The following is a 115,560-nucleotide window of genomic DNA, read 5'->3' on the forward strand; positions in this document are numbered from 1 at the left end:
GTTTAACCTGAATCAAACCAAGCACTTAAATTTAACTTCCAGTTTTTAGGAAATACAGCAGTAGAGGAATAAGTTAAGTATCACCTCAAGGAAATAATGAGATAAATCCAAAAAGTGGGACATTTTAAAAGGAAATAATCAGACAAGTGCAGAATATGGAATATTTTATAAAACTACTAACACAGTTTAAAAATGTCAATCTCACACACACATGTATACATGCATGCCTACACACAGAGTGAGAAGACTAAACCAGACGACTGAAAGAAACTAAAGCGATGTAACAAAATGCAACACGTAAACCTTTGCTGGATTCTGGTTCATAAAAAAGCTATAAATGACATATTGGGGAGAACTGGAACATTTGAATATAGACTAGATACAAGACGATATTTGGAAATTATTTTTAATTTTCTTAGAAAGAATAGTGGTATTAGAGTTATGCAGGAGAACGTATTTATTCTTAGCAAATGCATGAAATGTTCAGTGGAAGTATCATGACTGTGACTTTCAGGTGGTTCAGCAAATATATATTTTGGCGTTTTCTTACAGACATCAAATATGCCAACATTAAAAATGGTTGTGTCGGGACTGCCCTGGTGGCACTGTGGTTAAGAATCCGCCTGCCAATCCAGGGGATGTGGGTTCGAGCCCTGGTCTGGAAAGATCCCACATGCCACGGAGCAACTAAGCCTGTGTACCACAACTACTGAGCCTGTGCTCTAGAGCCTATGAGCCATAAGTACTGAAGCCCATGCGCCTAGAGCCTGTGCTCCGCAACAAGAGAAGCCCACGCTCCGCAGTGAAGAGTAGCCCCCGCTCACCACAACTAGAGAAAGCCGGCACGCAGCAATGAAGACCCAACGCAGCCAAAAATAAATAAATGGATAAATTTATGAAAAAAAAATTGTTGTGTTTAGGTGGTGGGTTCATTGTAGATACTCCTTGTAGTATTCTTTCACCTTTTCTACATGCATGAAATTTTCTTAAAATTAAAAGTTGGGGGGATCAGATGAGCAAGGTCTGAGAATCTAACATAAAATATGGTGGCTATAGTTGATAACACTATAATTGATATTTGCTAAAAGAGTAGAATGTTCACATACACACAAGATAAATATGTGGTGATGGATGTGTTAATTAACTGAATGGGGGGAATCCTTTCACAATATTTATGTATATGAAATCACCATGATGTACAGTTTAACATCCTACAATTTTATACATCAATTACACCTCAATAAAGCTGAAATTTAAAAAAAAAGAAAAAAGGAACAGGGAATAACTACCTACTCATATCTTGGTTGTGATGTTTTGTTCTGCTATATTCTGCCATTTTCTTTTTGCCATTTACTAAATCAAACTGGTGGCCTCATGGGTTGAATTTTTCTGTTAACTGGTTCTCATTTCTAGGAGCAATTTTCACATAGATTATATATACACATTTCTAAAGATGTTGCACAATAATTAAATGTTAGAAAAAATAAATCGAAGTTGAGTTATACAGGTTACCAAGGAGGTACTGTGAGATGAGATGAACACTGCCGTCTTCCGTTAATCAACGCATCATGATTATCTGACATCTTGGTAACCTATCTGGTTTCTGTATTTTGTAGCAGTAATTACACTGCTAACATGATTTTCGTGCACTCAGTAGGTTTTACTCAACACTGCAACTCACACGGGACTATTAGTGATTCCCACAGTCTTTAAGTCTGGCATTCATCTTTCCATCCATAATATGGGTGTACCAGATACATACCTTTCTAGGGAGGACTCAGTTGTATCTTAAACGCTGGCAAATATGGTAGTCTACCTTATACTCAGGTCCTATAAAATCAGCTAGTCAGTAAAAGCCTACATAACTGAAAAGCAAGATACAAAGAGACTCTTTATACAATCTTATTTAAAAGCAGCAAAAAGAATCCCTCAGTTACAACTGTCAGTCTACCTCTGAAGTATTTAATGGGCAGAAATATCTACCTATCTTCACCTCAAATAAGATTAGGAAAACATGTTTTCTACCAAAACTCTCCAGACAGATTTGGCTCTTGAAGCGTTGAATTCCTTTAATTTGTCTGGTTCTTTTATAGCTCTCAAGTAAACTCCAGGAATGAAGAATTCAGTATCTAACATTTTCAATTCACTGCTAGTGCATACCCACCCATACATAAATCAAGATAAAAAGAACATCTGGAACAGAAAAAATGTCTTAAACAAAAAATTTAAGAATACCACTCTCTTGCTCCTGAGTGAGAAATAAACAATAATAATCCTCAAAACAATCTGTATTCAAGTTACTTCAATTTTTGACTTTAAAAGGGATTCATTCCAGAAAACCTACAGGGCTGAATACTTAGTATGGCTATAAAACTAATTATTGTTAAACTTGTAATAAGAAGCATTTATTTACCCAGTCTTCCCTATGGCCCATTTTGTTCCTCACAGTAACTGCTGTAGAACCTCACATATAATATTCACAATGGGTTCTTAAATAGTCTTAATAATCTGCCTAATATTCTCAAACATAAAATACTTTCCACTTATCTGGCAGCAAATCTCCTATCAAGAAGAACCCGAATATATTCATTATGGGCTCTTTACTAAAACGACAACTAAAGTGAGCAGTTAAGTTTCCTATTTTTTTTTTTTTTTTTTTTTTTTTTTTTTTGTGGTATGCGGGCCTCTCACTGTTGTGGCCTCTCCCGTTGCGGAGCACAGGCTCCGGATGCGCAGGCTCAGCAGCCATGGCTCACGGGCCCAGCCGCTCCGCGGCACATGGGATCCTCCCAGACCGGGGCACGAACCCGTATCCCCTGCATCGGCAGGCGGACTCTCAACCACTGCGCCACCAGGGAGGCCCAAGTTTCCTATTTTTAAAGGGTACAATATTCAGTTCTTCTCCCAAGAAAAGTTCTTCTTCACTGACAGTTGTATGTTGTCTAAATTCCATTTCTACTCAATTTCATTTAACTCTGCCAAATACTAGCAAAACATTAGTCCTTTCTCCTCTCCTCTGGAGTTACATGTAAAAAATACGTTTTTGTGGATATGGCTTATTATCACAAACCAGATTGCCAAAGAATCTATCAAAGTCTTACCATACTGATATTATGACAAAGACACCACCAGCTCTAGGGTTTGTAATTTAAATCAGAAATCTCCACTTTCAACAAAAAGACATATATGGAGAATAAAGACTGAAACATTATCTGGAATACATTTTATTTTACTATGATATAATAACAGGCATTATTATGCACTTTACATTCATTATCACAATTCTCACTATATACCCTAAGTAATACATTTTACAGATAAGGTCAAAACGAGGTTTAGAGAGTTTAAGTAACTTGCCCTAGGTTACAGTTGGTTTGAATCTTGGCTGGGATATTTACTAAGCTTTTTTTGCTCTGGAATTCTTCCCCAAGTCATTGCCTCTTCCATTATTAACTCCAACATTTCTGAATTCTCCAGAAGTTTCTATACGGAGACAGATTTGGATGATCTCAGGAGCAGAAGGATAGGAGAGACCCAGTTTTTGGTCTTGGGACCCCTTTACATTCTTAAAATTATTAAGGATCCCAAAGAGCTTTTTTTATGTGGACTTTACCTTTTGATACTTACATTAGAAATTAAAACGTAAAAAATGTAACTACTTATCAGTATATTCAAAAACACACCCATTACATGTTAACCTAAATAACATTTTCAATTAAAAATTACTACTTTTCCCCCAAAGAGTGAAATAACGTTGTTTTACATTTTTGCAAATATTTCATGTCTAGGTTAATAGAAGGGTTTGATTCTCATAACTGCTTCTGCATTCAGTCTGTGGTTCTATGTTGTTTTGGTTAAGTATATAACAAAGATCTGCTGTCACATAGATAGAAAAAGGGAAAAGTATTCTAAAAACCTTTTCAGATAGTTTGTATATTGATATAGTACTAAAGCTAGACAAATGATAGTTTCTTAAAGGATAACTGCATCTTGGAATCTGAAACCCTATCAATGAATGTTATCTTAAAATCCATTGATGTGCCTTAAATTTTGAAATGATTTCTTACTCATGGTGACTTTCAAACATCATGCAATGGTCATTTGGAAAATACAGATTTACTGAATTATGCCTATCTTCCAACTATTGACACATTTCATCATACAATATAGAAAAAAATCATAGTCATTAAAACTGACGTTGTAAGTCAAGTACCAAGAAGTTGTTAAGCTTGAGGTATCAACTTTTTAAAAATTCTAATTTTCACTCTCAAATTTTTATCACTGGGAACAAATACTATCGTTTTCCTTGAAGTGACAAGCTCACACTTTTTTCAAGAAAACATCCACAAACACTCAAGTGTTAAAAACTGTAGTTTATCAGTCATTCTTTCAAGTAAAAATGCTGTTCCAGGAAACAAGCAACTCACAACTAAATCTCTCAAGTGCCTTTCCTTATGACAAAGATCTACCTCAGCAGGCGGTGTTAAGTGCTTCAGGCACACTTCCCATTTGGTCATAGATTCTTTTTTTTTTTTTTTTTTTTTTTTTTTTTTTTTTTTTTTTGCATTACGTGGGCTTCTCACTGCTGTGGCCTCTCCCGTTGCGGAGCACAGGCTCTGGACGCGCAGGCCCAGTAGCCATGGCTCACGGGCCTAGCCGCTCCGCGGCATGTGGGATCCTCCCAGACCGGGGCACGAACCCGCGTCCCCTGCATCGGCAGGCGGACTCTCAACCACTGCGCCACCAGGGAAGCCCTGGTCATAGATTCTTATAAATTAAAAAGACATGTACTAAAGGGTTGAAATTTAATAAAATTATTTTTACTGCTTCATCAAGGACATTCTCAAGTAAGTACAGAGTTTCCTGCAGTAGTTTTATCAAGTGTTGCCTTTGGATCATAAGTGCAAATGTCAGTGAAAAAGATAAACAGTGTCTCAGTATTATTTTGAAAACAGTTATGACCTCGAAACTCTCCTGAATGGGCCTGAGGGGATTCCCAGGGGTCAGCAGACCACATTTTGGGAACTGCTCTTCTAGATTATACCACTGGTTCAAGGTGGGGGTGGAAACTAACAAAATCCTGTTCATTCCAAGAGTCTTCATTCTGTTAGTTCCTTTAGTTTGAGATACATCAGTGTAGCTGGTACATTATAACCATAATATACGAAAGGGGAAGGAAATCAAGGGCATAGATTGCCACTTAATTGTTCGAAGATTATAGTCTGAGCACCTTTATGCTGGATCAATAACTCAATATGGTGGTTACCCTAATCAGTCTCAGCTGAAGGACTGCAGATTAAAAATGTAGAGATGATACTCCTCTCCCCATCCCATCCAAAAAAGCTTGGGGATGAGGCCCCCCCAAACCGCACTTTTAGCGATCTGCAAGGTACTTTTTATGCACCCCGAAGTTAAGAACGATTGTGCTAAGTAGTTCAAAGTCCAATTCCCAGTTCCAAAAGCAAGGGGTCTCAAAATTCAACGTCGTTCGCCAAGAAGCAGCCCCCCCCCCCCGGCCCCGCCGTTTCCCTTCATCTAGATGGGAAAATTCCTTTGAAAGTGAAATTGTACTTCTGTGGGGTTTTGAGCTGCGGTGGGAGGTCTCTAAAAGAGTGTAGAGGGCTGGGCCACTGTCTGCAACAGAACGACGGCTGTTCCGATAGGACACCTGTATCTCAATTTCCATCTCGAAAAAGAGATCTGGGCTAAACGACTTACTCTTTCCAGCTCTACCTTTTTCCGAGCTGAAAATATCCAAGACATTGAGAGAAACGTCCAGTATTATTAACAATTTGAGGGAATCCCGTGTCTGACAGAAGAGGGAATCAGGAAAACTCGCAGAATGGAGAGAAAGCAGGTGGATCAACATCACTCTTTTTCAGAAGGTGCTAAGAGTCTAGAGAAAATAGTCCCTGGGATAAACATGGCGCCCACCGCGGCAGGATATAACCATACGAAAATAAAGCTTTTTCCGCCACATCCCATTTTATAAATCACGGCGCCACCCCAAAATTTTAGAGCCGGGGGAGGAGACTTTGTAAACCGCGGTGAACTAAGGCTTCGGGTGTACTATACGACCGAGCGGGGATTACATAACACAAGGGAGAGACTAAGCAATCACTCATTTCCCTCCTCGCGCTCAAAAAGAGCGCCCCACTCGTTCCCCGGCGGGGGTGGCGCGGGGACGGCCGAGCACCATCCCCACCCCCGGGGGACTTCGGCCCACCGCCCCTCCCGCCCGCCTCCCCAGCGCGGCCTCGCCCTCCCCTCCCGCCGCGCCCCGCCGTCTCGCCACCGCCCGCGCCCCCGCCTCTTCCCCAGCGGGCCGCCGCCCGCGCCCGCGCCCGCCCACTCCTCCGAGACGCCTCGCGCCGAGTGTGCGTGTGGACGTCGGGTGTGTGCGGGGCCGTGGACCGCGAGTGCGCGCGCGCGCGCCGCTGCAGGCGCCGGGGGCGGCCGGCAGGCAGACAAGGGCCTGCCCAGCCCGCCGCGCGGCTCCCGGGGCGCACGCACTCACACACGCGCTCGCGCGCCGCACCCCACGCCCGCCGCCGCCGCCGCCGCCGCGGGCCGCGCCGCCACTCGAGGGGGGCGGGGGCGCGCGCCACCGGGCCCCCGCCCCCACCCCTCGCGCTCCCGCCCCATCCCCCTCTCATTGTCTCGCCTCGGAACGCCTCGCCCAGCGAAAAGATAACGGAACCCCCGGGAGAAGGGGGGTGGGGAGAGAGAAAGCTCGCTCGCTCACTCACCTCCCGTGGTCGTCGCCGCCGGTAGTCTGACCCGAGGAAGGCGCCGTCGCCTTAAAGGGACCTTGCACCCGGCGCCGGGAGAAGGGGGTGGGAGCAGGGGAGGGGACGGGGGCTTGGGGGGAGACGGAGAAGAGGGAACCGTTGAAAGCTCGTCTCCCCGAGGGTGAAAGGAAACCTCCCTCGGGTTCGAGTGATTTGGGGTGGATTTTTTTCCCGAGGGGGGCGGGGGGGCCCCGAGGGAGGGGGGCGGGGGGGCCAAGGAATGCGGCTCCGTGTACGGGAGCTGGCGCGGGGGAGAGAGACGCCGACTCCCCCCACCGACCCTCTCGCCCCGCGGAGGGATACGGCTCGTCACTTCCGCCCTCCCCCTTTCGTGGTTTTTCAATTGGTTGGAGCGCGTGGCACGTCATGTGCTCATCCTAACCCCTGCCCGGGCTTCTTTTCTAGTCAAGTTTGTCTGGGCCTGCAAATAAATAAATAAATAAATAAATTTTTTTAAAAAATGAAATGAAAAATAATTAGCCCAGAAGCAATATCTAAATTTTGGTGAGAAAGATGGGATTTCCAAAGAAAATACTTCCCTGGACTTTCCAAGGAAATTTTGGGAATCTCCACACTTTCCACTCAAGGCTTATACCTAATCAAAAGGGGAACCTCATGCCACAGGCCAGATGGTGAGGCCCAATGGCACCAACGACTGATATTGGAACAAAGGCATCAAAATGGCACTCGTTCTTCTTCAAGAGACATTCGGTCAGGTAGCTTTAAGTGAAGAACTTTTAAAAGCCATTTTTACCCTGAACCCTTCTGGATTCTGGAAGGAAGTCACACATGATTGCTTATTAAGGTAGTTCATGTATGGAAACTATTTTGAAATGAATAGATTCAGCAGAGATCTTCAATTCAAAGAAACCGTAGCCTTCACAATTGTGCTTTTTGCTCCAATCAAGGCTGAGATGGACTGGCCCAAAGAAATTGCTTTGTCCATTCAAGACTATCCTCCTGTTATTTTTCCTCAAACAAAAACTAACCTCTTTTCCAAGTAACTAAGAAATTTTTTTCTTTATTACCTCCTGAAGTGATGATAAAATTTTAGTATTTTCCTTGGATATTTGAGGATATTGTTGCTCTTTAAGCAATACGCAAATATTTGCTCCAAACCAAATGCTAAATCAAAGTACTTGGCGCAAGACCGGGGAGATGCACAACCACATTTATTCCTTCTCTAGGTACACACTCCAAACCACCAGACGATGAAAATAGGCAGTGGAGGTAAGCATTCCAAATTGTGCACCCATGGGCATGCACGCACCACCACCCATTTTCATCATCCCATTTCATACATCTCAAAAACACGTGAAGGATGTCAACTAGTCATTCTTAGGAAGATCTTTATTACTTGAATTGGAAGAATCACTGAGCCTTCTGAAAATTCTTCTGAAACCGTTCCAGACCTGATCTGGAAAAGCCCATGCTGGGATTATGGAATCAATCATCAAAAGACATTCTGCATGAAGTTCTAATCCTATTTTATGCTTTCCTGCAATAATTCAATTCATTATAATGTCATTTGCCTCTGAAATATTCTTGGTGAAAAATATTTTGCCATGCTCTAAGTGCCAGCTTATGCTCTCTGCCAATGAGGTCTAGCCCAGCAGATTGTACCATCTACCACTGACCAACCACCATTAGCATACCATACTGAAAATGCATCATGCATGTATTCATTTATTCAACAAATATTTACTGAGTACTTTCTATATGCCAGGCACTGTTCTAGATGCTGGGAATGCAACAACAAAGAAAACAAAGTCCCTGAATTCATGAAACTTATACTCTAGTGGGGAGAGACATACAATATACACATAAATTGTTCCAATATCTATTACAGAATAACAAATGGTCCCAAAACTTGGTGGGTTGGCACAACAATTTTATTATTATCTCTCACAGTTCTGGGAGGTGATTAGACTAAGCTAAACAGTTCTCACTTGGAGTCTCATTCAGTGGCTGAGGCTGAAGTCATCTCAAAAGCTTCCTCAAAAGTCTAGAAGTTGATAACTGTTGGCTTGGACTGAAGCTGGGGCTGTAGGTCAAAACAGTGAGCTGTTGGCCTCTCCATGTGGCCTAGGCTTCCTCATATTACAGTGACTGAGTTCCAAGATTTAGTGCCCCAAGAGGACCAGGCAGAAGTTGTCTGGCTTTTTGTGACCTAGCCTCAGATGTCACATAGCATCACTTCCACCACAGTTACAGGCCCACTTCGATTCAAGAGGGATGGGAAACATCTCTCAAAGGGAGTAGTAGAAACATCACATTGTAAGGAAAGTATGTGGAATGTGAAATCTTGTTGTGGTCATCTTGGAGAATACAATCTGCCACACAAATAAATGAATATATAATATGTGATATGGTGATAGGTACTATGGTGGGGAAAAGGGCAGGACAGGGAATTGGGAGTGTGGTACTCCCAAAGGGGTAGAGGGTGGTTGGAGAAGGCTTTGTCATTAAGGTGACATTTGAGCACAGACCTGAAGAAGGTGAAGCCAAGTTCAGGTTTTACTCTTAGAAGTCACTGGAGGATTTTGAGCCAAGGAGTGACATGACATGAGAAACATCTTTAAAGGAACACTCTGGCCACTTGGAGAGAATAACTGGTAGGGGCAAGGTTAGCAAGCTATTGCAATTTTCAGGTGAGAGATGATGGTGGCCTGGACCACGGTGGGAGCTGTGGAGCTGCTGAGTGAGTTCTGCAGTATGTTGTTTACTTTTCTGTGACCTATTTTTCTGTAGTTTAGTTTGTGCCCTGGGAGACAGTTTGACCCATAATGGCTAACAAAATTTGTGTGAGTGATGGTGCTATGCCTGCCACAAAAAAATGAAGGATATCCTGCTGAATGTTAAAATGGGAGTTTTGCAGGGATTGGAGGCGTCTTTGAGGAAAGAATTCAGGAAACAAGGGTAAAGATCAACAGATAATCAGGGAATGGAATAAGTTCTTTGACACTGTAAAAGGTATCCTAACTATGCCACAGCCTGGGAGGATTGATCAACAGTTGAATGACTGATAGCTGGAAGAAATCGGGGGCAGAGACGTCTATAAGTTCAGAGCATTTGAAGAAAACTCTACCACCTTGCAACACCAGAGCCACATCTCAAAAAAGACTTTATAGTTAGCGTTCCCATTTCCAGAAACGTATTCTCCTAGCTGAAGAGGGAGAGCCTGTATTAATTTGGACAGTCTTGGAACATTTTGTTGTCATCTGCTAACACACAAGTTTCTAGAGTGAAATAATAGAACTGATACTTGTGGTCTCCTGTATTTGAACCATCTTGATGATGATGGGAGAACCAAAGCAGCAGAACAAATAACCTGGATTAAATCCCTAGAAATCAATCCACATGTACCTCTATAACATATTGGGGTGGGGTCTGAAAGCCAATCCAGTTTGGTATATTGAAGAAATTGGGACCCTAATACTGCTGCTAAAAAGCTACCCAAGTCTTCGGTAGCCAACTTAGAAAAACTGAATCCTCTCCATATGGGTTTCTAAGAAAGAAGGTCAAAAGTTAATGGAAGTCCCAAGTTGGGCATTTCACAGTTAGGTAGCAGGAGAGTGTTTCTTTTCAACAGTTTATAGAGACACTTATTTGCTTCCTGGCTTATGGTTTCTGCCACGAGCTGAAAATTGGAACCACCTGTAACTTGGAGAGTGTCAAGGCAGAGACACAAATGATTTCAACATGTCTTCTGAAGTAGTGAGCCATGGGTGCTCCTCTGCTGTCACTTTGTTAATGTACAGACCCAATCCCTGACTCCTCAGGTTCAGTGTGAGGCTGAACGGTATGTGTCAGGGTGGGGATTGAAGAGGATTGTAAGGTCAGTCCAGGCAGAAAGCAGCTTCTTGGGGGCCAATGCCAGGTTTCCTTAAAAATGAGCATCCCGCTCTTACAGAACACACTTAGGGTCGTCAAAACCAAGAGCTCAAAGGGAGCTACTCATTTTGGAAAAGCTAGAAAAACAGTGGAAACATTTTCACCACCTGAGCATCTCCCAGCTCAAAGATTGACAACTGATTGCACTGAGCCCAGGAGTCTAAAGAAGTCAACATGTGGAGTGGGAAGGAGACATGGAAATGCCTAGCTTGCAGGGAAATCATCGTGAAATAAAGGACAAGTGAAGATCTATGTTTGACCAGTGTCAAATAAAAAATGGGGAACTTGGAGGCTGTTGTAGATTGTATTTAAGAATATTGTTTGCTAACTCCTTATGTTTAGAGGAGCTGAGGACTCTCCTAGGGGCTCAGAAAATTCTAAGGAGGTGAGAAATAGCTGGAGGAAGTTTTCAGCCTGGGTTTCTCAAAGAAGAATTCCTCATTAGCTTTCAGCAAGAAGCAATTGAAGGTCTCTGTCTTCAAAATATAGTTTTCAAGAAATGCATGAGCAGCAATCTCATCCGTCATCAGGACTTCTCAGTGAGTTGCTATATGATTTCATGGAAGATAATAATTTAGTTAAACTTTGAATTAAATTAATATTATTTAAGAGATACTCAGAAGCAAACCTATACTTGTTTCATCTAGGTTGTTGCTCTGCAGTTGAGCAGGTATGATTATCAAGTAATTAAACTGATTCCATAAAACTTCACGGAAAAATGAATTGGATTACTTTATGGACACACTTGTTTATGTGGCTTGTTCATTATAAGAGATTGCAAAGTAAAATTAAAAAATTTTTTTGTCTAGGATACATTCTTTTCTAATTTAGCGGTGTTTGTATTTTATTGTAGTCATAAATAATTTCCAGAACACAACTGTGGACATTAAACAACTTGAGTCATTCTTTTGAAGGACGTGAGGATTAATATCATTGTTTTACAGATGAGGAGACTGAGGTATCCTCCAGACTTAAATTAAAAAATTTTCTGGTGTAGATAAGTGGTCAGATCCTTTTGGGTCTCTTCTTATTGTTGAGTATGTACAGTAAGAGTTAGAGGTAGCAAGGAGACCATCTCCTGTGATAGCCAAGGATTCATTTTGTAATGCTGTTTCTATTGCCTGAAACATAAAGGTAATAAAATCTGAAAAATGTGAGAGTGCCAAGATTAACCAATTTAAAATCATTTTATAGGAGGAAAATGATTTAACCTTCATTCATCCAGGAAATAATTCTCGCTTCTAGGTTTGTGTGTAAATGCATTGGTGTGTAAGTACTATGCGTCAAGTGCAAATATGAGTTTCCTCTTTCCTATGCACCTGCTTCCTGGCAGCCTGGGATCTCTGCTTCTCCTATTCAGAGATCTTATTCCTAGTCTAGAGAAGTGAATTTTAACCTTTTCCACATTATGAACCCCTTGAAAATCTCTATGAAAGCTATGGATAATCTGCCTCAGAAAGATGCACATTTGTGCATATACACAAAATTTTGCAAACACTTTCAGGCTTACAGCCCATTCATGTGCCTGTGCATGAACCCCAGGGAAAGAACCTCAGGCCTGGGCTCATTGGACAAGATGCTTCACTCTCTGTGTTCCCAAAGAAATGATAGGCTCTCGATAATCATATGAACATGTGTGCCTAAAGAACTAGAGATTCTTCTCATTCTGACAAGTGGCTTATTATTATTAATTACTATTGTTACTATTATAATCTTATTTCTTCCTTTACCTTTGCCCAAAATGTTATTCAATATCTGTGAAAGTCCTCTAACCTCTAAGACCTGAAAGATGATCAGATAGTCTAGCTACCTCAGCCAGTTGAATTGATACCTTTGGAATTGAGGAAGTTATCTCTGATTCTCCAACCCTGCAAATATAGTGACCCTCATGGGATGCCTGGCCCCATTTACCTGATTCATTGGCTGTGATTCATTGAATATTCATGTACTCTCTGTATTTCCCAGCCTTGAGGTAGGGCTTCAAGATTGAGTCCTGACAAATGGGAATATGAGTGTGATTGGTGACTCCCAGCCCACTTAAAGCGCTTAAAGGTTGGTGTGGCTCTTCTCTTCCCATTTAGAGAAACGGTAGGACCACAAGATGGAAACAGCCTAGATCCCTGAGTCACCCCAGGGAGGAGAGCTGAACTAGTGAGTTTCCCAAAATACATTGGACTTAACCAGAACAACAACAAAAAACCTTTATTGTGCTAAGTCATTGAGATTCCAGGATTAATTTGTTAATTCAGCATGGTCTAACTATACTGACAAATACATTAGTACAAAGATTGGATTTTTAAAAAAGAAAGAAATTACCCCAGAACACTTTTTTTTTTCCTGGTACGTGGACCTCTCACTGTTGTGGCCTCTCCCGTTGCGGAGCACAGGCTCCAGACGCGCAGGCTCGGCGGCCATGGCTCACGGGCCCAGCCCCTCCGCGGCATGTGGGATCTTCCCAGACCGGGGCACGAACCCGTGTCCCCTGTATCAGCAGGCGGACTCTCAACCACTGCGCCACCAGGGAAGACCCCCCCAGAACACTTTTATGGCTAAGAATGGGAATCATTACGGTTAACTGGAGAGAGCTTGATATTACCTACATTGCAGGGTTATTGTATAATAGATATGATAGTATATAAAATACCTAGGATGGAACCTGGCTTATATTAGTTACTCCATAAATAGTGGCTTTTATTATTAGTTCTTTTCTAAAAATATTTATTTTATTTGTTTATTTGGCTGCGCCGGGTCCCAGTTGTGGCATGCAAACTCTTAGTTGCAGCATGCGGGATCTAGTTCCCTGACCAGGGATTGAACCCGGGCCCCCTGCATTGGGAACGTGAAGTCTTAGCCACTGGACCACCAGGGACGTCCCTATTATTAGCTCTTAAGATATCCTATAGCATACTATAAGTATTTTATGGGACATGATAAAACTGGACTACACTCATGGATGATAGGATCCCTATTCTGATTCTTTCCCAGATTCTCCCCTTAAGGTATCTCTCCTAAATAGTTTGGGTGTTGGGCTCAAGCATCTTTTATAAAATTACTGGAACTAATAACTTCCAAGAAATAAGCTGTATATTGTCTTTAATCCACCAACATTGAGTCAAATCCTTTTATTTCTTCCACACATTAATTAAGAAAACAGCATAACAGGTAACATAATATCGCCAAGTGCTAATTCATGTGATCCAGACAATGAAAGAATATGACATATAAAATTATGCTGTGTGAGACAGTACTTTCTGGAAAGAAAAAGGAAAGCTCTATGCAGGCTCAAGTCTTCAGTGAAAACTTCTTGAAAGGAGTAGGGCTCAGATCTTGTTTTGAAGCACAGGTAGGATGTGGACAAGTAAGAGAAAGGAAGAAAAACATTCTAAGTGGGCAACAGAATGATCAAGGTACTGATCAAACCCATAAAGGATAAATATCAGGTTGAATCATATAACATTACTGGGGGTTTTTTTGTAGGTAAAAAACAATCAAATATTGGCAATTTCATATTGTTCAACCTAATAAAAGTGGCATTTGTGGAGTGATACACTGGAAATTTTAACTGTATTTGTAATGTTTTATTTTTTGTCCTGAGTGGTAGGTACATAGGTTCCTTATATGACTTCTTACTTCTTGTGGTTCTTAAGTATTTCACAATTATTAAAATAATTTAATGAAAAGCAAAAAAGAAAGTAAAGTCTCATCAAATAATTTAAACGACTCCTTTAGGTAACACTCATTCTCTTGATGAAGATAACACTCAGTTTTCTCAGCATTCTCAGACTTTCACCCTCTTCCCCAGCTTTTCTCCAAGTATATCAGGGGACAGCATAGCTTATGCAACCACATGACAAAGGAGAGAATCTAGAGATCCCCCAACTGTTCTTTGACTCCTCTGGCCTTTGGGGCAATATCCCTCTCCACCTGGCCACTGCTTGCCCTGCTGGTGTTTGCAGCTGAAATTTGTGGTTCAAGACCATGTGGATATAAGGGACCTGGCCTCCCTTAGGGTGCTCAGGCCTCGTGGCTCTCCCTCTACTCCCCCTCAGCTCTCTGACTCTACGGGTCCTTCTCCCATTTGTCTATGAGGCCCATCTGGCCGTGGCCCCAGGGTGGCAGAGGGGGGTGTTCCCTTTGCAGTCTTCACTGCAGCGTCACCTTGCCCCTTAAGGTCACCCCTCCAGCCAGCTCCTCAGTCAGACATTCAGCCACTATGGCTCTCACTGTGGCTTTCCCAGGAAAGCTACACCTCAAGGCCTCCTGCCTGACTACACCTTTACCTGGTGTGACAGAGGAGAATAGAGCGTTCTGGGCCTCCTCACAGGGGCCCAAATAGGACCAGTCCCTGTTATTTCCTCCAATTCTATGATGCACCTCTGTCATCGCTACACAGAAGCCTGGAGAGGAGGAATTGGGACACACATCTGACAGTTTTCCCCTTGCCCCTATTTCTCGATTCCCCTTCTTCTTCCCAGTATCCCCCCAGGGCCCAAAATACAGGCTTGCCTGCCTTCCTCTTCTTCATGTCCTTCTACCACTGAGCACAGGCAACATGACCTGGCAGTCATACCTTTTGGGTGAACTCCCTGGATTAAGTTCCCCAATCTGGGCTCTTCAAGGAGGTACAGGATTTTTTTTTTTTAAAGGGAATTTAGGAAATCCTCTTTCAAGCCACTAACCTGGCTTAGAAAGTTCTTGTCTTGCTATAAAATCCTATGTTGAACATCAGAAGCCAAATATCTCAGTATTTTTTCCCCCATTCCTTCTGTAACAAATCCTTATTTCCCCGGGGAGGATGGATGCCAAGGACCAACTAAGGATAAAGTCATTTTCTCAGAAAGGGAAAAAGGAAAGCATGCTATTTTTCAAAAGATTACTTTTCTAATTGCACTAAAATTCTTCCCATCTCCTGTTCCTCTCCTTCATAGAGCTCCAACAACTGCCCCATGACCCCGACAGGTCAAACGCCAAGATTTACTGCCAGGGTTGATACTCAGAATGTTGAACAACTAGCTGAATAGCAACCCTGACCCATGATGAACATGTAGAGGAAATAACAACCAGTTAAGTAAGTTCGCAGTGTTTGTTCTTCTTCTCTCCCAAAGCATATCTGTGCACAGCTTTGTAAACAATTTACCCAGGGGCTCCCCTTCCTCCATCCACGTTTGCAATGACCCCCCCTTGCCTGGTAAACAAGATCTGTGGAGTGTGTCTGGTGCACTTCAGATGCCAGTTAACAAGGCATGACTTCAAGGAACATAAACTATCTCACTGATATCACAATCGCCTTTTAGGCAAGAGGTCTTTGGAGGAAAACACTCAGATCCAATATTCAGGGAGTCAGTGAAACAAAATGAAAGGAGAGAGGGGCAGCGGGTAAAGAGTCCTGCCAGGCACTAACTAGCACATTACATACCCTTGTCTAAGCTCAGTTTCTTCAACTATGAGATAGGGTTATTAGGAGAATTCACTGACCTAATGCATGTAATTTGCTTAGCACAGAAAAGTGTTGATACATAAATGTTGATAATTATAAGTGTTAATAATAATTTTTATTATTATTTTATTGTTGTTATTTCTGGGCCAGTGGCCCACTATTGACAATGAAAAGTGTTTCCCTACCATCAGCACCTTCACCTGCATATTCACGTGGGCCTTCTGATCCAAATGAAAATGGCAGGAATGAAGTGAGTGTGTGTAATGGGGGCAAAGATAGAAAATTCAGTCACAGACCACAGCCCTGATTAGCACAAAAGAGAGCTTCCCCTACTGAGAAGGGACAAAGTCAAATTCAATCACTTCAGGCTTTCATATGACCTAAATAGGATGATAAAAAATTTTTAATAAACAATTAGAGAAAAGAGAAAAATGTTTATTTTAAAGTAAACATAAATAAAAGTAAAATAGATCCACAGGAGTGCTTGAGTACATGATATTCCAGCAACCCAAGCTTCCAGGACTGCACTGCAGACAGTGCTTTCAGACACATGTGGAATGTGTCCATGGCCCTGGAGTCACAGGGTAATAGAGGAGCCATAGAGAAAAGAGGAGCTTGGCAGAATTGCCTTCATATTTTAAGCTATAGCTTTCTTTACTGAAATAATAGCTTTCAAGAAACAAATTACTCACAAACCATTAATAGCATATGTTGAGATGGGAAGATGATAAGCAAGAAGGATAATTAATTCTGGCCTATTCTTTAAATAAAATACCGTCTAAGTATAGAGGAATAAATTAGATGACTTTTCAAACCTTTCTAATCAAAGCCCCCTAAAATAATCCCATTGTCTAGTGCAGTGGTTTTCAAAATTTTTTTGACCATAACACACAGTAAGAAATATATTCTACATCTAGACTCGGTACATGCAAACAGACAGTATTCTCTCATAATACTGGTTTCACGAAAGAATATATATATAATTTTTGTAAATTTCTTTATTTTACTTTTGGCTGCATTGGGTCTTCATTGCTGTGGCAGGCTTTCTCTAGTTGCGGCGAGCGGGGCCTACTCTTCCTTGAGGTGCGCGGGCTTCTCACTGTGGTGGCTTCTCTTGTTGTGGAGCACAGGCTCTAGGCGCGCAGGCTTCAGTAGTTGTGGCGCGCGGGCTTCAGTAGTTGTAGCACGCAGGCTCAGTAGTTGTGGTTCGCGGGCTCTAGAGCATAGGCTCAGTAGTTGTGGCTCACGGGCTCTAGGAACGCGGGCTCCACCGCATGTGGGATCTTCCTGGACCAGGGCTCAAACCTGTGTCCCTTGCATTGGCAGGCAGAGTCTTAACCACTGTGCCACCAGGGAAGCTCCCATGAAAGAATATTGATCCTTAGTTATGTAATATTTTTCTATTCTTTTATGCCGGCTCCTTCCTTTCTTTTCCTTCCTTTCTTCCCTTCTCCCTTCTTCCCTTTCTTTCTTCCTCCCTTCCTCCCTCCCTAATACTCCTTGCCAAACTGATTTTGCCACTCATAATCTGAAAAATACAGGCCTATTGGGTTTTCCTAATCATTAAATATTTCTGCTAGTTTACCCATCCAGAATATGGACAGAATTCAGCCATCTTCCCAGAAGAGCAGTTTCTAGGTTTGACTTTTGTCTCTAGGATTTAAGAAGTCATTCCCAGGGGACCTTGCTTTGTCTATAGCTGAACATAAGGATTTGGGAGGGGGCGGGGAGGAAGGGGACAGATGAGAATCAATAGAAAGAACTGCAAGGTCCCAAGTCAAGAACCATTTGTCTAGTGCAATCTATTTTACTATATATTAATTAAAACAAAACCTCCATCTTAAATATTTAGCATAATCGTGCACTTTTTACAATTAACCCAACAAACCAAGCTCTGGCTTGGAGGCGCAATTATTCATTTTCACGGAAGAGTGACCTCTTTTTTAAAATCCAGGACCCCTGCAGCGCCCCAGCCCTTCTCCGGCCTCCAACTTTTCCCTCCAGTTTGGTGGAAGGTTACATTAGAGGAAAATAGTCCCTATGGTGTAGAAACTTTTCAGGGGAAAAGAGGGCGTTTGACGTGTGGGTGGGTGGGCAGCGCCGGCCGGTGCAGCTGGTGCGGCGAACGCCCGGAGCTGGGCGGCACGCGGACGCGGAGGCGCCAGCGGCGGGGGCGGGACGGGGCAGGAGGAACCCGGGGGCGGGGGGTGGGAAGAAAGCCCTGAAGTCCAGCAAAGAACAGAGGCTGCCTGCGCTCCTTTGCTGCGCACCCGCCGCCCGGGAGGGGGCGCTGGCTGCCGGGGAGTTGAGGATGGGGCCTTGGTCTCCCGAACCCTAGAGTCGGCTTGGGCTGTCAAGAACCGTCTTTTTTATTGATCATTTCTTTTTGTCATGATGCTCTCTTGGCCTCAGACTGCGTGAAGGGAGCCATATTAAGAGTGCAGAAGAAGAGGTGACCTGGAGGAAAAATTAAAATGCGATATAAAAAAAGAGTTTTTCTTACTTCCTTTCTCTCTCAAATTAATTTAGATGTAAATTACATTTTGAAAGGTCCCAAGATCAGTCTCCAAGTCTGTGTCCTCTGCCCTCACCAGATACATAGAATAAGATTTTGATGTGATAGTAATTTTGCCAGTGGAGGCCGACTCCCCAAACCATCACCCTGGTAAGTAATGAACAATTTCCATGGGTTATGACTTTGAGGTTTTGTTTTACTTCATTCTAATAGATGTCCCATCTAAAAGTGGGTAAGATTATACCTAACTCAGCCCATGTTTAATTCGGATTATTTTTGAAAACTCTTGATGTAGGTAATTTACCTAGTTTCTCCTTATTCAGATTTAGGAAATTTTGCTTTATTGCTACATGCATTTTAAGTGTCTTTTGCCATGCTGTTCTTAGTGTGGGTAGAATGTCTCTCTCTTTCCCTGTTGGTACTGTCAACAAACATTCGAGGAGTGCTTAGCTCAGAATACTGTTGGGTATTACAGATTAAACAATCTGACATACCTGTCCATTTCATCAGAAACAGCATTTATGTATACATATAGTCTGTACCATGCTATATACTAGACATCTTTGTGAAATGTAAAGTCCTCATATGTAGAGACCCTATTTTATTCTGCAGTGAAATGGAGTTGATCTCCTTGCAGTGTTGTGTATTTTAAAGGATCTAGGATTTAATAGGGACTATTAAATGATAGCCATTAGTATTATTTACCTTGATATCCTCCAAAGTGCTTTGCTCATGGCAAACCCTCAATAAATATTGGTTGAATGAATAAACATGGCATGTTCCTTACTATGCACATAGGAAAAATACCAGGATGGGGACCCTGTAGCACAATGACTTCATTTCACCAATGAAGCTTAGTGTGGAGGTGTCTATCCTACAGCCCTTTTACCAGATGCAGGCTCTCTTGACCTTGGAATGTGGATCACTTAAAATTTTCGGGGGAAAAATAGTGTACTTCCTTAACTAGTAGGCCCTAACCTCTTGTCAGTATAGAGCTTGAGAAGTTTGCTTAAATATGGAAAAACTAAGCTTACTTGACACAAATCAGGGGGAAAAAAAGGTTTCTACATGTTATTCAAGTTATTCATGTCAAAAGTGATTAGTGGGCCCCAGCTTCCATTACATCATTCATTAGGAGAGTGTGGGCTGGGAGCTCTGCAAGTCACATGATTCGATGGAGGAATTAAGACTGAATTTTCTTTTGTGTTTCTGCCCCTAACCATATTCAGTGGTAAGCATGTTTGGAAAAGGTTAAAGCAGAACATGGAGATCTAGTTTATTTTAATGCTGTCAGACTGCTAAGCAGTGGAAACTTGTTGAAGAGATTTACCAAGCTGTTTCCTTAGATTAAAGACTTTAGTGAATTAATTAAAAGGGTTCTGAGAGATACAACATGTCAGACCCCTACTGGCTCATAAAATTGTTCTTTCTGATTGATGTGACATGACAGCTGAGCACAGTGCATGTAAAGCTGCAGGAGAATAAAACAAGAGTAGTGCTGATGTGTTCAAAGACATGTAAGAGTTCCACTTCAACTGGCTGTGACCACGGAGTCAGCTGGACACCGTGCTTATTTCCTTTGGCTCAAGCACCTGAGCTCAATAGAAGCACAGATTTGGCAAGGTGCTGAACTATTGGGTGAAAATGGAGTCACAGCTTCAGAAGAGCTTCACAGATTGTGATGTGTAGGTATTATGTTTCATGTTTTAGTCATTGCTTTTAGAATGCACGCTTGAAGATGGTCCTCAGTTATGGAGCCATGTCTGCGCCACTTGGTTTCCTGAGTGACTGACTGAGCTGAAAGTGAACTACGTTTTTAAGGAGACAGATATCCAAGACAAGTAGATGAATTGCAGAAGTATTCTAAAATTTTTAGCCAAATTCTAGGTAATGTTGGGTCTAACTGGTTTAGAAAATACATTCTTTTTTAACCAACAGTGTCAACAATATCAACCAACACTGAAGCTGAGAGCCGTCAGTGTTAATACATACCTGCAGTCAGAATTTGAATGTGCCTTGGCCAAATACATTTATTCATTCAACGCATATTTATTAAGTGCTAGGCCTTGGAGATACCTCAGTTCTTATATTGTCTAATAGTGTTGTTCAATAGGAATATAATGTGAGCCACGTATGTCATTTAAAATTTTCTAGTAGCCATATTAAGACATTTAAGAGAAACCAATGAAATTAATTTTAATAAGATATTTTATTTCCACCAAATATAGCTAAACTATAATTTTAATATGTAATTAATTAGGAGTTATTAATACAATATTTTACATTCTTTATTTTGAATTGTTGTTCTAATTCAGTGTGTATTTTACGCTTAGAGCACATCTCACATTGCACTAGACACATTTCAGCTGCTCAAATGCCACTAGTGATTACTGTATTGGGCAGCGCAGGTCTAGAGGGAAATACAGATGAGTAAAAAGGTAATTTCAATAAGATGCAATAAAGGCAATGATGAGAGAAGTATAAGGTACAACGAAAGCATATAAAAAGGGCTTAGTTCCTTCAGTTCTTCCGCCTAAAAATCCCATACTTCTCTCTGCTCCTCTGCATTCTTCCTGCCACCACTCTAATCCAAGCCAGCATCATCTCTCTCCTTGACTTCCATAACACCATCCAAAATTGTCTACCTGCATCCACCCATGGCTCTCTCTGCAGCTAGAGTGATCTTTTAAAAACGCCCATCTGATCATATCACTCCCCTGATTCAAACCTTAACTAGATGATGAATTGAGTAAATGTGAAATGATGGACGTAAAGCACCTGGCACAAAACTTCTGCTCACTAAGTTTACTTCTCCCCATGTCTCCCTTCACTTTCTTGTTTCTGCCTTCCTCTTCCCTCTCTGGCTCTGGAAAAAGCATCTGCCTCTCACCCCCTCCTTCCTCTTACCACCACTTATCAGTCTCTTATCATCTGAATTTTTTTTTTCTTTCTTGCTTTCCCCTTTCTTCTTTCTTGTCTCTCCTTCATGCTTTAGTTTATTACAATATAGAATTTAAATAGGTTTAAAATTTTGTGCTGTAGGGAGTTCCCTGGTGGCCTAGTGGTTAGGATTCTGGGCTTTCACTGTCATGGCCCGGGTTCAATCCCTGGTGTCGGAACTGAGATCCCATTCCATAAGCTGCACAGAGCAGCCGACAAAAACAAACAAAGAAACAAAATCTGTGCTGTAGTTATGTACTTCTGTGGTTCAAGTTCTTCATTTTTTTTTTTTAAGAAGATGTTGGGGGTAGGAGTTTATTAATTATTTATTTTTGCTGTGTTGGGTCTTCGTTTCTGTGCGAGGGCTTTCTCTAGTTGTGGCAAGTGGGGGCCACTCTTCATCGCGGTGCGCGGGCCTCTCACTATCGCGGCCTCTCTTGTTGCAGAGCACAGGCTCCAGATGCGCAGGCTCAGTAGTTGTGGCTCACGGGCCTAGTTGCTCCGCGGCATGTGGGATCCTCCCAGACCAGGGCTCGAACCCGTGTCCCCGGCATTAGCAGGCAGATTCTCAACCACTGCGCCACCAGGGAAGCCCCAAGTTCTTCATTTTAAAAGTCAGAAAAGCTTGACCTTGTATCAGGATTAAATTAAAATGCTTTTTACTTCAGCATGCTCTTAACTCTTCTTATAGAGAGCTTCTATAGAAAAATACATATTATCTTCTTTTGGGAGGAAAACAATCCCCTTTCATGTTCTGTAGAGGAGAAAACAGTGCAGCTGTTTACACAGCATCCTCCTCTAGTGATGTGAAACAAGTCAGAAGAACCCAGGTACCTGCCGTAGCTGTGCCTCTCTTAGGTGGATCGCTGCTGCCTCTTGGCAGTAGGGCAGTGAGGCAAGTTAATTATTCAGTGTCAGTGGAAGTAAATAAATAAATGAATTACCTAATTAAATAAACCTTCAGGGTGCTGGAAGCTGGCAGTTTCCTTAACTGCACACTTTCTTTGGAGGATCAGTTCTCTTGTTTGAAGGAACAGCCAACCCAGGCATATGGGCTCTTCCCTTGTACTTCTGAGAAAGTGGATTTACGACCGTCTGTGTCCTCATCTTTCTGTTTATGTCTCTGACATAGACAACTCTGCCAGTTGCCAACACTCTTTCTACCTCCACTGAGAACAAGGAGAGATCCTGCAGCTGCAGAAGGAAGAAAGGAAGTTATAATTCAGAAGGACTTCCTGCTGTCAAGGCATAATCAACGCCAACACAAAACAAGTGAGGGAGTATCTTAGCCTAGAAAAGATGTTTCTGTTATAGAAAAGAGCCCCCGTCATCCCTGGCCTGGCCTGAGGGAGACCCTGCCCTTGGAAAGGCTTGGGCATTCAGAGTCAGAATCAGCAAGCATTTGTTGAATAGATAGACACTACATAATACAAGGCAGCTCCATGTACATCTTTCTACTACACCATTTTAATATTTTAATCTAAGAGAAACCCTTCAGCTTTTTCACAAATGGAATTTTATCCTGAAATGAGATCCTGCAGCATGAGGACCAACTACAGAAATACTTTAGTATTAAGGGACCTCCACAACCTGAAACATTTTTCCTAACTTTGACCACTGTTCCATGCACTTCCAGAGGCTGTACCACATTCTATCCTAACAGCTTGTTCTTAACCTCCCACTACAAAGATTTACTGAGAATTTCTTTCTGAACAGAATTACTCTCATGGAAGAAATAGTAGAAGCATGTTATATTTGTTAGGATAAGTGCTATAACAGATCCAAATAAGGAAAATGGCTCACATACAGTAGTTTATTTCTTGCTTCTAGGGTGGCAGAGCAGCCCTCCTCCGTGCAGCTGTTTAGGAACCCAGGTTAATGACGGCCTGCAGAAGGCACGGAGGAGACACATAGGAGGTTTTATGGGCCTTGAAGGAGGGTTCATCCCCCTAAATGGGCTCCACTGATGGGTGTCAGTTTTCAAACAGTTTGTTACTGATGCCTGACAAGATAAGTACGGAAATGGAGAGTAAGCCTTTAGAAAATTTTATAGCAATTTTGATAGAGTAATTTTATGTCTGCTGAATTTAATAAAAAATTGGGGCTTAATTTATATCTTCGTTTTTTAATTTCATTTTTCCATTAACTTATTGCTGGTATATTTTATCAAAAGTTCTGGTCCACAATGGATTAGAAAGAAAAAAAAAATCTTGTCTTTTTTGCCACATGTTATGAGAGGCACTAGTGTACATTCCTTCCCTCCATGTACCTTCTGCTAGAACTTAGTCTCATGGTCATGTCTAACCGTAGTGGAGGTTGGGAACGTGGTCTAGCTGTATGCAAAGGGAAAAGGGGAGAAGGCAGATGTTGGTGAGCACTAGAAGCCTCTGGCACATGTAGCTCACACACCTGGAAACACAACTTGAAGTTTGAAACGGAGAGAGAGGACTGAGCCCCCAGGATGAGGGTGAGCTATGGGGAATGTATCCATCCTACTTTCGTCCAGACTGGAGACCACTCACAGCTATTGGCATTAGTTACGATTCAAAAGGATTTGGCTGCTAAGGTCAGAAGGAAAAATGTTGTCTTTATTTGCTATGCTCATTTCTCTCACACTCGAACTTTTCTTTCCATTCTCCCTGCCATGCCTTACTTAGTTTGTTATTTCTTAAACTATCGAAATAGCCTCGTAACAGAGGCCCCTACATCTATCTTTACCCACCTCAGCCCCATCTAACATGTGAGTCTCACTGTGTTATGCTTCAGTAATTTCTCTGTCACTCACAAGCCTGAGTTAGCTTTTGTCATAAAAACCCCATGAGGGCATTCACATTCCAGTCCCTTCCTACCTCTTAGGCCTCATCTCCTGGCACTGTACTCTGGGCATTCTGTGCCCAGCCTTACAGACATCCTCTATTCCTGGCACACTCCATGCACTAACATGCCTCCTTGCCTTGGACGTGCAGCCTCCCTGGGCCCACTCCCACCTGTCCTTCAGCTCTCAGTTTAATGTTACTTCATCTGTGAAACCTTCCTTGATTCTCTTCAGCTTGGTGATGCACCCCTTCCTCCAGGAAAATCATAATTGTTTGGTAAAGAATAGTTATCACTCTAAAAAATGTATTTCTCCCCACCTTAGACTATAAGCTAAATGAGGCCCAAGAACATGTGTTCTCATTTATGTATCTCAAGTGCCTCCTATGGTTTCTGATAAAGAGTTGGTACTCAGTGAAGATTTGTCAAGTGAATGAGTGAATGGTTTTCGACCTTTGGACAATTCAAGGATGAACCTTTGGACCATTTAAGCTCTTTCTTGTCTGCCCCCTGTCTAAGAATAAAGGGTTTGAGGAAGATAGGACAAGAAGACACAAAAACAGAAGAAATGAAAGTTAGATCTCAGAAAGACTGTCAAATGAGAGGACTCTGAAATGTTGGTGTCTTGGACGGGATGTGACATCTCAATGCCTAGAGAGAGGAGACTGCTAGTTGCCTCCTCAGTACCCAATATTTCATCCTTCCTTACTAACAGAGCCCTTATGTTATTGAAAGTGGCAATGGGCCTAGCTGAGAAACGACATCTCTTAGACAGTTGTCGCTAGGAGGAGCCATGAGATATGATGGAATTTCTTGGAAAAGACCTTTAAAGGTGGCTGACTTCGCTGAGAGGTCTCCCTTTCTACCTTTGCCTCAGCCTCATTTCTGCTGCTTAGAATATGGATGTGGTATCTGCAGCTGCAAATCTTGCTACCAGGAGGCAACCCTGAGGATGGAAGCCGTGAGCTAAGGAGAGCAGAATAGAAATGCAGAAGCAGCCTGAGTCCCTAATAGGATGGAGCCACCCTACCTGGCCTGTCTTGCCTATTTTGTATAAATTTATTTATTTATGTATTTTTGGCTGCGTTGGGTCTTTGTTGCTGTGCATGGGCTTTCTCCAGTTGTGGCGAGTGGGGGCTACTCTTCGTTGTGGTGCCCGGGCTTCTCATTGTGGTGGCTACTCTTGTTGCGGAGCATGGGCTCTAGGCACGCGGTCTTCAGTAGTTGTGGCTCACAGGCTCAGTAGTTGTGGCTTGCGGACTCTAGAGTGCAGGCTCAGTAGTTGTGGCGCACGGGCTTCGTTGCTCCGCGGCATGTGGGATCTTCCCGGACCAGGGCTCGAACCCGTGTCCCCTGCATTGGCAGGTGCCACCAGGGAAGTCCCAGTGCCCACTCTTAGCCATTACCATATTAGCAATAACATAATCGCATTCAGAGGCCTGACTGTAGATCGGAAAGCTTCGGTAACTTGTTTAAGGTGACACAGTAAGTGGTAGAGCCAAGATTCAGACCCGGGCCCGCATGAATCTTAAAACTGTGCATTTCTGGGAATTCCCTGGCAGTTCAGTGGTTAGGACTCCACGCTTTCACTGCCGGGGTTCGATCCCTGGTCGGAGAATTAAGATCCCGCAAGTCGCACGGTGAGGCCGGAAAAACAAACAAACAAACCAAACCAAAACAAAAACCCAAACTGTGCATTTCCCCATGCATTTTGGAAGGACCCAATGTGGGTAGACTACAGGGTGAAGGGGCGGGATACCAGATGGATAAATGAAATCCTGCCTTTTATTCTCCTGTAATCCTGAGTCTTACCCATGGAGCCGACATCCATCTCGCCCTCTTGTGGCCACATGACCCACTGCTCTTGGCAAGCAGTTAATAGGAAGCCCCAAGGGGAGGGCTCAAGTCAACAAAGGGCTTAGCTCAGCCGACCCATGGGAGAAAGATGGGGTATTCAAGGAGGAGGAAGGCAGCTACCAAGTTCAAGGGAACCATGCTTAGCCTGACTACCCAGTACCAAGTCCATCCCCAGAGCTAGGAGTGTCAGCCTCCTATAAAAATGAGGCCCAGAAAACAGTTGATAAGACTTTCTTAAGCATGATATGGGGCTCTCAAGAGAAGAAATAGAAGATATAGTCCCCTCCCTCAAGGAACTCATCATATAATTTATCCATTTGCGCAATCAGCAGACAGAATTTTATACGGTTAAGAGCAAGGCTCTAGAGTCTGACTGTCTGGGTGTGAATTCTGCCTCTGCTACTTACTGTGTGACCTTGAGCAACTTACTTAACTTCTCTGCACTCTGGTTTCCACGCTTAAAACAAGGGTGATAATACCACCTACTTTATAAGATCATCATGAAGATTAAATGAAGTAATATTTGTAAAGTAATTAGAATAGTGTCTGGCATATAGTAAATGCCTAAGTAATTAGAATAGTGTCTGACATATAGTAAATGCTTAAGAGACTTATAGATAACCTATAAATGAAACACTCCTTTTGTGGTTTAACTCCATAAAAATTCAGAAATGGGGAAAGTCATAGGAGAAAAGAAATTAAGAAGGGTTTCACTAAAATAGTGAAACCAAATAATGGACAGGATTTGGGAAGATGCAGAGGTGTGGCCCGGATCCAGGCAAAAATATGGAGGCAGAAACTGGCATGGTCAGGGTTACAGATGAGGTGGGGAGTGAGAAGGCATGCCAGACAGTAGATAGGGTAGGTGCTTGCAAGCCTCTGATCAGAGCATTTTCAACTGATAAATTCATAACCTTGTGTGTGTTTCTGTTTAAAGACACCTTATTTAATATCTACTGTTGATTCATTAACATTGAACTCATGACAAACAGCACTCTAAATCATGCCTGAAAGAAGCTTATCTAACACCCTTTTCCTCTGTAGGGCACATCCCAGCCTTTTGCACCTGGGAAGCACTTCAGCACTGCAGTTGGGGGCCATTGTAAACAGCGAAATCACCAACAAAAAGCATACACACAAAAGCAAAAAACATAGCACTAAACAGACCATGAATAGGACACTTGTTTACAGGATGAGAGCTGAAACAAGGAGGTAGAGCGTTGCCCTGCTGGACCTCAGTTGGTAACGTCACTATCCCATGACTCAAATTTTTTGCTGCTCTGAACACATCTGTGAATGACCATGAAAGCCTTATGATTACTGATTGGGGGGTTACAGATAAATTTTAGCAAGCAGGCAAAATTGACAAATATAGAAACTGTAAACCATGAGGATGAACCATACATAGAGGACCAGCTTCTTGGTCATGTGACCTGTCCAGTCACACAGAGACTACATTCAGAAGGGCCCCAGGCTTGGTTTAATGCTCTGCTGTTGTTACTGTCCTGACATTCCTAACTTTTTTTAAAATTGAGGTATAGTTGATTTACAATATTGTGTTAGTTTCAGATGTACAGTGAAGTGATTCGGTTATATATATATATGTTTTTTTCAGATTATTTTCCATTATAGGTTATTACAAGATATCAAATATAGTTCCCTGTGCTATACAGTAAACCCTTGTTGCTTGTTGCTTATCTATTTTATGTATAGTAGTATGTATTTGTTAATGCCATACCTTCCCCCCCACCCCTCGAAATTCTTAACTTTTGAACAAGGGACCACACGTCATTTTCATTTTGCACTAGGCTACAAATTATGTATCTGGTCCTGTATATATGTTTGTATATGCATATTTTATTTCATAAATGAGATCATATTATAAATACTCTTCCTTTTTTCTTTCTTATATTTTCCTTTTTAAAAAACTCAGTATTATATCTTTGGAGATATTTTCATATTGACATATAGAAGTCTACTTTCCTCCTTTTAACATCCATAGTATAGGTGTATCATGATTTATTTTTCAAGTCTCCTATTGCTGGACATTACTTTGTTTTGAATTTTTAGAAATTATACTGAAAAGACCATCCTTGTTATACATACACAAACGCTTTGGCATATCTTCAAATTATATTCATACACTATACTAGCAGTAGAATTGCTGCTACATCAAAGGATATTTGTATTTCAAATAATGATCATTATTGCCTTGTTGCTCTCTAAAAAGTTTGTACTGATTTTCACTCATACCAAGAAAGTTTGAGAATGCCTGTTCTCAAATACAGCTTGCCGACTCCATAAGTTTCCAAACTTAAAAAGAATTTGCCAGTCTGATCAGCAAAAAAGGTATTTTGTAGTTGTTTTAATTTGCATGTATTTAATCATGTGTGAAGTTGAACATTTTTTCTGTATGTTTATTTATTAATCATTTTTTCTCTGTTTTTGAATTTCCTGTTGCTATCCTTTGTTCATTTTCCTATTAGGCTGCCTTTAGTACTTCTTTATATAAATGAAAGAAATTAACCCTTTGCTTATTATATGAATTATAAGTATTATCCTTGACTTATGAGTCTTTTGATTTTATTTGCAGCATTGTTTATTTCCAATACAGGAACAAAGCTTTTCATGTTATACACTGAAACTTCTAGATGAGAGATATTTTAAATTTCAATCAGGGAATTCCCTGGCAGCCCAGTGGTTAGGACTTGGCACTTTCACTGCAGGGGCCTGGGTTCAATCCCTGGAATGGGAACTAAGATCCTGCAAGCTGCGCAGTGTGGCCAAAAAAAAAAAAAAAAAAAAAATTAAATCAATATCACTTCATGATAGCTTAGATATAAAGGGCCTGGGAGAGGAAGACATCAAAGATAACACCAGTGTTTCTAGGTTTGGGAAATAATAATAGTGTCCATACCAGGCTCCTCCAGCAGGAATCCTCCCAGTGATAGGTCTTCCCTGTGAGCTTAGGGAGCCAAAGTTTCAAAATCAAGAATTCATTAGAGTTTACTGCTTTTATTTTTTAATAAATGATTTAGGAATAATTTTAGATTCACAGAATAGTTGCAAAGATAGTAAGCAGAGAGGATTCTCAGATACCCTACACCCAGTTTTCCCTACTATATATTAAAATATTACATTAACATGGTATGTTTATCACAATTAATGAGCCAATATTGACGCATTACTATTAACTAAAGTCCATACTTTCTTCAGATTTCCTTAGTTTTTAGTCTCATAACCTTTTTCTATTCCAGCATACCATATAATATTTATTAGTAATGTCTTCTTAGCCTCCTCTTGACTGTGACAATTGAGTTTCCTGCTTTTTGTCATTATCATTCCACATCAATTCACTAATGGGAGCAAAACCCTATCTGAACTAGCCATGCCCAGGATACAGAATCAGCAAATAGCTGACTCTAGATCCCTATCCCCACTCTCCTCCTGCTTCCAATCCCCCTTTTCTGAGTCTCTCAGGCACCCTCCACTTCCCCTACATTCACTCCGGTGCCCTGCGCATTCCTTCTGTGCCCTCTGACTTAACCTCTGACAACCTAGCAATGGTTAAGTCTTCCTTTGAAATCAAAGGCTGTTTTCTACCTTCTTTGCCAAAGGTAGGGATTAACCCCCACATAGTCCCATAAATTTGCCTTATTTGTTTAGTTATATAATTGTTTGTTTGTTTATCCCCTCAATCAGAGTAGCTGGCTGGTTTTCTTAGTAGCTAGTCTCTGGTACAATTCTAAGAAAGGAAGTGCTCCTGATATTGGAGAGAATGAGGACTACGATTAGTAGAGGCAGGGAAGTTGGGAAGGAGAGCTGGGGTACTGGAGAACTTAGTGCACCTGGTTTGTATGTGTCCTAAGTAAAGGTGAGTTGCACAAGTGCAGAAGTCCTGGAAAAATTTAGAAATACAGATTTCATACACTAATGAGAGGTCAGTGTTTAAAATGGAGCTTGGAGAGATGTCTGCTTTTGGAGGTGGCAGTAGAAAGCATGAGAGTGAGGGAGAAGAGTAGGGGGCAGAGGAAAGAACCTTGTCCACAGTTAGGAAACAGGGGAAGAAGTTCCCATGAAGGAGGCAGGGGAGGGGCTGGAGCTATGGAAGACCATGGACAGAGCAGTGGTGTAGGAACCCAAGGAGAAAAGAGTGTGGAAAACCAGGAAGCAGAGGAAGAGCCACTCAGTAAAGGGAGGACTGAGAAAAGGCCTTCAGTTTCTCAGCTCACGTGCAGAGGAGGGACGAGAGGACCTGGAACCCTCGTATGATAAACTGCTTGACTCAGACGTAGTAAATAGAAAGGAAAGAAATAGGAAAGCAGCTTGAAGTTGCAAAAGGATGAGGATAAGTTTCTCTTATACATTTTCAGGGCATAAGGAAAGTAACTCAGGGAGGGAATTATTGAAAATGATAAAGAGGAAAGGGAGATTGGTGGAAGTAAGATCCTAGCTTTTAGTTTCCCTGCTTCACTTAGGATGAAGCTCATGAAGGCAGGGATTTCTGTCTGTTTTGACTTCTGTTATATTCCAGGAGCCTAGAACAGTGTCTGGTACCTGGTAGGTAGTCAATAAATATTGCTGAATAGTGGAGAGGAACAGGAATTATTAAGTCTAGACACTAAGAGGAGAGGGTGGTTTTAGAATGAAGGATAAATAAATATTTCTTCCTCTGAGATCATAGGGAAAACTGAGGAGCCAGAGGGGGAGAAGGAACTCATGCCTGAAGTCCTAGGCTGAATAATAAGGTACCTAGTGAAGGTGGACTGCAGGAAGGTGGGTCTGGCAGGGAACTGAGGGCAAAATCCCCTCCTGCTCCCATGCAGGGCAGCCAAGAGCTGGCCTGGGACACCAGCTGGGCACTTTTCCCAGCCCTTGCATTCCAGCCGAGTCCCATACACAATGAAGAAATGGAGCTGACAGTGCAGTGACATGATTTAGGTTAATGAACTACTGATCATCTGCCAAGCGGGTGGGAAGTTGTTTTTCTGTCTGCCCACTTTTATAGAAAACATTTTTTTATGAATGATTCATGTCTCATTACTCAGAGCACAAATTTGTGGCTGATAACAAGAGGTTAAAACCCAGAGAGAACATAGCTACCCCCACCCCATCCCATTCCCCCCAATTTCTGGTGGATGGGTATGCTCACCCTCTTGATTTTGGTGAAGATTTCACAGATGTATATATATATATATATATATATATATATATATATATATATATATATACACATATATATATGTGTGTGTCAAAACTATCAAATTATATATTTACGTGTGTGCAGTTCACTGTATGTCAGTTATACCTCAATCAAGCTGTTTAGAAAAAGGAAAACAGAATCTTAAATGTAAATTTTTTTTGATCACAGAGTTTGGAATACATATATATATATATATATATATATATATATACACACACACACACACACATATACACATATATACACACATATATGTTTATATATTTTTTATATATTTATGTTTTTAAAATTACATATATAAATTTATCTAATTTATCTTTACAATCAAAGAAAAAGTTATTTTGAAATAAAATAATTATTTGGGGGGAAAACAAAGGTCACCCCAGGGAGACGAGATACAAAGAGTGTCATTGTAAGATTTCCAGCCACATCCCAGGATAAACTAGCCACTCCCTCTCCTCGGGTGAAAACTGAAGAGGAAAAAGTCTTTGGTTAGCTGGGGTGAGAATGTTGTGTTCCTTTTATAAACTTTTTATAATTCTTTATTCAGCTCTCCTTGAGGCCATGCTCTCCTCGTAACCTTCAATCTATAGAAAACCCTCCCTTTCACAGCCTGGAGAGAAAGATGGCTTTTTCCTAGGGAAGCCAGTTGCTCTGCCATTCTGCTGGTGCCAAGGGTCCCATTTCTTCGTCCTCCTGATACACTACAGAACTTGAGAGACACCAGTACAACTTACCAAATAGATGGATCTGGGACCTGGTTTCCCTGCCCCCAGGACTCAGTGGTGAACCAAATCCTAGCTGAGGCCAGTTTACTTTGAACTTTTCTGAAGAGGTTTTGAAAATCATTTCCAAAGGAATTGAATTTAATTGGGTAAGGACTGAAATTACTCCCCCTTTGGGCTCTGCCATCACACTGCAGCCTTAGGGCTTTTATGCCGGACAATATACATGAAACAGTGCTGGGTGCTGTTCTTAATCCTAAAGAGACAGGGTTGGTTCTTGATCTTGACTTGAAATTCAGAAAGCCTAGAGAGTAAAATCCCTGGGGTGGGGGGTCACAAATCCATATTTACTTTGTGAGTTGGAACTGGTCTGCTTAATAAAGCTCATTCATAAGTGAGGATGGTAAAAGTCAACACACTTCCTGAACTAACAGACCCCAAATTCACCAAAAATATCGAAAGGACTCCAAGGGGAACAGAGCCAAGTGTGCTAGTAATTGCCCTATAATCCTTCAGGCTTTAGCTCCAAAGCCAGTTCCTCAGAGGGAGTTCTCTTGGTCAGACCACTCTCCAAACCTTGTCACCATCATGATGCCCTTTTAAAATTGACTTCAGGGGACTTCCCTGGTGGTGCAGTGGTTAAGAATCCACCTGCCAATGCAGGGGACACGGGTTTGATCCCTGGTCTGGGAAGATCCCACATGCCACGGAGCAACTAAGCCCATGTGCCACAACTACTGAGCCTGTGCTCTAGAGCCTGCGCCACAACTACTGAGCCTGCGCACCATAACTACTGAAGCCCACATACTCTAGGGCCCGTGTGCCGCAACTACTGAGCCTGCATGCTGCAGCTACTGAAGCCCGTGCACCTAGAGCCTGTGCTCTGCAACAAGAGAAGCCCCTGCTCGCCACAACTAGAGAAAGCCCGCACACAGCAACGAAGACCCAACACAGCCAAAAATAAATAAACAAATAAAATAAATAAATAAAATTGACTTCATAGCACTTATTAGCATTTTATCAATTAATTTACCTGTTTATTTTCTATCTCTCCTACACTGGAAGAGAATCTCCATGGGAGCAGGGATCTCACCTCCTGTGTTCATCACTGTATTACCACAATAATGTAGAATAATGGCTTCCCCAAAACGGCCACCTCCTAATTCTAGGAACTCCTGAATATGTTACCTCATGTCATAAAAGGGACTTTGCAGATTTGATTAAGTTAAGGATGGGGACTTAAAAGTGGGGAGAGTAGCCTGGATTATCCAGGTGGGCCCAATGTAATCATGAGGGTCTTTATAAGAGGCAAGGAGGATCAGTGTCAGAGAAGGAGATATGACAACAGAAACAGCAGTCAGAAAGTGGGAGAGAGATTGGAAGATGCTGTGCTGCTGGCTTGGAAGATGGAGAAAGGGGCCATGAGCCAAGGAATATAGACAGCTCCTAGAAGCTGGAAAAGACAGGGGAATAGTCTCTCCTAGCCTGTAGAAGGAATGCAGTGACAACTTGATTTTAGGATTTCTGATCTCCAGAATTGTAAGGTGATAAATTTGTGCTGTTTTAAGCCACTAAATTTGTGCTAATTTGTTACAGCAGCCATAGAAAACTAATACAAATGGTACCTGGTGCATAGCAGATGCTCAACAAACATTTACTGATTGACCAACTTCCTTATATCTGAGACCCCAGCCTACAATAAAAACAATACTTTGCAACTTCATAGTGTTGTACAATAGCAAAATGAGATCATAATCCTAATCTCATTTTATTTTCACAATCATTATCCTTATATTACAGACAAGGAAATTAAAACTCAGTTGTCAATTTCCCAGAGGCAGAAAGTAGATTCAGAACCAATATCCTTATTTTCTCCTTATTTTTGTGTAATGTATAAACAATGTTAACAGTAAAGGACAGGTAAAAGAAAATTTCATTCACAATCCTTTTACTCTAATAGATCAACTAGTTTTATTTTTCTATATCTTCTTCCAGGTCTCATCTATGTAAACGTAAAAAATCTTTGTAATTATAGTATGTGTTACATATATACGTAGTTTTCATTTTTCTGGTTAATATTATTTTACTGCCTGGGTGTGTTGGTTTGGGTCTTTTGGGAAATAGCTGCTGAGACAAAGTTAACAATATAAGAAGTTTATTGGGGGTAACACCTGTAAAAGATAAAGAGAGAGGGGGCTTCCCTGGTGGCGCAGTGGTTGAGAGTCCGCCTGCTGATGCAGGGGACACGGGTTCGTGCCCCGGTCTGGGAAGATCCCACATGCCGCGGAGCGGCTGGGCCCGTGAGCCATGGCTGCTGAGCCTGCGCGTCCGGAGCCACAACAGTGAGAGGCCCACGTACCGCAAAAAAAAAAAAAAAAAAAAAGATAGAGAGGAAGCAGGATTGGGCGTGGAGAGCCCCAAGTCATGATGCAGCTCTGACAGTCTCAGCCAGCCCAACACGGAGATCTGGGATAAAGATTGCCAGTTAGAGGAGCAGAAATGGCCAGTCCTGGTACCCACATCAGGCTCAGTCATTGGCTGGGGGCTGTCTGGGGAGAGTGTGGTCTCAACTGGAATATAATAGTGAATCCTGAAGGTGTTGCAACTGGAAGCTGTGAGATCACTGCATTCTGGTAGGTGAACAGAAATACTTTTCTGAAGGGGATCCAAGTGGGGCACCTCCCCAGCTGCTACAGTCCACACCTTGTGTCACGTGGATTCACTTCTCCATACATATTGAGTAAGTGTTCCCTGGACCTCTTCTCAGGAGAAACTCAGTTGAGGGAGGTTAGTGGAATAATGTACAGCTCCATTGCTGCAGTTGGTCTCAGGGCTGCAACTGGTGCTCATTGTTTCCTTCCTCCATTCTAAATCCCCTTTGCCCTCAGCCTTCACCTCTACTGGTCTCAGTGGCTTATCCAGTGGTGCAGCCCAAACACTAATTCCTGAGGGGTCTGAGGTACCTTCTCAGGTCAGGGTTGCTACACTTGTCCATTCATGGTCACAACTAGGCAAGGGAGTACCAAGAGGTGCCCAGGTGGGTCACTGCGCACATTCTTCCCTGCCCCAGTTGGGTAACTGAAGGAAGTCTACCTCTTCCCTGATCAGAGCCAATGACCCCTGACAACATGGTGATTTCTTGCCTGCTGCTCTCTGTATACAAGGAGTCCAAAGTGCCCAGGTGGCAGCCATTGCATGAAACTCAATGTTCCCTTGTGGAAAGAATATATCCCTTTGGGGATTAGAACTTCAAACCCTGCAGAGCCCAGAGTTGCAGGAACAGGAAGCACAAAGTCCCCAGTGGGTCACTGAGAGTGATGGTAAGTGGGTGCTATTGTCTGAATGCTTGTGTCCCTCCAAAATTCATATGTTGAAATCCTAATGCCCAATATGATGGTGTTAGGAGGTGGAGCCTTTGTGAGGTGATTAGGTCCTCAGAGAGAGCCCTCATGAATGGGATTAGTGTCCTTATTAAAGAGGTCCAAGAGAGACCCCTCCCTGCTTCTGCCATGTGAGGACACAGTGAAAAGACAGACATCTAAGAACCAGGAAGCCCTTACCAAATACCAAGATGCTGTACTTCCCAGCCTCCAGAACCATGAGAAATAAATGTTTGTTGTTTATTAGCTACCTGATATGTGGCATTTTGTTGTAACAGCACGAGCTAAGACTGTAGGGCTACTCCTTTCCTGCTCCAGGCCCCACTCAGAGCTGGCACTTTTTTTTTGTCACCTAGTATGTGGGCCAGAACAGTATTCCTAGCATGGAAAGTATTGCCTTCACAAGCTGAAGAGGCCTCCCAGGTCTGTGATCCTTTCTTTGTGGTAAGGGATGGAAGATGAAGTAGTCTGTCTTTTACTTTGGAAGGGACGTCCTAGCATGTCTCTTAAACACTGGACTCTTAAGAACTTTACTGATGTAAGAAAGACTTTACTGATGTAAGACTAACTGACGTAAGACTTTACTGATGTAAGACTTTCTGGGTGCCCAGGTCTGCAGCAGGGAGAGGGAGAAGGAGGGGCAGGGGGCAGGCGCTGGAAGGTGCTTCCCACAAAAGTGTTTGTTGAAGCCTTTTGCTAAATCATGCATCCTGTTCAAAATGGAGAAAAATTGTTTTAAAAATTCGACCTCGGAGCTTCCCTCGTGGTCCAGTGTTTAAGAATCCACCTTCCAATGCAGGGGACGCGGGTTCGATCCCAGGTTGGGGAACTAAGATCCCACATGCCAGCAGGGCAACTAAGCCCGTGCACCACAACTACTGAGCCCATGCACACTGGAGCCTGCACTCCACAACTAAAGAGAAGCCCACGTGCCAATGAAGACCCCGCACTGTAACGAAAGATCCTGTATGCCGAAACTAAGACCCAAAGCAGGCAAAAACAAAATAAATAAATAAAACTAAAAAAACCCAAAAAAACTCCACCTTAAGGGGCTTCCTAAAAAGAGAAGATTCCAGGACTTCCCTGGTGGCGCAGTGGTTAAGAATCTGCCTGCCAATGCAGGGGACACAGGTTCAATCCCTGGTCTGGGAAGATCCCACATGCTGCGGAGCATCTAAGCCCATGCGCCACAACTACTGAGACTGTGCTCTAGAGCCCACGAGCCACAACTACTGAGCACGTGTGCCACAACTACAGAGCCTGCGCTCTAGAGCCCACAAGCCACAACTACTGTGCCACAACTACTGAAGCCCATGTGCCTAGAGCCCATGCTCTGCAACAGGAGAAGCCACTGCAATGAGAAGCCCGTGCACCGCAACGAAGAGTAGCCCCTGCTTGATGCAACTTAAAAAAGCCCGCGCACAGCAATGAAGACCCAATGCAGCCAAAAATAAATAAATAAAATTAATTAATTAATTAATTTTAAAAAAGAGAGAGAAGATTCCAATCCTCTCTGTAGACAATGTAATGCACTCCTGGTTGATATGCAGAAGTTTCTAAAAGACAAATTGACTTCGGTAATTGCTCTAAAAAAATCTTTACAGTAAGCAAACAGATTTTGGATCTAACTATTCTTTTGAGTTCACATCCGAGACTTACCTAAATTTAAAATAAACTATATGTTTTCTGTGTGAAAAAAAAAAAAAGAACTTCTGTAGGGATTATCTTCCACACTCTGGAGTGTGTGTGTGTGTGTGTGTGTGTGTGTTTTAAGTTTCACTTAATATACAATTGAATTTTATTTTTATTATTTTTTTATTTTTGGCTGTGTTGGGTCTTCGTTTCTGTGCGAGGGCTTTCTCTAGTTGTGGCAAGTGGGGGCCACTCTTCATCGCGGTGCGCGGGCCTCTCACTATCGTGGCCTCTCTTGTTGCAGAGCACAGGCTCCAGGCGCGCAGGCTCAGTAGTTGTGGCTCACGGGCCTAGTTGCTCCGCGGCATGTGGGATCCTCCCAGACCTGGGCCCGAACCCGTGTCCCCTGCATTAGCAGGCAGATTCTCAACCACTGCGACACCAGGGAAGGTCAGTGTGTGTGTCTTACCTAGGCTTTTAGTGTGCTAGCTCCTCTTGCTCATCCTGTCAGCATGATGTCATCAATGTAATGGACCAGAGGGATGTTGTACAGGATGTCCACACAGTCCAGATTGCTTCTGACTAGGTAGGGTGAATCCACTGGAAGCTGGACTTTGGCTGGGACTCTACTTATCACCCGACTCTCACAGGCTCCCACTCCAACAGAGGGGTGAGAATGACACTTTGGGTCTCCAGGTGTCAATGTCAAGGTAGATTCTGTGTCCAACAGTCCTCAAAATGCCTGGGTGTTCTCTCCTATATCTACAGTTACCTGAGGAAATAGTCCTAAGTCCCTTTTTGGAAAGACTGGGAAATCACTACAGTATACACTTACTGTGGTGTTGCCAGTCTTGGAGACATGGCCACTTCTTTAATCAATGAATTCTTGGTCTGGAAACTGACTGAGGTTGGGGAACTAGACAAGGGACCATGATTTTTTACTGGGACCTCCATCCTGAGGTTTCTGCTCATCTATTTTTGCTTTCTTTTCATATATTCAGCAATACCCTTGTTTTGACCGCCCATCTATTTTGCCCCTAGGGATGCCATGTTCTATTACTCATCTACACAACTCTTTGTGTCAACCTCCTGGGCTGTCACTCTGACCTTGCCAGTCATTAGGATCACTAATAACCCCCAGGCTTCTGGCAGTTAAATGCTGCCACTTGGCCTCTATCACTGTTGTTATAGAAGAGCCAAACTGTGACAGCATCTCCTCTTGTTAGCTCTGGCTTGCAGAAGAAAGCCAACACTGAGCTTCTTAGTAATGCTGGTACTCCTCTTACCAGCACATTCCTGATGGCACTGGTAAATGGGGTTGTTCTAGACCTTCCATGGAACATCCTTTGGTAGGGTTTCTGGCCTCTTATAATTGACTCTAGCATGGCTACTTCACTGAGCCATTTAATCCTTTCTCCCTCCCAACTGCTGTGGCAATTCAGGCAATTGAACTTCACTCAGCAAAGTTATCACATCCTCCAGGTTTCTCGGAGCCACACAGGCAGGTCCTTACAAGGAAGTTAAATTCTATTCCAGGGGAGGGGGTCCCAGTCAATAAACTTTTCCTTATCCAGTCTTGTATTTCAGCCCCTTGATTAAGCATCGCCAAAAACCCAATACCAGGGGCTTCCCTGGTGGCGCAGTGGTTAAGAATCCGCTTACCAATTCAGGGGACACGGGTTTGAGCCCTGGTCCGGGAAAATCCCACATGCCGCGGAGCAACTAAGCCCGTGCGCCACAACTACTGAGCCTGTGCTCTAGAGCCCACAAGCCACAACTACTGAGCCCACATGCCACAACTACTGAAGCCCGCGCACCTAGAGCCCGTGCTCCGCAACAAGAGAAGCCACTGCAATGAGAAGCCCGCGCACTGCCACAAAGACTAGCTTCCGCTCGCTGCAACTAGAGAAAGCCTGAGTGCAGCAAGGAGGACCCAACGAGGCCGAAAAAAAACACCTCAGTCCCATAGATACTCCCCAACTCTTACTAGTTCATATTGGTCAGTTCTTGCAGCTACTTTGTGGTATGTCCTTTTCTTCCTTTATCAAGACCAGCATGTTCTTACCGGACTATGCTGTCACTTAACCCTAATTAAGATCCTGGCAGTCAGGAGGGGAGGTGGAAGCAAATTCTGAGGGGGAGAGCCCTCTGCAGTGTCTTCACACATGGAGGGAGTGCTAGCTCCTAACAGGAAAGGGTGGGCCCCCTTCTAAGGCTCTGAGGTGCTCAGAAGAGTGTAGGGAGCCAAAATCTTTGGGGGGCACCACCTAGATACCTCCATTCCATGTGTCAGGGTCCTGGGTTTTCCTAACCAGGATCCTGACCTTGATTACAGGGCTGCCTCCTGGAACTCTCCAGCCTTGAGTTGGGTCTTCAGCCTTTTTTCCCCCCTCTCCCATTGCTATAGATAAGGGCCTCTTTGTAACCCATCAAAAAGGCTCTCTGGCCTTCACAGTCAATTTTCAATGTTTGGTAACTGCTCTTAGCTTTTCATTATCTCTTGGCAGGACTCAATGCAACTTAATAACAGTCAGCCAATTCCATTGTCCTTGTATTCGCTGCTATCCCTCCACCTACCACGTATGTCCAAATTGTTGCACCATAGGAGTATTTTCCCACTTCACCATCAGTGAAAGTTTTAGCAAATGCACCACCACCTTGTCCCGGTGACTATCTGTACCCCACATACTATCCAGGAGGGGTTCTTATTGCCAGCCAGGCGGTGAGTAATGCAGTTCCCAAACCCCATCTTACTGCCAGCCTTCTCAGACCACTCCTGGAACCAACGGAGTCAGTTCAGGTGGTCTGGCAAGCAGATGCTGAGACAAAATTAGGAGTGCAAGAGATTTATTGGGTAGTAACGCCTATGAAAGATCAAGGGGAAGGAAGCAGGAATGGGTAAGTAAAGCGTTTGGATAGTAATACAAAATTGGGCAAGGAGAATCTCAAGTCATGATGCAGACAGATCCTCCCAAGTTGCAGTTGACCCAGTGAAAAGTTCCAGAGCAAACAGGGTCCTCTAGGAGTCCAACAGTGTGCAGAAATGGCCAAGCCCTAATGTCCACATGGTGCCTAGTCATAGGCTGATAGCTGCTCAGTGAGAGTGGGGCCTCAGCTCTAACACTGTAACAAATGCCAAAGGTGATGTAGCTGGAGGCTGACAGTTAACAGCACTCTGGCAGTTGAATGGCAGTGTCTTTTTTGTTTTTAATTTATTTATTTATTTTTGGCTGTGTTGGGTCTTCGCAGCTGCCCACGGGCTTTCCCTAGTTGCGGTGTGTGGGCTTCTCATTGCAGTGGCTTCTCTTGTGGAGCACGGGCTCTAGGCGCGTGGGCTTCTAGTTGTGGCACGCGGGCTCAGTAGTTGTGGCGCACGGGCTTAGTTGCTCCGTGGCGTGTGGGATCTTCCCGGACCAGGGCTCGAACCCATGTCTGCTGCACTAGCAGGCAGATTCTCAACCACTGAGACACCAGGGAAGTCCCCAGAGTCCTTCTTAAAGGGAGAGCTGAGCTACATATCTCTGTGGCTGCCATATAAGGTATTTTGTCTTCGAGTCCAGTGCTGTGTCCATATATCATCTTGCCTCTGTATTTGAAACATGAACTTTGAGAAACAGTCAGATAAAGAACCTAAGTAAATCAGAGTGGGACTCTGCTGAAATTCTTTGCCACAATGGACTGTGAGAGAATGTGGGGCTTCGGGAATGTGTGCATAGGTTTAAGCTGCCTAGCTTCTGCCTCTTTCACCGATGAGGAAAGGAAAGTGGGATGTGAGGTACAATCAACTCTTGTTTGGCTGTGTGGAGGAAGGCTGGCTGTCTCCTCAGAATGGCAATTTACCAACTCGGAAAATAAATTATGCAGAAGGAATCTGTCCCTTTTAATTACCATTGGAATTGGAAGTATGTAGCCTTCTTGCTCTTTTTTCCTTTTAAATAATATTCATATTTTGAATGTATGCTGGAGACTGAACATGATGGAATTTAGTTGCTCAGAGCATTAGAGGTAGGGCAGTTGGGACCTATCGAAGGGTTAAAGGGTATGGGGTCACCTGAGGAGCTAGGAGAGGAGTCTTTCCCTTGTCTGGAGTGACTCTGATTAGGCTGAAAATGTTGCTTGGAATTCTTTGTCCCAAACAGTTATCTTGTGTCAGATATGGTTACACTTACTCATGTTTCTAACTGATAATAAAAAGAGGAGCTGGAAGACAGAAAATGACTTCCGCCCCCAAATAAGCCAAAGGAAACAATATAATTATGGAATCTGCAATCATCTTTTTTTTAATTTTTAGTTTTGGCCACATTGCGCGGCTTGTGGGATCTTAGTTCCCTGGCCAGGAATCGAACTCAGGCCCTCGGCAGTGAAAGTGCAGAGTCCTAACCACTAGACTGCCAGGGAATTCCTATCATGTCCTTAATTTCTCAGAGGAAACTGAGTTCCAGAGATTTTAGGAAACTTGGCTAGGATTACAGCTTTCTCAGAAGTAAAATTAGAATATAGGTCTCTTGACTCCTGACTCAGTGCTCAACCTCAGTGATATTCACTCATAAAGTCTCTTGTGGAAAGAGTGGAGGACGTGGGTCAGAAAAAATGAAAGATCATTTGGGGACTTGGAGATCCTGAACCCAAAGACTGGAAGAGTATATCAAGCGAGTATATAATGTGACCATTTCTTATTATCTTCCCTAACAACACCCATAATAGAAATTTTACTCAACCGGGAAAAGCCCCAAGCATTAGTATAATTACAGGTTGTTACTGCTGTTGAAGAGCAGAGTATTTGTAATGGAATTTGTAAAGAAATGGTGAGTAATGTGCTAAAAGGACATCAGGGTGACTGTTCCCTTTCTTTTCCCTCCCTTGGTCACCACTCTAGTGTAGAGCTTGCCACCTCAATCAAGCCTTGCCATTGCATTTACCATCCCAACCTAGATTAACCTTCTGAAGTACTGCCACTTTCTTGTTCAAAAACCTTCAACAGCTCTCTATGACCTACCAATAAAGTCCACATTCCTTTTCCTGATATTCAAGGCCTTGTAAAATTTATCCCAGAATCCACCTTTCCAGTCTATTTCTCAATACTCACCTGTCCCTGTGCTCAGCCTGTAGGATCTCCTTCCAGTTCCAAAATAAACATTGTGCTTTCCTGCCCCAAGGGCCTTCCCCCCACCTCTCCCCTTCACCTACCTGTTTGTTCAAGGTCCACATTAGATACCACCCCATTCTAGTTGGAAGGAAGACTTTTCAGTACTATTTCATTTGTGTCATTCATTTGGCACTTTTCATATCCTTCTTTAGGGTTATAGGTAATTCCAACAGCTTCAAAACTTGTTTACACAATCTCCGGCCCTCAGAATCACTCTTCTTTTTGGCAGGTCCATCTATCTGGTGAACTAAAGTTACCTGACTCAACTTCCTCAACTCCCCACTCCTTCATACCTGGTCTTCCAATTTAAGTTCTAGAACACAAAATTTACCTTTTCTTCTATGTCCAGGCTTTGAGTGCTCTCTCTCTCTTTTACTTCTTGAATCTTGCTCACTCTTCTCGCTTATCCTCAAAATACAACCAAGTCTCTCTTTCCTGAAAACAAAACAAAACCAACATAAAACTTCCCCTTTCTTTCACCCTGTTTTTCTTTAAGTCAAGGTACCTTTTCTCCTCTTTTCTTGATATACTTCTGTTACTGCGGTTTGACCTAAGGGTCTGCCACTCTGCTGAAACTGACATCTGGAAGATCAACCACAACTTCTAAATGCCAAATTCCAGTCTCTTCTCCTACTTGAACACGTCCCTTCTATGGACTTTTTCATCTACCTCTCTGACTACTCCATCACTGGTTTTTGTTTTTCTCCCTCTGTCCCATACTTCTCAAGGTTTGTTCTTTGGTCTTCTTTAGAAATTTTCACTTCTGTGGGGATGATTCTTAGATCTGTCTCTAGCCCTAGCTTCTCTTCTATGCTTCATTTCCAGTTGTTTGCTAGATTTGTGTGTGTGTGTGTGTCCCCTACTTCTCCAAGATGGCAAGTTCCAGAGTTAATTTATTTTATTCTTCGTCTTCCAGGTTTTCCCCAAATCTCTTCTGTCTCCTGTCCTTTCAGTCTCAGCCAGTGGCATCACCCCCTTTCAGTTATTTATCTTTAATTACTCTTCCTGTGTAGCTTCCTGCTGCTCCATTTAGGAACTGGCCACAGAATAATAGGTGATCTCTGAGACGATTTTAGTAGAGTTTTTAGTGGTAGTGGTGATAGTCTTGGAGAACTCAGGAAAGAACTAAGGAAAGAATTGCAGGATAAGAATTTGGCTCCAAATTCACTGCTTTCATGAAGCCGTCTCCAATTTACTTAGAACATTCTCTCCTATACCATTTCACAAAAGTAAAATTACTCTCTTGAGTACGTATCAATGTAATTCATTTCTTCTTTCTGGACACTATATTTCGCTCTAATTTTCTACCTTTGCTATATTTATAAACTGGTCAATTTTGCCAAATTGTAACATTTCTTAAGGAGACGGACCACACTCTGGAAAAGGCATTAGTGTCATCTTTGCCATCTGTGCCTGATGATAGTGTCTCTCTCAGATTGAGTACTTCCTTGAGGAACAGATGATGATGACTGTGACTCAGAAGCCTCCTGTTTTTTTTCTTGTAATCTGGGTTCATAGTGCTGGGTGGGGTGTCTCCTTTGCCACTCTAACTTTGTATTTACTACAAATACACGAAATATACTAATTATTGAGGTGTTAACTTAGGAGACTTTAGGAGTTTCCACTTTTCCAATATTTGGGTCAATTAAACAATCTCACATTTCAAAAAAAAAAAAAAAAAAATCTCTTAAAAAGCCACCCCAGTGGTCTGGAGATAACGTAGTCCTGGAGAGACATTTCCTTTTCCGATCCCCCCTGTTCCTCACTCCACCGCCCGCTGTTCCTCCCTGGGGCATGGGCCGGTTTGATGGCTCAGATCCCTACATAAAGCTTCCCTTGGAATGCAGAGACTTTGCGTCCCAGCCTAGGAACTGGGAGGTGGACTTTAATCTCCAGGACCTACATCTAGCCTTCGAAGTTTGGGGGGAGGGGAAGGAAATGAGATCCCGAGAAAGCACTAGACTGTCAGCAGCATGTGAGTCCTCTTCAACCCTAAATAGGTACACAATAAATATCTGTTGAATAAATGAGAATATCAGAACCCAACAACGTAAACTAAGTCAATCTCTTTTTTACATACCTCAACGATTAAAATCTAGGAAGTCAGCTTTACCGCTGTTTACACCTAGTAGATTAGCGGAGTGCCTGCAGTTTGCTGAGCACCCCTGACTTTACTCTTCAGGGCACTGGGATCAATTTCCCCACTTCTTGAAAGGCTAAACCCTAAAATGGATTTACAATCTGGGGTTGAGACCTCCTGTTCAGAATGAGTCATTCCCGTTCCCTGTAAACTCACCCCGCCCCTTCCCATTCATTCACTCAACAAATATTTATTAAGCGCCTAACATTTGCCGATCCCTTTGCAGGCGTTTGGGATAAACCAGAGAAAAAAACAAGAGATCTTTGCCCTGGCAGAACTTAGCGTAGGGCGAGAGACAAACGACGACTATGAATTTAGATTAAATTATATGATTTGGAAAGTGATACTACCGAGAAAAAGGTGCCAGGCTGAATGATTTGTGGAGGCCAGGAGACAGGGGTGGACAATCCAAGACTGGGATCCAGCTCAGGCTGGGGAAAAGGGAGACGGAGCTGAAGTGGAGGAGGTGCTGACGTCGGGGGACTTGGAAGATATTTTCCGCAGGATGCGACGGAAGAGTATTCTGGCTTATGCGGAGGTAGGTGAAGAGCAGAAAGGAGTCTGGACAGAGATTCCCGTCGAGAACCCGGCAGGCGGGGGACTCTTCTGCAGCTGAGGAGAGAAGATGCTCTGGCTGGAGGCTCCTGGTCCAGGGGCCGGGCGAGGGCCGGTCAAGGGCGGCCAACCCCTAAGTCCCCAAAATGGCCTCCCGATGCCCCTCGCAGCCCCACCCCCGCCCCCGCACTCCACCGCTCGCCGGCCCACGTGACCCGGCCGGCCCCTCCCGCCCACCCGGGCTGGCGACCCCGGGTCCGGGTCCCTGCGGCGGTGGCCCCGCCCCTCGCGGGAAACGGACCAACCGAGGAAGGGTAAGGCGGGGCGGGTGGTGACGGCCAATGGAGGTGGAGCTCCGGAGGGGAGTAACAGGTTGGTGGGAGGGGGAGAAAGAAGGAGGGAGCGCCGAGGGACAGAGGGGGAGGGCCCGGGAGCCGCGCGTGCAGCTCTACCCGAGCCCGAGCCCGAGCCCGAGCCCGGGAGCGCCGAGCCCGGCTGGGGTGAGTGAACCGGGCGGGCGCAAGGGCACCCGAGGGGCAGGCGAGCCCTCAGGTGTACCCCTGAGGGGCGGGAGTCCAGGCGATCAGAGATACCCAGGGCACAGGTGCTGAGTTGGCGAGAGGAGGAGGGGAGGTCAAGTTAGGGTGGGAGTACTGATTAAGAGCTGGCTCCTACTCTAAGATGTCACACGCGGGTGCCTGGGAAGGTGCCAGGTGAGGGGCACCTGAGGCTAAGGCTATTCCCAGGGCATGGAAGCGTTTCAGGGCCAATATATCTCTGGAGGTCAGACGCCAGTCCCCGGGGCAGAGTTTCTCTCGGAGACCGGAATGGTGGGGGGAAGGAGTCAGTCTCAGTTGGGCAAAGGGAACTGCTGCCCGAGGTTCAGATACGTAAGGGAAAGGGCGTGGAAAGGTGCTGTTTCCCTGAGGTTCTTTACCCGACTGCCAGTCTGAGCCTGTGCTGATACCTCCCTCTGGCTTTGAGGTGGCTCTGAGGTGTGGAATCTTTCTCTAACCATTCATCTATAGGGCAAGACAGGTGCAATTAATAGACACTGAGCGGTAGAGCGAGAGGGCACCCCCATCTCTTTGCTAGGTGTGAAACTAAGTCTTTCAGTTTTTGTCCTCCTTTGCTTTCTTGCCAGGGAGAATGTTTCCTTCTTCCTCTTGAGAGAGTGCTCTACAAGAGAGGGATTTGAGTAAGCCTAGATCCCTAGGCCTACAAAATGTGTAGAAATACTTCTTCCTAATGAGGCCTCTTTCTGGGGGCTAATGTCAAGCCCTCCCCCCAAGCATACATACTTCTGTGGTTCTAGATGGGGCCATTGGGTGAGGTTTGGGAGCCTAACCAATTTCCTTGATGCCTCTCAGAAATTCCCCATTATTCCCTGAAACCCTACCAGGCATCCCTGACAGCTGGACCATGACGGCTGTCAGACTAGCCATAGGCACTGGTGCAGGAAATAAGCAGGACTCCTCAGGAGACCACAGGACTAGGAGATTCAGCACCTCTAAGTCTCCAAGCTGGATGAGAGGTGCACATCAGGGCTGAGACAAAATTTCTGAGGCAAATTTCCTTGCCTTAGGCAGGTGAGGGAACCAGAGCCAGCCTTAGCTTGGCCCCTTTGATGCCCTGCCTGAGGAGAGTTGTTGTAATTGGGAAATAATTAGCAACCGCTATGTTGTCGACAGGCTTCCTGCACATGCCTCTCTACCTCTTTTTTCATCCTGGATATTCGGGAATGGGGGGCTGGCTCTAGGGGACTGCTAATCCAGAGATTTGCCTGACCCTAAGAGGATTCTGGCTTCCTAGAACCCTGAACCCTTCCTGCTTTCCCCAGGCCGACCTGCATGCCATCACCCATGTGGGAGGTGAGGAGGGGGTAGGGCTGCTGCTTCTCTTCACGCCAGGGAGGGGGAGAACTGAGGGCCAGGGAGGTGGCCCAGGTTAAGTGTGGGATCTGGAATGCAACCTTGGGAACTTTACAGGGAGGAGTAGAGGGAGACAAAGCCTTCTGTTACACACCGGCCTGTCTGTCAGTCACCAGGCACACTGTGTATCTGCTCCTGCCTGTTCCCTCCCCACCTTCTGCCTCTTCCTTCAGAGCCTTGGCCTTGGCATCCAAGCTGGACGGAGTCCCTGCCCATGGTTTTGCCCCTCTGCCTCCTCTGTGGTGTGGAATTTCTCTGGTCTGCTTCACAAGCTGCCAGTGGAGTCTCCCCAGCCCTCCCCTTTCCCTTGCCTCTCAAACCAGTCCAGCCAGTTTGCAGGGGCCCAGTTCCTCATTGTGTTTTTTTCCCCACTGGCCAAGCAGCTCTAGTCTGGTGCTCAGGTTTGACTTTTCCAGTGGACTGAACCAGGAGTACACATGGGGGGTTCTTTTTGGATCCTTGGGCAACCTTATCTTGCTAACTCTTTATGAGAAAATAGGAGCCGAAAGAGCAAGGTCATTGAACTGTCCTTTTCTGTTTTCACCATTTGCTTTCCTTGTTTCCTCCGAGGGGAGTCTAATCTCTGTACCTCTAGTTCACCCATTTTCTGCATCTGCCGATTATATAGCATCTAGCATATTGCCAGGCCCTATGTATACCAGTTCTTCCTGGGCACACCTGGAGCCACCCCACCCCCACTTCCTGCCAGGAGTCCAGAGACCCTGTCACTCCTAGTTGGAAGCCAGCCACTTATGGCTGGGCCAGAGGTGATGGAATTGGGGCAGGGCAGGCTAATGAGTAACTCAGGGAGAAGTGGCTGCCTGATACAAGTGCCGTGTTCTCCCTCTCCTTACAGGCAGGAATGACAGAAGCAGACAGATGACGCTGAATTAACCTGTGGCCTAGTCTCTTCCCAGAGTACAGTTGGTGGGAAAAGCAGGGTCAGGCATCTGGTGAGAGGAAAGGCTCAGGGCTCCCTGTTGCCTGGCTCTAGATCACTATTTACCTGCCTCTGGGGCTTACGAAAGGCCTTGGAGCTGCCTTGCTCCCCTGGCCCCGCCCCGCTGTCCTCTGTAACTGAAGGCGGATAGGTTTCGGGTTTTCCATGTTGAATCATTTAGAGCCCTGCTTTCTGACCCACCCCAAAGATCCCTTTAGCCCTCCTGGCCCTTGACCCACATGTCCTGGGACTGAAGAGGGTTGAGGTTAGGGAGTCACTGGGACCTAGGGGTACACTTGGTGCCGCCTCTGAGCAGCTTGGTGCTCTTGGGCGGGCGAGGGCTATGCACTCTCTGGGACTAGGCTGGGAACTTCTTGACCTGGATCTGGAAGATCAGTAGATGTACTGTCAGGGTAGAGCTGCATCATGAATAAATCATGTGACTTCTAGGCACATCTGGTTCCAAAATTATGACTGAATAGGACAGGGAGTCCAGGCCAGGAAGAGGTCCTGTTACTAGGACAAACAAGAAATGGCTGTGCAGGATCCTTGGGAAATCTCCCCACTGCTGTGTTGACTCTGCCTTGGTTTGGGATACAACTTTTAATAGATATATATTGACATCTACCATCTGCCAGGCCCTGGGGACACAGGAGTCAGCTGAGAGCAATGTTTTTTTTTCCCTCCAGGAGGAGGGAGACAGATAGGAAACAAATTATCACTCTGATAAATATATAAATAAACTGAGGCACACTCACTGAAGGCCAACTATAGAGTGTATAATGTGAATCTGATCTAGTTTGTGGGAAGGAATGGTCAAGGAGGCTTCTCTAGGAAGTGACATCTTTCTGTAAGCCAGGTGAAGCCAGGAAGGTCCTGTTGAAAGGAGCAGCATATGTGCAGGATAACATTTGTTGTCAGCTTTGTGACAGGCTTATGCTGCTAGGTGCATTCATGTTTAATATCTTGACATTTTCTCTCTTTTTATTGAAGTAGAACCTAAGTAAATAAAGTGCAAAAATCTTAAGTGTATAACATGATACATTTTTACAGTTGTATACCCACATAATTGTTATTATCTAATTCTCACAGGTAATTACCTCATGAGGTATTATTATACCCATTTTACAGATGAGGAAACAGGCTGGGAAAAGTTGTGATTTGCCCAAGGTCATATACATCAAGTGAAGGTCAGAAGCTGGGATTCCAAGCCAGATCCTGACTGTAGTCCAGTGCCTTTTCTATTGGATGAGTGGCTTGGAGAACTTACCCCTTTGCCTTGTAGCTTCTTTTCTGGTCCCATTTCTTACTTGAATTCCAACATAGGGCCCTGCCAACTAAAAATACTGCTTTCTGGGGTATCTGAGTCAGTGGTTGGTTAAAGTCCTCCCCAGTGTCTGCATAGTGGAAGGATCGGGTCCTTGGGTTCATGGGTGGGCCTTAAGGACCTCTTGAGATTCTGTGGTAAAAGTTTGGGTGGGCTGTCTTCTGGGGGGAAGGGTGCATTGCTTTCATCATTTTCTCAGACACCAAAAAAGGTGAAGAACCATTGCTGATAAGGAGTTCCTCCCCCCTGTATCTTCCTCTGTAGGGGAGGGGTTGGGAATGCTACTAGGAATGCTCTTCCTCCAATTCCTTTCTCACCTGGAGCTCCGCCCCTCCCTTCCCCACCCCTCCTGGGTTCCTGAGCTTCCTGGCACTTCTACAGTCCCTGAAAGGGGCCTTGCCAAGTTTCCTTGGCCCAGAGCTCCACTGGGAGGTTGAGCTGGGTATGTTTGTGTCTCTGGCACATCAGAGGCTCCTCCTCCAGTTTGGTGCTAGGCCCTGGTGGAGGTTAGCAGAAGGGGTGGGGAAGCTGGATTTTTATTTGCTTAGAGGAGAACCTCTCCCTGCAAGTTCCTGGAGCCAGAGCAATAAGCAATACCTGGAACACATTCCATTTGCTGACTCTGAGCTTAGGCAATGTGGACCCAGGGAGCTAGCCTGTAGGTGGTCTTGGCTCTGGCCCTCAGATGGGACAAGTCTGCCTGTCCTGGGGCCTGATACTCTTTTTTTTTTTTTTTTTGGCTGCACCATGCAGCTTGTGGGATCTCAGTTCCCTGACCAGGGATGGAACCCAGGCCTTGGCAGTGAGAGCACCAAGTTCCACCACTGGACCGCCAGGGAACTAACTCCTGGACTGGTACTCTTAAATGTTACTTAAACTTTTCTTGAATAGGTAGTACATGGTTCCAGATTCAAAAGGGACAAAAAGATATATAATAGAAAGCCAGTCATTCTCCCATCCCTGTCCCCAGCCCTCAGTTCCCCCAACCCTGATGCATCACTGCTATTGGTTTCTTTGAGTATCCTCCCAGAAATGGGATGACATATCTTGGGGTCTTCTGTATTTGAATGAGCTCTGGGATTGGAGGCCCCTATTCTCCATTGGGTTGGAGGTGTCTGCAGGTGGGGCTTCGGTTCTCCCTTCCCTGGGGATGGGAGAAGCACATGGTAGTGCTATATGTGTACGTGTGAAGATCAAGAAAAATCTTTAAACTCTTGACAAAACCAAGCTCCCCAGGACTGTATTAGAGGAAATGGGTTCTTCTGGGTCAGTGGGTCTCAGAATGTGGAATCTGGACCAGCAGCATCAGCACCACCTGGGAACTTGTTAGAACTGTAAATCCTCAGTTTGGGGCTACCTACTGAATCTGAAACTCTGGGGGCAGGGTCCAGCAGTCTGTTTTAACTGGTCCTTCAGGTGATTCTGCTGCTCAGATAAAGTATGAGAACCACTATTTTATGTAGAAGGGATTGGCAGGGCAATCAGCCTCACAAAAGCTGAGCAAGTGGAGGTTTCTGGGTTTCTGCTTCTAGTCTCTCAGCTTAAACTCTTCATCTTCTAGGACCCCTCCCACCCATGGAGCAGGTGTCCACCATGGCTGAGCCCCGGGGCCCTGTAGACCACGGAGTCCAGATTCGCTTCATCACAGAGCCAGGGTTTGATGCAGAGATGGGCACCCTACATCGTGGTGGACGACGCCCAGCTAAGGATGCAAGAGCCAATACCTATGGGGTTGCCGTGCGTGTGCAGGGCATCGCTGGGCAGCCCTTCGTGGTGCTCAACAGTGGAGAGAAAGGTGGCGACTCCTTTGGAGTCCAGATCAAGGGGGCCAACAACCGAGGGGCCCCAGGAGCTCTGAGCTCCGACTCGGAACTTCCCGAGAGCCCCTACTCTCAGGCCAAGGAGTTTCCTGCCCCCTCGCAGGGAAGCACATCTGATGAGGAGCCCAGGGCCCACTGGAATGGAAGGCTACTGCGCTCCCAGTCCCAGGCCTCACTGACAGGCCCTGCCCCTATGGGTCCAAGCAACAGGAGCACCAGCCTGCTGGAGCTAGCCCCCCAAGGAGCCTACCCGGGCAGCACCATTGACACTGCCCCCCTGTCTTCAGTGGACTCCCTCATCAACAAGTTTGACAGTCACCATGGGGGCCAGGCCCGGGGCCGGACTGGCCGCCGCACGCGGATGCTGCCCCCTGAACAGCGCAAGCGGAGCCAGAGCCTGGACAACCGGCTCCCACGGGACACCGCTGAGGAACGGGAGCGCTGGTCCCCCAACCGCTGGACCCCTAGCACAAAGCATGACCAGCACGTGGGCAGCTTGAAACAGTCAGCCCAGAGCTGTCTTGGTGGCTTTAGCCGTTCCCGTCAGACCCAGGACTGGGTCCTTCAGAGTTTTGAGGAGCCACGGGGGAGAGCACAGGACCCTTGCATGCTACAGGTCAGACCTCACCCCTCTGTGGCTTCCAAGCCCTGGCCCCTTCTCATCAGCCCTGACCTACGTGGGTCTCCATGTTGATTCAAATGACCTATGGCAGAAAGTCTACTTTTTGTCCTCCACTTTGTCCATCTACTTAAGAGATGGTATTCATATGTACAAGACACTTCCATGGGCAAAATTCTAAAGGAAGTGGAAGTAACTATGAAATCACCATTCACAAGCATGGTGAGTTACTTGTCATTGCCCGACCATTAACTGTGCCTCAGTCACCAGCATTTGCTAGGTCTGCAGCAAATGTGAGGCAGGCTTGGAGGATACGAGTGGCTCCCTGGTGCCAAAACTCCCCGCTTTGTCTCCCACTCAGGAATGCGAGTGAGTGGGGGAGTGACTTTACTCTGAGACAAAGTTAAGCCCATTCTAAAAGTAAATCATTCACAAATTCTAGTACATTAACTGCCATTAGTGACAAATAACCTGTGACACAGCTCACAACTGGTCAAGATCTGTTTGTCGAGCAAAATCTGGTTTGCAGCGATAGTGAGAGGTGTACCCGGCTTGGACCCCTTCCTGGCCTGTTGCTCCGGCCTCAGAGGTGTTGCCTCTTTACCCCACTTCAGGCTTGTTCGTCGTGCTTGAAGGGCCTCGTCTCCCAACTGCCACGTCTCTTCCATCTGAACCCCACACACGCTTCTGGCGTAATCTTTGTAGTCTTCCTATTTCTCTGGGTTTACTGTTTTTGTAGTTCAAATCAACTCCAGACCTTCTCCGAGACCAGCAGGAGGCAGTCCCACCAGGCGGTGTGGACCACGTGAAGGCCACCATCTACGGCGTCCTGAGAGAGGGGTGAGTGGGGACCCTCCCAATAGCAGAGTCACACACCTCCCTTCTTTTCCTTGTAGCTTTGTTCCCCATCTTCCCTGCTCTTAACCCTTCCTTCCCTCATCTCTGCTACCCCTTTCCTCCCCTAACCTTTGCATCTGTCCTTTTATCCTCCAGAAGCTCAGAAAGTGAAACCTCTGTGAGGAGGAAGGTCAGTTTGGTGCTGGAGCAGATGCAGCCTCTGGTGGTGAGTGGCCTTCTCACAGTGGGGCGGGGGGCAGGGTTAGGGCCTTGTGGGCCTTGGGATCTGGATGTGGACTCGCTTCCTTCCCCCCGTGTCTCTGGCAGATGGCTTCTTCTGGTTCCACTACGGCAGGGCAGGGCGAACTCACCCAAAAAGTGGAGGAGCTACAGAAAAAGCTGGATGAAGAAGTGAAGGTGAGGAGAGATTAGAGGTGCAGAAGGGATGAAGGGCCACAGGGGGAAAGAACCTTGGCCTGGGCTGGCCCTTCCAAGCAATGGAATGAGCACTTGTGTGTCCTGTGAGACAAGAGTATGTGCTAGTCCCAGGAAGGACTTCTGGGGTTCTCTGGAGCTTGGAGAGGAAGAGCACATTCATCAGGGGTCTAACTACTTTTCATTCCATTTCCTTTGGAAGTTCCTGTCCTAGCTCTGCCACTCACTGTGGCTGTATAAATCTTAAGTAAATTATTTATCTCAGTTCTTGGCATCATCATAGTAATGATGGCAGTAATAGTAGCTGTCATTTATTGAGTTTAATTTTTGTAGTAGCTACTATCCCGAGTAATATGTAATAATTACAGTGACCCTGTAAAATAGGCATCCTTGACCCTTGTATGATGAGAGAGTTGAAGATCAGAAAGATTAAGTGAATCGCTCAAGGTGGTAAGTTGTAGAGGAGGAGTGTTAAAATTCAGGTGAGTCTTATGCTCAAGCCTACGTACTCCTCTTTTTTTTTTTTTTTTTTTTGCGGTACGCGGGCCTCTCACCGCTGTGGCTTCTCCCACTGCGGAGCACAGACTCCGGACGCACAGGCTCAGCGGCCATGGCTCACGGACCCAGCCGCTCCGCGGCATGTGGGATCTTCCCAGACCGGGGCACGAACCCGTGTCCCCTGCATCGGCAGGCGGACTCTCAACCACTGCGCCACCAGGGAAGCCGCCCACTCCTCTTTTTTTATACTGCTTGCACCTGTCACATTATTGCCTTGTATATAGGTGGTGCTCAGTAAGTGTTAGATTGTAACTCCCCTTGTTTCCTGAAAAGCAGGGTCATGTACTGGTTGAGCGGTGGGCTGTGGAGTCAAGCTGAATTCAAATCCTGGTACTCTTACTTGTTGGCTATGTAACTGACCTTGGGCAAATTCTTTAAATGTTCTAAGCCTCTGTTTCCTTAACTGTAATGTGAGGATAATAATTGTGCTGTGTTAGTTATCTCTTGCTGTGTAACAAATTACCTCAAAACAAACATCACCCAGTATCTGAGTGCCCAGGATCTGGGAGCCACTTAACTGGGTAGTTGTGGCTCAGGGTCTGTGATGAGCTTCCAGTCAAGGTATTGGCTGGGGCTGTAATCATTAGAAGACTTGACAGGTGTTGGAGGATTTACTTCTAAAGTGGCTTACTCAACGGTTGTTAGTTGGAGGTCTCAGTTCCTTGCTATGTGGACCTCTTCATAGTGCTGCTTGAGTGTCCTCACAATATGGTAGCTACCTTCCCCCAGAGTGAGTGATCGAAGAGAGAAGGTAAGGAGGAAGCTGCAATGCCTTTTTCTGACCTAGTCTCAGAAGCTACACATCACTTCCCCCTTTTTCTATTTGTTAGAAGAGACAGCCTGTACTCAAGGGGAGCCTATATTAAGTCCAGCCTATACTCAAGGAGAGAGGCTTCACCTTTTGAAAGAAATGTCAAATAATTTGTGGACATATTTTAAACCATTACAAGTACCGAGGCTTGTTATGAGGATTAAATGCAGATAATATACATAAGGTCCCTAGTACAGTGCCTGTCACATAGTGAGTGTCAATAGATGTTAGGTATTCCCATTATCCCTGGTCCTTCTGAGAGGCTTTCCCTACTCTCCACCTGTTTTACTCTCTTTTCCCTTTCCAGAAACGGCAGAAGCTAGAGCCATTCCGTGTTGGGCTGGAGCGGCAGCTAGAGGAGAAGGCAGAAGAGTGCAGCCGACTGCAGGAGCTGCTGGAGAGGAGGAATGGGGAAGCCCAGCAGAGCACCAAGGAGTGAGTGCAGCTGATGGTGCTCGCAGGGCTGCATGAGGGCCTCAGCCAGAGTTAGAGGCTCCCCCAGGGCTGGGGGAGACAGGGAAATCTCCAGAAGCTGAAAGGGGCCAACAGAGAAGGTTAAAGACAGGACCTTTCTCTTTACCTTCTCTATCAGTAATGCTAATAGCACATGAGTTAGGCTCCCTGGATTTGCCTCTGTGCATCAGGTACTTAATCTGTAAAATGGGATTAATAATGGTACCTACCTCACAGGATTGTTGTGAGGATTTAATCATTCATGTAGCAGAAGTTTTTGCAACGAGTACTGTGTAGTAGGCACTGATCTAGATTCCTGGGGTTCATCAGTGAACCATAAAGATGAAGCATAGCTTCTAGTGAGGGGGCACAGACAGTAAACAACATATTGTATAAGTAAACGTATTACATATGAGAAGGTGGTAAGTAGAATAGGCTAAAGCAGATCAGGAGGGCTGGGTTGTAGGGGGGCAGGTTGCAATATTAAACAAAGTAGTCAGGGGAGGCCTTGTTAAGATTTGAACAAAGACTTGAAGGAGGTTTATAGGAACTAATATAAGTAAAGTGTTTAGAAAACGGCCTTACACATAGCGCTCAATACTGTTGTCTATAATTAATTATTAGGCTCCAGAACATGAAGCTCCTCCTGGACCAGGGTGAAAGGGTACGGCATGGGCTGGAGATGCAGGTGATGGAGCTGCAGGACAAGCTGAAACAGGCCCAGGGTCCTGAGCCTGCTAAAGAGGTGCTGATGAAGGTAGGGAGTAGGATTGGGGTACCTTAGCCTCTGCTTCCTTTCAGCTAGAGCATCCTCAAGTCTGCTCATCTGCAGTTTCCCTAAAGTATGGGGAGTAGGTAGCTGATTACAGGTATCCCTTAGGGTGCTTTCAGGCCGACTCAGTGGCGGCGTGGCACTAGAGCCCAGAATGGTAGATTTCCTTTATCCTCACAGGGCATCTTAGAGGGCAGAGAGCACCTGGTACCATGCCTAACAGATAGGAGGTGCTCAATAAATATTTTTGATTGACTGGATGAATGAATGGACAGGTGGATCCTAATATGGTCGCCTCTGTACTTCCACCTTCACTTTCCCCAGGACCTGGTAGAGACCCGGGAGCTTCTGGAAGAGGTCTTAGAGGGGAAGCAGCGGGTAGAGGAGCAGCTGAGGCTGCGGGAGCGGGAGCTGACAGCACTGAAGGGCGCCCTGAAGGAGGAGGTGGCCTCCCGTGACCAGGAGGTAGAGCACATGCGGCAGCAGTACCAGCGGGACGCAGAGCAGCTTCGCCGGAGTGTGCAGGATGCAACCCAGGCACGTGACAGGAGCAGGGCTGGGAAAAGAGAGCACCCCCAGGGAAGGGGGCTGCCTTGAGGTCTTGGTATTTGGTGATTTTTTTCATGGTCATAACCGGAACTCCCCCTAAAAGACACATGTGAGATGTAATGAAAACCTTGCTCAGGAAACCTACAAGGGCAGAGGGAAGGAGTGCAGGCCAGAAGTCCCACGAGGATGTGTGACCGAAGCCCCATGGGGAAATAACTGGGGGAGGCTTCCTGTAGATGACAGAGGGGCAGACTGTGTCTTGGGAAGAGAGCCTTCTGCTAGCATTGCACCAGGTGCCCCGGGTGTCAGGGTGTGCAGTGGGCATGGTGCCTGGACCTGAGCCTCCCCTTCTACACACTCACACTTTGGTTTGGAGTGAGCTCTTCCCTCCGAGCCTCCTGGCCCCTGACTCTCCCCTTCCCTAGGATCACGCAGCATTGGAGGCTGAGAGGCAGAAGATGTCAGTCCTGGTGCGGGGGCTGCAGAGGGAGCTGGAGGAGACCTCGGAGGAGACAGGGCATTGGCAGAACTTGTTTCAGAAGAACAAGGAGGAACTTAGAGCCACCAAGCAAGAGTAAGGACACTGCCCCCCAGGGTGCTTATCCATGGTTCTTATATTCCCCCTCTTTTCTGCCAGTGCTGTGCTCCTTCCTTTCCCATTTCTCAAACTGCCCTTCTCCATCCCCACCTTCCGCCCTCCTGAGGGTGGGTGCCCAGTGTCCTGCCTCCAGGGAGGTGGTTTTCATTGTCATTGCCCTGCTCACCTCTCCCAGGCAGGCGGCCTCACCCTGTTCCCTTTCCCTTTCGTTTCACCTTTCTGGGCTCAGACTCCTGCAGCTGCGGATGGAGAAGGAGGAGATGGAAGAGGAACTTGGGGAGAAGATAGAGGTCTTGCAGAGGGAATTAGGGCAGGCCCGGGCTGGTGCTGGAGATACTCGCCAGGTGGAGGAGCTCAAGAAGGTACTTGGGAGTTGGGGGGCAATAGGGCAGGTTGGGGGGATGGGCATCTGCCTTACCTATCCACGAGGGCCTCCACACTTGTGTGGCTGTCTCCCGTGTGCTTGGTTTTCAGGCTTCATCCTGCCTGCTCAGCCTTATCTCTTCCCAGCACACACTCTAGCAGGACTGGTCTCCTCATTCAGTATAGAAGTTTCTAATGGAAAGGGCTCTCAATGGCCAGGTTGGGTTATAGCCAGAGGCTGCTGGCTACCTCCCAAGAGGCCTCATGGGTAGCAGCATTGAGGTGTATTTGTGAAACTCCAGGGTCATTTTTGCAAGCTTGGAGACCTAATTTGGTCAGCATAGCAAGAGTTGCTCTGTCTCTCAGAGGGGACTCATTAACTACACTTACGAAACAAACATTTACAGTTAGAATGCCAGTTTATTAACTTAAAACGAGTGGTGTAGTGAGTAGTGTTGTCACATGGAACACTTGCAGTGGCATGGCCAGCTGACCTATATGGGAAGCCAAATTGTAATTTGAAGGCTGCTTAGAGAGTATAGAATCTAGACACAGGTAGCTAAATGTTTTATTATGCATGGATATTTTATGAATAATAAGGTCATAAAATTGAAGTGAACACATAAATAATTTCTTCATATTCCTGGTATCAGTTTATGAAGGACAAGAAAACAATGAATTATTTCAGATGATTTGAAAATTAGAAAATGATTTCATTAATTATAGGGAACTGGCATTTGTGGCCTCCTGAGACTCCTTCTGGGTTTATATTCTTCCATTTGCTATGCTGGATATGTAGTAGGTGCTCAGTTAACAAGTATTAATTAATCAATTCTTGTTTGTCATGCTTTTACTCTAAGACTACCTAATTGTAATCAAGGTAATCATATTTTTAAATGAGTAAAGAAATATAGCTCTGAATGATGATTTTCCAGATAAATAAAAGCCTGAGCTTATGCAAAATATTTGGTGGAGAAAAAGATAATAAATGTTAACCAAACATACTTTGGTGGTTGTGAAATCAAAAGTACTCCTAATTTTTACTATACTGTTTTTAAGTTAACAAATATCAAGGATAGTCTGAAGTCTGTTAACTATATTAGCTGACATAGTGAACTTGGACATTCCTCTGGACAATCTCAGTTGACTTATTATGCTGGGTAAAGCTAAAAAGCAAAAAGTAATAACTAGTGTTTCATTTATCTCATATATTAAGCTAATTTTATTAAGTATTTAATCAATCAATAAGATATACATTAGGAAAATAGACTAACCCAGTCCACTGTAGACCATACACTGTGCTATTTTTCTTTTTCTATTTTTTCTTTATTTAAAATTTTTTTTAAAAATTTATTTATTTTTGGCTTCATCGCACCTCATGTGGGATCCTAGTTCCCCGACCAAGGATCGAACCCTCACCCCCTGTGGTGGAAGCGTGGAGTCCCAACTGCTGGACTGCCAGGGAAGTCCCCTGTTTTTCTTTTTTTTTTTTTTTTTTTAAATAAATTTATTTATTTATTTATCTATTTATTGGAGGCATTGGGTTTTCGTTGCAGTGCACGGGCTTCTCACTGCAGTGGCTTCTCTTGTTGCAGAGCACGGGCTCTAGGCGCACGGGCTTCATAGTTGTGGCTCACAGGCTCAGTAGTTGTGGCACATGGGCCTAGCCGCTCTGTTGGCATGTGGGATCTTCCCAGACCAGGGCTCGAACCCGAGTCCCCTGCATTGGCAGGCAGATTCCCAACCACTGCGCCACCAGGGAAGCCCCCCCTCTTTTTCTTTGTAATGAGTACGTTAGTGTCTTATACTGAAGACTCACTATATACATATAACCTTTCAGCCTAATTATACTTTCTGAATTTCAGAAGTAGCTAATAGATAAAGAATTAGAATGAGAAATCGTATTTTGATTTTTTAAGAAAGAAATCAGAGCAGCACCAATATTTATTGTGTCACATATTTTGGTTTTCAACATTTAAAAAAAATAGCCAATCCTGTTTTATGCATACCCTCATCTGTTCTCACTCCATGTAATTTTTTTTAATGGAGATTTAGTTCACATACCATAAAATTCACCCTTTTAAAGTATACAATTTAGTGGGGTTTTGTACACTCACAGAGTTGTACAACCAACACCATCACCACTATCTAATTATAGAACATTTTCATCACCCCAAAAAAGAACCCCGTATCCATTAGCAGTCACCCTCCCCACTCCTGGCAGCCACTAATCTACTTTCTCTCTCTATGGATTTGCCTATTCTGGACATTTCATATAATTGGACTCCTATAATATGTGGCCTTTCACGTTTGGCTTCTTTCACCTAGCATAATGTTTTTCAAGGTTTATCCATGTTGTAGCAAGTATCAGTACTTCATTACTTTTTATGGCTGAATAATATTCCACTACATGGATATACCACATTTTAATCTGTTCATCAGTTGATGGACATTTGGGTCATTTCTGTATTTAGCTGTAATGAATAATGTTGCTATGAACATTCACTTACAAGTTTTTTGTGAACATATGTTTATACAGTTCTCTTGGGTATATGCCTAGGAGTGGAATTGCTGGGTCATATGGTAACTTTATGGTTAACTTTCTGAGACATTGCCAAATTGTTTTCCAAAGTGGCCATACCATTTCACATTCTTACCAGCAGTGTATGAGAGTTTCAGTTTCTCCACTTTCTGTTATCCCAGGCTGGCTCTCTCTGCCCTGTCACCATTTCCCTTCCCTTCTAGGAGCTGCGCCGGACACAGGAGGAACTTAAGGAGGTGCAGGCAGAGCAACAGAGCCAGGAGGTGACTGGGCGACACCGGGAGCGGGAGTTGGAGAAGCAGCTGAGGGTAGAGGCTGAACGAGGCCGGGGGCTGGAACAGCAGAACCTCCAGCTACAAAAGACCCTCCAGCAACTGAGACAAGATTGTGAAGAGGCTTCCAAGGCAAGGGGAGTGGGCACAGGGCTTAGGAGGTGGAGGCTGAGGGGTCTGGAGGGCTGAGGAGCCAGAGGGCGTGGAAAATTACCTATCATGGGTATGTATAGACCAAATACCTTGGTCCTAGGTGTGTGGTTAAAAGTAGCCAGGATGTGGCAGGGGGAGGTTGGGCTGTACCTGGTGACACCCATTGCATCTCTGTAGGGGTGGGATTCTCAGGGAAGCCTCTGGCTGGTGGCACTACCCCTCTTCACACCTGGGTTCGTGTGAGCTCTCTTTTGGGTGGCTTTCCTGGGAGTCGCCAATGACCTTGAGCCCTGGGGTCTGAGCCACCTCTCCCTGAACTGGCCTCAGGCTCAGATGGCAGCAGAGGCAGAAGTGGCAGTGCTGGGGCAGCGTCGGACAGCAGTGGAAACGACGCTTCGGGAGACCCAGGAGGAAAATGATGAATTCCGAAGGCGCATCCTGGGTCTGGAGCAGCAGCTGAAGGAGGCACGAGGCTTGGCGGAGGGTGGGGAAGTGGCGGAGGCTCGGCTTCGGGACAAGGTGCAGCGGTTAGAGGTCAGTGCTTTTGCTGACATTGTTGGCTTCCTCCTGGCCTTCTCTCCTCTCATCCCTGGCTAAATACTCAGCCATCATTTTGATTTTGCCTGTAGCGTGCTTCTGTTTGCCTCCCTAGTCCTCTGTTAACCTCGGGTTTATTTCCTGGAGTGTGCTTTAGTGTGAATGTCTCAGCCTTTGCACTGGTATTTTTGTCCATTTCCCACTCTTCGCATGTTCTCTGATCTTTGCTGGTTCCTCTGAGCCTGTTTTCATTGCCCACCTTTTTCATAAACATCTCTTCCTCCTCCCTCCCACCTACTCACCTCCAAATGGCTTGAGCCCAAGCTTTGCATCCCTTCAGTCCAAGGTCCCTCACCTTCCCCACTCCCAGGCAGAGAAACAGCGGCTAGAGGAGGCCCTGAACACAGCTCAGGAAGAGGAGGGGAGCCTGGCAGCAGCCAAGCGGGCACTGGAGGCACGGCTGGAAGAGGCCCAGCGGGGGCTGGCCCGCCTGGGACAGGAGCAGCAGGCTCTGAACCGGGCCCTGGAGGAGGAGGGGAAGCAGCGGGAGGCGCTCCGGCGCAGCAAGGCTGAGCTGGAGGAGCAGAAGTGCTTGCTGGACAGGACTGTGGACCGGCTGAACAAGGAGGTGGGGCACGGGGTGGCCTGGGCTCAGGAAGAGGCTCAGCTCATACAGAAGCTTGCCTGGGGGGGGCACAGGGGAGGGAGTGGGGTCACAACGTGTGGTGTTTGCCTTCCTCAAGTTCATTGTTGGGGAGGCCAAGTCTATATCTGCAGAGTAGCATCCTTCCTACTTCCCCTCAAGTGTTCTTGACCTCCCCCTACATCCTATTCCTTTATGATCTTGATCCTTGGAGAATGTCTCCTGGAGTTCCTCTTAGAAGTCTGTAAGACCTAAACATAAGAATCTTCGTTGGTAGAGTTTTATATTTAGGGGAAGGAAAAAGGCCTATAATCCCTCCTTAGACGTCTGTAAGACCTAAAAACAGGAATTTTCATTGGTAGAATTTTATATTTGGGGGAGGGAAGGAGAAAGGAAGAAAAGGAGATAAATTGCTTTTTTTCAGGTAAGGTTCTCCTCCTAATCGCTTATTTATAAAACCGGAGCAAACACCTAATATATTTCATCAATTCTAAAATGTACATTTTATCGTCTCTGAAATTGATTTGTGTCTTATAATTGATGGTATGTTATAGTTCAATTGGCAAATTTTTCTTTTTCTTTGTAATAATCATTGGTATCTTGGGTTTGCTGAAATATGGTCATTTAAGGTTTACTTTGTATCAGGCACTGTTGTAAGTACTTTACGTAATTAATTAACATAATTCTCACAACAACCTTGTGATGTAGGTGCACTGTTATTATCCCATTTTACAGATGGGGAACTGAGACCCAGAGAGGGTAAATAACTTGCCTGTGGTCACACAGCTAATAAGTGGTAGAGCCAGGATTTGAACCCAGGAAATCTATATATTACTCTCAGCCATACTAGGGACCTAGGTCCAGGAAAGAGCAAGAGAGGGCTACTTTGGCAGGAAGGAGGCTCTGGGAGAGTCTTGGGAGTCTGGGCCCAGAGAAGGGAGAGAGGCATCCGTTAAAGAGATGCAGTGCTGAAAAATCTCTTTTCTCTGTGTCTCAGCTGGAGCAGATTGGGCATGACTCTAAGCAAGCCCTACAGCAGCTCCAGGCCCAGCTGGAGGATTACAAGGAAAAGGCCCGGCGGGAGGTGGCGGATGCCCAGCGCCAGGCCAAGGAGTGGGCCAGTGAGGCTGAGAAGACCGCTGGAGGGCTAAGCCGGCTTCAGGATGAGGTAGGAGCCTAAATGGCAGGAGTCCCAACATCCTTGGTTTGAAGGTCATTACCTCTTAACCTGTGACAAAGGGATCTTGAGACCTGGGTTTAGGTCTAATCACTTCGGTGGGGGAGGGTGGGGGGAGTTGTCCACTGTAGGCAGAGACAGTAGAGGATGCACTGTCTGCACAGCAGTGATTTTCAAACTCTGATGCACATTAGGGTCACCTGGGGAGATTTTTAAGATCTCAACACCCAAGATGCCTCCTGTACGCTTAAACCATAAACCCTGGGGCTTGGATCCAGGATCCGTAGTCTAAAAACTCCTCAGGTGATTTAAACTTGTGTAGAGAATTTTAAGACGATAAAGAATATGGGCTAAAAGTCAAGTCTTTTTATCATTACCGTGCTCTGGCAGTTCTAAAGAATGTCAGAGTTGAAGAATTTTCCCCCACGGGGTGGACTGCTCCCACCCTTCAAGCTCCATCTTACCTTATCTGAGCTGCTGCATTTTTCTCTTCTGACCAGACTCAGAGGCTGCGGCAGGGCCTGCAGGCATCCCAGGCTGAGCGGGACTCTGCCCGGCTGGACAAAGAGCTGCTGGTCCAGAGACTGCAGGGGCTGGAGCAAGAAGCAGAGAACAAAAAACGCTCCCAGGATGACAGGAGCCGTCAGCTCAAGGGCCTTGAGGTGAGGACAGTTAGGGGGTGATGGGTGGTGGGTGGGATGGGGAAGGTGAGGGTGTCTGGATCCTGGCACAGGTGGGACTTCTGTGGGGAAAAGAGCCAGGACACTCCAGCCTCTGGGATAGGAAACTGGCAGCCGACAGCTGATGGGTTTTGTTTGACTGCAGTGTTGTAAACAACTTTGAATTAATTGCCACTGTTTAGAAACGTATAGATGTCACATAAAATTTTGGATTTCTGGCTTTTCTTATACATTTGGAAAATATAATAACACTGGGCTTTGAGTCCTGAGTTGTCCGCATGGCAACAGTTGGCTGGAGCTGAGCAGTGGCTTCTCCCCTTTAGAGTCAACAGTGGTCTTCAGTTTGCTATATTTGGCAATAACAACAACAGTAATAAGAGCAGCAGCAGCAGCAGCAAACATTTACATATTGTGCTGTGTGCCAGGTACTTAAGAATTATTTAATCCTGAGAATAACCATATGGCCTGAGTAGGCTTGTTTTCCCCATTTTATAGATGAGGAAAACTGAGACACAGAGAGGCTAAGCAACTTGTCCGTGGCCCCTTTGCCAGGAAGCGGTCGATCTGATTTTTATATCCAGGCAGTCTTGCCTTAGCCTCTACATGGTACTGCCTGACTCTAATTTGCTTCCCCAATCTGTACCCTGATGCTTCAGTTTCTGACTCTCTTTATCTCAGCCTTGGCCTGGGCACTTGGGTTTCTCTGTATTTTCCCATTTGGGAAATAGGGCTGCACCAGTGAGAAATAGATTCTGGGGTTTGTCATCCTGCCAAGACACCAAGGTCAGAGCGGGCCCACCCTTTTCCCTTGATGCCTCACTTGGGCAGCAGAGGGCGCTAGCTCCGTGGTGGCTCTGGGCAGGGGCAGGGACCAATGGGTTCTGGGATGTGGGAGAGAAAAGAACCTGTGGAGGCTGGTGTCTCAGAGGCTCCTGGTCAGAGTTTGGCGTTCTGGTGTCCAGCATTTGGGGCAGAATTAACCTGTTGGCCCTCTGCCACAGGAAAAAGTCTCACGGCTGGAGGTGGAGTTAGATGAGGAGAGGAGCACTGTAGAGCTGCTGACGGAACGGATGAATCGTGGTCGGGACCAGGTAACCCCTTCCTTATGCCTTATCCGTGTCTACCCCGACGACAGAACCTCTTGGCCCTTTCAAAGACAACCCTACCTTCCCATCTTTCATATATGGAGTTCTGGCTGCAGAATCGGTGCATGGCCGGCTCTACTGCAGGGTCTCATCTGCTTTCGGGAGGGGTTGGCGGGTTTCCTCAGGTGGAAAGAAGCAGGGAGTTTGAATGGAGGAAGGAATCCTGGTGGCCTGGGCTGCGGATCTGAGTCTGGGCTGCTTGCATTCAGAAGGGACGTTAGTTCCTGGTGAGACTGAGGAGGCCCTGTTTAAATTCTGTGGCCCCTCCCATCTGAGTAGGCTGTGATTTCTTAGTTGCCTGGAAATTTGGGGGATTCAGAGAGCACCCTCCAGCTACTCTGCCCCACTTCATTCAACTTGCTGGTCATCATCAGTCCTCCCTAAGTCTGGTTCCTCTGGCCCATCCCCACTAGGTGGACCAGCTGAGGACAGAGCTCATGCAGGAGAGGTCTGCTCGGCAGGACCTGGAGTGTGACAAAATCTCCTTGGAGAGACAGGTGAGGGGGAGGGGGGGAGTCTTGGGGATAGGCCTCAGGAGGCGGGTAAAATGACCATGGAAACAATCGCAGGTTGAGTGCTAACCAAGGATGCTTCCTGTCCCTCTCAGAACAAGGACTTGAAGAGCCGGCTGGCCAGCTCAGAAGGCTTCCAGAAGCCCAGCGCCAGCCTCTCTCAGCTTGAGTCCCAGAATCGGGAGTTGCAGGAGCGGCTGCAGGCTGAAGAGAGGTGACGTGAACCCATCCTCTCTCTCTCCCTCTGGACTTTTCTCCTCTGGTGTCCCTCCATCTTCTGCTTCAGACATGGCCAACCTGGCTTGATCTTTTGGGAGACCTTTTCTCTTGATAGGGAAAAGAGAGAGTTGCAGAAATTCTGAAATGTGAATGACATCTATCTACCTGGTTCTTTGGATCTGCCCTGGGTCCTCCTCAGTCTAATGGTTGGGCTCGTGGCTGAGCCCTTGGAGTTCTTGGAGGCAGTATGGGGCCAAGTAGGAGTTTCTTGAGAAATGACAACAGCCATAGACTTCCCCCTACCCCACCCTTTTAGGGAGAAGACAGTTCTACAGTCCACCAACCGAAAACTGGAGCGGAGAGTTAAAGAGCTGTCCATCCAGATTGATGATGAACGACAGCATGTGAATGACCAGAAAGACCAGGTAAGGATGGCAGCTAGGGCCAGGCAACCATATGGCAAGTATATACTATGCATTTGCTTGAAGGCCAAGAGAGGTCCCATCTCATAGGTCTTCTAAACTTAGACTTTCCTTCTATAAGGTCAGAGAGACTAGAGTGAAAGGACTAGATTAGAGCAGTCATAGTAAGCATGGATATCGAGTACTTAGGATGTGCTAGGCTCTCTTTCTAAGTGATGTATTAACTTATTTAATCCCCAAGACAAACCTAAGAGGTTAGGGTACTTGCCCGTGGTCTCAACATTTTCCTAGGGGCAACTGTATATACCTTGTCAAGATTGCTGCAGGGGAGGATCCCAGGCCACGGTAGTAGCAGCTCCTTTTCTAATGTGGGGACTTGGTATCCTGCCTAGCTAAGCCTGAGGGTGAAGGCTTTGAAGCGGCAGGTGGATGAAGCCGAAGAGGAAATTGAGCGACTGGATGGCCTGAGGAAGAAGGCCCAGCGTGAGCTGGAGGAACAGCATGAGGTCAATGAACAGCTCCAGGCCCGGATCAAAGTCCTGGAGAAGGACTCCTGGTACGGGCTGCTCTTCTGCCCCCTGTTCCATCGGGATAGCAGAGCAATAAGGGAATGGGCTCTCCTGAACTGGATGGGGAGGAGGATCTCTGAGAAGGGACTTTGCAGGCACTCATTCCTGGATGAAAGCCAGTATGACTGTCTTTTAGTATCTCAGCCCCCATCCTGTACCCCATCTCCCCATATCTCTAATTAGTGGGGGAATCTTGTGAGTAGCTTTAGGCCTTAGGAGAACTGGGAGTCTCCTTGGCATGAAAAGGGAGGCTGTTTAAATCTTTCTGTCTCCTTCCCTGACCAGTATTCCTCTTTGACTCAGGCGCAAAGCTTCCCGCTCAGCTGCTGAGTCAACTCTCCAACATGAAGGGCTGAGCTCAGATGAGGAATTTGACAGTGTCTACGATCCTTCCTCCATCGCCTCACTGCTTACGGAGAGCAACCTGCAGACTAGCTCCTGTTAGCTCGTGGTCCACAAGGGCCCATGAACCACACTTGAGGCCTATCCTGGCCAGTCCTGCTCTGCTCTGCCCAGCCTCAGATTCCTCATCCCTGTGGGGGACCCAGTTATTCAGACCTAAGACAGGGAGGGGTGTGAGTGAAGGTGATAAAAAAGGCATCAGCGCTAAGCCGGTAGACAGACTTTCCCTTTTCTCTGGAGGAGTGGGCATTTTAGGCCAACTGAGCCCCCTCCTTAAGTGCCGACCCCCTCTTCTGCTCCCTCACAGCAGTAGGTTCGTCAGCGTATAGGCTGAGGGGGATTGAGCAGGATAGGAAGGGATAGAAATTGCCATGTATATAAAGCTTTATTTCTTTAGCCCTTAACCCCAGGCTCAGGGAAATACCCTATGTGATTCTGCCCCCTTGACTCCTGCAACTCCTTTCCTTCCTGTTCTGGAGCAGCGTAAGGGGAACATTATGGGTAATGGACATGCTGGCGTGGCTCTACCCACTTCTCAGAGGCTCTTCTTTGCACAGTCATGGGGCCCATGTGGTAGTCCCCACCTGTCTCCATTCCTGTATTTTTTGTCTTCCCCAGGCCAAGATCCAAGGGACCCTTTCTCCTCCTCATCCCATCTTTACCGTTTCTATGTTCCTTCTTTCTTCTCAGTGCCTTAGCTGGGGTGAGGAGATAAGGATGCTCTTCTTGCCTTTTATTACCTGCACATTCATACCTCTCCAAGGACCACCCTTTCCTCAACCGGGGCCTTCTGCCTTCCCTGCTGCCCCAATGACTGGTTGAGAGACCTACCGGCTTCCCTGCCTATGAGGCCCTGTGAGAGGGACTTTGGGAGGGCCGTGATAAGGTGGTGGGGCTGCTTCTGCTCAGGGTTTCCATCCTTCCTCCTCTCCCTCTGTGACTATGGATGTGCTTATAAGATGGTTGCACCTGGGAACCCTGACAACTGTCTATGCAAGTTTGAAAAGCAAAGGTTTTGGTCTCCAGGGCCTTAACTTTCTCTGATCAGATGTGCCCAAACTCAGTAGGGAACTGAGGGACCCTCATTATCTCAGGAGCTTGGACCTGATACAGAGGGGCTAGAGGCTGACTCTTGGTAGAAATGGGAAGAGGCAGTGGTGGACTTATTCCTCCTTTGGGATTTGGGGAGAGCCATGTTCTGGTAGGAGGAGGTAAGGGAGATGATTCACCTCTCTTATTTTCTAAGCAGACTCTGTAAGAAGCCTAGAGGAGGGAGAAGCCTGTTCTCACCAATGACGTGTAATTTCATGATTAAAAAATTTTTCCTTTATTCTGCAGATCATATATTCTCTCCCAATCCAATCCAGCATTGAATTTATTTTAAATTAAATATTAAAATTATATATCTATACTGAAATCCTTGACTTGTCTTCTCATTCTTTTTCCTGACTTATTTGGAGGTCTAAATTTTATGAAGAAACCATTTTACTGTACGAAGCTGGGGTTTTCTTCACCTCACTTTTAGAGGCCTTTTACAACAGATCAGATGGAACTTAGGGAGCCGAGAAGTGTTTATAGCAGCTCCATTCTTTCCTAAGGAAACTTTTGGGAATAGCAAGGCCAGTAAATGCCTTCTCTGAGGGTTAAAGGAGACAGACCAGAAATGGGTTTTATTCCTTTGGGGCATAGGGATAGCCCAAGCATGCACCTCCCAGGCGCAAAGACACCCATCCATTCTTACCAGGCATGAGACCCAGTCCCTACGTGGGAGGTGGGGAAGTTTCTGTCATCCCTGCCCTTGTGTTGCCTTGGAGAGGGAGCTAGCTGTTCACCAGAGCCTATTGCCAGATTTAGGGGTTCTGCCCACTCAAGAGTGGGTCAGACCTCTTCTTGTCTGGTGTCCATATGGACCATAGCCCAGTGGAGAAGCCACCTGCTGAGAGCAGTTGGGCTGGAAGAGGTTCCAAGGTCCTGCTTGGACATCCTCTATTCTAGGCCCTTAAGATGCTAACCTGGGCTTAGAGAGCAAATGCCACTGGAGAAGTTGAGGTTCGTCCCTTCTCAAGAATGCACATTCCTTTTAAGGCAATGTGTCCCACCTCTGCCATCCATATAAGGGCAGCTTTGGTATAACAGCTTCTGCAAAACAAGCCCCACCCAGAGCCAAGCTAGCTTTGCCTTTGGCCTGGGCTTCCTGCCAGGGAAGGGCACCTGCCAGACTGGCTTAGGCCAGTCTGAGTGAGCTGGTCTTGGGAGCCTGTACAGTGGAGGAAATGTTTGCATAGCTCCACAAAGCCTACAGGCTGGCCTATATATAGGGAGAGGAGAATGTATGGAAGCTTTTTTCGAACTCCTCATCCTCTAGGGGCACCAATACTGGTCTTGGAGTTGAAAGGAGAGGGCAAGACTAATGTTTGAGGTACAACCATACATAACGCTAGGCAAAACTTCAGTTAAGCAGCTCCCAAGCCCCACCTTTAGGTAAGTCTGAGAGAGCGCAGACGGGCGTGCCCTGAAATGTCTAGGCCACGCCCACTTCATCCCTTTGCTCGCTCGTTGGCGAACGGCGTCCTAGGGGCGTGTCCTATCGTGCCTCCGCCCGTGACGCGCCTATACAAGGGAAGGTTCGGCGCGCGCCAGTCTAGGAGAAGCCGGACCGCAGGGCCCAAGGTTGGGGTCCCAGCTGCGACCCCAGTAGAAGATGAACGGGACGCATAGCTGGTGTACATTGGTGGATGTGCACCCGGAAGGGCAGACCGCGGTAAGAAAAAGCGTCCGCACCGCCTCCCCTCGCGCGGTATTCTCGGTTTCTAATTCCGCCCTTCCAGTGTCCAGCGAGGAGTTCTCTGACATCACCTGGTGCAGCGCTCGGTGCGGTCAGCTCCTCGCGGCGCTTCTCTTTCTGCCACTTCTCGGCGGGCGGTGGAATCCTGGGGAGTTGCGGGATGAAGACTGTTTTGAGGCTCGAGGACAAGGGGCGTCCCTGTCCTTTGGGAGGACACTGCGGCTCCTGCCCGGAACTGAGCGCGGGTCTCCGGGTGCGCGCTGCTCAGGCGTCCTGTGCGCTGCTAGATTGCGTCGTAGGAGAATGAGCTCCAGGGACGGGATCCCTGTGCTCTTTTGGACTTTGGTTCCCAACGAGGGGGATTAGGCTTTTCTGTGGGTCCTGGTGACCTCTGGGGCCCTTCAAAGAACTTCATGGGGCTTTGGGTGAGCAAAAGCAAGACAAAGGGTAGAGAGTGAAATCCTAGGGCTTGGACTGGAGGGTGGGGGCGGTAGAACTCCAGGTACGCTGAGATTGGCCAGGGACTCTTACCTTTCGCTAGGGGGGGGTAGGGCTGTCTGCTTGGGGGTCACCTCTCTGCTGAAAGAGGATTTCTCCTCTTTCCCCCATGGAGGGTCTCCTGCTCCCCTCCCCCCATCGGCCAACCGATAGCTTCCTGAGACGTGTTGTTGGTTTTGCTTCCGTCTCCAGCCTTCAAGCCCGGGGCAAGTGGATGGAGGGGATGCCAGAACCTGGGCTGAGAAGGGGAGGGAAGTGACTTACGCGAGAGCTTCTGGACGGAGTGAGAGTGGAAGAGAGAGGAGTGCTCACCCGTCTGCTCCAGTGGTAACCGATCTGCCCAGCTCCCTTCACTCCCTTGGCTCCCAGTACCTGGTCTCCTCCCCACCCCAGCAGACCGTATGATGCTTCCTCTCCGGAGGCAGAGGAGGGTAACTTGTGGCTGAGTCTTTCTAGGTCTGCTGGGGAACTTAACCCAGAATGGGTGATGGGGCGTTTGTATGCCTCCCTTTTCCCCACTCCACTCCGATTCTTTTTTTTTTTGCGGTACGCGGGCCTCTCACTGTTGTGGCCTCTCCTGTTGCGGAGCAACAGGCTCCGGACGCGCAGGCTCAGTGGCCTTGGCTCACGGGCCCAGCCGCTCCGCGGCATGTGGGATCTTCCCGGACCCGGGCACGAACCCGTGTCCCCTGCATCGGCAGGCAGACTCTCAACCACTGCGCCACCAGGGAAGCCCCTCCACTCCGATTCTGATTCCCTTCCCCTCTTCCTCTCTCAGCATGACCTTGAGATAGAGCTAACCCATGTGCACCTGAATTATGGCTCTTCAAAGAATATTTGTTGAATAGTTTCTCATTTCAAGTTTAGGGTATAGATGATCACTTAATTCTGTTCACAGTCCCCTCTCTGTTTCCGCCCAGGCTGTGAGAGTTTCCACCACATTACAATTCAGGTCTTGCTACTGCCCAACCCCCAATACCTCCATCCCTCATCTTCAGTAGATGGAAAAAATCCATCCTCTATTGTGTCAGCCCCAAGTCCTACTCCATGAGCTTGCTCACTGTTTTGGGATGGTTGAGGCAGGGAACGGGGTATGAGGAAAATAAAGGAGAGGGGTGTTTGCGCTTCTTTTTGCTTGCTGTAGAAAAGAGATCCAGAAAAGTCTTAAGTCTAAGGCATTGGCAATGTTGAGAATGAATTGACACTCTCTTCCATCCCTTGATGTTTTGCTGCTTGTCTGGCGGGGGGGGAAAATAGTGGATTGAAAAATAGCAAGGAATTCAGACAATCTCCAGCCATAGATTAGTTTGAAGCTTATCAGAGACCTCTAGAATGAGGGGGAGACAGAAATTCCCTTTTATTCCTTCTTTCTAGGCTGGGCTTGAGAGTTATTTGACATCAAAGGTGGGAATGACATAACTGTTGCTGAGATCTGGTGTTAAGAGACATTCCTGAGCTCTTAAGGTAGGGGAGGAGATTGTAAACAATCGATCAGTCAGGAGACAAGCTTTTTCCTGGATTCCTGTCCTCTGAGCCATCCTGCGTATAGAATTTATGGCTCTGGACAGTGTCCAGGAACCTCTTGTATATTCACACCATTGAAGGAGTGCTCAGTGCATGTGTAAAGTGAGTGAGTGAATAAATAAACGAACAGATGTTTCTTCTGGTGTCCGCAGTGTAGACAGTTTAACTGCCTGGTGTGTCCTAGTGAATGTCAGGACCCTTGGACTGTGTTGGTATTTCTCCACCAGCCAGGCCATATGCCTCAGTGCACTACACATGGACATGGAAATATGGCTAATGCATTCTCTGGGTTGCTTTTATTGTTGGAGGTAGATGCGGCAGGTACAGGGAGCCAGTGTTTTTTTTTCAATCTGCTGATCATAATCACATAATCACTGAGATCAACTTAGTGGGTCAGAACCAGCGTTAAAAAAGAAATAGATGTGCTCAGAGCAGGAAGCCGGAAGAAATGGTTCCTCTGTTTACAACACACCCAACAGGAATCATTGTAACAAAGGGCACAAAACTTGTGGCCTTCCTATGAACAAATACCCTACAGGTGTCCCCCTGTACCTCCACTGGGCAGGACCAGTGGGACAGGGCTCAATATTAGATGAAAAGTTGCAGTATTAGAAGAGTTTGCCTTTTAGATCCTGTCTAGTCCATGCATGGGTGGGCCATGAGTGGTCTTATAGGCATAAAGGCTTTGAACTCTCTTTTCAAAAAGAAAGAAAGAGATTTCAACTATATGCCATTCTGGAAAAGGTAAAACTATGGAGACAGTAACAAGATCAATGGATGCCAGGAGTCTGGGGGGAGAGGGGAGATGAATACACAGAGTACAGAAGTTTTTTTAGGGCAGTGAAAATGCTTTGTATGATATTATAATGATGGATATATGTCATTATACCTTTGTCCAAACCCATAGAATGTGCAGCACCATTCACTTCATTAGAGTGAACCCTAAGGTGATCTGTGGATGTTGGGTGATTACGATGTATCAATGTATGTTCATCTTTGGTTAAAAAGTACCATCTGGTGAATGATATTGATAATGGCTATGCATGTGTGTGGGGAGGTATATGAGAAATTTCTGTACCTTTCTGCTAATTTTGTTGTAAACCTAAAACTGCTCTAAAAACAATAAAGTCTTAAAAAAAGAAATAGAATTAACACTCTCAGAGTGTTAGGGTAGACATTTTGGCAAAACTTTTGTTTCAGTTATATCTGTATATATGTGTGTGTGTTTATTTGATAGTGATGTAAAATGTATTTTTTAGGTCAAAAAAGTTTGCAAGCCACTGTAGTAAGTTACACTGGCAAATAAAAGCACAGATTAACCTCAAACTCATTTTTTTTAGACATTCCCATTAAGTTCCCTTATTATAAGCAACAGAGAGTGGCTCCAGCTAACTTAAGCAAAAGAGGAATTTATTAGACGGAAATGGGCAACTCAGAGGATTTAAGGGAGAGCTTAAAAAGTCCGAACCAAGGGAGTCCTGGGGCCTGGGTAAGTGGAAGGTACTAATGGAGGGTTTCTGCTTCCGGGTGAAGTGTTTCCAGCTGTTTTAGGTCTTTTTGCCATTCTTCTCAGGATTCCAAGAGGGTGTCACTGGCCCCTTCCCCCCCTTGGCCAGGGCATGTTGGGGTTCCTTGATTGACAGGCCCACCACATTGCCCAGTGAAGGAGGGAGATTCTCCAAAGCCAAACTCAAGTGCTGTTATCAGTGGAGGAGGATGGAAACTGTGGCAAGAGCAACAGTAGACTTTGATTTGCATGATCTCTGATTCTCTTTCTTTTTCCTTTTTAATCATTTTTTATCAAAGGAATATATGTGTATGATTTTAAAAAGATCTATTAATATCAAAAGGCCTTTAAAAGAAAATTGTAAGCAGTTCCCTACCCAAGGCCTGCCCCATGGAAGTTACCACTTTTAACTCTTTTAGCTCTTTCTAGTGTTTACTGCCATGTTTCTTTTTTTTTTGCGGTACGCGGGCCTCTCACTGTTGTGGCTTCTCCCGTTGCGGAGCACAGGCTCCGGATGCACAGGCCCAGCGGCCATGGCTCACGGGCCCAGCCACTCCGCGGCATGTGGGATCTTCCCGGACCGGGGCACGAACCCACGTTCCCTGCATCGGCAGGCGGACTCTCAACCATTAGCGCCACCAGGGAAGCCCTGCCATGTTTCTAAATAGCATGCTTATGATTTATCAGTTTTAGACATCATTGACTTCCTATTGTAGGAATTATAGGAAGGTTTATACTCCCACTCCTTACATGCTCCCCTTTCCTTCTCTCATCTTCCCAAAGAAATTATGTCACAATTTTTTTATATCATTATTGGAGTATAACTGCTTTACAATGCTGTGTTAGTTTCTGCTTTATAACAAAGTGAATCAGCTATATGAATACATATATCCCCATATGTCCTCCCTCTTGAGCCTCCCTCCCACTCTTCCTATCCCACCCCTCTGGGTGGTCACAGAGCCCCAAGCTGATCTCCCTGTGCTATGCGGTGGCTTCCCACTAGCTGTCTAGTTTACATTTGGTAGTGTATATATGTCAATGCTATTCTCTCACTTCATCCCAGCTTCCCCTTTCCCCCTGTGTCCTCAAGTCCATTCTCTACGTCTGCATCTTTATTACTTCCCTGCCACTAGGTTCATCATTACCGTTTTTTTAGATTCCATACATGTGCGTTAGCATACGGTATTTGTTTTTCTCTTTCTGACTTACTTCACTCTGTATGGACTCTAGGTCCATCCACCTCATTACAAATAACTCAGTTTTATTCCTTTTTATGGCTGAGTAATATTCCATTGCATATATGCCACATCTTCTTTATCCATTCATCTGTCAATGGACATTTAGGCTGCTTCCATGTCCTGGCTATTGTAAATAGTGCTGCAGTGAACATTGGGGTACATGTATCTTTTTGAATTACTGTTTTCTCAGGGCATATGCCCAGTAGTGTGATTGCTGGGTCATATGGTAGTTCTGTTTTTAGTTTTTTAAGGAACCTCCATACTGTTCTCCATAGTGGCTGCAGCAATTTACATTCCCACCCCAGTGCAGGAGGGTTCCCTTTTCTCCATACCGTCTCCAGCATTTATTGTTTGTAAATTTTTTTTTGCGGTATGCGGGCCTCTCACTGTTGTGGCCTCTCCCGTTGCGGAGCACAGGCTCCGGACGCGCAGGCTCAGCGACCATGGCTCACGGGCCTAGCCGCTCCGTGGCATGTGGGACCTTCCCGGACCGGGGCACGAACCCATGTCCCCTGCATCGGCAGGCGGACTCTCAACCACTGCGCCACCAGGGAAGCCCTCGTTTGTAATTTTTTTGATGATGACCATTCTGACCGGTGTGAGGTGATACCTCATTGTGGTTTTGATTTGCGTTTCTCTAATGATTAGTGATGTTGAGCATCTTTTCATGTGTTTGTTGGTAATCGGTATGTCTACTTTGGAGAAATGTCTGTTTAGGTCTTCTGCCCATTTTTGGTATATTACAATTTTTGACTAAACTATGATTCTATTAATAACATTGTGGTTAAGAGCTTGGTTCTGGGTATCTGACCCAGTGGACTAGAGTCAGGGCTTCAGTGTTTGCTTTGCCCAAGATCACTTTGGTAAATTACTTTATCTCTTCGGTCTCAGTTTCCTCCTCCTTAAAATGGGGATAATAATTGCACCCTTCTCATAAGGTTGTTGTGAAGAATGCATATGAAACCTTAAGCACAATGCCTGGCACATGGTAGGTGCTTAGATGTTAGTTGTTATTTTCTGTTACTTACTGGCTAGAGTGTTTTATCTTCCCCCGGTCAAGGGATGGAGAAAGAGTCTGGGAACTCTGTGGTCTGGTCAAGGTTTGCTCCTTCTCATTATGTTGATGTTTGCTCTTACATGTTCCTTTCCCCTTTCCTCTGCCAGTGGAGGGTCTTGAGGATTAGAAGGGACCTATAGGTAGACCCAGAGTAAAGACCTGCGTAACCTTTGCTAGTCCCAACTCAGCCAGGACTGTCTTAGAGTGATAGTCAGGGTTCATATTTTAGCATCCCACTCTGGGCTCCTTTCCTCCTCCTCTTTTTTCTGAAATCATGGCCAAGGCAGCTGGTATCCCATGATGCACTGGACTCTGATAAAGTGATTCCCTTTAAGTATCCTATCAGTGTTACCCTTCCTTAGAATATTTGCTCTCCCCTCCCCCGCCCGCCACCAGTCCTCTCTACTTTTTTTATGTTGGTCAGTCTAGGCCAGAGAGGTTCTCTCAATGCCTGAGTGGATTTGAAATTTTATGTCAGTTGCAGTCTGAACCTTTGTCTTTACCCTGGAATAGGTGTCATTCCTTTAGGACCTCAGAAGCTGCATTAGTTACATGCCAAGTCTTTCCTGAGGCCAAGTCTTTCCTGAGCCCGACTTTTTTTTTTAAACTAAAGCTGTAATTTACTGAAGGCTTACTGTGGGCCTCATTTTCTTTTTATAACAGCTTTATTGAGATATAATTCACATACTGTACATATCACCCACTTAAAGTATACAGTTCATTGGTTTTAGTATATTCACAGTTGTATAGTCATCAGGACAACTGATTTTAGAATACTTTCATCACCCCATAAAGAAATCCTGACCCATTAGCAGTCACTCCCTGTTTTCTTCCAACACCCCCCCCAATCCCACCAGTCTACTTCCTTTCTCTATGATTTGCTTATTCTAGATATTTTATCTAAAAGTAATCATATAACATGTGATCCTTTGTGACTGGCTTCCTTCAATTAGCATGCTTTTAAGGTTGATCCATGTTGTAACATGAATCAGTATTTCATTCCTTCTTATGGCTGAATAATACTCCATTGTATGGATATATTATGACATGTTCATCGTGAATAAATGTTAGTGGACTTTGGGGATGCTTCTTCTTTTTTTAAAAATTTTTATTGGTGTATAGTTGATTTACAATGTTGTGTTAGTTTCAGGTGTACAGCAAAGTGAATCAGTTATACATATATGTATATCCACTCGTTTTAGATTCTTTTCCCATGTAGCCCATTACAGAGTATTGAGTAGAGTTCCCTATGCTCGACAGTAGGTCCTTATTAGTGGGTGGTTTCTTCTTTTTGTCTATTGTGAATAATGCTGCTCTGAACATTTGTTTACAAGTTTTTATGTGGACTTACATTTTACTTTCTCTTGGAAAGAAATACCTAGGATTGGAATTGCTGGGTGAGAATATTTGCATTTTAAAAGGGGATTCATCTGGAGTCATTGATGCTTACTCCAAAGGAATGAATGAATTCTAAAATGGTGGAAGCCCTGGCTCTGTGACAGCTGGGTGGGGAAGAAACTCCTGGGCAGAGGAACCATTCAAGCTTGGTGACTACCTGTTCCTTCCACTCATGAGACCTGCCTCAAGCTCAGCCCATAAATTCCTCCTCACCCCATTCCATCTCCCCCATTCATTGCCAAGTTCTCACCTTCAGGAACACTACAGCTAATGTCTCCAAGCCTGCCAGGAATTTGGGGAATCCTGGGCTCTGTGGGAGGATCTGGGTGAGGAGGCTTACCCAGTCACCAGGCTTTGGGTGCCAAAGTTTGCCCATATTTCTCCCGGGTGGGAGTAGTGGGGCGGTGTGTGCACGCAGATGGTTTTGGTTCCACACACGCGTGCTCAGAGCAGGTGGGAGAGGCTTCCTCGCCTGCTGGTAATTGTGGTATGTGCCTCTTTGGGTCATGATGCAGAGTCTTGTGAAACACCTTTGTCTCCTAGGGGTGGGGAGGTTTGGTTGAGGGAACAGGTATGCGCCAGGGAGGCTGTTGGCCCAGATTTAAGCCTAGCCAGTAGGGGCGGAAGAGGAGAAGAAAATACAGGGGAAAGAAGAGGAAATGGTCTTCTAGGACCTGGAGGCAAAGAAGCAAAAATCACAAAGCAAGGTAATCAGAGACTAGAGAGGGGAGAGGGTGCTGGGGAACTGGGAATTCCAGGCTGGCTGGGCACTAGGTGGGTTTCGTGAAGGGAGATTGGCTGAGCAAAAGGGTGTCTTCCTCAGAGTGGAGAGTTCAGGAGCCCACCTCCCTCTATGTACACACTCTCACTTCCAGGCCCTGGTATTTCCCTGTGCTAGAGATCCAGGGAATGAGAAAGGCTGCCCCATTTAGGGTGCCACCCTAAATCCCTTTTTCTCATTTCACCTCCCAGTCACCCTGGTCAGCCCTCTACATAGAGCTTGTCCAGCCCATGCATCTGGGCGGGTAGCCAGACAAAAAGCAAATACCTGTTCTGTTGGTTGATCTGTGGGGAGTAGCAGGACTGATTCTTTGTGCCATCCCCAACAAAGCGCCACTTCTGACCTAGAGAGCCCTGCAAAAGGCAGGACCAAGGGTACCTGAGATCTGTGAGCTGAGTGGGTTAGGAGTCTCAGCCAAGAGAGGGTCATCCCCCAACCACTGCCTCTGGCCTCTTTGACTTTATTGGGGCTCTCCTCATCCTGACCTCTTGGGAACCATTGTTTCAAGGTGCTGGCTATTCCCATTTCTCAGAAGGGGGAAATTGAGGTGGCTGCTGCTGTAGCAGCTTGAGAGACCATGTACATTCCCGGTGGGAACAGGGAACAGGATTAAGGGACAAAATGGTGGAGGAGTGGGTTATAGGGAGAGGATAAATTAAGGATGCTGGTTTGCAGCTCAGGGGCAATCTTCCACTTCCCTTACTTCCTTCTTGGAGTCCCTTGATCCTCACCTGCCATCCAGTCCTCATGGCCCTCATAGCAGCCTGGGGAGTGGGAGCTGGGGAAACGTATTTTTCCATAGATCTTTCCCTTATTCACATGAGCCAGTGATGTGAGAACCTCTGGGGCCTCCCTGATATATCTCCGTGTCACTCCTCCTTAGCGTCTTGCTCTCTAAGCCCTCAGCTATGTGTTTACCCCCTCCCCGCTCTGAGGAGTGAGTCACAGCTGGAGATTTGTTTGAACAGAGTGGAGAAGCTACCTATAATTTGGAGGTGGCTGGGCTTCTCCCCAAGAATGTTTATGAGGTTAGAGACTGCTTACCTTGTGATTAGCTCTGTTCCTTTTTCCTTAGAGAAGATGGCTCCCCTTCCTATCTTGCTGTTCAGAGAGTACCCAGTGGGGACCACCCTGCTAGACCTCTTGGGGTATCCCTAAAGCTCCCTGGAGCCTGCTCGCAGCCTTGGGGTCACTCCAGCCCCAGAAAACAACCAATGGCACCAAGCAGAGAGGGGCCTGGGTTTTCCTTCTTGGCTATGGTTTGGGGTTGTGGGGTGAAGTCTGTGGCCTTACAGACTGGATCCTCTGGTTCTAGAGGATGAGGTGCCAGAGAGAACCCTAGATTTATTCACAGGCTTCTTTTAGACAGTTTGTCTCACCTCCTCTCCTCCCTTGCAGTCTTTCCAGAACTCCTTGGGAAAGTTAATGCTGCCTTACTTTTGTGAAGTGATTTATGGTTTGCAAAGCACTTTCACACTGTTCCTATACATGTACCTACCCTGCATAAAGTGTAGGCAAGGTAGGTATTATTACCCCCATTTTGTAGGTGGAAAATTGCCCAGAGAAATAAAATGATTTGCTCAAGGATTAGTAGGGGTCGGACTCAGATCCCACCTCTAAGTTTAGTACTTTTTCTTTCCTTCTCTTTATTTTATATATTTTATTATAGGAATGTCACACAAATACATTTTTGTTGCAGAAGTTTAAAACACTATAGAAGTATATGGACTGAAAGTCCCTTGACTCCCTTGACTTTCTCTAGCTTAGTGTATATGAATTCAGTGCTTTTCTGTTGTGCTTACTTTCAAGAAATGCCAACGTGGCATGGTGGGTAGGAGCACAGACTCTGGAGCCACAGGGCCTGGGTTTGAATCCTGGCTCTGCTCCTTACTAGTTATATGCCCTTGGGCAAGATACTTAACGTCTGTGCCTCAGTTTTCTTGTCTATAAAATGGGAATTTATACCTACCATATAGTTGTGTTGTGAGGATTAAATGAGTTAATACATGTAAAGCACTTAGCACCCAGTAGGGCTCAGCATGTAGTAATTGCTTTGTTAAGAACCGGCAATTACCAATACTATGAACATATGTATGTACTCAAATAAATAAGAAGTCATATTTTATGAATGAATTTGTGACTTGCTTTTTTTTCACTTAATATGTCTTGGAGGTCTTTTCCTGTCAATTTATAGAGGTTTATTTATCAGCAGTGTAGTATTTCATGGTGTGGATGTTACCATACTTGACTCACACACTCACTTACTCAAGAATATTTATGCTGTTTCCACGTCTTTAACTATTGTAAAGAGTATTGCAGTCAACAGTTTTACACACATATCTTTGGGCAAATGTGCATGGATTTTCATAGGCCGTATTTGTAAAAGTGGAATTACTCAAAGGGTTTATAAAATATGCAAACTCTTTATTAATATCGCCAAATTAGTTTCTAAAAATACTTTTATAATCTCCAACAATATACATGGGAGATTAGTCTTTTTCCCTGAATCCTCACCAACCCTAGGTATTATCAGTATCTTTAAAATTTGCCAGTCACTTGATCTAAAAATGATATTTCTCGACTTCCCTGGTGGTTCAGTGGTTAAGAATTTGCCTTCCAACGCAGGGAACCGGGGTTCGATCCCTGGTTGGGGAACTAAGATCCCACATGCTGCGGGGCAACTAAGCCAGTGTGCCACAACTACTGAGCCTGCACGCCACAATTAGAGAGCCTGAGCACTGCAACTATTGAGCCCGCGTGCTCTAGAGCCCGAGCGCCACAACAAAGAGCCCGCATGCTGCAACAAAGATCCCGCGTGCTGCAACTATGACCCGATGCAACCAAATAAGTAAATAAGTATTTTAAAAAATAAAAATGATATTTCTGTAGGATTCACATGAAGTAACTCCCTCGCTTTACTGAAAAGCAAGAAAGGATTCTTGTGTATATGGGAAGTTTTTTCGTTTTGTTTTGTTTTTTGGGGGTTTTTTTTGGCCACACCGTGTGGCCTGTGGGATCTTAGTTCCCTGATGACCAGGGATCAAACCGTGCCATGCGCCCTGCAGTGGAAGTACGGAGTCTTAAACCACTGGACCACCAGGGAAGTCCCTATATGGGAAGTTTTAAAGCATAGCAATAAAATGGCCCTGGTGTATTGAACAACCAGGTTAAGAAACAGAAATTACCAATACTTTTGAAGCCCCCTGGGGTCCTTTCTGGATCATAACCCCTCTGCTTCCTCCACAGAATTTGTGAATTTTGTGTTTATTTTCTTGCTTTTTATTATACTTTTACTACATGCTCAAGTAATATATTGCTTAGTTTGACATGTTTTGAACTTTGTGTACATGGTATCATCTATATTCTACTGCTTACTTTTTTGCATAACATTAATTTTGAGATTCCTTCATGTCAAAGCATGTAGCTGTAGTTCATTGTACTAATATGCCAGATTATATTCATCCATTTACTTGTCAGTGCATCATTTGGGTTGTTTCCAGTGTTTTGCCATTGCAAGCAGTGCTGCTGTGAGCATACTTCTATGTGTCTTATCTTACACTTTTTAAATCAGAATTTAATGAAATTTCCCCCAAATGATAACTCATTATTATTTTAATTTGCATTTCCTTGATTACTGGTAAGGTTGATCATCTTTCATATATTTATTAGCCACTTATATTTCTTCTTAGTGTTGCCTTTCTTGGTCTTTGCTCATTTTTTTTTTCTTGTTTTCCCCTTTTCATGTCTGCTTTTTTCCAGTATTCCATACCGCTTCTCTAAACTGAGGAGTCTAATGTTCTCAAAAGAAAGAGAATTGGGAAAATCCCAGACCACATTACCTGAAATTCACACAACACATATTCTTTGATATGCCTGCTCTAAGTAAGGCACTGTACTAAATAAGCCATCGAGGTCTTCAGGGAGCTTATGATTTTATTGGGGAGATGAATGAATAAGTAGTATGAAGGAAGGGGGCCAGTGTTACAGTGCAGGATATGTAGGGTGCAGTGGTTGCAGGAGCAGGCTCTGACTAAGGAGTGCTAGGGTAGGACCCTTCGAGCTGAGCCTTCAAGGTTGACTGGGAATTCTCCAAGGAGGCAAGGGAGGGAAGCGTATCCCTGGAGGAGAAAACGACATGTACACTTGTGGGGAGGTGGGAGTGTGTATTGCATAGGAAAACTCATCAACAGAAATAGAAATTTGGATTTGGATGCCTTCCTGCAATTGGATCAGGAACGTTTGGGATAGCCAATGTAGGGTACAGGTGCAGTACTGGTGGGAGTCAAGACATTATGTGATATATACTGTGATAGGTCTGATCATACGGGGACTTTAATGCTACAGTAAGGCGTTTTAAATTTCTTTGTTTGCTTTTTTAAAGAAAAGCATACATTTATGTATGTTAAACAATAACATACATACATAAAAGTGCATATATCATATATGTACAGTCAAGTAATTTTCACAAACTGGATACACTTCTCTAACCATCACCCAGATCAAGAAGCAGATCATTACCAGTACCACAGAAGCCCCCTCTTTTTTTTTTTTTTTTTTTGCGGTACGCGGGCCTCTCACTGTTGTGGCCTCTCCCATTGCGGAGCACAGGCTCTGGACGCGCAGGCTCAGCGGCCATGCCTCACGGGCCCAGCCGCTCCGCGGCATGTGGGATCTTCCCGGACCGGGGCACGAACCCGTGTTCCCTGCATCAGCAGGCGGACTCTCAACCATTGCGCCACCAGGGAAGCCCAGAAGCCCCCTCTTGTCCCCTCCTAGTCACTACCTACCCTCCACCCCCAAGGGTAACCATTGTCCTGACTTCTGAAGCATATATTAGTTTTGCTTGCTTTTATACTTTTTATATAAGTGGAATCATATAGTATACTTTTGTGTATGACTTCCGTTGCTTAACATTTCTGTAAAGTTCATCCATGTTGCACGTACATTAGTTCATTCTTTTTCATTGTTGTACAGTGTTCTGTTGTATGAGTATATCACAGTTTATCCATTCTACTCCAAAAACATTTGGGTAATTTCTAGCTTTTGGCTATTATGAAAAATGCTACTATGAACATTCTAGTATATGTTTTTTATGGGGAAAGTATGTATGCATTTCTGTTGAGTAGATAACCAGGTGTGGAATTGCTGTGTTATAAGGTATGCACGTGTTCATCTTTGGTAGATACTTCCAAAGTGATTGTGATAATGCGCAAACCCACCATCCGTTCTGATTGTTCCACAGCCCCCGAAACTTGGTATTTTTTTTTTCATTTTAGTCATTCTGATGAGTAGTTTGTGGTATCGCCTTATGGTTTTAGTTTCTAGTTCTTTGATGATGATGACTAATAAGATGGAACCCTTTTCATATGTTTATTGGACATTTGGATATCCTCTTATGTAATATATCTATTGAAGTCTTTTGCCCATTTTTCTGTTGGGCACCACTCTCTCTCCCTCTCTTGTTCCCTCCCTCCCCACTTCCTTTCTTTAATTATACTTTTTATTTTGCAATAATTTTAGATTTACAGAAAAGTTGCAAAGATAATACTCATATACTCTTCACCCAATTTCCCCCAATGTTAGCATCTTAATAACCATGGTGCATTTGTCATAACTAAGACATTAATGTTGATACAATACTATTAACTAAATTATAGACTTTATTTGGATTTCACCAGCTTTTCCACTAATGTCCTTTTTCTGATCCAGGATTCAGTCCAGGATGCCACATTGTTTTTTTGTCTTTTTGTTTTGTAGAAATTCTTAATGTATTCTGAATATCCTTTGTCAGATAGTCATAGAGTGAATACCTTCTACTCTGTGGGTTGTCATACTCTCTTAGTGGTGTCTTTTGATGAACAAAAGTTCAAAATTTTAATATAGCCCAATGTATCAGTTTTTTATGGGGAGAATTTTTTTGTGCTGTGGTTAAGAAAAATTTTGCCTTTCCAAGGCCATAAAGATGTTCTCCTATAAAACCTTTATTGTTCTGCTTTTCACATTTACATCTACAATCCACTTGGAATTAATGTTTGTATATAGTGTGAAGTAGGAGTTAATATGCATCTTTTCCCATGACAAGGCATATTACTTTAACCTATAAGCATATGGAATATGCTTATGGAAAATATTTTAAAGAGGAGCATTATGTCAAATTTGCGGAACTGGCATTTTTTTTTGTATGTCTATTAGTCACTGTGTATTAGTCACTGTGTTCTCACTGTGTATTAGTCACTGTGTTCTCACTTAAATGTTGTACTATCCATCTTAGCAACTACTAAACTAAGGCTGAGGGAGAATAAAATTAATACACACAACAAATAAAAGCTGGAGCCAGTGCTTGAGCCAAGGTCTAACTGTTCCAAATGCTATTCTTTTTCTGCAAAGAAGAGAGAAAATCAAGTTGGGCTTGAGGAGTAATGGACCAGGCAGTAAATCTGGTGGTGATCTAGGTACTGCTGTGTATCATGTCATTCTATCAAAATAAAATATAATATATTTTCTAAAATAAAAAATAAATATATAAAAAATAAAATACAAAAAGTTGATAGGAACCTATACTAGGGTTGGGGGGTAGGCTAAATAAATTAGTCTGATCTATTCGTGGAATACTAGTAGCCATTAAAAGCAAATTTTGAAGACTATTTATTTATTTTTTAAATGTTTATTATTTGGTTGTGCTGGGTCTTAGTTGTGGCAGGCGGGCTCCTTAGTTGTGGCATGTGGGCTCCTTATTTGTGGCCCAAGGGCTCCTTAGTTGTGGTACGTGGGCTCCTTAGTTGTAGCATTCAAACACTTAGTTACGGCATACATGTGGGATCTAGCTCCCTGATAAGGGATCAAACCCAGGCCCCCTGCATTGGGATTGCGGAGTCTTAACCACTGCGCCACCAGGGAAGTCCCTGAAGAATGTTTAATGTGATGGAAATTAATGATGAAGTATTAAAGGGGGAAAAAAGTAAGTATATAACTGTATATAGTAGTATGACTTTCAAAAATATACATAGAAAAATTATAAGGAATACACTAACATTTTAAGAGTGGCTATTTTGGAGTAGTAGGATTATAATAATAATTTTTTTAAATAAATGTATTTATTTATTTAATTAATTTGTTTTTTGCTGCATTGAGTTCATTGCTGTGCGCAGGCTTTCTCTAGTTGTGGCGAGCGGGGGCTACTCTTTGTTGCGGTGCATGGGCTCTAGGCGCATGGGTTTCAGTAGCTGTGGCTTGCGGGCTCAGTAGTTGTGGCACGTGGGCTCTAGAGCTCAGGCTCAGTAGTTGTGGCTCACAGGGTCTAGGGCGCAGGCTCAGTAGTTGTGGCGCACGGGCTTAATTGCTCCACAGCCTGTGGGATCTTCCCGGACCAGGGATCGAACCCATGTCCCCTGTATTGTCAGGCGGATTCTTAACCACTGTGCCACCAGGGAAGTCCAGGATTGTAATTATTTTCATTATATTCTTTAATTTTTATCTCTGGAAGTATTACTTTTTTAAAAAAAGACACTTGTAGATTCACATGCAGTTATAAGAAATAATAGAGATCTCTGTACCCTTTACTTAGCATTCCTCAGTGGTAACATCTTGCAAAACCATAGTGCACTGTCACAATCAGGATAGTGACATAAATACAGTCAAGGGACAGAATATTTCCGTCACCACAAAGATACTTCAGGTTGCCCTTTTAGAGTCACACCCACTTCCTTCCCATCTCCATCTTCTCCTTAATTCCTGGCAACCCCTAATCTGTTCTCCATTTGTATAATTTTGTTATTTCAAAACTATTATCAATACATAAATGGAATCGTATAGTATGTAACCTTTTGTGATTGACTTCTTTCATTTAGCATAATTCTTTGGAAATTGTTGTTGCATGCATCAATAATTTGTTCCTTTTTATTGCTGAATGGTAAGCATTCCATGGTATGGCTGTACCACAGTTTGTTTAACCATTCACCTACTGAAGGGCATCTGGGTTGTTTCTAGTTTTGGGGTATTACAAATAAAGCTTCTATAAACATTAGTGTGCAAGTTTTTGTGTGAACATAAGTCTTCATTTCTTTTGGATAAATGCCCAGGAGTATAATTGCTGGGTCATATGGTAGTTGTATGTTTAGTTTTTAAAGAAATTGCAAACTATTTTTCAGAGTGGCTGTGTCACTTTTTATTTCCACAGGCAATGTGTGAGTGATCCAGTTTCTCTGCATTCTTGCCAGCATTTGGTGTATTTTTTGTTTTAATCATTCTGATAGGTGTGTAGTGGTATCTCACTGTGGTTTTAATTTGCATTTCCCTGATGACTAATGATGCTGAACACTTTTTCATATGCTTATTTGCCATCTGTATATCTTCTTCAGTGAAGTATCTTTTCATGTCTTTTACCCATGTTCTAACAAAATGTTAGAGAGTAAAATCTCTGAATTCATGAGAGATGTTGGTTTGTAGTGTGTTTGTTTTTTTCTTTTTAAAATTGTCTTTGTCTGGTCTTGGTGCCACACAATAAGAATAGATTCATGAAATGAATTTGGAGGTGTTCCCTCCTCTTATTTTCTGGATGAGATGATGTAGAAATAGAATTGGTGTTAATTTTTTAAATATTTGGTAGAATTCTCAGTGGAGCCATCTGGGCCCGGATAGTTCTTCTTGAGAATTTTTTTTTTGGCCTCGCCACACGTTTGTGAGATCTCAGTTCCCCCACCAGGGATTGAACCCGGGCCACGGCAGTGAAAGCCTGGAATCCTAACCCCTAGGTCACCAGGGAACTCCCGAGAAGTTTTAAATTATGACTTTAATTTCCTTAATAGTTATAAGGCTATTCATATTACCTATGTCATATTAGATGAACTGTGGTAGTTTGTATTTTTTTAAGAATTGATTCATTTTGTCTAAATTGTCAAATTTATGTTCATAGAGTTTTTCAGAGTATTACCTTATACTTTCAATACCTGCAGGGTCTGTAGAAATATCCTATTTCATTCCTGATATTGGTATTTATATCTCTCTCTTTTATTCTTTGTCAGTCTTGCTAGAGGTTATGCTTTGCATCGATCTTTTCAAAGAACTGCTCTTTGTTTCATTGGTTTTTCTCTATTGTTGTTCTGTGTTAAATTTTATTTATTCATGCTCTTATCTTTATTAACTCCTTCCTCCTGCTTGCTTTGAGTTTGGTTCTTTTTCTAAATTCTTGTAGTGAAAGCTTAAATTATCTGATATTAATACAGCACTCCTGCATTCCTTTGATTAATATTTGCATGATATATCTTTTCCCATTCTTTTACTTCAACCAGCCTATATTTTTATATTTAAAGTATCTTTCTTATAGACAGAATATAATGAGTCATGTTTTTTTTTTAATCCATTCTGCCCATCTGTTTTTTATTTTTATTTTATTTATTTATTTATTTATTTTGGCCGTGGCCACATGGCTTGCGGGACCTTAGTTCCCCAACCAGGGATTGAATCCGGGCCCCCTGCAGTGGAAGTGTGGAGTCCTAACCACTGGACTGCCAGGGAATTCCAGCCAATCTGTTTTTTAATTGGTGTATTTAGACCATGTACATTTAGTGTAATTATTGGTATGGTAAGTCTGCTATTTTATTTTTGTTTGTTGTTTGTTCTCTCTGTTCTTCATTTCTCTGTTTTCTTTTCCCTGCCTTTCTGTGGGTTACTTGAACACTTTTTAGGATTCAATTTTGATTAATTTATAGTGTTTCTGAGTATTATTTCTTTGTATAGACTTTGTAGTGATTGCTCTAGTATTACCAGTTTAAGTGAGGTATAGAAACCTTGCCTTCCTTTACATTCCTTTACCCTCTCCCATTTATAATTAATTTAAATATTTCCTGTGTATGCATTTAGAATAATATCAGACGGAATTATAATTTTTAGCTTCAATCATCAAACATAACTTAGAAAACTCAAGGAGAGAGGGAAAGCCTATTGGATTAACCCACGTTTTTGCTATCCATGTTGTTTCTGTCTTCTTAATGTTCCAAGATTCCTTTTTTATTGTTTCCTTTCTGTTTAGAGAACTTTCAAAGCCATTCTTTTAGTGTAGGTCTACTGGTAAGAAATTCTCGTAATTTTCCTTTACCTAAGAATGTCTTGATTTCCCCCTCATTCCTGATGAATATTTTTCCTGGGAAAAAATTTATTGAGAGGTTTTTTTTCCCCAGCACTTGAAAAATAGTGTCCCATTTTCTTCTGGCCTTCATGGTTTCTGATGAGAAATCTGTTGTTATTCAAAGTGTTTTCCCCCTATAGGTAAGGTGTCATTTTTCTCTGGCTGCTTTCAAGATTTTTTCTTTGTCTTTAGTTATCAGAAGTTTAATTACAATATATCTTGGCATGAATTTTAGGTTTATCATGTTTGCTGAGCTCCTTGAATCTGCAGATTCGTCTTTTGCCAAATTTGGGAAGCTTCAGCCATTATTTCCTTGAGTACTTCTTCACCTTGCTCTCTTTCTTGTCTCCAACTGGGATTCTGATGACATGAACAAGGAGATGGCCTCTCAGGGCCCAAATCCAGCCTAGTTGTCTGTGCTCTTCCAATTAGAATACCATGGTTGAACCCAGGCCACAGCAGTGAAAGCGCCAAATCCTAACCACTAGACCACCAGGGAACTCCTGAGATTGTGTTTTAATCAGAATGCATGCCTGTGTCCTGGGGAAAAGGAGTCGGCAGCCACTCTGGCTATTTTGAAATTATTTTTTCTTCTTTCTTTTGTAGTGTTCTCTTGACCTAGATGTCATGGAACACTCACTATGCATTCAGAAAATACTTACCTTTGTTAGGGGCTGTGGCAGACAGCTGCCCACAAGGAGTTAACAGTTAGAAAGGGTAATTCCTCATGGATCACAAATAAGGGAGAGGCACGTGCCACCGGAGGCCCTGTGATACAGAGGGAGCTCAGGGAAGGGAGCATGTGTTTCCCACAGGATGTAGGGAAGTGTCATGGAAGATGTGGCAATTGAATGCAAGCTCTTGAGGGACTTGCAGATGCCCCTGGTGAAAATGGGAGGAAAGAACTTTTTTTCTTTTTAACATCTTTATTGGAGTATAATTGCTTTACAATGGTGTGTTAGTTTCTGCTTTATAACAAAGTGAATCAGCTATACATATACATATATCCCCATATCTCCTCCCTCTTGTGTTTCCCTCCCATCCCTCTAGGTGGTCACAAAGCACTGAGCTGATCTCCCTGTGCTATGTGGCTGCTTCCCACTGGCTATCTATTTTACATTTAGTAGTGTATATATAAGTCCATGCCACTCTCTCACTTCATCCCAGCTTACCCTTCCCCCTCCCCGTGTCCTCAAGTCCATTCTCTACGTCTGCATCTTTATTCCTGTCCTTCCCCTAGGTTCTTCATAACCATTTTTTTTTTTTAGATTCCATATATATGTGTTAGCATACGGTATTTGTTTTTCTCTTTCTGACTTACTTCACTCTGTATGACAGACTCTTGGTCCATCCACCTCACTACAAATAGCTGAATTTCATTTCTCTTTATGGCTGAGCAATATTCCATCGTATATATGTGCCACATCTTCTTTATCCATTCATCTGTCGATGGACACTTAGGTTGCTTCCATGGCCTGGCTATCGTAAATAGAGCTGCAATGAACATTGTGGTACATGACTCTTTTTGAATTATGGTTTTCTCAGGGTATATGCCCAGTAGTGGGATTGCTGGGTCGTATGGTAGTTCTATTTTTAGTTTTTTAAGGAACCTCCATACTGTTCTCAATAGTGGCTGTATCAATTTACATTCCCACCCACAGTGCAAGAGGGTTCCCTTTTCTCCACACCCTCTCCAGCATTTATTGTTTCTTTCTTTTTTTTTTTTTTTTTTTTTTGCGGTATGCAGGCCTCTCACCGTTGTGGCCTCTCCCGTTGCGGAGCACAGGCTCCGGACGCGCAGGCTAGCGGCCATGGCTCAAGGGCCCAGCCGCTCCATCTTCCTGGACCGGGGCACGAACCCGCGTCCCCTGCATCGGCAGGTGGACTCTCAACCACTGCGCCACCAGGGAAGCCCTCCAGCATTTATTGTTTGTAGATTTTTTGATGATGGCCATTCTGACTGGTGTGAGGTGATACCTCACTGTGGTTTTGATTTGCATTTCTCTAATGATTAGTGATGTTGAGCATTCTTTCATGTGTTTGTTGGCAATCTGTATATCTTCTTTGGAGAAATCTCTATTTAGGTCTCCTGCCCATTTTTGGATTGGGTTGTTTGTTTTTTGATATTGAGCTGCATGAGCTGCTTGTAAATTTTGGAGATTAATCCTTTGTCAGTTGCTTCATTTGCAAATATTTTCTCCCATTCTGAGGGCTGTCTTGTCGTCTGGTTTATGATTTCCTTTGCTGTGCAAAAGCTTTCAAGTTTCATTAAGTCCCATTTGTTTATTTTTGTTTTTATTTCCACTTCTCTCAGAGGTGGGTCAAAAAGGATCTTGCTGTGATTTATGTCATAGAGTGTTCTGCGTATGTTTTCCTCTAAGAGTTTTATAGTGTCTGGCCTTACATTTAGGTCTTTAATCCATTTTGAGTTTATTTTTGTGTATGGTGTTAGGGAGTGTTCTACTTTTCCCAGCACCGCTTATTGAAGAGGCTGTCTTTTCTCCATTGTATATTCTTGCCTTCTTTCTCAAAAATAAGGTGACCATATATGCATGCGTTTATCTCTGGGCTTTCTATCCTGTTCCATTGATCTATATTTCTGTTTTTGTGCCAGTACCATACCATATTGATTACTGTAGCTTTGTAGTATAGTCTGAAGTCAGGGAGCCTGATTCCTCCAGCTCCATTTTTCTTTCGCAAGATTGCTTTGGCTATTCGGGGTCTTTTGTGTTTCCATACAGATTGTAAAATTTTTTGTTCTAGTTCTGTGAAAAATGCCATTGGTAGTTTGATAGGGATTGCATTGAATCTGTAGATTGCTTGGGGTAGTATAGTCATTGGAAAGAACATTTAAGGCAAAGGAAATGATGAGAGCAAAGTTACTGAAGTGGGAGGGCGTGGGATGTATTGGACCAGGCGCAATGAAGAGCAGTAGCAGGAGATGTGAGTTGACTCAGACTGTGGAGAGCCTTAAATGCCACACTAAGGGTCTGGCTTTTCTTTGGTAGGAATTAAGTGTTTTTGTAGAACTAGCTACATTGCCAGGATTGGGAAGGCTTAAGGGCCATGTGGAAGTGTCTTCCATTTTTCTTAAATTTGGGTTCATTCCAAGAAGTGGGAGGAGGCTAATATTTGAGTACCTCCCTGTTATGTGGCAGAGAACAACCTCCATACATTTTCAGTTAATCTTCAACCAAAAAACCCTCAGTTGGATGGTATTCCCATTTTATTTTTTTTTTTTTTTTTTTTTTTTGCTGTATGTGGGCCTCTCACTGTTGTGGCCTCTCCCGTTGCGGAGCGTAGGCTCCGGATGCGCAGGCTCAGCGGCCATGGCTCACGGGCCCAGGCGCTCTGTGCCATGTGGGATCTTCCCAGACTGGGGCACGAACCCATGTCCCCTGCATCGGCAGGCAGATTCTCAACCACTGCGCCACCAGGGAAGCCCGTATTCCCATTTTATAGTGAGAGCACTGAGAGTTAAGTAGCTGACTACAGAGACTGATTACTTCTCCACCAGTTCACTCTTTCTTTTGTAGGAAGGACTATTGCCTACCCAGAAAAGCTTCTCCCAACTCTCTGGGCAGAGTCCATTCTTTCTTCTTTCTTTCTTTCCAGCAGACATTTGGAAGGTTAGGAGGGTTCCTTAAAATGTGTTAAGAGTAAGATGGCATTTATACTTCCAGACCTTATGGCAGGGTATGACCAGATGACCTCAAGGTCACTTTCATCTTGGCTAGTTCAGCACCCATCTTCCCATCGTTGGATGGGAGAGGCATATACTCCTCTTTTATGCTGCCATAATATCAAGGCTGGAAGGAGCCTTTGAGATACTTAGTCCAACCATTATTTTTCCAGTGAGATCCAGAGGCCCAGAGTGGCTAAGCCTCTTGTCCACCTGTACACATAACGTGGGTTATTGGCAGGATTTGGTCCACTCTGCCTTGCTGATTCTCCCTCAATGTTATTATCTCTCCAAATCTCCAGCCCTCCACTTTTCCCTCTTATTGCATGCTTTCCCCCTTGGGTTTTCTATCTTCCTCACAATGTGTTTTTTAAAACTTCTTTGAGGCATGAAAGAACATCTGCTTTTCCCTTTGAAGTTAGGCTGATCTATTGTATTGCCTGCTTTCATTTGGATAATTTCTGTGTGGCTCATAGAAATAGGGGTTTGGATTGATGTACCTTCCTGTGGTTTGGTTCAGGAAGGATATCTTAGTCTTATATATCAATAACTACCTGGTTGGCTGTCAGGTGCAGAAATTCTGGATTGGGGATGACCAATCCAGGGATGCCGTCTTCAGCATTGGGGAAAGGAGAGTGCATGCAATGTGCTTCCTGTAATCCAAGGACCAGGGTAGCCCCTCTGGAACCACACAGAGCAGTGTGCTGTGTAGTCTCTGTGCATTGTAAAGAGCACTGTCAAAGTCCCCGGAGACCTCCTTATCACCTAAGATCGAACTGACCTTGGACAAGCTGATGTCATCTCCCCGGACCTCAGCTTTTCTTGTCTGTGAAATGGTGATAATAAGGCCCATTCCACAGGTCTGGCAAAAGTGCATGTGTACTGGAAGTAGACTATAAAGGTAAGAGGTTATTGTTGCTGTCATTGTCATTATTAGGGCAGCGTCGACATTCTCAGGCTGACTCTTCAGGGTGAACTGACAGGAGATGAACTTGAACGCATAGCCCAGAAGGTATTGAGGTTTCTGGTGGGGCAAGGCCTCCTCCCCTGCACCAGTTCTCCTTCCTTGCTGCTGACCCCTCGTCCCAGTGCTGGCTGGAGCCATCTCCTCTGCTGCCCGGGAGCATCTCCTTTCAGACACACCCAGCTGACCTCAGCATTGTGCACTGCTTTGGCGGATGGAGAGACCCCCATTAAAATTAAAACTAACCTGCAATTTCAACTAATTTTCCCCGTCCTGTGTTCTTGCTGCTGCTGTGTTCGTCCTCTGGCTTCTGGTAGAGGTTCTGAAATGAATTTTTGGAGGGGAAAATCGGACTAATCCTTCAAGTCTTTTGAGGAGCAGTTCTTCTGCATTGGTTGAGGGGCAGAAGTTCTGTGCTTGTCGTATGGTTTCTGAGCCACTTTTCTCTCTCTCTCCGGTAGGCCGTCAGGAAGACCTATGCCATGGTGTCCGGCCGCTCAACTGGTCATTCTCTGGCCTCAGAACTGGTGGAGTCCAACGATGGACATGAAGAGATCATTAAGGTAAGCTTAGTTCACCTCCACTGTTTCTCCCTCCTCTCTTTCTCCGTATAGACACGGGAGAGGGAACGGCTGACTTCGTCAAAGGGACCTTGTGTTTTGACTAGGAAGAACCAGACCTGCGATGCTAACTCCTGGCCATCTCCTGGAAAGATCTTAATTAACACCAGGAGACCACAGTCAGTCTGTAGTGACTTTGGTGCTACCCGGCCCCGGGCATGGGGATGGATGGAATGACCTTTCTAGGTGCTCATCCACTGTCCATGTTTAGCTGCTGGAAGTTGTGGAGACCGGTGGGAAGTGTGTTTATGGAACTTATTTTTAAAAATTAAAACAATTTTTGTTATTTCTTTTTTAAAAACAGCTTTTGGAGATGTAATTCACATACCATACAATTGACTTGGTTAAAGTGTACAATACACTGGTTTTTAGTATATTCACAGAGTTGTGCAACCACCACCACTACTAATTTCAGAACATTTTCAGTCACTCCTTCTAGTTCCTGGCAATCACCAATCTACCTTCTTTCTCTATGGATTTGCCCCTTCTAGACATCTCATATAAATGGAATCACACATGTGGCCTTTTGTATCTGGCTTCTTTTACTTCGCACAGTATTTTCAGGGTTCAGCCACATTGTAACATACATCAGTACTCACTGCTTTTAACGGCTGAATCATGTTCCCTTGAATGAATATACCACATTTTGTTACCCATTCATCAACTGATGGACATTTGGGTTGTTTCCACTATCTTTTGTGAATAATGCTGCTCTGAATATTCATGTACAGGGTTTTGGGTGAACATATGTTTTCAGTTCTCTTGGTATATACCTAGCAGTAGTGAAATTGCTAGCTCATATGGTAATCCTATATTTATATTTAATCTTTTGAGAAACTACCGGACTTTTTCCCAAAGCATCTGCTCCATTTTATATTCCCATCAGTGATGTATGAGGGTTCCAGTTTCTGTACATCCTCATTAACACTTGTTATTGTTCATCTTTTTGATTATATCCATCCTAGTGGATGTGAAGTGATATCTTGTGGTTTTAATTTGCATTTCCCTGATGACATCTTTTCTTATGCTTATTGCCCATTTGTATATCTCCTTTGGAGAAATATTTATGCAAATCCTTTTCTCATTTAAAAATCCAGTTGTGTTTTAATTGTTAAAATTTAAGGGTTCTTTTATATATTCTGGATAATAGACCCTTATCAGATATATGATTTCGAAAAATGTCTTTAATTTTTTCCCATTCTGTGGGTTTTTCTTCTTTTTTTACTTTTTCTTTCTTCTTCTTCTTTTTTTTTTTTAATATTTATTTATTTATTTGGTTGCACCAGGTCTTAGCTGTGGCAGGCAGGCTCCTTAGTAGCGGCTCACCGGCTCCTTAGTTGTGGCATGCAAACTCTTAGTTGTGGCATGCCTGTGGGATCTAGTTCCCTGACCAGGGATCGAACACAGACTCCCTGCATTGGGAGCGCGGAGTTTTAACCACTGCACTACCAGAGCAGTCCCCTGCTTGCCCCACCTTTCACTTTTTTTTTTTTTTTTTCTGTACGTGGGCCTCTCACTGTTGTGGCCTCACCCGTCGCGGAGCACAGGCTCCGGACGCGCAGGCTCAGCGGCCATGGCTCACGGGCCTAGCTGCTCCGCGGCATGTGGGATCTTCCCGGACCGGGGCACGAACCCGCATCCCCTGCATCGGCAGGCGGACTCTCAACCACTGCGCCACCAGGGAAGCCCTTGCCCCACCTTTAATGGTAGTTTATAACATCTTTGTATCCATAAATTGGTGCTTAGTGTTCTAGTATACACATACCATAATTTCTTTAATCCTCCACTGTTGAACATTTTGTCTATTTCCATGTTTTGCAGCCATAAACAATATTTTGTCGAGCATATATGTTACTAATTTGTGAATGTGCTTTATAATACAAGTGATAAAGAAATACTTTCTCAATTGTTAAAGATTCAAGCATGGTATACAGAGAAAAATGTGTAAATCCCCTTTAAAACCCCCTTTCCATGAATTTGCATATATGTACGTGAGTATTTATGCTAGTTTAGCTAAATTTATTTCATTAGGATGAATTTCCAGAAATAGATTTGATAGGTTAAAGAGTAAATATAGTTTTTTTTTTTTTAATTATTTATTTAATTTATTTATTTTTGGCTGAGTTGGGTCTCAGTTGCTGCACGGACTTTCTCTAGTTGTGGTAAACAGGGGCTACTCTTCATTGCGGTGAGCGGGCTTCTCATTGTGGTGGCTTCTCTTGTTGCAGAGCATGGTCTCCAGGCGCATGGGCTTCAGTTATGGCACAGAGGCTCAGTAGTGTGGCTCATGGGCTCTAGAGCACAGGCTCAGTAGTTGTGGCGCACGGGCTTAGTTGCTCCATGGCACGTGGGATCTTCCCGGACCAGGGATCGAACCCATGTCCCCTGTATTGGCAGGTGGATTCTCAACCACTGCGTCACCAGGGAAGCCCCCAAAGAGTAAATATAGTTTTAAGTCTTCTGATCGGAATTACCAAATTGCCACCCAGAAAGGTGGTGACAATTTACCCTTCTACCAGCAGTGTATGAGGCTGCCTATGTGGAGTTAATTTAACTGGAGATTTCTTTTTATTGAAGTATAGTTGATATACAATGTTGTGTTAGTTTCAGGTGTACAGCAAAGTGATTCACATTCTTTTTCCTTATAGGTTATTACAAAGTATTGAGTACAGTTCCCTGTGCTATACAGTAGGTCCTTGTTGGTTATTTATTTATTTATTTTGTCTGTGTTGGGTCTTTGTTGCTGTGTGCCAGCTTTTCTGTAGCTGTGATGAGCAGCGGCTACTCCTCATTCCAGTGTGTAGGCTTCTCACTGTGGTGGCTTCTCTTGTTGTGGAGCACGGGCTCTAGGCACGCAAGCCTCAGTAGTTGCTGCACATGGGCTCAGCAGTTGCGGCTCGCGGGCTCTAGAGCACAGGCTCAGCAGTTGTGGCACACAGGATTAGTTGCTCCCTGGCATGTAGGATCTTTCCCGACCAGGGCTCGAACTCATGTCCCCTGCATTGGCAGGAGAATTCCTAACCACTGAGCCACCAGGGAAGTCCTCTATTTTATATAGTAGTGTATATAGGTTGGTTAATCCCAACCTCCTAATTTATCTCTCCCCCCCACTTCCCTTTGCTAACCATAATTTTGTTTTCTGTCTATTTCTGTTTTATATATAAGTTCATTTGTATCATTTTATTTTTCTAAATTCCACATATAAACAATATCATATGATATTTGTCTTTCTTTGTCTGGCTTACTTCACTTAGTAAGATAATCTCTAGGTCCATCCATGTTGCTGCAAATGACATTATTTCATTCTTTCTTATGGCTGAGCAATATTCTATTGTGTGTGTGTGTGTGTGTGTGTGTATACACCACATCTTCTTTATCCATTCATCTGTCAATGGACATTTAGGTTGCTTCCATTGGAGGTCTCTTAATTAGTGTTGTTTTCCTTATTTCAGGTGTACTTGAAGGGGAAGTCCGAAGACAAGATGATCCATGAGAAGAATATTAACCAGCTGAAGAGTGAGGTCCAGTACATCCAGGAGGTGGGCACCCCTTCCCTTTGTGGAAATGACCTAGGTCATTTCTCTGAACCTCACATTTTTTTGGCTCCCTTCTTTTGTAGGTTCTGATTTTCTCCCTTCTGCTCCCTTCGTATCTCCAAAGCACCATGCCCCCTCATGTGTAAATATCATTTCTGACCCTTCCATTAATCAACCAATCCACTAATCAACAAATACTTATTAAGCACCATGCACTGAGCACTGTCCCCCCAGTCATCCTAACTAAAGTTGCCAGCCTTGCTTCCTTACTTTTCTTTTTTTTAAAACATATTTATTTATTTATCTTTTATTTATTTTTTTGGCTGTGTAGGGTCTTAGTTGCGACACACGGGACCCTCGTTGTGGCACGCGGGATCTTTCGTTGCGGCACGTGGGCTTCTCTCTAGTTGTGGCATGCAGGTTTTCTCTTCTCTAGTTGTGGTGCGTGGGCTCCAGAGCATGTGGGCTCTGCAGTTTGCGGCACGCAGGCTCTCCAGTTGGGGCTCACGGGTCCTGCAGCATGTGGGATCCTAGTTCCCCAACAAGGGATCAAACCCGTGTCCCCTGCATTGGAAGGCGGATTCTTTACCACTGGGCCACCAGGGAAGTCCCCTCCCCACTTTTCTTAACCCTCACTCTGGCTCATGTTTCTCCTTGGCACTTGTCACCATGACATATTACATGTTTTACTTATTTGTCTTTTGGGTTGTGTGTCTCCACGACTAAAATGTTAGATACACCAGGGCACGGTTTTTATTATCTTGTTGCTTGTGTAGGAGGGACTGCGTTGCAGCCCCACTTGACTAGAATCTCTCCTTTCCCAGCCAGTACTTAGAACAGTACTATGGGTTGTGGATAGGCACAAAGGTGGGTGAGTTGGTGTGCTCTCTTTCCCAAAGCTAAAGCCTCTTGCCCTCTCCTCCCAGGCCAGGAACTGCCTGCAGAAGCTCCGGGAGGATATAAGTAGGAAGCTCGACAGAAATCCAGGAGATTCTCTCCATCAACAGGAGATACAGGTAATAGGAAATGGTCCATGGTTGGGTCCCCACTGAGGACGTGGGGTTGTGCCATTTACCAGTCACCCAGTGGGTGCCGAATCTAATGCCGCTGCCAGGAAAGGCGAGAATACAAGTGATGCTGGCTTCTCTGAGCACTCACAACATTGTTAGGGCTCTTCAGCAGATGGACACTTGTATTCACACTAATCAGCCTACATACAAGCACACCTGTTCCTAAAACATGTGCAAAAATTGAATTTATATCAATAAAATTATTAAGTTAATGGCAGGCCATCTTATATATAAGGATTCTGTGATCAATCTTCTTGTAATACAAAGTCTTATAAAGAGACAATTAACCTATAAATCCAAACTTCTCATAAACTGATCTTGCTTAATTTGGTTATGCTTGTGGTATAAATTGGAAGTCTTGGTCCTTGTCTATTATTACTGTCTGTGTCTATAGCCATCTCTACCCTGGGACAGGAAGCTCCTCCAGGTTAGGGTTCACCCCCCGACCCTCGTCTCTGTGTCCCCACACCTCAGCCCAGGGTCTGGGATGCACAAAGTCATCAGTAAATGTTTGTTAGACCACTGATTGGAGAATCCCTCTTGGGATGGATGATCCTGGGATCCTCTTTTTCAGTTCTTCAAAAATTTGAGGATAGAAATGTCCCCAGGAGAGCAGAACTATCTCTTCCATGACTTTACCCTCATCTTCCCTTAGATTCCAAGCTGTGTCTCCTTCATTTGCTTTTGGTTTGGTTGCAGTGGTCCTTCTCCAGTAGGTCCTGCCCTCATTCTCCTAAGGGGAAGAGTGACCTAGCAGCTAGTACCAGCAAAATTACATTTCGTCTTGGTCATGTGCTAGGCTTGTGTGGTGGATTCTTCCTAATTTATTTTGCTTTGGCCAGAGGTAAGACTTTCACTGCCTGAGCTCACATCTGGCTGGTGGGAGGTGCTTTGTCTAGTGACTTAAGAACCTAATGTGTTCAGAGCCCAGAAGTCCAGGCACCTTGTTTACACAAAACGGCAGTCGTATGATGACTAATCAGGCTTTGGGTTGGAAAGAACTGCAGCAAATGCTGCTTCCCCTTTTGATTTATGTTTTGTCAGACCTTGTCAGGAGCCCCCGAGGGGCAAAGGAAACTCTTTGTTTATGGCAGACAGCTGCTTGTATTTCCTGGGCTGCGAGGAATGTGTCTGCACATTTTCCAGTCTGCTGAAAGGTTTTAGCCTGGGGTTTCTTTCCTCCTCCCAACAAGGCTAGATAGAGTATTCCCTCTCAAGGCTGCACATGTTTCTCCACTCCCTCTTTTCTCCATTTTCCCACAGAGCACTAGATGTCTTTTTTTCTTTTCTTTTCTCCCTTCCTTCCTTCCTTCTTTTTCTTCTTCCTCTTCCTCCCCCCTTCTCTCTCTCTCTCCTCTTGCTTTCTATCTAAGATTTGAACTCTTAGAAGAATAATGTTTCAAAAATATATGATACTGCTTATATGTGGAATCTAAAAACAATGATACAAATGAACTTATATACAAAACAGAAATAGACCCACAGACATAGAAAACAAACTATGGTTACCAAAGGGGAAAGCAGGGAGGAGGGATAAATTAGGAGTTTAGGATGAAAATATACACACTACTATATATAAAATAGATAACCAACAAGGACCTACTGTATAACACAGGGAACTATAATCAATATTTTTTAATAATCTATAAAGGAATCTATAAGGGAATAGATATATATATGTATAAATGAATCACTTTGCTATACACCTGAAACTAACACAAGATTGTAAATCGACTATACTTCAATTAAAAAAAAAACAAGGAGAAGAATGTTTCAGAGTTAATTGCTTGGGACTGTTTTCACTACCAATTTTATTTTTCTTTGAATAGGTGGTGCTAGAAAAGCCAAATGGCTTTAGTCAAGGTCCCCTGACCCCACATAGCAGCCCACCCGAGGTAGGTAACAGGGAAAATAGTGGTAACTACTGCTTGGCCAAGAGGCAGGAAATAATCCTTCCTGATCCTTTTGTTTATTGCTTTCTCTCTCTCACTAAATATGAGAGTAATATTTACTTGCTGTAAAAATTCAAACAAAGGAGAAATATATAAAGCGGAAATTTTCCTTCCCCAATCCCACTCCTTGTAAGTATTCAAGGTTAACAGATTGAAGTGGGTGGGTCCTTTTATTTATTTATTTATTTATTTTTAATTTTTTTGGCCTTGCTGTGTGGCTTGTGGGGTCTTAGTTCCCTGACCAGGGATCGAAACTACACCCTTGGCAGTGAAAGCGCAGAGTCCTAATTGGACCACCAGGGAATTCCCGTGGGTGGGTCCTTTTAGAGCAGTGCTTCTCAGCCTTCATTGCCCATTAGGATGGCCTTGGGAGCTTTAAAGGATGCAATATCTGCGTGCCATCCCTAGAGACTGTAATTTAACTGGTCTGAAGTGTGGCCTATGCATCAGGACTTTTAAAAGCTCTTCATGTGATTCTGATATTTAGCCTATTAGTTCTAATATTCTAGTCTAAAGTTCTAGAGTGTTTTTCTATACACAGACAACCATATTTAAAAGCCATATGTATGTGTGTGTGTGTATACACTAATATATACACATGCACCATATATACATACACGGATAAATGTATGTATATAATATGCACATACTTTTCACAATTCCAGTCATGATAAATACATTATTTCTTGCTTGCTTTTTTATTTTTTTAAGCTGAAAAGTATATATAGGCTTCTTTCCATATTTGTATGGGTAAATCTATCTCATTCTTTTGAATAACGACAAAGTATTTCCTTCTGTAGCTGTACTTTCTTCCCCCCACCCAACTTTATTGAAGTATAATTGACAAATAAACCTGGTTGTACTTTTTTTTAAAATGACATTTGTTATTATATTTTTTGTGATTACATAATAATTTAAGACACATATTGTAGAAAATTAGGGAAATTCAGAAACACAGAAAAGTTGAAAGAAGAAAAAAATATCAATTGTAATCTACCCAGAGAAAAGCCAGTTTGGTAAAATTTCGTTTGTTTTTCCTTTAGTGCAAATATATATTTATGATATTGAGATTAGACTGTATATTGCATTTCATTGCATTTGTTTCTTTGCTTGGGCAGGTATAGTTTTGGATTAGGTTTGTTTGGCTCTCAAGTGCAGAGCTGAATCAGACCTTCCCATCAGTTCAGGGCTCATTGTCATCATTGGTCCCATAAAGACCTCTCACTGCTTTCACTTTTTTTTTTTGTCTCCCCCACCAAAAGGTACTCACTCTAACATATTCAATATATGATTTAAATATGCCTATTAAATATGTTTTTTTTAATTAATTAATTTATTTGTTTTTATTTTTGGCTGTGTTGGGTCTTCTTTGTTGCGTGCAGGCTTTCTCTAGTTGCAGCGAGCAGGGGCTATTCTTTGTTGCAGTGCACGGGCTTCTCATTGCGGTGGCTTCTCTTGTTGTGGAGCACAGGCTCTAGGCACGCGGGCTTAGTAGTTGTGGCACGCAGGCTCAGTAGTTGTGGCTCGCGGGCTCTAGAGCGCAGGCTCAGTAGTTGTGGCGCACGGGCTTAGTTGCTCCGTGGCTGTGGGATCTTCCCGGGCCAGGGCTTGAACCCGTGCCCCTGCATTGGCAGGCGGATTCTTAACCACTCCACCACCAGGGAAGCCCGTTTTTAATTTTCATAATGGACTTGTGCTGTATTTCTTTTTTTTTTTTTTCTTTTTTTATTTTTCTTTTTTATTTTTTTTATTTTTTTATTTTTTTGCTTTATAACAAATTTAATCAGTTATACATATACATATGTTCCCATATCCCCTCCCTTTTGCGTCTCCCTCCCACCCTCCCTGTCCCACCCCTCCAGGCGGTCACAAAGTACCGAGCTGATCTCCCTGTGCTATGCGGCTGCTTCCCACTAGCTATCTACATTACGTTTGGTAGTGTATATATGTCCATGCCGCTCTTTCACTTTGTCACAGCTTACCCTTCCCCCTCCCCATATCCTCAAGTCCATTCTCTAGTAGGTCTGTGTCTTTATTCCTGTCTTACCCCTATTTCTGTTTTTTCCTTTTTTATCCAACATCATGTTTTTAGGCTCTATCTATGTTGCTATGTTAAAATCTGGTTTGTTGTCTCTAGCTCCTGCATGTAAAGTTTTATAACTCCCTTTTTTTCTCTTCATACTGTATCATTAAATTTTTCCATGTCATCAGAGAGTCTTATGAGAACGCCATTTGAAATAAACACGTGACAGTTGTGCTCCAGGAGGAGCCTTTTCAGACATTCTCACCTGCCCAGCAGCATAGATGCAGACATAGGAGAACTGAACAGATAACTTACTGACGGCTGGATTTGGAATGTTGTGATTCTAGCCACTTACTTTAGATGTGCAGTTTGGATGTTTTCCTTCCCCGAATCACCATATTTGGCAAATATGCTGTTGGCAACAAGTTATAATAACACCTGGCACTATCTGTTCAGCCTTTCTTCTCACAAGCTCCAAGCCCTACCGGATATTATCTTAGTTTTGAGGCAGGCTGTAAGGCAGGGCGTGGTAAGGAGTCTTCTCCCTGCTTCCCAGATAGAGAAGCAAGGCCCACAGGACTCAGTGATAACACAGCCACCCAGGGACCCTGTCCCCTCCTCCCAGCTGAGCTCTGTGCTCTGGTTTGAAGGTGCTGCTATTTCCCACTGTGCAAGACCGGGAGGGACTTTTCTGTCAGACTCAAGGGAGCTGGTAACTGAAGTGTAGCAGAGATGGGGACGAGAGCGTACATGCCAGTTTGGGTGTGCCTGAGGGAGAGATTCACAGTAACCTCAGTGAGACACCTTTTCCTCCATCGAATCAGATTCCTGGACTTATTGAGTGCTTTTGCCTTAAGCTGCCCATCTGTCAGTAACCCTTTGTCTGCTGATCTTTGTGCTAAGTGCAGAGAACCACAAAAGACGTGCCTTTGGGACATGCCCCTCATGATGAGTGTGGCACAGTCCCTGCCCTTGGGGAACTGTAGTCCAAAGTGAAACATGGTCCCTGCTCTCAGAGAGCTCTAGTCTGATGGAAGCAGGACAGACACATGAGAACGGCATAAACATACCTATTCATTAATCAGTTGATACATGTATAAAAATTACTACAGTGTGTCCTAAAATAATCAGGTGATTGGAAACTAGTTGAGTTCTTTAGGGTATGAGAGTGTTTTCATATGAATGACTCAGAACTCCTTGGTGCCTATGACTGACTAACTCTCCCCTTGTGCGATGTGAATTCTTTTGTGAGGGTAGTCTGAGCAAGATGGTCCAAATAAGTGTGCGTTGTCAGGGGGACCTTCTCTTACCAAGTCACAGACATAGTCACTTCACCTTCCCTTCCCTCCTCTGGCTGCAGGTGGACACCTATATAGATGAAGATGTCGAGAGCTTGAGGAGGACCGTGCAGGACTTGCTTGTCAAGCTGCAGGAGACTGAGCGGCAGCACCAGTCAGACCGTGTGGATTTTGAGGTGAGATTTGGGAACTGGGGAGAAGGTGCCCTAAGGGTTGGGCCACTGGTTACAGGTGCAGATGAAGTCTTCCTGGCTGGAGTGCCATCAACTGGAAAGGCTAGGCTCTGCGGCCTGGAGCACTTCCTGTCTGCTTTGCCCTTTCCTGGATATTTATAGTTTTTGTTGTCTAAGCCTAGCTCTTGAGTCTCTGCTCTACTGGAGCAGAGTGGTGATGCTGGTCTGGGAGAGCAGGTTCTTCAGAAGTCCTTTCTATAAGGACTGCCGGGCTCTAGGCACCATGCAGGCAAGGATTGTTGCTGTCAAGTTCACCACTGCATCCCCAGTGTCTGGGACAACACTTGGCATCAGGTGGGTGCCTCTTAAGTGTGGACAGGATGAGTGGATGAATTGGTGTGGTCTTAGGAAGAACTGTGCCCATGGAGTCAGGGGACTTTAGATCAAGACTTGGCTTTACAACACAGTGCTCTGTGATCTTTTTTTTTTTAATTGAAGTATAGTTGATTTACAATGTTTTTAGGTGTACAGCAAAGTGATTCAGTTATATGCACATATATATATTCTTTTTCAGATTCTTTTCCATTATAGGTTATTTCAAGGTATTGAATATAGTTCCCTGGCTATACAGTAGGTCCTTGCTGTTTATCTACAGTGTATATAGTAGTAGTATCGGTTAATCCCAAATTCCCAATTTATCCCTACTCCTGCCCAGAGCTCTGTGATCTTGAGTGAGTATCTCAATTATTGTTATAAAAGTAATACTAGGTTGGGCTTCCCTGGTGGCGCAGTGGTTAAGGATCCGCCTGACAGTGCAGGGGACACGGGTTCGAGCCCTGGTCCGGGAAGATCCCACATGCCGCGGAGCAACTGGGCCCGTGTGCCACAACTACTGAGCCTGCGCGTCTGGAGCCTGTGCTCCGCAACAAGAGAGGCTGCGACAGTGAGAGGCCCGCACACCGCGATGAAGAGTGGCCCCTGCTCGCCACAACTAGAGAAAGCCCTCGCACAGAAACGAAGACCCAACACAGCCAAAAATAAATAAATTAATTTATATTAAAAAAAAAAGTAATACGAGGTTATTGTAGAAGATTTAAAAAAATACAAAAATCTCTATATAGAGAAAGCCCCCCACTATTAAAAGTATGTGACGTCTTCCATGCTTTCCAGACAATTCTTTGGGTATAAGATGAGGGACACTGGGCAAACAGAGCAGTTTTCCTAGCTGCTCTATGTGAGAGTAACCTTCTGTTATCTGCTATTGTTCACCCACACGTAAAGTACTTTTTAGGTCAGAAATATGTAATCATAGGATTCTGCCCTGCCCAGGCTTGCCAGGGTCTGGTGGAAAGAGGAATCCCAGCCTGAACTCTTCTGTTTTGTGGACTGAGAGAGAGAATTTTTTTTTTAGGCCACACCACGCGGCTTGTGGAACCTTAGTTCCCTGACCAGGGATCAAACCCGGGCCCCTGGCAGTGGAGGCGTGGAGTCCTAACCACTGGACCGCCAGGGAATTCCCTAAGAGGGAATTTTGAGAGGTGTATTGAGGGTGAGGACAAAGGGCAGTGAGAGTGATCAACTGCCTCAAGAGTAATCGAAGTCTTACCTGAGTGAGTAGTTTAACCTCCCTAACCATCAATTTCAACTTTTGTAAAAGGGGTCATGAAATATACCTCACAGGTTTGATGTATGGATTGAGTGAGGTAATATATGTAAGTATATTTATTACTCAAAAGGGTTTTAGAAATAAAAAATATCCTATATTTTTCTTAGTGATCAGTTTAACACATGGGTTTTCCTATCCTAAATAATTTGGGCTTAGGGTAATACTAAGATTAGTTTGTCTCAGAACAGAGTAGCTGTGCAGTAAAGGAGTTTGTTGTATCTATTTCAGATTCCACAATTTGTATAATTTGGTTGACAATGAATTGGTTCAATGACCAGCTGTTCCTTACCTTATTGGAGTAGAACAGGAGGAAGGGGAGGTCGAGGCTGTAGCACTGACCAGACTGTGAGTTTTAGAAAGAAATTTCTACATTGAGAGACACTGTGAAGTACTGGTTGGTTTTGGCAGCATATGGGGGGCTCTGCTGGCCCTGGGTTTCAAAGCTTGAGCAGAAGTGTCCTGAGTAAAAGCCCAAGGCTAGAAGACCCCTGACAGCTGTTAACCACACGCCCATGGCTTCTTACAGGGAGCTGCCCTTTAACCCCAAGGCATGCAGCACCCACCTGCGAAAGGAGATGCTCCTTGGGTTTCTCCCACTGTTGGGGTAGGTCGCCACACCCTCTTATGATTAAGAGGTTCCCTTAGGGCAGAGCTGGCTGGAGCTATGGGACTGATGTAGCAGAGGAGTGTGTTTTTTTCCTTTGTGATCCTACAGCTGGGTGTGAGGATCATCTGTGGTCCGTTAATGCTGTACTCCGAGCACACATCAACCCGGGTGCAATGTTTGTGTACAGAAATGAGAGGCCTTATTGTTACATTCCTGCCCATGGGGCTGGCCTGTTCCAGGCTAATATGAGACATTTGACGGCTTTTCTCTGTCTCTCCTGGTGAATTAGACTTTCTGGTCTCCTTTTCTGAATATGCAGGGTAGGAAGGGCAAGATTCCCGTTATACTGGCTCCTGGCCGTTAGGAGGGATTTGCCGTGAGTTTGCTCTGGACAGAGCTGTGTGCAACATGGACACATCCCATCACACGTCATCCTGTGCTTTGCTTTCTCCTCCTTGATTCTGACTTGGGAGGAGCCAGACAGACTGGTTGCTGGTGTTCTGTTTTACCAGGTCTGGTTAGGCTTTCCGGAGGCTACCTGGATTATTTTGTAGTAACTGACTGGGGAGTCAACATGCGGTAGGTATCTGGGATGCATTGAAATGGATGATGAAGTAACGGGGTTCTGTCATTCATTGGCTGTGTTATGAAAGGAGAGGGTTGGACTAGATGACCATCAATTCCATTCATGATATTATGGAGCGGTGGCTGTGTGCTCGGTGTTGTGCTGGGCTCTGGAAAGGTAGCGGTGCCCAAGGTCTCCGCCGTCATGAAGTTGATGGTCTCCTGGGGCGTGCACACAGGTGACTGGGCAAAATCTGGTCAGTGCTATAAGAGGGAAGGGCTGTGTGTCTTCTGTGGACACACAAGGAAGGGCTCCTCACCCGAGCTCAGAGCTCCCTAGAAGAAGGGGTGTCTAAGCTGAGTCCTGAAGGATGACTGGAGTTGGCAAAATGCACGTGGGAGGAAAGGAGGCAAGTTCTTACTTTTTCACTACAAATTCTGCTTTTCTCCTTTCCAAATTGGCTTATCACCTTTGACAAAGAGCGAATTCTTCCTGGTGCTAGTAGCCCTCCGGGTGCCATTTTGTCCTTTCCAGTATTGCTGGAAGTGAGGACGAGGAAGAGTGGGAGACAGAAGGAAGGACATGGAGATCTCCTCCCCTGGATTTTTTGTGTTTGCACGAGGAGGAAAGCTGAAACACTGGGTTAAGCTTGGGTGGCACTGGAGGGCTGGTGGGGATGTTGACGAAGTCAACCATCTGGAACACGGTACTTGTGGGTTCCAGGTGTCACTCTAAAGTAGAGCTTGATCAACTATGTGACAATTAACCCTGCAAGTGGAGTTAATCTGCTAGTCTCCTGAGTGGTCCTGGAACAGTGAGTGGGAGACAGCAGTGTGATCATCAGGGTTGCCTCCCTCCTCCCATCACTGCACCCAGATTCCTGTTTTTTTGTTTTTAATATTTATTTATTTATTTGGCTGTGCTGGGTCTTAGTTGCGGCGTGTGGGATTTTTAGCTGTGGTGTGCGGGATCTTTAGTTGCAGCATACGAACGCTTAGTTGCAGCATGTGGGATCTAGTTCCCTGACTAGGGATTGAACCCAGGCCCCCTGCATTGGGGGCACGGAGTCTTAGCCACTGGACCACCAGGGCAGTCTCCGTCTGGGTTTTTTTTTTCTAAGGTTTTTATCCATGTTTGTCCCTCTGCATGCTTAACACATCCCCATCCTGTGTCACAGGTCACACTCAGTCGGTACCAGAGAGAAGCAGAACAGAATCAGGTGGCCCTTCAGAGAGCAGAGGACAGAGTGGAACAGAAGGAGGCGGAAGTCGGGGAGTTGCAGAGATGCTTTCTGGGAATGGAGACGGTAACTGTTGGAGTCTTGCTCTTCAGCACTCAGACTCCTGGGCCGGAAGGCGCCTGGGAATTGACTGAGGTGGTCGCAGGGACTGTCCTTCTCTGAGCAGCTCCAGAAAATCACATTTCATAGCTTCCTTTGGCAAATACCTTCGAGGACCTTTCAGCCCTTAAGGAATGGGAAGGTCTTTCTCTGTCTAACTTAGCCCTTGACAACTAGAGTTGAACGCATTTCCATTTCAGGTGGGTTCTTGTATAGCTGCCCTTTGGCCTTTGAAGATGGTTCTTCAGAAGCCACTCAGCCTGGTTTCTTGGGGACTGGTAGCCATAGTTGGCAGGGGGGCCTGGAGAATGCAGGGCCAAACTCTCCCTCTGGGCAGCTGTGTGAGGCTGAGAAGTTTCTATGTGCTGGGGTGGGAAGAGTTATCCTGGACAGGGGAGAGTGCCCCATCAAACCAGCTTGGGCTGCTGCTCTTTGGCAGCTGTCCCAGGCCCAGCAGGGGCTGACTGCTAGCCCTAGTGCCCATCTCACCCCAAACGCAGGAACTGTCGCCATCTCCTCATCTTAGATTTTCTTCCCTTTGGCCCATCCAGGAGCATCGGGCCTTACTGGCAAAGGTCAGGGAAGGGGAGACAGCTCTGGAGGAACTTCGGAGCAAGAAGGTTGACTGCCGAGCAGAACAAGAAAAGTAAGGACTCTGGTTCACCGTGAGGTTGGGGTGCAGGGAAGGGAGGGCACAGACCTGGGGAGGAAGCTGGTGCTGATGTCAGATCTTCCAGCTCTGACTCACCGTGTGTCTGCTCAGTGTGGGGCCCTGCCCAGGGAGATACTGTTGGGGAGGCTGCCATCTCCAAGGAGCTCATTTTCCAGGGAGTAATAACCTGAAGAAAGGGCTTCTAGGGTTTTAGAGCCAGGGTCAAGCAGGAGCTGGTAAAGTGTCTGCCGTTGTGGCACATCATTCCTTGGTTGTCACACTGGATGTGGAAGTGGTATTATTACACCACAGCTTACTCCCCCCCCAAACAAAAACCAACTGTAAACTATCTGAGGGTAAAATTGAATACTTTCCTCACAAGTCGTGCTGATGAAAATACAATGAGCAGCTTCGTGGAGAGCTACTGAACTTCTTTCATCTGAACCATCTCAGAAACTGAGACCCACCTGTCAGCAGTGGCATCCAGGGGATCTCTGGGATCCTTTCTACTCCAGGTTTAGAGGATTTTGTGAATTCCCTCTGATCAGAGGGGATCAGAGGCCCCAGACCAGTGAAACCTACAGGGCAAAGATTGAGCCACCCTTGGACCTTCACGAATTTAGAAATTTTTTACACTGTTGGCAAGTAATATAGAAGATCTCAGATGGTAAATCAAATTTTTTAAAATAAATTTATTTATTTATTTTTGGCTGTGTTGGGTCTTCATTGCTGCACGCAGGCTTTCTCTAGTTGCAGCAAGTGGGGGCTACTCGTCATTGCAGTACGTGGGCTTCTCATTGCGGTGGCTTCTCTTGTGGCGGAGCATGGTCTCCAGGCTCACAGGCTTCAGTAGTTATGGTGGGCGGGCTCAGTAGTTGTGGCTCGCAGGCTCTAGAGCATGGGCTCAGTAGTTGTGGCACACAGGCTTAGTTGCTCTGCAGCATGTGGGATCTTCCTGGACCAGGGATCGAACCTGTGTCCCCTGCATTGGCAGGTGGATTCTTAACCACCAGGGAAGTCCCGGTAAATCAAATTTAACATTAGTATATTGGTCTGGACTTCACTGTATAAGTTGGACCTTTTTAAGTTCAATAGACATTACCTGAAGGGCCTTCTAAGGAATTCCAAGATGAACCAACACAATCCTTGCCTTCTTGGACCCCTCAGTCTGCTGGGGGGTCCTTTTCTCTCCTTTGGGATATCCTTGATCTAGGCCTGCCTGGCATGAAAAATGCAGGCATCTTATTGTAGCCTTCTTTCAGACTTCACAGCAGAATTGCTTGATTTAAAAAAAAAATTTTTTTTTTTGTATACATTTATTTATTTATTTCTGGCTGCATTGGGTCTTCGTTGCTGTGTGCGGGCTTTCTCTAGTTGCGGCGAGAGGGGGCTACTCTTCATTGCGGCGTACGGGCTTCTCATTGTGGTGGCTTCTCTTGTTGCGGAGCACGGACTCTAGGCGCACGGGCTTCATTAGTTGAGGCACGCGGGCTCAGTAGTTGTGGCTCACAGGCTCTAGAGTGCAGGCTCAGTAGTTGTGGCGCATGGGCTCAGTTGTTGTGGTGCACGGGCTCAGTAGTTGTGGTGCACAGGCTCAGTAGTTGTGGCTCCTGGGCTCTAGAGCACAGGCTCAGTAGTTGTGGTGCACGGAGTTAGTTGCTGCATGGCATGGGGGATCGTCCTGGACCAGGGCTCGAACCCAAGTCCCCTGCATTGGCAGGTGGATTCTTAACCACTGTGCCACCAGGGAAGCCCCAGAATTGCTTTAAATTACTCAGCACTCCCTCCTCAATGGTTGAGGTGCTCATGGGCAGGAGACCGAGTGGAAGGAGCAGGAGAAACACAAAAGACCAGATAATCCAAAACCGAGACTTGGGGATGGCAAGTGACAGCTATGCATCATAAATGCTGATTTTCTAAATAAAAGGAGACTGAGTAATAGGGCACTGGAGAACTGAGGGTGACAACTGAGAATGTTTGAAGCTTAGGAAGGATGAGTTTGGAGGCTCAGATTGCACTGTCCCCCATGCCGAGCACTGCCCATCTTCTAGCAGTGGGTGCTTGTCTGTTTCCTCAGGCAGACCCAGAGAGTAATGGGTACCAGCAATTCTTCAGTGCTCTGAACTCCTGGGCATTCTCCCCAGCCGCCTGACCTTTGGAGATCTTGGCCCAGTTTGCTTAGAAGAGGCAAAGGAAACAGCAGTGTCTGAGAATCAGGAGACTTAGAAACGGACTTGTGTGAAGAGGCTTTAAGGGTCCTCAAATCTTATCTCCCTCTTGATATAAAATCCCTGCCAAAGCTTGATGGTCTACGATATCATAATCCCAGCTTGTACTTGAATCTTTCCAGGAAGGAGGAGTTCATTACACACGAGGCAGTCCACTTTCTGACAACTTTAATACTGAAAAAGTCTTTCCTGTGTTAATATAAGAACTCCTTCCTTGGGCTTCCCTGGTGGCGCAGTGGTTGAGAGTCCGCCTGCCGATGCAGGGGACGCGGGTTCATGCCCCGGTCCGGGAGGATCCCACATGCCACGGAGCGGCTGGGCCTGTGAGCCATGGCCGCTGAGCCTGCACGTCCGAAGCCTGTGCTCCGCAGTGGGAGAGACCACAGCAGTGAGAGGCCCGCGTACTGCAAAAAAAAAAAAAAAAAGAACTCGTTCCTTGAAACCTCTACCTATTGGCTCTAGTTTTATCCGTAGAACTATCCAGAATGACTTATCCTTTCTAACCTTTCCAAGCCTCAGTTCCCTTATTTGGACTAGATGATCTCTAGTGATGCTTCTGATGTGTTGTTCTAAGGTGTCCCACCAGCTCCTCCTTACAGCAGACCACTGGGGAATCAGGCAGAGGGAATCATGCCTGATCGAAACGCCCTGAGCCCAAGGCCCTTACTGTGACTGGGTGGAGAAAGCATCTTTTCCCCTTGCCTCAGCCTTCTGGTCTTAATCCCCAGAGCTGCTAACCTGGAAAAGGAAGTGGCTGGGTTGCGGGAGAAGATCCACCACTTGGATGACATGCTTAAGAGCCAGCAGCGGAAAGTCCGGCAAATGATAGAGCAGGTAAGCAGGGTTAGATCTTACCCTGCTCTGGGTTACCCCCTCTGGAAGTTTCCACATTGTCTAGCCCTGTTTTCCTGTCAAGTCTACACCTTTATTGATTTATTCTCTTGGGTATCTTGGCTTATATTCATTAAGTGTCCCATAAAACATTTATGGCAACCGATTACTAGGTTAGGGTGATTGGGATTTGCTTTTCTCCCATCTTTCCCCTACTTTATTGGTTATTTGCCTTGTGCGTTCCCATGGGAGAAGAAGGAAAAGGTTATTCTCTCCCACACTTTGAAGAGTGCTGGTAAATGAGTAATTAAGTCCCAATAAACTCACTTATCTGTGTGTAGATTTTCAGCCTTTGCACCTCATGCACATTTTCTGCCTTCCCTTGCCTGAGCTAGGGTAACACACTCAGAATATGCCATTTTGTAGAATCATTTTGAGAATTTAAGATACCCTAATTGGGAGGGCATAGTTGCTGCATGTCAGCTCCATGAGGGCTAGGATTTTTCTGTCTTGTTCATTGCTGTTGCCCATTCTCTAGAACAGGGCCTGTCATATGGTAAGCACTCAATAAATATCTCTTGAACCAATACATAATTTGTACTACCCAAAGTCAAATGGAATGGGTTTTGAATCATCCATTACTTTGGATTATCAGGGTGGTGTTCCCCTCAAACCCCTGGCCCCACACCTGGGGTAATCAAGAGTTTAACACTGACTGAAACAAGGCTTTTATAGAAAAGCTAAGCCAGCCACGTGAGAGGTGCAAAACTCTGCCCTTTGTCTCTGCTGGCTCCCCCGGCAGCGGGGCGAAGTGCCATGAGTATGTAATGAGTCATTTCAGAACGAGCTCCAGTGTCTGCCACATCTTTGCAGCTCCAGAATTCAAAAGCTGTGATACAGTCAAAGGACACTGCCATCCAGGAGCTCAAGGAGAAGATTGCCTACCTGGAAGCCGAGGTGTGTGTTCTGGGCAGCCCTGGGAAGGGAGCAGACTCTTGAAGAAAAAACTGGACATAGGGAGGGAGAGATTCTGGAGGGGGTCTCGATCCTGTCTAGCTGCCGCTCGGAAGTGAGTAGCTGGGGTGGTTGGATGATCTTCAGTTCCGCTGAATGAACATTTTCTAACGCTTCAGGGAGTTGCAAACAATGGTAAGACCTGTCCCCACTCTGAAAGGATATATCCTCATGGTGCAAGCCCTGTGCCATATAGCAGCATGGAAGCCGGCCCTTCATTCTGACTATATGGGCTTGGCAGAGGAGCTGACAGTGGAGCTGAGCTTTGAAGGAGGATGCCTTCTACGGGTGGAGTCTTCTCCTTGGCTAAGGCGATGGGCTCGATTAGCTAATGAGTTCTTGGTCTGATTTCTACCATACCTCAGGGCCCTTCCTGTCCATTGACTGACTACCTGAGATTGCTTTGCAGACATTGTGTGAGGGTCCCAGCTAGTGGGAGAGATAAAAAGAAATGGGAGACAGGGTTGTTTATCTCCAGGGAGATTGCAGTCTAGATTTATAGATAAAATACATTTAAAAAATACCTAAGAATACTTTATAGAAAAGCATATGGACAAACATATTTATTAAAAGTAAATATCTCAGCAGATTATAGGAAATTATATGCAGGAAATGTATAGAGAGGATTTACAGGAGATGATCAGTGCTGCACAGTTATTAAGAGAACATGCCTTCAGGGAAGGAGGCTGGAGCAAATACTGGAGGGAGAGGGCATCCTGGTGGCACACACGGTGGGGGTGGGGGTGACAGCAGCGCACAGAGGTGGAGACCAGAATGAGCTGGTTAAATGTGGCACGGGGCAAAGCAGAGGAAGCCCAATTCTAATCTCATAACTTGTGTTACAGAATTTAGAGATGCATGACCGGATGGAACACCTGATAGAGAAACAAATCAGTCATGGCAACTTCAGCACCCAGAACCAGACCAAGACTGAGAACCTGGACAGGTGAGTGGGCATGAATGGAGTGGGCCCCAGGTAGGAAGTGAAGGAAAGAGGGACAGAGCCATGGGAAGGAGGCCTTTAGCGCCAAGGCCAGGATGAGGCTCTTCTAAATCCAGCTTCATTCTCTCAGTCTCGAATCTGACCCATTCTCCACCTGAACCACTTTCTAACCAGATTAGAGTAGAGCCTGATACCAGAACCCCAAAGAGGCCCATGAACAACGCTAGAGGCGTCTGAACCCCCTGAAGTTGTATGCAAAAATTGTGAATGTGTAGTAAGGGCATATTTCCAGAGAGAGGGCCTTTTGTTTCCAGGTGATTCACAAAAAGGTCCAAGACTGAAAAAAAATCAAGAATCATAGCCATACCCACTCCTAAGGTGTTCAGCTGCACCTTCTCTTTTCCCCACCCCTGCCACCAGACAAAAGTACCAGTCCCCTAATCTCTTAGCACTGACAATTACTATTTCAAGGCATTAGAACCAAGAGATCAGCGGGCCCTGCAGGGTAGAATCCAGAGGCAAACTGGAGGGGCGGCTCTGTGAAGGGTGGGCAACAACAGGGCACTCAGCGTTTCCGACTTCCTTTTCAGCGTTAGGATCGCCAAGCCCCCCAGCCCAAAGCCCTTGCCTCTCATCCGAGTGGTGGAAACATGAGCTGAAGGAGACAAGATGCTGCTGTTGCTGGTGCCTCTGGCCTGAGGAGCAGCCCACCACCCCTGGAGGCTGCCGGCCCTGACTTTGACTTCCCGACAGCTCCCTTCATGGTTCTGAACGCCCGTCTTCTACGCTGGGCGGACGGGGGATGAGCTTCCCCTCTGGACGCTGCAGCCTCTGGAGGCCAGCGATATCCTGCCCACAGGACCCAGGGCAGTAGCCCTATTCCCATAGTTACTATTTTTCTCTGTAGCAGAGCCTCCCTTCTGTTGTAGACTGGAGTTTGTAGCCCGGGCTGGTTATTCTGCCCTAGAAGCCAGGCCCTCTGCAGGTCAGGAGAGGTGATAAGATCTACCTCAGCCCTGGAGGGTGGAGGCACAGATGTCAGCAGTGATTGGAGAGTGTCCCAGGGGCATGAAGTTCCTTCCTTAAACACAGCTCGGCTCTTAGCAACAAACTGTTTGTTTTTTCTAATTGCTCCACCCTCAGCCCATGCTGACCCAGGCCTCCTGCAGACAGACAATGGGGCTACCTGTCATGGCCTGCGAACCTCAACTTTGACTGGACGGACTTGTCTTTTGGGGAGGAGGAATGTCCTTCAGGGAGTAGCTCTTAGCAGAAAGGTTCTGTGAGGCCACGGACAGTTACGGGGGACTTCTGTCTGCTGTGAAGACTCCCAGAATCTCTTAGGGTTTCCCCCTAAGTTGCAGAGCAAGATACACCTCATTCTTCTCGACTCAGAGCCTAGAAACTGTTTTCACTCGGTTACATCAGTCTCAGCGAAAAAACTCTCATGGTATTTATTTTGCTAAGTTATTGGTGTTTTTGCTTACAACTCACAACTGATTAAATACCAGAGTTCAGAGTTCTGCAGCCTTCTCTTGGGGTGTTTGGATTTGCTCGACAGAGGGAAGAGAGTGTTCCCAGTGGACTTGTTGATTTCAGAATGATGTCATAGTCTTTTTCTCTCTTTCCTGCTGCTTTTCCCTTCCTCCTCCAAACCTCAGGAAGGCAAGTATTGATATATTCGCCCTGAAGCATCGGGGTCTGAGTGTTGTTTGGGGGAAGAGAGCAATCAGGAGGGATTGAATTCTTCCCTTAACCCCTGCTCCACAGGCAGTTTGTTACCCTGGCTCTGAGTGAACCTGCCACTCATCGAGTTTCTTTAGGGCTTTTCCTGCAGCCTTAAGGAGGAGATGAGCATCAGAATGTGGTACCATAGGACGCAGAAAAATGAAAAATAAACATTAAGTCTTTAGGTTCTACTTGGCTCAAAACCAGAAGCCTTAAGTCTGTGGTTTCTGTGCATCAGGGCTGAGCTCCCATGCTGGCTTTGTCCATCGTGTTCTGGTGTTCTTCACGCCACTCCCAAACGAGGGGGTTGGACCAGATAATCTCCATGGGCCCTTCCAGTTCTGATATTCTTTCCTGTGGCATGTTCTTTGTGTGGTGAACTTAATAAATTATGTTAATATGTCTCTTTGAGCTCCTGGCCTGGTTTCTTTTCACTTTTCAGGGAGGATGAAAGAGCATAATTTTAGTGCCTCTTGCAGATGGGCACCCTGCTGTCCACATCTGGGAGGTATGGAGACATCCCCAACACGATGATATGGGGACTTTGTGGCATTCAGAGGAGTTAGCATGTCTCTGTTAAACAGCTCAGCTCCATGGTCTGAGTCCCCATTGCAGGAGGTAGCCCCTAACTTGAGCTCTGACCCTGTCTGGGGTGGTGGCCGTGTGGGATCCCTAAGGTTGGCCACTGCGTGTCTTCCTCAGTTGGAAAAGATCTGCTTACAGACAGAGGTCCTGTGATTACGTAGAGATTTACCAATCAGCACTGGTGGGAGATGACTAACTCCATGTGCTTCGCAGAAATGAAAAGTACTCTGGAAATGCTGACTGCAGCTGTTTGAGGCTTTAGTTTTTGGCTATCTCTAGGCATCATTCAATTAATCCACTGATCATCTTTTTCTTTCTGCCAAAAAATGTAGTTGACTGCAGGGCCCAACGGGGACATAGCTAAATTTACACGAGTTTTCCCTGGACCAAAGAAACTAGAAATGGAACCCCCGTCATCCCTGGCTGCATTTCCTCTCTAGTCCCCTTTCTCCTTCAATCAAAAGAATGTAAGTTTTTCTCTTGTGACTTTTCTTCCCCTGTCTGCTTCTCAGCTAATTCACATCCAGGCTTCAGGATGCACTGGAAACCTCCTTCCATTCCAGACCTGGGTTTGTATTCTGACAGCCTGGGTTCTCTTACTTCTCTGGAAGTCTTGCTTGGCCTGGGTGTATCTAGACTGTGCTTGTTCTCCGAATATTAAGAGGGTGGAAGCAGGGTGTGGTTGCCTGAGGTGCCAAGGTGACTTGCGTGGCTGGAAGGAGACAGGAGCGAGTGAGCCACCGCACAGGAGAGGGAGGCTCTGGGCTGGGTCTCAAGGACATGGTGGGATGAGCAGAGCTTCGATCTGGAGATAATGAGGTGGTCTAGAAACGTTCTGGAGATTAGAACTAGAGCTCT

At 45.0% G+C, this 115,560-nt stretch overlaps 2 protein-coding genes across 6 annotated transcripts; both read left to right on the plus strand.

Annotated features, from left to right (window-relative positions):
- Positions 1–47,961: 47,961 nt before the first annotated feature.
- On the plus strand, positions 47,962–66,358 carry CGN (cingulin; the record flags this gene model as incomplete). Of its 3 annotated transcripts, XM_079698587.1 has the most annotated exons (21): positions 47,962–48,047; positions 50,789–51,663; positions 52,406–52,506; positions 52,660–52,729; positions 52,831–52,920; positions 54,615–54,742; positions 55,385–55,517; positions 55,857–56,069; positions 56,507–56,655; positions 56,909–57,041; positions 59,788–59,994; positions 60,343–60,543; positions 60,917–61,174; positions 62,187–62,357; positions 62,867–63,028; positions 64,048–64,137; positions 64,605–64,688; positions 64,799–64,917; positions 65,239–65,347; positions 65,737–65,900; positions 66,217–66,358. In XM_079698587.1, the coding sequence occupies 20 exons, from the start codon at positions 50,803–50,805 to the stop codon at positions 66,356–66,358; spliced, it is 3,585 nt and encodes a 1,194-aa protein (XP_079554713.1). The 3 variants fall into 3 exon arrangements, with proteins under 3 accessions (XP_079554713.1, XP_079554711.1, XP_079554712.1); XM_079698585.1 differs by lacking the exon at positions 47,962–48,047 and having other exon boundaries at positions 50,821–51,663; positions 60,343–60,547; positions 60,921–61,174; XM_079698586.1 differs by lacking the exon at positions 47,962–48,047 and having other exon boundaries at positions 50,821–51,663; positions 52,660–52,726; positions 60,343–60,547; positions 60,921–61,174.
- Positions 66,359–68,978: 2,620 nt separating this feature from the next.
- TUFT1 (tuftelin 1) lies at positions 68,979–114,521 on the plus strand (the record flags this gene model as incomplete). 3 transcript variants are annotated; one of them, XM_079697437.1, is made up of 13 exons in its annotated part: positions 69,017–69,076; positions 91,846–91,920; positions 92,334–92,435; positions 95,945–96,031; positions 96,955–97,044; positions 98,928–98,993; positions 102,434–102,547; positions 106,560–106,688; positions 107,273–107,367; positions 110,330–110,435; positions 111,306–111,389; positions 112,292–112,392; positions 112,980–114,521. In XM_079697437.1, 13 exons carry the CDS (start codon positions 69,017–69,019, stop codon positions 113,041–113,043), a joined length of 1,173 nt encoding a protein of 390 aa, XP_079553563.1. In that variant the 3' UTR covers positions 113,044–114,521. The 3 variants fall into 3 exon arrangements, with proteins under 3 accessions (XP_079553564.1, XP_079553563.1, XP_079553562.1); XM_079697436.1 differs by lacking the exon at positions 69,017–69,076 and adding an exon at positions 91,500–91,616; XM_079697438.1 differs by lacking the exon at positions 91,846–91,920 and having other exon boundaries at positions 68,979–69,076.
- Positions 114,522–115,560: the final 1,039 nt, after the last annotated feature.

This window comes from Hyperoodon ampullatus (genome assembly GCF_949752795.1).
Source record: "Hyperoodon ampullatus genome assembly, chromosome: 2".
In the NCBI taxonomy this organism is placed as follows: domain Eukaryota; kingdom Metazoa; phylum Chordata; class Mammalia; order Artiodactyla; family Ziphiidae; genus Hyperoodon; species Hyperoodon ampullatus.